Source organism: Amphibalanus amphitrite, unplaced genomic scaffold (assembly GCF_019059575.1).
Source record: "Amphibalanus amphitrite isolate SeventyFive unplaced genomic scaffold, NRLGWU_Aamphi_draft 000656F_arrow, whole genome shotgun sequence".
Lineage (NCBI taxonomy): Eukaryota > Metazoa > Arthropoda > Thecostraca > Balanomorpha > Balanidae > Amphibalanus > Amphibalanus amphitrite.
The window spans coordinates 253,658-396,085 of record NW_024882150.1 but is presented as its reverse complement, the minus strand read 5'-3'; the positions used below and the strand labels follow the sequence as shown (position 1 = coordinate 396,085).

The 142,428-nt window shown below is 50.1% G+C and overlaps 4 protein-coding genes across 16 annotated transcripts; 2 read left to right on the top strand and 2 right to left on the bottom strand.

Annotated features, from left to right (window-relative positions):
• Nucleotides 1–31,663: 31,663 nt before the first annotated feature.
• Nucleotides 31,664–35,800, bottom strand: LOC122364110. 7 transcript variants are annotated; one of them, XM_043334194.1, is made up of 6 exons: nucleotides 35,015–35,790; nucleotides 34,481–34,652; nucleotides 33,918–34,067; nucleotides 33,047–33,205; nucleotides 32,526–32,606; nucleotides 31,664–32,296 (listed from the first exon to the last, which is right to left on the bottom strand). In XM_043334194.1, exons 1-6 carry the CDS (start codon nucleotides 35,621–35,623, stop codon nucleotides 31,893–31,895), a joined length of 1,575 nt encoding a protein of 524 aa, XP_043190129.1. In that variant the 5' UTR covers nucleotides 35,624–35,790; the 3' UTR covers nucleotides 31,664–31,892. The 7 variants fall into 7 exon arrangements, with proteins under 7 accessions (XP_043190129.1, XP_043190128.1, XP_043190131.1 ...); XM_043334193.1 differs by having other exon boundaries at nucleotides 32,526–33,205; XM_043334196.1 differs by having other exon boundaries at nucleotides 31,664–32,606.
• A 15,859-nt stretch (nucleotides 35,801–51,659) lies between these two features.
• On the top strand, nucleotides 51,660–64,302 carry LOC122364112 (transcription factor 21-like). The gene is made up of 3 exons (XM_043334198.1): nucleotides 51,660–52,032; nucleotides 58,226–58,391; nucleotides 62,935–64,302. Exons 1-3 carry the CDS (start codon nucleotides 51,683–51,685, stop codon nucleotides 63,013–63,015), a joined length of 597 nt encoding a protein of 198 aa, XP_043190133.1. The 5' UTR covers nucleotides 51,660–51,682; the 3' UTR covers nucleotides 63,016–64,302.
• Nucleotides 64,303–64,457: 155 nt separating this feature from the next.
• LOC122364109 (F-box only protein 8-like) lies at nucleotides 64,458–73,183 on the bottom strand. Of its 4 annotated transcripts, none has more exons than XM_043334189.1 (7): nucleotides 73,029–73,183; nucleotides 70,851–70,958; nucleotides 69,131–69,335; nucleotides 68,677–68,809; nucleotides 67,862–67,980; nucleotides 67,233–67,417; nucleotides 64,458–66,934 (listed from the first exon to the last, which is right to left on the bottom strand). In XM_043334189.1, exons 2-7 carry the CDS (start codon nucleotides 70,912–70,914, stop codon nucleotides 66,726–66,728), a joined length of 915 nt encoding a protein of 304 aa, XP_043190124.1. In that variant the 5' UTR covers nucleotides 70,915–70,958; nucleotides 73,029–73,183; the 3' UTR covers nucleotides 64,458–66,725. The 4 variants fall into 4 exon arrangements, with proteins under 4 accessions (XP_043190124.1, XP_043190123.1, XP_043190122.1 ...); XM_043334188.1 differs by having other exon boundaries at nucleotides 73,082–73,112; XM_043334187.1 differs by having other exon boundaries at nucleotides 72,980–73,071.
• A 429-nt stretch (nucleotides 73,184–73,612) lies between these two features.
• LOC122364108 (myotubularin-related protein 13-like) lies at nucleotides 73,613–137,769 on the top strand. 4 transcript variants are annotated; one of them, XM_043334182.1, is made up of 41 exons: nucleotides 73,664–74,161; nucleotides 79,641–79,726; nucleotides 83,273–83,428; nucleotides 99,260–99,388; nucleotides 101,486–101,575; nucleotides 102,546–102,675; nucleotides 103,696–103,828; nucleotides 104,594–104,702; nucleotides 105,609–105,791; nucleotides 106,174–106,293; nucleotides 106,702–106,902; nucleotides 107,241–107,422; nucleotides 107,817–107,834; nucleotides 108,754–108,865; nucleotides 109,237–109,443; nucleotides 109,835–109,948; nucleotides 110,445–110,703; nucleotides 111,070–111,241; nucleotides 111,748–111,897; nucleotides 112,217–112,313; nucleotides 112,697–112,889; nucleotides 113,224–113,357; nucleotides 113,678–113,853; nucleotides 114,792–114,973; nucleotides 118,057–118,168; nucleotides 118,669–118,773; nucleotides 119,271–119,461; nucleotides 119,783–120,038; nucleotides 122,180–122,299; nucleotides 123,500–123,629; nucleotides 124,093–124,229; nucleotides 124,637–124,772; nucleotides 125,887–126,072; nucleotides 126,492–126,708; nucleotides 127,279–127,612; nucleotides 128,587–128,731; nucleotides 130,205–130,444; nucleotides 131,326–131,479; nucleotides 132,022–132,190; nucleotides 135,165–135,291; nucleotides 135,992–137,769. In XM_043334182.1, the coding sequence occupies exons 1-41, from the start codon at nucleotides 74,107–74,109 to the stop codon at nucleotides 136,082–136,084; spliced, it is 6,240 nt and encodes a 2,079-aa protein (XP_043190117.1). In that variant the 5' UTR covers nucleotides 73,664–74,106; the 3' UTR covers nucleotides 136,085–137,769. The 4 variants fall into 4 exon arrangements, with proteins under 4 accessions (XP_043190118.1, XP_043190117.1, XP_043190121.1 ...); XM_043334183.1 differs by lacking the exon at nucleotides 107,817–107,834 and having other exon boundaries at nucleotides 73,613–74,161; XM_043334184.1 differs by lacking the exon at nucleotides 122,180–122,299 and having other exon boundaries at nucleotides 74,039–74,161.
• Nucleotides 137,770–142,428: the final 4,659 nt, after the last annotated feature.

Sequence of the window (142,428 nt, the reverse complement as noted above, 5' to 3'; positions counted from 1 at the left end):
CGTCTGTCAGCGCCGCCGCCGGCGGACGCGGCTGATGACGCCCTTCGGCGCGTCATCAGCCGCCGCAGCCCCCCGGACGGCAATGGAGCGGAGAGGCACGCCGTCTGAAGAGGCGTCGAGATTCAGCGTCCGCTGAGACGTGCTCCTCACTCAGTTTTTCAATTGTGGATCTTCAAAGTTTGTGGTCTACCCACTCTGCGAATCGTTTTATTTTTATGTATCTCCGTTCCCTTTATTCATCCGCTGCACTGCTCTCTACCTGTTGTTCATCTCTCTCCCTCTATCTCTTTATCTTTCTCGTCTCCCTCTATCTCTATCTCTAAATATGCCTCTCTTTCTTTCTTGCCTGTTCTCTCTCCCTCTCTCTCCACCTCTCTCTCCACCTCTCTCTCTCTCTCCCTCTTTCTCTTTCTCTTTCTCTTTCTCTTTCTCTTTCTCTTTCTCTTTCTCTTTCTCTTTCTCTTTCTCTTTCTCTTTCTCTTTCTCTTTCTCTTTCTCTTTCTCTTTCTCTTTCTCTTTCTCTTTCTCTCTCTCTCTCTCTCTCTCTCTCTCTCTCTCTCTCTCTCTCTCTCTCTCTCTCTCTCTCTCTCTCTCTCTCTCTCTCTCCCGTCCCGGCGGACAGCAGAAATGCCACCAAGTGTGCGCCGTTATTTCTCCACGGGCTCACTGTCGGCGTGTCCCGGGCTGTAATCACACCTGGCGGTGGAGAAAGGCGACACATTACTGCAGATGATGACCCGGATTTAGCCGCTGACTCGTCCTAGATGCGTTCTGTGGCTCGGCCGACAGAAAAGTGTTGACCCAGACTGAGCCATGGGTTGCAGATGGCTGGATAGACGTCTGACAAAATGGTGGCAACTGAGAGGTGTCAGCTCAGTGCATAGCTACATGGTATTACCAAAACAGCAAAAGTATGCCGTAATGCGCATCTGCAGACGTTCTTAATAAAATTATGAGCCTTTAAATCCGCAGGCTGCGTTAGTCCATCCTTAAAAATCTGCCTAAAATATGGATGAGTTTCTTTTGAAAGCGTAGCATCAGACCAGCCAATACATCGAATCAGCTTCCAGTCCCAACAAACAGCGAATCTAATGTCAAATGCGACTCTGATTCTGAAACCAACTACACCTCTACGTCAGTCTGACTCACGCCTCGGTAGCGGCATCCTTCAATATCCCATGCGACTTCAATGCCAAATGCGACTCTGTTTCTGAAACCAACTACATACCTACACCTCTACGTCAGTCTGACTCACGCCTCGGTAGCGGTGTCCTTCAATGTCCCATGCGACTTCATTGTCCTATGCGACTTTGTTTCTGAAACCAACTACATACGTCAGTCTGACTCACGCCTCGGTAGCGTCGGGTCAGCTCTGTGCAGCGGCATCAAATCGTCGTGACACACCGGCCCCGGGTGTCAGGAGTCAGCCGTCCAGCGGGCCCACGCTAGCTCTGTAATTTTCGGAAAATTAAATGTCAGCACAGCCCGACTTTAGTGTGAGTCGTGGCTGAAAACACACAGCGCCAAATGAACGATCAGAAGCGTCACGCACCGGTGTGAGCTGGCGCTGTTGGGAAGGCGACACAGGTATTGACGAGATGGAGCTGCGCTGGGAGAGTGAGTAGGTTCTCTGGTTACCAATGTGAGGCTGCTGTGAAATTTAACAGCATGAACACAGGACAGGTGGAGACGCCAGACAGGAGGTCAAGGGAGTGGGTTGGAGAGAGAGAGAGAGAGAGAGAGAGAGAGAGAGAGAGAGAGAGAGAGAGAGAGAGGAGAGAGAGAGAGAGAGAGAGAGAGAGAGAGAGAGAGAGAGAGAGGAGAGAGAGAGAGAGAGAGAGAGGAGCAGGAGATGTCTCGCAGTGCTATTCCATCGACGCCAGGTACTAGCCGGACATAAATCTTTTAGAAACGATGCCACTCTACAATACTATTGTAGGTTCCCTGGTTTTTGTTTTATTTAGGTACTTTTTACTTTTTGGCTCATGTACAATGGCACCGATTTGAGAGAATGCATAAGGTATAAAGGAGTAATCAGCTTGGCTTCCCATCCTCTCTTCTACCGAAACTATCCTAACAAAATGCGGCTCTTCCGTTCTCGCTCACTTTCTATTAAAACGGAGTAAAACGGAGACATCTATCAAGAAGAAGCGCTAGGTGATTGCACTCTCTATCGTTTCAAGGTTCTGAAAGTTGGTGGGCATGTCAGCGTTGGTATGTTAATGTTTGCTTTTAGATTACCTTCAACTAGTCAAACAGTGCTGCAGAGTATAGGATAAAAAGAGCACTTTGTTGCAGCCTTGGTTTGCTGTCAGTCAGTCAAAACTCATGTGGAAAGACCAAGGCACCTGGATACCTGTATCGAATAAAAATTATATCTATCGAAGGACGAAGGATATCGAAGGACGAAGTCACCTGTATTTGGCTTCAACCTTTATGCTTGTAATTTTAATTGTTTCTTTTCGCAACAGATGGACGTGCTAATTTACGTGCTTTCAAAAGCGAAACAGACCACGATTAGTATTGTCATATTGATATGGGTAAATATTGATATGGGTAAACGGGAAAAGTAAATGATGCTTTTGGTGAAGTGGCAATATATCCAGACAGCGCTACGTCGCCTAATGCTTCGAGGTGGACTTTCGAACAATTTTAGGCTGTTGGGTTCTATAGACTATAGATGTACTTACAACTTTAAAATGAACCTTTTGTAGCGAATGTTGACATTAAGCAGCGGATTATCTTATGCGCTTGAGCTCTAAAAAGCAAGTTGTCGAGTTTAGAATGACTGCCAGAGTTGTCTCCACTCGTAGATGTGTTTCTCAGCTGTTCATAAATTTCTCGTGAATGTCTTACATTGCACAATGCACAATGCACATGCTTGTGAATCAACCATGTTTCATTGGGCAATAATTTTCGTACATTGTCACATACAAATACAAACGTCACATTCACTTAAGTTCCAACGTCCAAGAGCACTGCGCACTACAGCGCTTGAAAGCTTCTGATATGGGAAGACAGGACACCAATGTTATATATGTGCAAACATGAGCAGTAGCTTCAATGTCAGTTTCAGTAGGACGGTGCAAGTACGAGTAAGTGAGCCACACATGAAAATACTGAGCCAAAGCGCATGTTCTTGCTACCTGCTACGACTACAGTCGCACTATACCGATAGGCGTTATCACAAGTGTATTCGCGGCCATTGGGGCGACGTAAGAAAAGAAGAAAACAACTGGCCCCAAGAACTTTAAATTATCAGTTAGCATGCACCTTTTCCTTGATCTGTAGAGAGTTTACCATTAATTGTTAGAGAAAATTGCATTTAAAATCTTGCATTAATGCTTTTTTCATCGTTTGCACAATATGTTCTTTTATTAAGCTAGAAACACTAATTAGAAATAGTTCCCGCATCATCGTCAAGAACAATAGGGAAGGCTTGTAGTGAATACAATAATCTAAACGGTTTTGTAATCTATGAGAAGACACTTCTAAAATTGCCTGTAGAAATATTGAAGGCAAAAGTTCAACTTTTTCACAAGACGGATGTCTATAAACCTATTCAACGTGTGACAACTCAGCCGGTATTTCGTCGCCTACAGCCCAGCTTTCCCTAGTGACCGATAGAGGCGCTGCTATCGATGTCCGCCCGTGCCGCCTAACGCTCCCTGGAAAATGATCTCGTGCTGCAGCGAGCAGCTCAAGGTTTCCCGAATACCCTCGTCACAGGTAGCCGGAGAAGTGGAAATGTATTGGGTTGACATAGCTTGAAAAACACGTCTCGCTCAGTCGACCAGGGAGCATCGGACGTCTCTTGATGCGACCAGCACCACAGTAAACATACGTCGAGGCCGGCTCGGCCCAGGTGACGAATGCCAATGAGACTGCGCGCCGTTTCAATTTCATCACCAGCCGCCAGATCGCAGCCGCCGAGCTGGAGACGCCGAATCTGTATTTATGAGGCGCCAGAGACGGGACGGAGCGAGGGCGATAGCACGAGGGAATAGAATGGGGTACGGGGCGAATGGGGAGCGGCGATTTACCCACGGGGAATGGTGGTGTAATCGGGAGATAAGGACACAGGCAACAGCGTGCCGGCGAGGTGAAGAAAAACTTCTGACTCGTGGGGCTGTCATCAAGAGTTTGTCGACAAAGGGGTAGCGGTATGGCGCATGCAGTGAGTTCTGGACTCTCTTTTGGATAGTTTGTCTCGTAGCTAAGTCCACATAGCTTCGGACATCCGGTAGTAAGAGCTAAGGTTCATCATCAGACTTCTCGCTGGATCTTGATGGGCTGCCATTTCTTTCAGCCTCCATATGCCAGTTTACATTGATGAAAACAGCGCTTTGCATCAAAATCAGAGTACTCAAAGTTTCCTCAGCAAATGTGGTTTCCTCAATTTACCACTAATTGTTACTTATACCACCAACATCCAACCCGCTTTCGGAACGCTCCAGCACTACACACCAGAGAAACACCCCATTCATAATGCCATTTCTCGCGTACTTCACAGCCATTCGACACACCGTTTTGTCTCTCGACGCCGTCCGCCATCGGCAGCGTCCCATCCCAGAGCCGACAACAAAACGCCCCCTCGCCTCCTCAACCCCCGTCAGCCTCACCCCCTGCGGCGCCATCAGGGCAACAACAATGAGAAATCAGCGCCGCATTCAGGCCGTTTAGCTGTCTCCATTAACATTCCGGTGGCGGCCTCCCAGTTAGGCCGCGCCCCAGGCGCAGAGGCGTTTTAAGGATTTGCCGTGTTGCTGAGCCAATGCCGGCCATTAGAGACGCTCCTCACACGGACAGAAATCAACGCCAGAGATGGGCTGAAACCGCAGAGTGAAAAACATGTCAGTTGCGGACGGCGCAGATTCAATTTCACAGCTACTCCGCCACGGTAGACACAATGATTTGCCCCCACCTCAGTGGCCTGATGAGCATCGTCTGATGCTGAGGACAAGAGTTGGCTGAAAAATAGCTGCAATACGCAAGTACAGGCCACCGCTAAAGTAATGTGAGGTGTGAGCAGTGGTTAAGCATTGCATCTGTATCTTATAAACTATTTGTCAGACTCCCAAAAAACTCAGAATGAAGCTTACAAGTCCCACCATCCTTGCAGCTGCAAGCTCATCTTTTGCTGTCTTCCTGTGGACAGACTTGTAAACGACTCTGAGTTGATTCGTGAATCGACTCAGAATCAAACCGTTTTTCGATGAGTCATGAGTTGATTCGAGTCACTTCATCGAGGAACTTGATGAGTCATGAGTTGATTCGAATCAATTGAATTTAACATCATGAGTCATTTGATGAATCGATTCAAATTTTCAGACTCAAACAAAGAATCGACTCAAAAAAATTTGAATCGTTTACAAGTCACCATCAACACCCTAATAATCAATGCTAGATCACCCCCTCAGCTTTAGCCATCACTTAACTCCATATTTCAGACTTACAAGAGCCTCAGAGGCTCAGGCACAGGCGCCTAATGAGCCAAAAGCATTTGGCAGTTGGTAGGTACTTAGTCTTACCAAACCAAGTGCCTGCTACACTACCTAGGTACCTACATTTTACATGTCAGAAGTCAGAATTGACACCTGCGGCTGCCTCCCCTTCTCCCAGTCCCAATTTGGTCCCAATAATCAATCAACAGCATAAGAGTTTGGGCGTCTATTGAGTCAAATACGCCCAAACTACCTATAGCCTATAAACTACCTATAGGCTATGCTATAATATAAATAAACTCACCTGTAAACCACAAAATTGCGATGCTCAACTGCCAATAAACCACAAAATGCAGATTTTCCCATGAAATATAGAAGTTTAAAAAGAAACTTGTTTTATGACATCATAGAATCTTCAGAATAATGTAAAGGAGCGGCTTTGAAATATTTTATCAGCGATCTCCATTGGCCTAAAATATGTACTATGAGTGACGTCATGAATTCGAGAATAGAATGTTGAAGTCATAGTAGTTTTAAGAAAACTACATTAATGGCGCAGTTGATAACTATCACGTCTGAATCTCGTGACAAATTGGCCGGATGACGTTGCCCGAATTAATGACAATTTATTTTTACCAAAAGAGCCGCTTGGTCAGTGCTCCGGTGCTCCTGATATCGATTAATATTCAATGACGTCATTTTTAATCTAAAATTGCTCAAGATCATATCTGATTCTGAGGCCTGAGCCACTCATGCAAGGTCATGGACTCCTCGTGGCCCATGGAGCCCTGTTGATGCTGAATGTTTCACAGGTGGGATTAATCCTATTTTTGAGGTTGTACTGTTTGAATAATTTTATCTGATAAGTAAGAAGTAGTAACATTTGTCTCATTATCATGTAGAAAAGGTTTGATTAAAAGAAAACATGAATGCCTCTTGGAACTTGTGCTTTTGAATTTTCAAATAAGACTTTCTAGGTAATAATAAGAGATAGGTTACTATGCTACTCCTTAGTCCTTACTTATATTATAATTGTCTCTCAGAGTTACTTACAAATTTATCTGACATTGCACTGTTGAGTGTTGAAGATAGGTAGGTGTAAGGTAGGTACCTATGTACCTAGTCCTACTAGGTAGCTGCTTGAATCTTTGGTCAAGGCTACTATGCTGCTGCTTAAATCTTAATACAATTGTGGTATGCGGCAAATTCATTTTATCATAGCTTTGAGTCAAATAATCAACAAATGCCTATAGTGAGTCATGGGTTGAATGAAATAAGTTCAATAAAAATGTCGTGTGAGTCATGAGTTGATTTGAATCGATTCATCAAAATGCGTGAGTCATGAGTTGATTCGAATCATTCCGTTGGCTAGTTGCTCGAGTCATGAGTTGATTCGAATCATTTTATCGAGGAACTTGATGAGTCATGAGTTGATTCGAATCAATTAAATTTAACATCATGAGTCGTTTGATGAATCGATTCAAATTTCCAGACTCAAACAAAGAATCGACTCAAAAAAAAATTTGAGTCGTTTACAAGTCTGCCTGTGGATCACTCAATATCTGAAAATCGTCAGTCAAAGCCATCTGTTGAAGTTGGTAGAACCTCACAAGTTATAACACATATATAATATAATGTACAAGTTATAATATATAACTTGTACGTAAGTGAAACCAAATGAAGATGCACATTCCGTTCTTTGTAGAGATGCAGGTCGCACCGAAGCTTGTTCTGTCGCGTTGCAATGACACGACATTTCAATTGTCGACTTTTCCCAAATATAGATGAAAGACCGATGACGATGCACAGATTGCAGGTCCATGTGCATTTACTAACCAAAGACCCAAGCAAAAAAAAAAGAAAAAAAAAAGATTAAAAATGCAGCAGCTCAATAACCATGCCTTTGACGTGCTCGTAAAAGCCGTCCAACAAAAGTTGACATTTAACACGGCCGAAGCTGTCCTTTTATTTGCTGTCTCGTCGAGTGGGAAGTCCCATGTTGTTGGCTGACTCATGACAGTGAAAGCGGTCGGAACAGGGAAGGCTTCGGTCTCGCCAATATCGGCTCACAGAGAGAACAAAAACCTTGGCCAATATGTCCGCCCATTGCCGGCCGGCCGGTGCTCAGCGGTTCCGGAACGACCGCTATTGTGTGGCGAGAGCGGCTCGAGCGGGCCAGCCCTCCCCCACCCAGGGGGAGGGGGAGGCGAGTTCCGCAACCCCCCCCCCCCCTCCACCCCACACACAACCCCACCTCAACCACGGCTGACCGGTGTGGTGGAGGGTTCGGAGAACCCGCGCCGTCAACATCAACAGAGGGTTTACATGTCTGCGCTCTGCAAAGGGCGTGGGTCTGGACAGGTAACATGAATTCAGGTGATCGTTGATAAGTGGCTATAAACTTATAAAGACAAAAAAAGCAAGGGAAGGGAAAACATGTGCTTCCGTGTATTTACATGCAGACATGTAAAACAGACCGACAAAGAGGGAGGGAGTGTGAGTGAGTGAGTGAGTGAGTGTGAGTGAGTGAGTGAGTGAGTGAGTGAGTGAGTGAGTGAGTGAGTGAGTGAGTGAGTGAGTGAGTGAGTGAGTGAGAGAGAGAGAGAGAGAGAAAAAAAGGAGAGAGAGAGAGAGAGAGACCTCGTGCACTGTGCTCTGTCGCCTGTTTCAGTTGTGGTCTGTCTGGCCTGTCGCTGGATGGAAGGGAGTTTTAGAAGCGGAGCTGCTGTGTCCGTGACTGCTGGTCGCCCCCCCCCCCGACCCTCACCGGGTTCCTGTGTCCGAGCCGCCCGTAGTCGGGTTCCTGTGTCCGTTAGCGGCCCCGGTCGGGCTGCCTCCGCGCTGTTTGGCTCCGGTGTCGGCTCAGTCAACACTCGATCGGCCGCCACCGAGAGATGCCCGGCCCAACTTTGCCTCCTCCACTACGGCGGCCTGCAAATTAATGGAAGTTCGCTGTCGGCACCGGGTCCAACCGGCTTAGCAATAAGAAAGAAGTGTTTTTCACTGGAAATGGCTTTTGATCGGCTTACTAATGTATTCATAGGATTAGAAGATTACAAGTGCGGGAAATGCACCACCATAGAAAGTTTCCCTGTCTAAAAGCAGTCAACACTTTCAGAACTTTCAGTTCGCTAAAAGTCGTTCCAATTCACCGGATCGACCTCACTCGGCCGTGACAGTGCCACACTGCCATAGTATCGGCTGTATTATTGACATAGACTGTGTACGTAGGCATGTGCAAGCAAAGCCAACAGATAAATTTTCATACTCTCGTTAATGGCTCACTGATTTGGTGCCCTCGGTCCCTTATACGCTACTTTAGATGGGGTGGCGGCTCTCCCATACATCTCAATGTAAAAGTTAGACATGCTCATTCCGAGTGCCTCCTACCCATAAACACAAATGTGATAGGAACAACCATTAATTTAGGAGTTAGCTGCGATAGGCTTAAAGTTCCCTAATTAATTTTCTAACCTTAGCTAGGCGATAATTGATCGGCATGAACTTGCGATAAATTGCATCCGAATTCTAAATGGTTTAAATTCAACAGAAAATGTACAGCTTTTTACAAGGTAATAATGGCGTCATAAATTCTCACATCAAAAATGTCGAAATGCCTGATGATGATTCACGTTGAATTGGACAAGTTTGAAAAGAGTTTCAGTGAATACTATTTCTCGGCCCATAATTTCAAGTCTGAATGCGATCGATTGCAGGCCATGAATTCACAGCATGTAGTTCATTTTACACAGTCAGAAGTGCGTTACTGAGCGAATCCCTGGGCCCAATCTTACCAATGCCGTAAATAAGATTTGGCAGCACTGGCCGGAGCTAACGGCACTGATATCAATGATATTCTTTTTATTTACATCCAGCTAATCTTGTCCAATGATTTTGATGGCGTGAATGATTATGAATGTTGCCCGAACGAATGAATAAATGAATGTTGAATAGTTTTGAATGTTTGTTAGTTTTGAAAGGTTGGGCCCTGGTGCCTTCGCTGACGTTTCTGGGCCGGTTGATCTGAAAGCAGTTGATATAGCGCCCGTCCAATAACGGGTAAAAATATGAGCACCGCTGGAGGAACCGGTGCGCGCATTGTGATTTGTCGCGGGCGCCAGCCGTCACCCCGTCAGGGCCGGCCGGTGCCAGTCATCTGTCATCGGGTGCATGTGACAAATATCTGTCGCGGTGCTCATCTGGCAGATATCTGCCACGCTTAGAGAAAGAGTCAAAAACCTACCTGTGACATGATTGAATCTCGGCAGCTAGCACATGCGCACGGTAGGGCTGGAAGTTGGAACTCCCTTGAACTTGAAAAGCGGGTCTGCATATATCCTTGGATATTTTTTTTTTTAAAATTTAGTCCGTATTGTTGACTTGATGGCTTTTGAACCCAGTGACACGCTGAGTCAATAATACAAATGTTGTTATGGTGTATGGTCGTCTTTAATACATCACTGGCTTATGTGCTTTATCGCCACTACAAGGGTTTCTTTAAGCATATTTCCTAAATGACCAAAAAGAAACGTCCCTGTAGTGTTCACCGCCGTTCTCCGGGTTCCGATGTATTCTCACAAACTCGCGGTGCAAAACACTAAGGCACTGCCGTGCTGTGCGGCCGGGCGGAGCCTCTCGACTGCTGGCTCTGACTGGAGCCGAGCAGGGTGCGGCCGCCTCACACTCGTATTACCGGGGGCCCGATGCCGAGCCTCGGACACCCGATGCACTAGGTACTCGATACACTACACATTCCCCCCTCTCGCAAAAAAAGGAACAGCATCACTGCGACACGTAGTAGTCCGGTCGTCTACAGACACGGTCGCTTCGCCTGGGACGCTGCACGCTCACATCGGCGGCGTCCGGCGACGGCTCGCAAGCTGTCTCGGTCGACGGGCGAGAAGCAGCGGCGAGCGAGGTCAGCGGGCCAGCGGCGTCGGCCTCGGAAGTCGTGGCGGTCGACGTGGTCTCGCCGGGCCCAGCGGGGGGAGATGCGGAGGGAGACGCCGGCGCGTATGGGAGACGGGCCAGATGGGCGGCGTTCCAGGTCCGGCCGTCAGCCAGACGGTACGTTGCGGGACCGACGCGCCCAGTGACTCGCACCGGAGACGTGAACCGACAGGACGTCTTCGAGCGGTGTCCCTGCCGTCTCACGCAGACGTAGTCGCCCTCAGTGATGCGCGGCGTCGTCACGCCACGGCGGCGGTCGTAGGACCTCTTGTTGGACTGCTGTCGGCGTCGAACTCGAGACGCCACACTGTCGGCTCCTGGTGTTGACGGCTGAATGACAGGCAGGTTCAGCCTCATCTGTCGTCCATGCAGGAGCTCTGACGGTGACTTCCCAGTTGTCGTGTGTGGGGTGGCTCGATACACCGCCAGGCTCTTGCGTACCTCGTCAATGAACGCTGCTGGTGGACAGTCTGTGATCCACGACTTGAACGTTTTGTTGAAGCGCTCTACGGCGGAGTTGCCTCTAGGCCAGTAGACGGACGATTTGGTGTGCTTCACCCCTCGGGCGGCCAGATACGCAGTGAACTCCCTGCTCGTGAACTGGGGCCCATTGTCCGTCACGATCTCGTCGGGATAGCCCTCTTTGGCCCACACAGTTGACAAGAACTTGATGACGTCTTCAGTCTCAGTCGATGACGTCAGGCAGACTTCCGCCCATTTGCTTCTGTAGTCAATCAGAGTGATGGCGTAACGGGCAGTCGCTGGTGCTCCGTTGATTGGACCAACGATATCCATTCCCAGTTTCGACCAGGCGCGGTCCGGCAGGTCGACTGGCTGCATGGGCGCAGGGCGTGCGCGCTGGGAGAGGACTGCGTCGCTGTGCTGGCAGCGCTCGCAACTTCGGCACAGCCCCTCCACCTCACGGTTGATGCCGGGCCACCACGCCAGATTCCGCAGCGCCTGTTTCATGCGGACGATTCCGTCGTGCGCGCTGTGCGCCAGCTCCAGGTATCTGCGGCGGAGCTGAACGGGCACAACAACTTGTTGGGCTCCTCTCAGGATGACGTCGTCGTTGCGCACCCACAACTCGTGTCTCATCTTGAAGTACGGCTGGACTTCAACCGGGCAGGCCTTGGCGCTGCTCGGCCAGCCGCGCTTGATCTGATGACGCAGCTGCTGCAGCTCAGGATCAGCAGCTGATGCGGTGCGGACGTCTTGCTCGGTCAGCACGCTCTCTTCATCTGTCAGAAGAGCGATCACCTCTTCTTCAGCGGAGCTGTCTTCATGCAGGTCCGCTTCTTCGGCAGGAACTGGCATCCTGGAGAGGGCGTCTGCTGCAGGAGTTAGGTTCCGGCCAGGCACGTACTGGACTGTGTACGCATACGGCAGCAGGCGTGCCTGCCAGCGCGCGATCCTCGCGCCCGCTCTCCCCGAGAAGCTGGGCGAGAGCAGTGTCTGCAGCGCCGAATGATCTGTGCGGAGAGTGAACGGACGTCCCCACAGATACAGTTTCCAGTGTTCCACGGCGAGAACAGCGCTCAGTGCTTCCAGCTCAGACACTGAGTAGCGCTGCTCGGTAGGGGTGAACGCCCGAGACCAGAACGCTACGGCGTTTTCTTCTCCATCGGAGCTCAGCTGCGTGAGTACAGCTCCAGCGCCCTTGCCGCTGCCGTCGGACGTGACGAATGTAGGCAGGCTCTGGTCGAACGGCTTCAGTGTCGGGCTTGCAGCTATCTTCAGCTTGACCTCGTTGAAAGCTCGGTTCGCTGTGTCGTCCCAGACGAACTTGGTGCCCTTCTTCAGCAGCCGGTACAGTGGATGGACGGTCTCGGCGTACCCAGGGACGAACCTGAGAAACCATCCACACATCCCCAGGAACGACTTCAGCTCCTTGGCGTTCTCCGGCGGTGGTGCGTCAGTCACGGCCTTGATCTGTGACTGCAGTGGTGTGACTCCCGACGCAGACAGCGTGAAGCCACAGAAGTCGACAGCTGCTTTGCTGAACACAGACTTCTCTCTGTTGACTGTCAAGTTGGCCTCCTTCAGTCGGGCCATGACGCGCCGAAGACGGTCGTCGTGTTCTTCCTGTGACACTCCCACGACCGCGACGTCGTCCATGTAGTGAACACATCCCGGGATGCCGTCCAGCAGGTTGTCCAGCAATCTCTGGAACGCAGATCCTGCCGAGACCAGACCAAACGGAACCCTCGTGAACCGTCGTAGGCCTCGGTGAGTCAGGAACGTGGTGAGCTGACGGGAAGCAGGCTCCAGCTCCAGCTGATGGTATGCGCTCTGCAGGTCGATAACTGTGAAGATGTTGCCCTTCAGCTGGTCTTGGAGCTCTTCTGCCGTCGGCAGGGGATGAACTTCGGCGATGACCTGTCGATTCAGGTCCCTGAGATCCACGCAGATGCGCAGCTTCCCGTTCCTTTTCCTGCTGACGACCATCGGGTGAACCCAGTCGCTGACTTCGACCGGTTCGATGACCCCTTCCTCCTGGAGTCGGTCCAGCTCGCGGCTGACCTCTTCACGAACAGCATACGGGAGTCGGCGGAGCTTGTGACGCACCGGTACAGCATCAGGACGGAGAACAATCCTGTGCTGGTAGCCACGGACTGTCGTCAGTGAGCATATCTCGCCAGGGTCGGGCTGAGACGGTGGCGGTTCCGGGACTTCTGCGCTCCCAGTGACCGCCAGCTGATCGATTGCCCCACTCGCGGGGTGCAGGTTTACGTCCAACTGCTTCAGCAGGTCCAGTCCCATGACGGCTTCTTCACCGTCGGAATCTATGATGAAGAACTCTGTGTTGGCTCGCCGTCCACGGTAGGTCACCAGCGCTGGCAGCGTGCCAAGCACTTGAAGCTGGTGTCGACCAAAACCGAACAGACGAGCAGACGTTCTATTGAGATGACTGCCTTTGAAGAGACGTCTGGCGATGCCGAGTCCTAAAGCGGACACCGTGGCACCCGTGTCAACTTGCAGGTTCACGGTCTGCGTGATACCTGGTACCTCCATCTGTACTTCGCACATCATCTTATCAGTATTTGGTACGGCGCAGCAGAGAACAGTCAGCTCGTGACACCTTCTGTCGTCGTTCCGTTCACCAGACCAGCAGACCACGGCAAAGTGACCCGTCCGCCCACACTGCCTGCACGTGGCCCCGGTAGCGGGACACCGACCGCGCTCATTGTGCTGGCGCCGACCGCAGCTGGGGCACGTGTCCGGTTGCAGCTGGGCAGGTCCGGGGCGACGGTCGGCTTGCAACTGGGCAGGGGCGGGGCGGCGGTCGTCTTGCCGCCGGGCGGGTCGCCAGGGCCGGCGCCCGCGGCGCTGACGAGCGTCAGATATCTGATGCAGTGACTGCGCTCCGTCGGCGGCGGGCCGCGCCGGCCCGGCCATGGCGGTTGCCTCGCGTCGGGATCGCTCGAATGCCTCGGCGATCTCCAGAACGCGGTCCAGGGTCAGGCCCTTATCCTGCAGAAAACGCTCGCGGAGAATCGGATGCACTGTTGCTTCCACGACTTGGTCACGTATCATTGCGTCTGTCATTTGTCCAAACGAGCAGTTTACTGCCAGGCGGCGCAGCGCCGCCACGTAGTCGGCCGTCGGCTCGTGCGACTCTTGCCGTCGCTGCCGGAAGAAGAACCGCTCCGCGATCACGTTGACCTGAGGTTCATAAAACTCGGCGAGCTGCCGCTCAGCCGCATGGAACTCGTCTTCGTCTTCTCTCCTCGGCTGGACCGGTAGGGTACGGTACACCCGTTGCGCCTCGGCGCCGACACAGTGCAGAAGGAGAGCCGTCTTCCTCTCCGTGCTGTAGGCCTCACCTCCCAGGGCAGTCAGGTAGTTGTGGAAACTGAAAATCCAGTCACTCCAGGGCAGTGCTGGTTTTCCTGGTCTCGCCAGGAACGGAGTTGGCGGCGATACCCCCTCGACGTTCATCGTCGGTAGTATTCAGGATCTCATCCTCGTCGCCAGATGTAGTGTTCACCGCCGTTCTCCGGGTTCCGATGTATTCTCACAAACTCGCGGTGCAAAACACTAAGGCACTGCCGTGCTGTGCGGCCGGGCGGAGCCTCTCGACTGCTGGCTCTGACTGGAGCCGAGCAGGGTGCGGCCGCCTCACACTCGTATTACCGGGGGCCCGATGCCGAGCCTCGGACACCCGATGCACTAGGTACTCGATACACTACAGTCCCGAGCCCAACCCTCCCGCACCTGACATTTCTTAGCCATGAATTTTTACGGCCAGTTACACACTGATCCGCTTCCCTGCCCATTCGGGCGCAATGGTGACTGACGATACCCTGAATAGTTCACATCTAACCTCCACGGCTGCTCGCCGCGCTGTGGACTCAAACGGCAGCACCAACCAGCCAGAAATTATTGCTCCTACGAGCCTGATTAGTCTAACTGAATTTCAATTTGTACCAACTTAATTGGATCCGTCTCAAACCGCAGCGCTTGAGCTATTTCGTTTAACGGCCATGCTCTTCCCGACATGTCAATGGCAATTATGCTCGGCCACAGTCCAAAGGAACGTTCTGCGAATCTGAAATAGATGGGAAAGGGGAAATTGAAATTAAAACATAGAGATATAACCGCGTTAAGCACGCCATTAGACACCATTTTGATGTCGAAATCGTTACTTTCCTCTATCACGAAATTTGAGGCGTCTGTAGCAAATGGTACGGAAATGCCACCCCCCCCCCCCCACAAAAAAACTATTCGGCAGCAGTACATACTAGCAGCAATGATAAAAAGCAACTACTAATAATATAACTACTCAAAACTCGGCCAGTATTAGTTGTTGAAGTGCTGCACTCGTTCTTACTAACAGCAGCATCGATCATGCAGATGCATTTTATCAATAACTACTCCCACATTCTGCTCGGACGCTGCCTTCCCGACCTTCCCCAACCCAGACACCAGAAGCCTCCCTCTCCTCCCCTCCACGCTATCTTCCGGTCCTCGCGAGCCAAAAGAGCCGTCGACCGGGGGCAAAGGCCGCAGTAGACGCTCCAGTGGCCAGCTCTCTGATCAGAGCGGAGCGGATGAGGGACAGTTGCCACTCGTCCTGCAGCCGAGAGGGTCGGTATTGGAGCCGCCTGTCAGTGGTGGTCGGCAGACGGTGGGTGCGGCTGTTTGCGTCTGCTCCCCCCACACCACGCCGGAGTGACCACACCACGGCCGGGTTAGGGCCGCCCACTCGGCGGCTCTCATCAGCGCCAGTCGCGGCCAGTAGGTCTGTTTGCGTGCGCCCCGTGTGATTGTGTAGCCGACCGAAGCCAGAAGCCGCGTCACCCAGAAACACAATATCTGATTAGCGATCTGGGCCGGCGACGGGGCGTGGACCGGCTCAGCCGGCCACCAGGCCTGAGGAGGTGACGGACAAAGAACAGACGCCGCGTGGAGTATACACGGCCGTCGTCACACGGACAGATCAACGTGATAAAGAGAACAGCTAATACGCTAGCAATAACATGTGAATGATTGATAGATTAGCCTGTTATACCAGTCTAAGAAAGTCTAATCTGCGTTCACGTGTGGAGTCTAACCCTTCTCTGCCGTCCACCGTCTTAGCCTGCTCAGCTCGTTTCTGCTCTCCTCCGTTCGTTGCGCGGTGTTTATCGAAAGGCAGGGGCCGCCGTTACTCCGCCGACCATCCGAAGCACATCGATAACTTGCTCGATGGGGCGGAAATAAAAGCCTTCGTCGGGGCGCGCAGCCCTGCAGGAAACTTCCCAGGCTGGCTGAAGAGGCTCACCAAGAAGAAACATCTGGTAAATCACAGTCGACACGAGCGGCACGCCCTTGTGGCCATGCTCTTTCCCAGAACGGCTCGACGATGGGAAGCGAATGTGGAAGAAAAATATCAGCTAGTATACCACAAATAGCAGTCATATTCGGCATAAGGTGGTATCAAAATCATACCGTCGCTAGTGAATTCCAATGCTTAACTTGTGCAGCGGTAAGCAACAGGAAGAGTGAAATTTGGTGTAATTAATGACAAAGCTGCATCCGCCGCTTAACTCCATGATTGATTGTGGTCTGGGCCCGTGAACGCTGGCGCTTTGAGGAGAGAATTCCCACCATGATTGCTCTCATTTGCGCAGAAATTTGCATGATTGACGATCTCTGGGCTTCCACAAAGGGTTTTAGACTGACGCATTTTACTGGGGAGCTGAGTTTTTGCGAGTGCGCCATTTATTCCTGAACAGCTTGTCATAAGGGGAACCTCTGGGCTTGACATGATGCCGATCTTGAAAGGCATTGGCGCTTTGTTTTGGGAAGGCTCACTTATGAATATGTTTCAATGCATGTGCTTCATTTTTCATCCCCACCAAATCATAAATGTTTTCATTTTCATAAAATAAGCACTTAACACCCAATGTGCTTACGTTTTGCTCGAATTCAGTTGTAAGTAAACTTAAGTCATTATTTTATTTTTTTCATAGAATATTGGTCGGAAATTGTATATCTGAAATAGCTTTATATCAACATGAAGAAACAATAATTGACTGGAGTGGCTGCGGTCGAATCAAAATATAGTCAAATGTGAAGTCGCTTCGCATCATAACTAAGGCATACCTACCACTTCCAAGTCATTTAACTAATCAACATCCGCTGTCCATTTGAAACATTAGTGCTGTTTTTGTTGAAGTTGCTTTTATGTAGTTGCTTCGGGAAAGCTTTATATTGCGGAAATTATCGTAAGTGCAAGACGTCTAAACGGCAACTTTCTGCACTTAACCCAAGTTAAAGTTCAAGTGCACTTCTTGCAACCATACACAAAGAGTGCATTATGGTGCTGGTTTGAAGCTTTGTTCACTAGATAACGATTGCTCCTTGAGATCTTTTGAACTAAAGCCATCACCCCTGAAAATGTTAAAATTGACTTCTTCCTCGCGACTTTAAAACTGTAATCGTTAGGTACGAACTAGTTCGATTATGTTCGAATGAATGTTATGTTCAAACTTAGGTGTTGTCTATCTCTTTTCGAAATGAGCCGGTAGGCCACACGCCAGGTTTGAGTGAAATCCGTATTGTTCGTATCTCAGAGACACGAATTATAGCAGGTGGCTGTGTAGAAGTGTGAGAGAAATGCTTATTTGATGATAGCACGGAATACGCGTATATAGTGTACGACATGTCGTAGATTCCGTAGTGACAATATTCTTTTGGATAATCGGCAATAGGGATCTTCTAACAGACTGGTTCGGGTTGATAACAGATGATTGAGGCGCAAAGGATTCACATTCTATTGTGGCACCTAGCAAAAGTGGACGTTCCAGGTGCACGTTTGCTAGGTGCTTGCAACGTTTCAGGAAAGCTTTGGCATAGAATAAGAGCTATAGCTATTGCAGAAATGAGAAGCTTAATTTTGCCCTCACCGCAAGGAACTTGAAGCCCCAGCATCCGTAATTATCTTCGTATTTAGCTCCAATAAATGGCTTGTAGCCACAGTCGTTTATTGTCTAGCTGCGCTGGTTTGTTTGACGTGCGCTGACGAATGCAAATAATCTAACCGGAGGCCTGCTCCGAGACGCAGAGCTAATGCCCTGAAGACGGGATAACTGGCGATGACTCAGCTTTTTAGGGGGGCTTTATTACATTGGATGGGTTCCTGAGGAAACCGAGCGATATTACAAACTTACCGAGAAAAAAAACTTTCGTTGTAGAATATCGGAGCAAATATGGCGTTGTTGTGGTCGTTTCACTGCAGAGATCGTCATTCAATCGCAGCCCAGATGAGCAAGTACCACATCGGAGTAATTTTTTTAACATATTTACGTTTTATGCTGCACCGCCACCAATATCTACGTATTTATGCTTGAGAGTCATAGCGTTATGCTGTCACAAGTCATCCATGTTTTGTCACCCTACAACATATTCTTCTGTCCTGTGCATTTAATAAAGTAGCTTTACGGGCTAAGAGTGACTTACTGTCCGACCATATTTGCCGATGAAACAGCTAAGTCAGCTAGAGATGCCAATCTGCGGCTCATCAGAGCAGCTCAGCTCTTCAGAAACTGTTTGGATAGAATCTCAGCGCACACTGGCCCTGATAAATGTTCCAATTTCTCTAAGGACAGAGGAAGAGGGGCGTTTTATGCATTCAGCGCCGAAGGCACTTGGAGGGAGAAGTGAAAATATCAACTGTGCAATTTTAGCTAAGGCTGTATAATATGAGCTTCAATAACTGTATGCAGATGAGCTGAATGCTGGCTGCATTGCTTTAGAACAATGTTGCCGTCATTGCGATAAGATTGACTATGACTGGTAAATAGGAAGTTGATAAGGTATAGACAACGACAAATTGTGCCACGGTGATTTGGTAATGATGAATCCAGCCATGATAAAAAGTGAGCATCGCACATATAGATCAACTAACGTTGAATCTTTCTCTTACTCATTCACCCTCACCCTCCCTCTTTCCTTCCCTCTCTCGTGAGCATCCCAGCCTATCTCAACATCTCAACATATCGAAGTCCCTCTCAGTGTCGCAGTCCCCTTCCAGCTTTTCAGTACCCTTCTGACGCCCCATCCCCTGCCCACGCCTCATCCCCTTGCAACGTCTCAAACACTTTCAGCATATGTGCAGCATTCCAGCATCCGTCTCCCCCAACTCCCCACGGCCCAGAAGATCACAGCAGCGCAGGGCGTTTGCTGCAGACCGTCCGACGCGCAGTCCGGGCTCGATGGAAATTTAGCTCGCCCACTGTGTGGAATTCAATGAATAAATTTATTCTAAATGAATTGGATCCATCGCAGCGGTTCAACTGACTGGAAATTAAGTGGGTCGGAGAGACGACAACAGATGTCTGGCCTGGTCGTGGCTCTGCTCGGCTGGCGACTCTGCGCACACAACTTGGTCATGGTCGGATGGCATGTCCCGTAGGGGATGTCTTATCGTACGGCCGGCACCAGTCGAGCTATTTAGCTCTCCGGGAGGCTATTATATGTGATGATTGAAGCTTCAGCTCGATTTATTTACTGATTTTCATTTTTGGTACCTTCCACAAAATCCACTCGCAGACGATCATCCATCACGGTTTGTAGGTATATTTATCTGTATTCTCAGGTTGAGCTTTGGTTCGAACAATTCATCGGTGTGACATTGAACAGTTTAATTAAATGTAGCCTAATTCAACAATGTATGCCCCTATGTTAGACGTAACCAACTGGAAATTCCCAACGTTAAAAATTTTAGGCCTTTTTTCTAAATCATTGTCAAAACCAACCCATTTGTGTTGTCATATAGGCACCTATCCAAGTACTTTGTTTCTCACAAGTCGAATATAAAATCACCGGTGTCCAGTTCTAAAATCCAGTTGTCCAGTCCAGTCCAGTTTTTTTTCTTCTAAATCATTGCCAAAACCAATCCATTTGTGTTGTCATATAGGCACTTCAATCCAAGTACTTTATTTCTCACAAGTCAAATATAAAATCACCGGTGTCCAGTTCTTGGAATGGAGCAAAATCGTTTCAAAGCAATTTGTAAGCAATGAGTCATATCAATGGCGTTCAGGGGATCCCCAGTTCTACGATCTAATTTTTAATGATTTGTAGCAATACAAAAAAACGAGAAGCAATATTCACACTCACTATAAACAAATAAACATATCATATCCCACTGCGGGCGTCGCAAGCTAATAAAAGGAAACATCGAAAACTATCTTTCCATCTCGGTCAGTTGGAGCAATATCATCTATGCAAAAGACGTCCTTAAGCATTTTACTGTATCAACTTCCTCATCGAAGGTGGTAACAGGCGGCGATGCTGGTGCTCCGACAGTTATTGAACGAAACGAATTCAGTCGGTGGGAAAATGCCAGCGCTCGCCGACTCCCGTCCAGCAGGTAGTTCTGGCCGGACCTATGTCGCTTGTCACGTGGTTCCTGTTCCTGTCGTCGATCGCGGAAAACTTTGCACCGGTGCCACGTGCCCAGACTAGACGGTGTGGAATGCCCGGCACGCCGATGCGTCTGTCGGGAATGCAGCTAACCTACCGGCAAAAGCGTGGTGTTGCAGGGTCTTCTCGCTCTCTGAGAAGTCAACAAAAATGTGGTCTGTGTATTCCGACAAAGGGACTGGGGTGTATCTCATTCAGTAGCTTTATTTCTCACCGCATACAATATAGAATATAAGCCAACAGACGAGTTAAGTGAACACAAATTAAATCATAGAAGGCAATGCATTTGTAAGAATAATCTATTCGCTATTCATCCTTTCTCACAAAACATTATATGGTTAGGACGAATGAAGAAAAAAAGGAAAAGTTCCGGTCATCCGATTTGAAAACTTGGCCACGGAAGGAAACCGGAAAAAAGCAATGATGAGAAAAGTTGAATAGCGGAGTTACTTCAATGAGCACTAGATTACCTAAAGTTCGGTCAAGATTAAACTTAGGATATGCGTTATATGATTCATCATAAAATGGATGAGTATCCCTTCAGATGATAAATGTGCGAATGAAAACTGATAGATGTTTCAGCAGATGTAATATAAATACCTGTACTCGTTTATTGACAGTCGAGCAACTGACGTTAGTGATCAGTGTACTTGTGTTAATATTCTGCATGTTGTTCACAACTTCACTTATCATTAGCATCATCAGTAAATGCAAATAAAGCTCAAAACCCAATTTTTTTGCTAGAGTTCAAGAAGCACATCACAAAAATAGAGAAAATCATGGTACCAGTTGTGTAATAACTAGGTCGATCAAGAGATTATGAATATAATTTGAACCTGCTAAAAATTCGCCAGAGTTTTCAAAGCAATTACAAAAAAAATGAATGTACGCCACTTTCTGATCCCCAAAACAGGGCAGCAGGGATTGGGCAAAATCCCGTGTTGAAACGATCGATTAGTGACCAGTCATCGCAGTGTGTTTTCAAGGGCATTAGGTGACCAAACATTAAACAAGAAAGGTAAACACCAGTGCCATAGGAGTGTCATCGATGCTCCGAGGTTAGGGCGACTTTCTGGGCCGGTAATAATGCATGTTTGCCCAAAGCCAAGTAATCACCATGTTCCACGGCTTTTTTAACAAATATCCGTGTAACATGTAATAGAAATAAAAAAGAAAGGCAACAAATCTCTCTCCCTCCCTCCCTCCCTCCCCTCCCTCTCCCTCTCCCTCTCCCTCTCCCTCTCCCTCTCCCTCTCCCTCTCCCTCTCCCTCTCCCTCTCTCTCTCTCTCTCTCTCTCTATCTCTTTCTCTTTCCCTTTCTTTCTAATTCCGGTACCACTTCCAAAAACGACCCTTTTTTGTTTTCGACAATAGGTAAATGCATACTTATCCATAGCAGATACTCTTGCATCAAAATTCATTCAAATATTCAAGTATGTCATCGTTGAATAAAAAACAATATGAATTTAAGTCATTCACATATCAGCTGAATGCTGCTCAAGCGGCACTGTAGATGCATGTTGTCCTTTCCCATTCCACCATGCACATTGGGGTTTTGTCGAAATTGGTGTGAAACTCGTGCTGAAATGTCACTTTTTTCATTGAACACGGACATGTAAACAGGTTTTGAATGGATTGAGTGCGACTTATTTCTGGAAATAACCAACCCCCCCCCCCCACAATCTAGACCAAGAACCACAAACAGGTCACCAAACCTCAACTGCGTGCCAAGATGGTAGGCGAATGGAGCCACGCACACACGCCTGCTTATATCAGAGTCAAAACAAAGTTCGTTTTCTAGATCATCGAAGCGAGGCGAGCCAGCTTCCCGCTAGAAAACAGAGGCTCTAATAAAATGTAAATTCAGCGGAAGATGGAACGGATGAGGGCCGGAATTTGCCTGTCGAGTAGGTATAAGTCGCACACCATTGTGGGCTGTTGCTTTGGGCTTGGACCGATCGCTTATTATTCGTGAATATAAAAGTTAGATCACAAACAGTCAACAATCCTCCAATTTGGAGAGGATCAAATACAAGTGCCAGGTAATTTCCAAATTTATAAATGGTAAGACCAAGCACAGTCAAACGATGACGATGCATTGACCATTGATGACGATAACTGAGGAATAAAGAAGTGTTTTGCTCTCTTACAAAAACTAGTTTCGCAAGATACTTTTGTCTTTGTCTTATTGACCCTTATAGCAATTTTTGCCTGAGGAGCAATGAATGGCTGACTTGTGGCGGGCGCAGTGAAATCTGATTATGTGTTATTTTTTTTGTTGTAAAAAATCAAATTGAAAACATATATACATAGCACAGCATGGACATCTCCAAACTCACCCAGTAAAACGAACTCCAGGAGTAAGAACTCTACCCTAACAATCTGATCAAGCTCAATCCATACAATGTCCTTGGCTATCATTCGAGTTCTCCAATCAGAATCAGTTGCAGTTGGTTAGAATACTTGGCACCTCGGAAAGAACCAACGACGTATGCTGTAAGTTGTATTCACTATCACGTCTTCGGTCAGTCTAGGACGCTTTGCATCCTATGAGAGGTACGGTCTCCTCCAGCTCCCATGCCGTGGGAGAAAACACATGCGTTGGTGCCGTCCCAGGCAGCTTCCCCACCGTCTCTGATGGTTATACAGCACCGGGGAAATGATAGCTCCAGTGACTAACGACCCAGGAATGATCGACCAGGGATCACCGGACACACCTGAATAGAGACTGGATACATCGCGCTAATATGAGCCAGCATCGGACATGTTGAGGATTATCAATAGACAGGTATGACATATTATAGTGCATGTATGGCCTAAACTTTTGAATTCATTTTAAAAGGGGAAAAAACGCAAGAAATTACCCAACGTTTCTCATTTATTGCTTAGTCATGGGTCTTTGAGTGCGATTGTGACACTTTTGAATACATCATGTGAAAATTGCATATAAATCACACACTTTTTGGAGGAGAGGTCTTTTTCTGGGATGAATCGCTTTTCTTCAAATGATGAGAAACTCCTGTGCCTCGCTTGCTCTTTTATTGCTCCATTTTGGGCGAAGCTTGCTTGGCGCCGAGTTCGTAAGGACTTGTTCTTCCTTGCATCTTCGAAGAAATTCGATTCGTTCGGTCGTTCGGTTTGCTTTCGTTAAAGATAGAAAGATTGCCTATGTGATTTATGAAAAGTGTGTGATTTATATGCAATTTTCACATGATGTATTCAAAAGTGTCACAATCGCACTCAAAGACCCATGACTAAGCAATAAATGCGAAACGTTGGGTAATTTCTTGCGTTTTTTCCCCTTTTAAAATGAATTCAAAAGTTTAGGCCATACATGCACTATAATATGTCATACCTGTCTATTGATAATCCTCAACATGTCAAGAAGTGCAATGAATGAGCCATATCACTTTAGGCAATCTTTCTATCTTTAACGAAAGCAAACCGAACGACCGAACGAATCGAATTTCTTCGAAGATGCAAGGAAGAACAAGTCCTTACGAACTCGGCGCCAAGCAAGCTTCGCCCAAAATGGAGCAATAAAAGAGCAAGCGAGGCACAGGAGTTTCTCATCATTTGAAGAAAAGCGATTCATCCCAGAAAAAGACCTCTCCTCCAAAAAGTGTGTGATTTATATGCAATTTTCACATGATGTATTCAAAAGTGTCACAATCGCACTCAAAGACCCATGACTAAGCAATAAATGCGAAACGTTGGGTAATTTCTTGCGTTTTTTCCCCTTTTAAAATGAATTCAAAAGTTTAGGCCATACATGCACTATAATATGTCATACCTGTCTATTGATAATCCTCAACATGTCAAGAAGTGCAATGAATGAGCCATATCACTTTAGGCAATCTTTCTATCTTTAACGAAAGCAAACCGAACGACCGAACGAATCGAATTTCTTCGAAGATGCAAGGAAGAACAAGTCCTTACGAACTCGGCGCCAAGCAAGCTTCGCCCAAAATGGAGCAATAAAAGAGCAAGCGAGGCACAGGAGTTTCTCATCATTTGAAGAAAAGCGATTCATCCCAGAAAAAGACCTCTCCTCCAAAAAGTGTGTCATTTATATGCAATTTTCACATGATGTATTCAAAAGTGTCACAATCGCACTCAAAGACCCATGACTAAGCAATAAATGCGAAACGTTGGGTAATTTCTTGCGTTTTTTCCCCTTTTAAAATGAATTCAAAAGCATCGGACACACCTAGGTGGATACCGGATAGATCACGCTAATAAGAGCCAGCATGTATCGTGTTAGACATTGTGATATTTATTCACTTTCGATGACAACACAAAGGCAAATAATCTAAATAGCCAACTTAATAGTCAAATAATCTAAATTGGGTATTTAGATTATTTGCTTTTGAGTTGTCATCGAAAGTGAATAAAGAGCCAGCATCAGAAACACCTGAGCGGAAAGAGTGGAGATAAGCGAACTCCTAACTGGATGTCGAACCCGTGATATTTTCAGGACAGAGACACATTCGACTCGTCGGACGCATCGGTCACCCAGACGCATATGAACGTGAGCCGGAGTTGCTAGATTCATATCTGTCTCGATCTATCAATCGGAGCACTTATCATAGATCAATAGTGAATTGTTGATACAGGACGCAGCTTCCATGAAGCTGAAGCTATTTCGTGATCAGTTACCTATGATATATGACAATAAGATAACGAGCGACCGTGCACCAAATAGGCCGTGTCGGCTGTCTCGCTATCCGGGCTGTCTAGCTTCTTGAACGTCTAGACGGCCTCCCTCCCCCTCCCCTGTCTTGACAGACTGTCCCCCAGGTCGGGCCAGTCCCGTTATTACCCGACACACCTGTGTCCGCGACCACTCGACGAGGTATGAGACCGCTTGTCACAACCGGTGCCAGGAATAAATCAGCGGCGACATGGCATATTGTGGTCCTCTGAGCTTTAGTAAAGGGCACCAGCTTCGAGCCAATGATCTTGTGTCTACTGGCTACACCGAGTGCCGGTGTGTTTTGATCTCAGAGCATTGACATTCAGTGCAGAACGAGTGTCGCACGGAGCAACCTGCGTGCCGGCTGGTCGGATGTAAATTGGATTCAGTTTAACAAAGTTTGGGTTGGTTCTTGGCACAGGTGACGCGAGTACACACGGATACGATTTGCTGCAATAACGCCCAGGGGGTGGTAAGTCAGCGGTAGAACTCGGTATCTGCAACACGAAGACTGGGAATGTTACACCCGAAAGGATGTTATGGCGTTTGATGACAATTATTTGTGATGAGCAAAAATGAGGCTTATCCTTAAATTAAGAGTCGATACTTTGCTGATAACCTTACTGGTACCCATAATGCCAGAACCCCTTTCAGGCTTCAGTCAGGCTTTAGAAACACGTGGATGTTTCTTAAAACTTTAGTCATCGAAAGTCGACACAATGATCAAGTAGCTAAAACATTATCAAAGTGAAACCTCTGATGAAATAAGCACCATTAATAGCCTTCAACCCCTGCCCCTGACCTTGCTCTGCTTCCAAGGCCCGTCAGTCCCGGATCCCACACGGTATAGCATTTCGAGCAGGAGGAAGGCGCGCGGAAAGCAAGTCACTTAGGCTAAGCAGGCGGCTAAGCGGTGGTCTGATGGCCCGCTCCCGTGGGACCGCTGTTTTGCAGCCCACCCGAGATGGGACGCCGAGCTGGCATAATGGCACGCAAAAGATGCCCGCGGGCGGTGGTGGATAGTATAGGCTCGACCATGCAACACACGACCGAAGAACAATGGTCACTGGCAACATCCGTCCCCGAGCCGATACAGAGCTGATGCAGACTTTATAATAATTGTTGCAGCACCTAACAATTCCACGAGTCACAACAACGAGGTGCTCAATTTCAAACATCTGCTCTTACTGTTAAGACCTAAAGAGTTACCTATTCCTGAAAATATTAATGCATGTCGGAAACTTAACCCGCGCACCGACGGGGGTCTGCGCCAACTTCGCACCGACGGGGGGGGGGCGGATGACCGCCCCCCCCTGAGATCTCGAGAACGAAGCAAGATAGCGACAAGCAGTAAACGGCATCGGATACGCATGGCCAGGATCTACAATTTTTACCAAGGTCATTTTCAGGTCAGGTCAAAGATGACGTCACAGGGGTCGAAAAAGTCAAAATGGCGGCGCTAGATATGGAGAGTTTTTCTCGAATAACTTTCGAATTAGTCAAGATAGGAACAAACTAAGGGCATCATCGTGATCCTCTCGTCAATCCGCATCGAATGATATATATGTTGACCTCGAAAGGTCAAGGTCAAAGGTTGACCTCAGGTCACGTGACCTCGAGGTCATCATGTATATCAATCGATGCGTCTTGACGATCTGAACACAATGAGACCATCCACGCGTCTGTATCTTGTTCCTGTACGGAGTTATTGGCCAAAAACCTTTGGTGACCTTTGATGACGTCACATGACCTCACAGCTGCCTAACAGCAAAACAGACCTCAAGGTAGTGAAGGTTGATCGTATATGAAGTCATGTATGGTATTTGGGGCCATTCCGACCCGTTTTAGTGGTAAAAACAGGGAGTTGATTTTTCCCCCATTGACTTATAATGGGGAGGTCGCGAAATTGACCTGACCTTAGGTCACCGATATCAAAATTCCGAGATATACAAATTGTAGCTACTAATGACCTAATAATATCCTGCGACTTTCAAAGGCCTCCGACATCTACTGTAGCTCTGGCACGGTGACAAAGTTGCAAAAAAGTGACTTGAGGTTGGGTCATTCAAAGTGACCTGGTGACCTGACCTTAAAAGGTACGAGGTTCAAACTTGCACACCATGTGTAAAATTGATGAGGTTATAGTCATACCAAATTTCGCGTAGCGCCGCGGTTTTCCCGCTATTCGTGAAAAACCTCAGGGGGGGGGCGGATATCCGCCCCCCCCGTCGGTGCGAGGGTTTTTTTTTAATTTTGTTGCCCGACCCGGGCTTTTGTCGTTAGTAGCACACATTCATACTGGGTTAGTACACTATATACACGGCAGTGGTACGAATCGTTTTCGGCACCCGCTACGCGGGACAGCCTTGACCGCACGCTTCCTGTCACGCACCCCAGGTGGCACCGCACTGGTGCGCACGCTGGGGCTATCCCGATTTCTCGGGCCCGGCAGGTCAGAGGGCTGCTCCGGGACATGAAGCGAGGCCGTGCCCTCGGGACATGTCACCGGACCGAAGGATCTGTTTAAAGGCGGATCAGGCCCGTGTACCTGCGGCCGGGGGCGCTGGCTGGCACAGCGGTAATCCCCACGACCGAGCGAACACTCCCCAGTTACTGCCATCTCCTGGGTAGGAGCCGGCCGAGGAAAACGCTGCCAGAGGTCAGCTTTGGTCCAAGGACCTCCCACACCAAACGTGAACGCACTTGCCAACTGCGCCACAAGGGTGGTGTCGGTGCGAGGGTTAATTGGGGACTTAACAGCCTACACAAGAAGACGACAAGTAGCATCCAATGCCCAGTCAAATTAACTGGTACGCGCCGAAAAATAAATTCATCCGGGAATGCTAGTCAAGAGACATCCACCTAGACATGAAAAAAAGGTCGGGCACTGACGTCAAACTGATCTCGACATGCTCCATCTCCCATTCAGTTCCGAGAAGCTCCGCCGAGTGCTGAGCTTCTACAACATCAGCGCCGTATATTTTTTGTGGGTCATATCTGCAGCCGGCTGCGACCGTATTGCCTCCAAAGACCCGATAACAAGCTGTTTTCCGAGCGTCTGTTGTTGTCGCAAATACCCCTTACCCTGAGGAGAGTCGATACCATTCACAGTGCACAACAGTGTCCCATTCATCCGAGACCAGTGCCGGCCGAATACGCTGCGACAGCCTATTGAGCGCTTCGAGAGATGGTATTGCTCGGGCTGACGGCTGCGCGCAGTCCGGGGAAGGAGGGATGATGAAGGATTCCCAGAAATGGATGATGGAGCGACGGAGACGGGACAGCACCAGGAAACGGAAACATTTTGTCAGAAAATACTTACTTGTAAGAGTCGAATGTAGGAAATAGACATTATGGGAAACAGTTATATGTTAAAAAGAAAACATGGATATTTTTCCGTGAGCAGCTGCAGGTAATAATAAAAAAAATCATGCTATTGGCCATAGGGCATGGGCCAGCTGAAACCAAGCCAATTAGTTGTCCTGAGCGAAGAAGTAAATGTAATGACTAAATGAAAACGTAAGGGAGGGTTCAAAGAAGTTCATAATGATCAATTATCATCAATAGCATTCAACTGCTACCCATCGAAAACGTAATTTGCCACATTTCCAGCAAGCAAGCACCAAGCAGTTACGTTTTCGCTACCAATTTGCGCTATGCATACCCATACAATGCATACAGCATATGAATGCATAAGTGCATGAATCTCGAACCATTATGCATCTATAAAATTTTCCAATTAAAAAACAAATCAGTCAAGTGATCAAGCGTATCGAGACAGAAAGAACATTGCTGTGCTCTGGAAAACAGACAAGGGTAGGCGATGCGTTTGTTTTCATCGCCCATCGCCGCAATCCATTAAACACGCAGCGTTTCTTTTGAATGCAATATTATTCAGAGGTAGGATGCTAAGTAACCGTTTCAAGGCAGAGCAAAGAGGACTGTTGCATATTAATGTGTTAACACTTAACAACACTAAACAATTTGAAGACATTCAACGATAAGCACTTTTTAAGACATTGCAACAAAACTACATAACACGGTGCAAATGAAGGGACCGCTTTTTGACTATTTGTTGTCATCCATATATTTATTTATTTATTTATTTATTTATTTCACGTCGCGACAAACCCATCCATTCGAGAACGGCTATTCCGGGCGTCATGTCATTTGGAAGATGTGATGGATAAAACATTCGCTCTTAGCACACGCATACAAAACACACTCACGGGTCCTCATCGCCATACTGCTCTCGGAGTAGCAGTGCTCGGTACTGGGCTTTGAACTGCCGCGGCCCCAGGCCTCGCACGGCTGGTGGCAGTGAGTTGTATGTTGTCACGGCTGAATAAAGAAACCGTCGGCGGCCTGACTCTGTGCGGATCGCTGGGGTCTCGAAAAAGTCAGCTTGGCGGGTCTCCCTACCATGAACACTGCGGCGGGTAACAATGCCTTCACGCAGCGACTCAGGCTGTCCCGTAGCTAGCATTCTCTTGAGCAGAGTCACCGAATGAAACCGCCACAAGTTCTCAGCAGAGAGCCACTTCAGGGTCTTCATGACATCGCTGACATGGTCATACCTACGTCGGCCAGACACCACCCGAGCACCGAAGTTCAGTAGCTTCTGAACTCTGGACAGCTGGGTCACACCGCAGCAGCCATAGACACTGATACAATACCGGACAATAGACACCGCCAGAGCCTGCACCAGTATTGTCAGTGTGTCCCTGGGCAGCGAGTGTCTACTGTGGCTTAAACCGCTCAGGATACCAGTGCCACGCCGTACGACATCGGTCACGTGATCTGAGAAAGACAGACTCTGATCAAACGTGACCCCCAAGTTTCGAACAGTGAGGGATCCCGTAACCTTAGCACCCATAAATTCAACTTCTATTGGCGGTAACTGACGGAGATTTTGCTTGGTACCCAATGTTATTAGTTGCGTTTTGTTAGCGTTCACTTTTAAACCGTTTTTCTGGAACCAGACTGAAAGAGCCGCTAAATCCTGTTCTAGACTCTGAACTATCGCTGCTGCATCACGAGGGCTTCCCATCACCGCCAACTGTGTGTCGTCCGCATACTGTACCAGACACCTGTCATGATTGGCGCAGTCGGGAAGGTACAGAGACATGTCAGTCGCATATATGTTGAAAAGAAGGGGCCCGAGGGCCGATCCCTGATAGGTACCAATAGGATTCAGAATTGATCGCGAGAGCACACTGCGACCGTTCTGCGAGCGGATCAGCACTTGCTGGTAATGATCAGATAGGTAGCTCGCGAACCATCTCGTGTCGACACCATACTGCTCTAGCTTGATCAGCAGCCTGTCGTGGGGGATGACATCGAAGCACTTCGATAGGTCTAATAGGCACAGTAGCGCTACCTGCCGCCGGTCCATCGCCTCGAACACACGGTCCGTCATCGTCAGCAGGGCGGTCTCCGTGGAGAACCCGGTTCTAAACCCGTGCTGATGCGGGGTAAATAGATGATGCGAAGTGAAATATTCAAACAGTTGCTCGTAAACGATGCGTTCCGTGATTTTTGCTATCGTAGGGAGTATCGAGATTGGCCTATAGTTGGTCATTTCAGTGGATTTTGGGGTTTTCTGAATAGGGTGGATGACAGTAAGTTTCCAGGGCTGAGGGACCGTGTGTGACGCCAGGCTAGAGTTAACAATGTGGGTGATTACATGATATACGGCTGGAAGACACAGTTTCAAGAACCTGAGACACAGACCGTCAGCGCCGCAAGCCGAACTGTTGCTCATCTGGGCCACGGTGGTAAATACTCTTTCAGGTGTTACTGTGTGCACCTGAAATCCGCCGGTCGTGACGCGAGGCAGACGCACCGGCAGATCGGGGCCCGACTGGTTCACCTGCCGCGCTGTCACGGTCCCGACACTGGCAAAGTACCTGTTGACTGCGTCACAGTCCGCACTGGGCATCGGTCTGGCCGCCTGTTTACCAGAGATAACTGGTTTTATGCATCGCCACAGTTCACCCCTGCCGCTCTCTTGTTTCGTAAGAAAACATTGGCCTGCTTTTAGCAGGCTTTTAGATTCAGAAAATTTAGGACCACTCGATTGCTGCCTCTGTAACGTATTGAGTGCCGTAATGGAATATTTCCCATTTCCAAGCCCATCTTTTAGCGGCGCTGAAGGCAAGAGCTTAATGTAAGCGCGTGAGAACCAATAGGAATGCAATTACGGGAGAATGTGTGTTCTAACCTGCATCGGGAGGCTCTATCGGCCAACTTTATCGAGGCCGGCTGCCAAATAATGCCTCCAGAGGACTTGGTGTTATTGAGTCCCCGTGTATGTATATGACCTTCCGATAACCTGATTGGTTGAAGATTATGTGAACTTGGTCGTGCTTTCGTTGATTGATGGAAAATCTGCATAGTAAGCAAATGCTATAATATCTGTGATTGCTAAGCAGGGAGACATGTGTTACAGTAATTAAGAACATAACACATTTTCCATACCGGTGACCCCAAACTAAATGAGCCCCCAGCTAAAGAAAGTAGGCAAATATCTCACTTTCTCAATGAATGTCAAAGGGTTTAAAAGTGCCGTTTATCTTAAAATACTGCGTACTTCCTAAAATCTTTGGATCTACGAAAAAATCTGTTATGTTGCCGCCGTCTCACTCACAAGCACTTCTTCATCAGACGGACTGTATTGGATCACGGCCGGTCAGAGAGTGACCATCAGTCGGTCAGCGGCGGTTCGTCTCGACCGCGCAGCTCCCCGACCTTCGACCCCGCCCCCAGGCAGTCGGTCGGTCAGCTGCGCCGAGCGGCGGCCCGGGCGGTCACACGAGCGGTCACACGAGCGGTCACACGACCAGCACATGCAGCAAATAGACGGCGCTCACAGCACTCCTCCCCCTTTAACAAGTTTTTTTAGCCAGCCGAGCAGAGCGCCGCAAGGCCGGCACCGCTTCTACCGGCTCTGATGCACGCGCACCACGATTGCCCTCGCATGTTGCTCGCTTATTATAATCACTGATATACGGAAAACGCCCCCTAGCGTCCATCACACATGGCACTGCTGGACCGCGAAGCTTTCCCGGCTCCGTCGGAGGCGGCACCGTCACCCGCGCATCGAGGGGCCCACGCTCAGCCGTCACAGAAGCAGAGCCGTCGGCCAGCAGATGATCCACGTGGGCGAGACGTATGCGACCGTCCGGCAGCCGCACGCTGTACGTCAGTGGGCCTCCAATGGCGACGACGACAGCGCGCTGCCATTTCTCGGTAGCTGCTGGCCGCAGATCTCGAACCAAGACAGGTTGACCTGCAAGAAATGATCGTGAGACAGTGTCGACAGGCTCATGTCGCATCCGCGCTGCAACACTGGGCTTGAGGAGCGAGAGCTTTGTCCGAGGCAGTCTCCCAAAAAGCAATTCGGCGGGTGCCCGGGCTGTTGTGACGCATGGAGTCGTTCTGTATTTTGCCAGAAATTGTGCTACTGCTGTGGGTCTGGGTCCTGCATACCTCTTGAGGAAAGCTTTGAAGGTACGTACCAGAGACTCCGCCTGCCCGTTTGACGCTGGGTGGTACGGCGGTGTCAGACGGTGATGAATACCTCGCGCTGCCAGGTAGCTCTGAAACTCTCCAGAGGTAAACGGCGGGCCATTGTCTGACACCAACGTCACCGGAAAACCATGCGTTGCAAAAATGTCCGTCAACACTTCGATGGTCTTAGTAGCCGTTGTGCTAGACATGTATCGCACTTCTGGCCATTTTGAGTAAGCATCAACGAGCAAAAGGTAGGTTTTTCCTTCAAAAGTGGCAAAATCAATGTGGACTCTGTCCCAAGGCTGAACTGGGTATTTCCACGGGTGTACATTCTCTGGTTTGGGCATGTTCGCGTTCTCGACACAGGACGGACACGAACGGCATACTTTTTCAATATCTGCATCTAGCCCTGGCCACCAGAGGAACACCCTAGCCAGTGACTTCATCTTATGAATGCCAACATGGCCTTCATGAAGCTCCTTCAGTAGCTGAGCTCTATATCTGTCAGGTATGACTACCTTCTCACCGAGCTGTACGCAGCCGTCGATCACGGTGAGCTGCTCTCTCCGCTGCAGGTACGGCTTCAACCGGCTGTCGTTCGCGTGCCCGGGCCAGGCGCCGGTTCGAGCCCAGCCGAGCACCACGCTGAGCACCGGATCCTTGGCGGTGGCAGACGCCACCTGGGCTGCAGTGACAGGCAAGACGTCATCAACGGCACAACAGCCCTCCTCAACGTCCTCCAACACATGCACGGCTCGATCACATGTATCTGGCCCCGGCAGTCGGCTGAGGGCATCAGCAGCTACGTTCCGACTGCCCGGCAGATACTCTATATCGTACTGGTACATGCTCAGAATGAGTGCCCACCGCTGAAGACGTGCTGCAGCCACAGACGGAACTTGTGTGTGTGGTCCGAAAATGTGACACAGCGGCTTGTGGTCGGTGACTAGCGTGAAGGAGCGGCCACACAAGTACTGATGCCACCGCTTGACGGCAAAGATTATGGCCAGTGCCTCCCTCTCTATTTGCGCATACTTTCTCTCGGCCTCTGTCAGTGTACGAGACGCAAACGCGATCGGACGCTCCCCCGACCCGTCCACGTGCACCATACATGCTCCCAGGCCGTACGCCGAGGCATCACAATACACCTTGACTCGCTTACCCAGATCGTAGTGAGTCAAGCAGCCAGCGTCTGCGAGCATGGACTTTACCTCAGAGAATGCCTCCTGGCATTTTGGGGACCAGTTCCACACGGTATCTCTCTTGGTGAGATCGTACAGCGGTCTGAGGACGGTGGACAGATGAGGAAGGAACTTTGCGTTGTATGTGACCATACCCAGGAATGTCAGCAGCTCCTTGGCGTTCTTTGGTGCCGGCATTGCCAGCACGTCTCTCACCTTCTTTTCGCTCGGTCGCACTCCCTCGGTGGTGAGAGTGTATCCCAAGAACTCCACAGACCTCTGGAAGAAGCGGCACTTCTCGCGGCGCAGCCGCACACCGTACTGCTGAAGGCGACTGAGCAGTTGTTCGAGGTTGTCCACGTGCTCCTGACGAGAGGATCCGGTCACCAAAATATCATCAAGATAGCACGCGACACCCTTCAGACCTTGCAAAATGCTATCCATCGTTCTTTGCCAAATATTGGGAGCAATATTCAGGCCAAATGGCAGCCTCCGGTGACGCATCAGCCCTCGTGGCGTATTGACCGTAAGCAGTTCCTGATTTTTTTCCGAGACGCGTAGCTGTTTATATGCGTTTGCTAAGTCCAGTTTTGTGTACGACTCTCCCCCCGAGAGGCAGCTAAACATCTCCTCCGTAGTCGGTAGCGGATACGACTGCTGTTTGACATATCTGTTAACTGTGACTTTAAAGTCGGCACAGATCCGCACATTTCCTCCCGGCTTCTTGACAATTACCAAGGGTGCGGCCCACTCGCTCTCCTGTACCGGGTAGAGCTCACCTTCCTCCAGCTGCCTGTCGAGCTCCTGGTTCACCTTCTCCCTCAGTGGAAACGGTACCGGCCGGCTCCGGAAGAACCGTGGTCTGGCATTGTCGTCCAGCTCGATGTCAGCTTCGATGCCTCTGATCTCCCCCAGCTGATCGGCGAACACATCTTCATATTTCTCCTGCAACTGGGAAGCAGACATGCACACTGTGTGAACGTCACGTCCGTGAAATATTCTATTCCAGTCCAGCTTTACACGGAACAACCAATCACGGCCTAGTAGCGGGTACTTGTTACGCACGTTCACCACCAAAGCTGTACCTGTGAACTGCTGGTCATCGTGCTGAACATGAGCACGCATCTCTCCACACACGGTCAATGGCGTGCCATCATACTGTGACAGTCTCTTTTTTGTGGCTACCAGTGGCTCTGAGTCGTACCCAAACACTCTCTCGAATACATGCTCTGGAATCGTAGTGATTTCTGCACCCGTATCTATCTCCATCTCTAGCGGCTTATCGTTGATTATCAGAGTCGTAATCAACTTACCGCCTCGGGGTTGATGGGTGTGGAGCACCGAATACTCATCTCCAGAGTCCTCTTCCAGTTCTCCAGTCTGATGGACCTCTCGTCCACCGGATCTTCCTCCTTTCTGGTGCCTGTTGTCCGCTGTGACTGGTCCTCTTCCGAGCGGTCGACTGGAAAGGCCTGACCGCGCCCCCTCCCGACCGGACGGTCCAGGCCGCGACCCTCCCTCGGCACCGCCGGCCGGGCCACTGCGGCCGCCGGTCGGGTCACCGCGACTCGCGGGTCGGCCACCAGGCGGCAGCACCTCACCCGCCGCAGCGCCCGCTCCCGGGTTCCTGCAGACGGCTGCCAAATGACCGCGCAATCCACACGCAAAGCAGACAGTACGCATGAACCGACAACGATTCGCAAGATGGGTTGAGCTACCGCATCGAAAACATGATCTGCCTCGAGACCCAGCAGATACAAACTCCACCTGGTGATGGGTCGGATCTGCCGTTGAAGTCGGTTGCGTCGGGTGAATCGCCGCGGACTCCCTGGCGACCGCTTCATATGACCTGGCGTGCTGAACTGCATCCTGCAGCGACAGTGACGACACGCAAAGCAACTCCTTCTGACACCTGGCATCATTCAGTCCACACACGAATTGATCACGTAGCGCAGTATCAAGATATAATCCAAAACTGCAGTGAACCGCGAGCTTCCTGAGAGAAGCTATATATTCGGCAACAGATTCTTCACTGCTTTGTTTCCTTTGAAAAAATCTGTATCGCTCTGCGATCTCAATCTTTGCTGGACTAAAATGCACCTTCAAAACATTCTTGATCTCTTCAAAAGAAGCCGCGTCCAACGTTTGAGGACTAATCAGAGCCTTGACTTTCTCAAATGTGGACTGACCAACAGAAGACAAAAATATGGCTTTCTTCTTACTCTCTGACCGGACCTCATTAGCGACACAGTAAAACTCAAATCTTTCCAAATAATCAGTGAGTATCTCAGATTGCGCATCAAACGGTTCCAGTTTGCCGTGAGCAGGCATACTTTACCGAGCTCTTCCTCTCTGAGTTCTTCCTCTCTCGTCGCCACTGTTATGTTGCCGCCGTCTCACTCACAAGCACTTCTTCATCAGACGGACTGTATTGGATCACGGCCGGTCAGAGAGTGACCATCAGTCGGTCAGCGGCGGTTCGTCTCGACCGCGCAGCTCCCCGACCTTCGACCCCGCCCCCAGGCATTCGGTCGGTCAGCTGCGCCGAGCGGCGGCCCGGGCGGTCACACGAGCGGTCACACGAGCGGTCACACGACCAGCACATGCAGCAAATAGACGGCGCTCAAGGCAGCACAATGCTTCAAAGCCGCATCTAAGGATCCGGTTTGGCTTTCCCTAATTCAGCCCTTGCTGCCGACCTGCCGCGAAGTTGGGATCGCACCAACAAGTTGCCGCGCTGACGTCAGCCTGCTCTGTTGGTTTGGATCAATCGTGCCTCCACACACCACCTGATCCGGAGCCCACACCGCCACACGGTCAACATGACAGACACGCTGCAACATCCACCGCCAGGCGTGATAGCAGGTCGACAGGGGATGACAGTGGTTCGGTCGTAGTTGCGCCTTCTTGTGACAGAGAAGTAGCATGACGTCTAAGCTTATGTCGTTTCAGATGACTAATGTTCATGTCGTCGTTTTAGAATGGATGTGTTTAACTTTGACGTAAAGTTAGACCTTGTTGAACAGACGTGCTAACCTGTAAAATATACCTACAGGCACACAGTAGTGTCACGCTACACAAAATCTCTGAGCCGATCATCTACCTGATTATTCAAATGTATGTGAACTTCGGAATCCTAATTCCAGGTCGGTGGTAATCCACGCCAGCTACCTCAATCGTATCCGGCCCGCGTCCTGTAACCCCATAACCATAAACAACTGACACCGTCCCGATGACCTCAATATAGCCTGCGGGGATGTCCGGCTGACCCGACACCCGGGAGGCGGAGTCGCACCCCGCGACCCCCGGCTCGTCCGTGAGCCGCCCGCTGCTCCGTGTCCTGAGGTCATGGGCTGGGGCGGTCATAATCCGAGTCTTAAGAGGGTTTGACATGGGGTCGATGGCAGCTGTAAGGTGATAAACAACGGCCAATGGAGGCCGAAATCTGGAACGGAAGGGTCCGCGACCATGGGAGAAAGGGACGATGAGGACCATACCACCTACACAAAATCAGAATAGTTCCCCAAGAGGACCTCGTCAAAGACGGCTACACAGAATTCGACCGCCGAAAGTAAGACTTACCTTGTGTCGACGATAAACCATACAGGTTTTAAGTGTTTTTCATATTTGTATAAGTCTTAAAGCATTTTATCCAACGAAGTTGACGTAAATCCCACACGAATTGAAAGCTGCACCAGCCAAGGAAAATAAAACTTACAAACCATACAAACAAAATAACCGACAAATAAAACTTAGGTACTTTCGGAAAGAGGACATCGAAAGGAAAAAGAGCAAACAAAAACAATGTCGCAGTAAAGAGGTTGCTATATGTAACTCAAGAAAACAGCAATCAAAGCTGAAACACAATTCTTATTTCATTTCACTCCAAACTATCACAACTCTCATTGAAGTTTCAAGTCTAGTGTCTACACTCTCATTTAAAAGCAAAGACTGCTTTACCTATGACTAGATACCTAGAGAAAATTGATTGGAACTAAGAAGTTGCCCAGGACCCCATATCGTTGTTCTAAAGAAGTGAACAATGAGTGCATACTAAACAAACATGTGTTCAAAACAAATTATTTACAACTTATAACTTGCAGCCTACCTTCAAGACGGATTAACCCGCGCGGGGCTGGGGTCTCCAGCCGAACGCGCGGGGCTGGGGGGGGGGTAAATTTTACCCCCCTGTTATCTCCCGAACTAATGGTCCGATTTGGAAAATTCAAACGCCAATCGAAAGCTCTCATCACGAACTACTAAAAACATGTACTTAATTTAAAGTTTGAGGTCAAGGTCAAGGTCAGGTCAAGGGTACAAATTGCAAGTTTCTACAGTATCGGCCTTGCACCGTAGTTGCCGAAGAATGGAGTCATGGACTGAGACTGATCGCCCAAAACGTGTTCTTAGGCTACCAAGACAATATTCGTTGCATACAATATCATTCAGAGGTCAAGGTCAAGGTCAGGTCAGGTCAGGTCAGGTCACCAAAAAACAAAATATAGAAAAGGGCATGTGCGACACATGTTTTATGGGTCATTTTACTCATAGAATTCAATAGGCACACTCAATAAGTGATATGGACCACCTCTGGATGAATTTCAGGTCGAGGTCAGGTCAAGGTCAGGTCAAGTGAGGTCAAATTTTGAAAATGGTTGTTAAGGCCAAAAAAGGTGTCTATCTGATGCAGTTTTTCACGGCGAATCGAATGGTGCTATTTTTGTTTTCGTACGAGGTCTAGAACTTCCAAAAAAGTCATTTTTCAAAAAATTTGTGTGTCGTGACGTCATAAAATTTTGAATAACTCCCACATTTTTGAACCGATTCTTCTAAAATTTGGTATGTAGGTGCACATAGACCACTTCTCTGACATATATTCCGGTTTTTTCGATAGACTCAAAATTTTGGATTTTATAATGATTTTCCCAAAAAAGTCAGTTTTTTGAAAAAATTTAGGAAAAAATCCAAAATTTTCAAAAAACCGAGATAGCCATTTGATAGACAAAGTAGAATCACGTATAACCTTTTTTGTTACGTCTTGATTCCTTTAAAAATGAAGATGTTAGCGGCGTTTGAACTTTTGCCGTTTTTGAGGCGAAAATGGCGAACATGACGTCACTAAAACGTCAATTTCTCAAAAATTTTCCGACGGATTTCGCTCAAATTTTCAGGGAACGTGTCAAATTGATGTAAGAAAAGGTACAGAAAGTTTGGCGGCGCTGCGCGCCGCCGTTTTTCAGATATCGCAAAAATTCGCGAGGGGGGGGTAAAATTTACCCCCCCCCCAGCCCCGCGCGGGTTAAAAGCTGGAAACGCTCCTGAAATTTGGACATAATCAAATCTAAACAGCTTAATGCAATCACGAGAAAAGGACGCTAAATAATTGTGGATTTGAATAAAAAATAGTTCTGGTACGCTGTCGTCAAATAGTACGACAGGAAAATATTTAACAAAGAAAATGTCACCAGCCGGAAGGTCTACAAAGACCGTTTATCACGAACGCCAGACGCATCTGCGTCATATGACAGACAGACGGTCCAGCTGTCACCTACGACCATGACAGACAGCGGGTCAAGCTGTCATCTGCGCCCGGCCGGCGACATGGCATCGCCCTATGGCACCACGGCACGGTGTGCTGCCGAGACGCACCGTCAGTGGCCGGGTCAGAGCCGCGCGCGCCGCAGTAACAACCGCTGTAAACGGGCGACCTTACGGCCAAATTTTCAATTACTGGCCGGATCACACCGTACAAAGACGGTCGTCGAACCGAGGCGACCGCTTCGGGTGGTGGAGAGAGAGGCCTGTGCGACCGCAGAGCTGCCAGGAATGGAGGGCAGAGTGCTGAGAGGAGTGGGGAAAGAGCGGGTGACAGAGGGCCGTCAGGAAGAGACAGAGAAATGCGAAAAGGAAAAAGAGGAAGTAGCGGACAGTAAAAGAAACGGCCGTCAGCAGCCTGCTCACTATAAAATACCCTACACACTTGCATGCCTCGTTTTTATGCTTCCCAGACAGTGTCCACACTATATCAGCCTGCACACTGTTCTGAAAGGAACCAAAAATCAACTATTCAATATTTTGATATCACCGCTAACATTTATTTTTCCTCCTACCCAATCTTGAACACTGGGGGTGCTTAATAGTCTCTTCGCATCCCTATCTTCTCCATTCTCCCCTCGCCTTCCGTCGGCGGCTGCCAGGTCCCCTCCTCGACACGACAGTCTGGTCAGCCGCTGGGTTTACTCACTCTCTCCTCAGTACCCTCTCTCCTCTCTCTCTCTCCCCATCCTATCTCTACCTAGGTGGACATTGGGCGCCAGACAGAAAACCATCGATACTTGGGGGCCGGGGGCATTCGACGCGCCTATTGATTCGCACATAGCGTGCCTTCGACGGAATGGAGGCTGTTTTCTGGAAGGAGCGGTGTTTCCAGCGAGACGGGTCGCCGATATTGGAGATGACTTGAACCGCGACTCCAAAGCTACGTGACCAGCAAGACGGACACTAAAGCAGGTAGTGGGCATCAAGGAAATCAATTGAAATCTTAAAAGTTTTAAGCTGGTTCGTGTTGAGTTGCATAGGAGATATCAAATTCAATGAGATAAAATGTATTATTCAACACAATCTTGAATTGAACTTGCTCCTAACTGACACGGAAAAACAATGGCTATTGGCTCCCTACTTATTTCATACCACCGACAAATTCGATGTGACGGTGATTTGCATCAACCTTAGTAATTCCCAATGTTCCCTTTCAAGTTCATACAAATCAGCAGAAGCTATTCACAGTGTAGTGCAAAGGCCAATCCAACGCTTTACGCGGTATAAACCCAAGGCTGAGGGACTGTCCCGCTTAGCGGCGCTGCGGCGTGCAGAGTTGGTATTATGCTAATTCATTGTAGGAATTGTGCTATGTATTATGTAAGGCTATTTTCTAAAGTAACGGAGCCTTTCCACTAGCATATTCTTTATTGCCTGAGTAATAATAGTATATAATTCCAAAAGGCCAGTATTTTACCGAAACGATTATAAACATTAAATTGAAAAAAATAGCACAACTGTGTTATCGGCATCATTTGACTTTACTCAAGATGTACAAATCAAATCAATCAATCTACTACATAACTGATCTTTTATGAACACCTGCTCACTTATGACTCACAGACACGGATTTGAAAGAAGTCCAGCAGTGCATGAAAGCGTTCGAAACTGACCGCTAGGGCACCCATCTTGCTCTACCCGTGTGTGGCTCCGTCGCACTGTCGGACAGTGAAAGGCATCAATATCCTCTCATCTCGGCAGCACTGCTCAGATGGCCCTCAGGACCAGCTGGCGACTTGGACGCCAAATTAATGACGCTCTCAAGTGCTGAAGGCAAGTGTGCAATGTCCATTTCCTGTCTTATCTGCCGCCCGCGGCGGTGCCCGCGCGTCGAGACTGCACGTCGGGCCTGCGGCGACGGCCAGACGACAGCGTCCCTACGATATGAGACTGGTGACGCATGGCAGCACTGAATGGGCCGTTTAGCATTGTTGTCTGACATTATTGGAATGCTGTTGGCATTAGGTGTTCCCAGAGTCCATTGTGCTATGGAAAGACAAATTGAACACGGAGGTAGGCATTAGGGGAAGTTGGGGGAACGCCGAAGACTTTTTTTCTGACGCCCGTAGCACGCAAGGTAGACAACATACGCTATTCTTGTTGGCGTCATTCGAGAGGCCAGTCTTTTGCCTTTCAAACATACCAGGCGCATTTGATGAATTCGCATACCGTTAAGCGCACAAACTAAAAATATCAAAGAAGTGACTTTTTCGGCGTTGCCCCGGACTGCGGGGAAAGCCGAAAATGGGAGAAATGATCTACGGGGAATGCCGACATTGATGTTTTGCCATTTTATCTCAAACTTTATCCAGAATTCATCAAAGCTGACACACGTTTCAAGAGCTTGAGGACGCGGTGCACACTGGAAGTTATAATTGTGTGATATAATAAGGAAATGCCAGGTAAATCATTCCTTATAGGTAACAGGCCGTTGTGTCGGTTGAAAGTGTAATTTGTGTGACTAAAAATACGCGTTGCTATTCTACAGCAGTAAAGTCCACGTAGCGTGCTTTTAACACGTGCGTAATCGCACGTTTTCGGCATTACCCCAGCCAGCCATACTTTCATTTGCAGGCCCATAACTTTTCAACGTGCTGTATAAATTTCAAATAGGCAGCACACTTATGCAAAGACATGCTAAAGATTACTTGACCGAATTGGCCAGACAAACGGTAGCATAATGAGTAAAAAATGCAGCTTCAAAGGCGCATGTAGTACAAGGGAAACGTTCCTTGAAAACGCTCTTGGCGCCCTCACAGTCGAAGTATTCCGAATGACGACTCGTAACAAACATGCGATAATTGTAGTCACTTAAGCTTCAGAGCATCACTGACAGGTGGCATCCATGTTTTACGGTTTTCGAAATATCTCGAATTTCGGCTTTGCCCCAACTCCGGCATTGCCCCAACTTCCCCTATATATGTCCCCCGGCAGGAGCGCTGTTCATGGCACTAAATTAGTGCAGTTAGTCGGGCTGTTTAATTAAGTCCATGATGCAATGCATGTGCAGGCATTTACGCCACTGCAATCAACCAGCGCTGTTCTGTTGGACTGTATGAGGTTTGATGGCATTGTGGTGCAGCTCCTGCCTTGCCGCTGCAATCCAGGGGGATGTCGTCCCGGTTCTTTCCATGTATGATCCGCCAATCAGCTTAACACTACCGGTGACGTCACTGGAGGACCGCCAATCGGGGCCGGCCGGGCCCGTAGAAGGCCAAACGCAGACGTTTTCAGAAAAGCGTAAGCCGTATAGATACAGTCGTGGATGGAGTTTTGCTGTGATTCGGCTCTCCAAGAGTGCATCAGGGTACCAGGACCCGGACAAAGGTCATAGTGAACCGGCATCTGCTAAAATCCGCTCACCGCTTAGGCTGGTCGAAGCAGCCGACTTCGACCCTTCACCCTCGTAAAACACAAAAGCCTGCCGGTCATCAATCCACCTGCATCTCTGCATCTGCTTACTACCTATATCGACCACTTACTGCAGCCGTTTTGGAGCGGCGCACGGCCGATAACACACCGGGCGTGCGCTAGCCGCCGGTGCTAAGTGCTAACCACTGAGTGCGCGTGGCCGACTGCCGCCCCGATGGCGCTGGCCCCCGGCACCGGCGCGGCGCTGCTGACCCATGGAGGGGGGGCTGATAATTAGTTGAGCCGGAATTGGGATAGAAGCCGGTATGGGATTGGGATAGAAGCTCAGCGAGACTAAGGGATTGTGTGGTGCCTTCGGTACGCCCCTCAAAATCACCCGTGTAGGGCCCTCAGGGCCGCCGGTTATGAAGCCTTTGGAGGCACTGGTGTGGGCCCTCACAGGTACCGGTGTAATGCTCTCAGAGGCATTGGTGCGAAGCCCCCAGAGGTGCCACTGTGGGCCCTCAGAGGCGCCGATGAGGGTCCTCACAGTTGCCGTTGTGGGCCCTCAGAGACACTGCAGTGTGGAGTTGTCACAGTCGGGTGTGGGACCCTTAGAGCTGCTGGCTCGAACCCTTTACAGGCCGACAGGGGCTCTCAGAGACCGACAAGGGGCTCTCAAGAGGTCTGCGGTGCCTTCGGGAGCCCTGTGGAGTCCTTAGAGACCAGCAAGGTACACTCAGACGCCAGTGGGGCCCTCAGAGTCGTCGGTGTGGGGCCTCAAAAGTCACCGGTGAGTGGCCGTCCGATGCGGCTCCGGCGTTGAGCCCCCAGAGCCGCCGATATATGGCCTTAAGAAGCACTGGTTTCGGGACCTCATTCAGGGGTGCCGGTTGCACTCAGAAGTGGCAGTGTTAGGCCCTCAGCTAGGCACCGGTGTGGGGCATTCACAGCCGCCGGTGAGGGCCCTCGCAGGCGCCGTTGTGGGGGCCTTCGACCATTGGTTTAGCTGGTCATCGCAGGCGTGTGTGGAACCCTTAGAGCTGCTGGTCCCTGATAGGCCGGTAAGGGCCCTCAGAGGCCGGCAAGTAGCCCTCAGAGGTCGCCAATAGGCTCTGAGAAGCCGGCAAGGGGCCCTCAAAGGCCGACAAGGGACACTAAAAAGCCGGTGTGGGGCTCTTATGGAGAGAAGTGTGGCTCTTCGGAGCACATAAGGTGTTCTTCCGAGCCCTGTGGGGCCCTTCTGGTTCTGAGTCGAAAGATGCCAGCGTGGACCCTCAGCCGCCAATTGGGGTCGCAAGGCCCCTCTGGCCCGAGAGGCCCCCTGATCCGATGGGGACACGTGCCCCTGCATCCCCTCCCCCCGGGTGCAGATGGAGAATGCAATCGGCGGTGCGGAACACAACAATTGCAATCGTTCCTCCTCCCGTCGCGAGGTCGCCCATCCGACCCATATCCCATCCCATGATTGTCAACCCTGGGGCTCGGGTCGGCAATGTACCGGCAAGGAAATCAGCTTTAGGTGAGTAAAAAAGTCATTGAGAGTCATTAGTTGTCGTTACGTTCGTCGTTCAGTAATAGCAACTATACGGTGCCAAATGTACCCGACGTACAGCTTGGAGCCGGGCGCCGCCCGGTCTCCACCAGTGACGTCACGCTAATGCTTAGCGACCGGTCCATTGGAAATCGCGGGATGATTCTACCTCTCTTATACGGCCTTGCTGCAATCAACCATGACCAGTGCTGTTCTGTTGGACTGTATGAGGTTTGATGGCATTGTGGTGCAGCTCCTGCCACCTACCGGTCTATCCGTAGACTAGCGTTTCCTGCTCGGCCCGATTAGCGCAGCGTAGTCGTATGAGGCTGCCGAACGCCGACTGCCGAGTGCCGTTCGTGAAGAGGCATTTATTGTAGCATGATCAACAGTATCCAGCAATTCGAAGTCTGGATGATGATTACAAATGTGTGCTTATGATTATCCCGCGATACGTTATGGCATTTATTTAGCCGTGTAGGTCCACTGGGGGGGGGGGGGGGGGGCAGCTTGTACCCACGGTCTGTCGTCCGGAGAATCATATCCATGGGAGCCGCATATCACCTGGCGGAGTGAGCTACCATTTAGTGAACGTCTAGCTGGCTTGCCTGCAGTGCCTATCGGAAGGAACACTTGCCTGTTCGGGTGAACGGCAAAAACGGGCAAAAGAAGGAAAAACAACAGGCAGATACTTAGTCAACATGAAAAGAAGGATTGAGGAAATAGATAAAAAAGGCCGAACCCAACAATAAGCTCATTAAAGTATAGTTTATGGTTAAATTTTACAGAGAGATCTTTATATTTTGACGCACACAAAAGGTCAAGTTCGAGAACAAACCGTTTCCCAAGCTGAGCAATTTACTTACCAATTATATGTAAATCTTACCTATAATAGACTAGTAGTTAGGCAGTAACGTAATGGTGCGTAGGTATAACTTGTATTATTTGTACTGCAACTATGCAACTAACCCGGGCGGGCCCGGGGGGTAATCCCAACCACCGCAGCCCGGGGGGGGGGCGTTTTTCGCCCCCCCCTGTCTAACTCCGTAAATAAGGGAGCTACGGAAACAAAAGCGATACCAAACGAAAGGTCCTTACGAGACGATTCTAAAGCACCTAAAATTTTTGACCTCGGGTCAATTTTCAAGGTCAGAGGTCAAGGTCAAAGGCAAAAACCGGCACATGTGAAGTGATCTCAAAGTAAGCCTTCTAGACAGGGGCGGATCCAGGAAAACTCCAAGGGGAGGGTCATGAATCGAAGTGGTGCCCCTACCTATACCCAAAATTAAAAACTCAACGGATTTCGTCCACTTCATTTTGGTGGTGCCCCCATTTTCAGTTTTTTTTTCTTTTTATTTTTTTATTTTTAGTCAGTATCTTAACTCTTAGCCACAACCACATTTACCAATTGTAAGCAAGTATATATGAATGTGCTATGTGTATATATGTTGTGGACGCTGAGTAGTGAGTACTTACCAGGAACGTTATCAGGTAAGCAAATCGTTGTCAGTCCGACGAACTTGACCCTGGCGTCTAAAGGGTCTGTCCTTGACACTTCAGGCTTGTCAGGGGCACCAAAGTCCTTCCAGGGACACCACAAACCTGTCAGGGGCACCTACGGCCTTGTAGGGGCGCGACAGGCCCGCCAGGGGCACCACAGGCCTGCCAGGAAGCAGGGGCACCACAGGTCTAGCAAGTATACACGACAGGCCTGTCAGGGGCACAACGGGCCTGTTAGGCCCATGAGCACCCCTAGGGGCAGGGGCACCACAGTCCTTCCAGGGGCACCGCAAGCCTGTGAGGGGCACCAGCGGCCTAGCAGGGGCACCAGTCAACACAGGCCTGCCAGGGGCACCACAGACCTGCCAGGGGCACCAAAGGCCTGCCAGGAGCACCACCGACCTCGCAGGGGTAACTTGGGCCTGTCAGGGCCCAGGGGCACCACGGGCCTGTCGAGAGGCACTTCAGGCTTTTCAGGGGCACCATAGTCCTCTCCGGGCGCAGGGGTAGCAGGGCACCAGAGGCCTGCCAGGGGCACTACAGGCCTAGCAAGGGCACCACTGGTCTATCAGGGGCACCACGAGCCTGTCATAGCCAGGCATCTCAGGCTTGTCAAGGCCCAGGGGCACCACAGGTCTGTGAGGGGCACCAGCGACCTAGCAGGGGCACCAGTCAACACAGGTCTGCCAGGGGCGCCACAGACCTGCCAGGGGCACCACACACCTTCCAGGGGCACCAGAGGTCTGCCAGGGGCACCACCGGCCTCGCAGAGGCACCTTGGGCCTGTCAGGGGCACCACGGGCCTGCCGAGGGGCACTTCAGACTTTTCAGGGGCACCAGTCCTCTCCGGGCGCAGGGGTACCAGCGGCCTAGCAAGGGCACCAGAGGCCTGCCAGGGGCACCAGCGGCCTAGCAAGGGCACCAGAGGCCTGCCAGGGGCACCACAGGCCTAACAAGGGCACCACAGGCCTAACAAGGGCACCACGGGCCTGTCAGGGGCACCTCAGGCTTGTCAGGGCCCAGGGACACCACAGTCCTTCCAAGGGCACCGCAAGCCTGTCAGGGGCACCAGAGGCCTGCCAGGGGCACCACAGGCCTAGCAAGGGCACCACTGGCCTGTCAGGGGCACCTCAGGCTTGTCAGGGCCCAGGGGCACCACAGTCCTTCCAGGGGCATTACAAGCCTGTCAGGGGCACCAGAGGCCTAGCAAGGGCACCACAGGCCTGCCATGGACACCACAGGCCTGCCAGGGGCACCACCGGCCTTGCAGGGGCGCCTCAGGCCTGTCAGGGGCAACACGTGCCTGCCGGGGACACTTCAGGCTTGTCAGGGGCGTTACAGTCCTGTCAGGGCCCAGGGGCACCAGGCCCGTGGTGTCCCTGCTAGGCCGGTGGTGCCCCTGGCGGTCCTGTGGTGCCCCTGTCAGGACTGTGATACCCCTGATAGGCCGGTGGTGCCCCTGGCAGGTCTTTGGGCCCCGGGGCCTCAAGTGGGGGGGGGCCATGACCCATGTGACCCCCCCCCCTTGGATCCGCCACTGCTTCTAGAAGACGGCAGGCTGCATCAAACGGGCAAAATTGGGTGTCAAACGAAAGAAGAGCATCTGAGGATTCCGAAACTGTGCTAAAAATCAAAGGTCAAGGTCAAGGTCACGCTCAAAATTGACCTCAAACTTGGCACTTTTTCGCACATCTTGCGTGCTAACTTCCAAGATGTTTTGAAATGTTTTGAGGCTTATCAGTTCCCTATTTGTGGTTCATTTTACGATACAAGGCTGATCAAAGGTCAAGGTCACAGAAGAGTATCCTTGCTAGAGGCTATTTCACTAATTCAAGTTAGTTATAATAAATAAGACAATTTTGCCATCCGGAAGCTCTAAATGAAGGCTGAGAGGAAAATAGATGCCAGATTCGTGATCAGCGGATACAAATCCATCATAAACGACCTTTCATGTGTCAAGGTCAACCAGAGGTCATTCGAGGTCACATGAGGTCAACATAAAATTTGACCTTTTCCGAACAAAATATATATCATTCGACGCGGCTTGACAAGGCGAATGCGATGGTACCACTGCCGTAGCTCTAGGACCATTTTTGTCGAAGTTATTTGCGAAAAACTAAAACCACATTTCGGGGTCGTTGACCTGACCTCTGCCCTCAGGTCACCAAAACTATTTTTCTATTTTTCTCTAGGTCAAACGCTACACAACCGTGCTCGTAATTTGTCTTTATCTCTAAAACTCTTTTTTTAGCAGCTATTTGAAGTTTGCGTCTGTGACGCCGAAGTTTGCCGTGCAGGGGTCTAAGAAAATGGACCTTGTGACGTCATCAAGGGGGCTAGGTCCAAATTTTTTACTTCAGAAGATGTCAAGTTGATGGGAGAAAAGGCACTGAAAGTTTCGCTTTCCTATCCCTAAGCGTTCGGGAGCTATCGCAAATATTCGCCAGGGGGGGGGGCGAAAAACGCCCCCCCCCCGGGCCCGCGAGGGCTAATGAAGCTACCCTGCAAAAATTACCGCAAGCAAATCGGTCAATTGGTAAGCTTCGTAAAAGCGTGACCACGGCCGGTCGCTCATTCCCAGAAATTTCCGTTAAACTACGAGAGACTAGCTCGCTTCGCTCGCTCCGTGAATATTCCATCTGTGAATTGTATTTCAACCGTGCTAGTGATGCATTTTTCTCTTCTTCGTTTACAGTGCGCCAGTTAACATTTCACCTTTGACAAGTCCAGCCTACCAATGTGATGTCGTGAAACATATCACATGTCATATCAAAGGTCGGAGGGGCACCGAGCAGATGCAAGCCAAACAGGCAAACGATGAGTGTGCCGCCTGGGGATCGTTACAGTTTGCAGCGGCCCGTTTGCTTATTGTGATTTTTGCCTGCCTTGTGTGCCGCCTCGCCATAACTAGCGCATATCAAATACTATATGATATGGGGCGGACATCGATCCTAGCAATCACGCGAGGGATGTAACGAATGTAACGATGAAATAAGGGCCGCAGTAATCACTGCCATTTGGCAGCCAGAAATGGTCATTGTGGCTCTAATTATCAGCGGTCCTTTGAAGAGAATTGGGGCGTTCGTAACCAGAAATTGGTCATTTTTTGGTGTGTAGCATTATCATGGGGGCTGGCTCATTATAGCTCTACAATTAGCATGAGAAGTCGACACAGGATTTCTCTCTGAACTAGTATATAGGCTCGGCACATTGTGTCTTCAAGGCAAATATCTGCCCAACTGTGTCGCGCTCGAGGCAAAGTGCCTACATTACATAAGTTTTGTAGTTTTGCCTTTAACGTGCAAGCTAACCCCAAATCACGAATCACGCCCGGCAAACATGCCACGAAACACGGCCACAACTTCCTCACGAGTCGGGGGCGGCCCGAGTGCATTTTTCATGGTGCCCTGTTGCCCTCCGTGATCTCGCGCCACCCCCGCTAGCGGTGTTGCGATACGCGGCCAATTTAATGAGTTAATTGGCGGCCGTCGGTCACCTGACGCCTCGGGCCTCGGGCGACCTGCTGCCCTCAGTCGCTCAATAATGTAGCGTCGATAGCCGCTATCAGTCGACGGCGGAGACAGAGCAGCTGGTTTGGCCCTCGCCGCCCGCACACGACAGCCCGGTGTCAGCAGAGGCCCGACGAGGGGCCGACGGGCGCGCCGACAGCGGCTCGAGGACCTGAGGCTCCGGCGAGACCGACCGACCGGCCAGCCGCCTGAGGCGGTCAACTCACTGTCAGCTGAGCCCCGGAGCAGAGGGGAGGGGAAGAGGCAGGGAGGGGAAGGTTCCGGCGAGAGCAGAGGGGAACAGGCAGAGAGGGTCCGTTCCGGCGCCGATCATCACCCAGACCGGTGCGTGCGAAGGTCCGTTTGAGCAGTGCGCCGTTTTTGACTCGGCTCTGCAGCCGCATCGTTTGCCGACGGTAATGAGTCGGCGTTGGACCGACCCCCCGCCCATTACCGGACGGGCGGGCCGTTTTGATTCATGGACGGGCCGTGGTGGGAACGGGAGCTCCACGGCAGTGTCTGCTAGGAAAAGGTCCGCAATGATCGCCAGAAACGCATGTCTGTGGAAGTAGCTCCTCCCAGTGATGGGAACGGAACTCCTGCATGGGTGGGGTGGGCTGAGCTTCCGACACGGACAATTTGAAAATTGCGGGGATGAACTGCATTGACAGCTAGATCTTTATGCAGCTATATATTTGACAGCTAGATGAAAGATTGCTAAGTGGGCGCTTGATGGGTCAAATTAATCAGCTTTACCGTTGCAAGTCCAGATAAACGTATTTTTATATGCAACATAGCCACCCTGGTGGACGTCTATTTTCAAATGTCAGCTACCACCTACCGGTACTTAGTTTGTCCCTTACAAGCTATTAGCTTTTTTACAGAAGGCCAGTAGCAATGACGGATGATTTTACACAACCGGTTTATAGGAGACAGGCTTGTCAATAACGTTAACAGTAACATTTAGCCTTTATATAGAACAAATCATAATCATTAATGAATAATTTCTCATTTCTATCTTCACGTAAACCTGACCAAAATGTCATTCAATAACCAGGTAGGCTGCAGAACACTGGAATAGCAAATATTAAAAGAAAGCATCAGCTTTTTTCTGATCTGTGGGCATTTAAACGTATATCGAGAGGTTCTCAACGAAATTTTAGAACTAAGAGTCCATCGAAACTCAACGCACTGAGTCATTACTAACGCCATATTATAGCAATGTCCTGCAGTGAATGTTTAGCTCATATATGAATACTTTGCTTAGATAACTCTCAACGATGACATCAGCTGATAATCCATGATGCTTTTATCTCTTATGGTTACGGACATTTTACATGATGTATGTAGTTGTAAGCCAACAAGAAAACATTGAAATATTTACACATAAAACACATTGTAAAATATCTGTTAAAAACGTTGAGCAGGCTTTCGATAAATCATTTATTAATAGGTAGCTTAATCAAAGTGTTCAAACAACGATAATTTCTTAGATAGGTACCTACTGAATAGTCTGTTTTTTTTTTTAACTATCAGCAGACTAGAAAATGTTGCACACATCCTCACGAATACTCGTATACCAACCATGGTCAATGCACATGCTTCTTATGGCACTTCTAAAACGGGTACTGGACGACGGCTCACATTCCATCTTTTTTTTTTTAATTCATCACCATCTAAACACAACAGGTAAACTGTTTTAGAGTTGGCATCAGTTTTTTTAGTGATTGAAACAATCAACTGCTTGAAACATTTAATTTAAAAAAAAACATTTGGTGTAGTGTTGATAATACACTCAAAACCGAAAGGGAATATTTTCTGGCTCAGTGATGACAACAAACCCATCTTTCTAATTAGAAAGCGAGTAAAAAGCTGATATAATTCGCCCAAAGTTGGTCACATTCCATTTCAGAGCCTTTGCGTGCGGTCCAACCCAAGCCTGATGAGTAGCCAGTCTCGATTCCGTGTGAAGTGTAAATTTAATTGCGTTCTAATGACGGTTTACCCCAAACTTTGCCCCTGCCTGTTACCACGAATCTCGGCAAACACGATAGGTCGATTTTTCTATCGGAAGATCCAATGCGAGATTCTATCGCGTCCGTCACCATTCGGCGTGAGGCACGCGCGGCTCGACTTTGTCCCCGTGCGTGTTACCCTCGGGCCGGCTGGGGCGGCGGATGGTCGCGCGGGCGGCGGCAGGTGGCCGCGGTCCGGGCCGCCGCCAGGATGCGGGTTTATTAGAGAGGGTTCATCAATTCGTAATGAGCTGTCGCCGGCGACGACTGCGATTGGCCAGTGGTGCGGTGGCGGCCAATGAGGGACCGGAGGCAAAAAATGGAGCCGGCAGATGGGCTGTGAGGTCGGCGCCTCGAGCGGGGTCAGATCACAACCGGTTTGTTCGCGACCCCGGACCGCCTCAGGGCATACACGGAGCTCACGATCCCGACATGACCAAGCAGCCACAGCAGGCGCCGTGTCGGGCGGCCTGTATGTTCGCCGGGGGTCTCGGCACCAGCGACACCACCTGTGTCGGCTCTGGTGCCGGTGTTGGTGCCGGCAGTGTCCCTGGTCCAGTTCGGGAGAACCCATCGTCCTCCAGCTGCTGGGGTGGTGCCGGCGGCGCGGACGGTGTCGCCCTTCCCGTCGAGCCGCCCGTCCGAGAGAGGAAGCTTCTGAGGACGTGTCGTCGCCGAGTGGGAGGACCCGTCTCCAAACACACCGGGCAGAAGGAGAAGCCGGTTCATCTGGTTCAGAGGAGGAACGCGCGCGAGCGGCGCCGCGTGCAGGCGGTCAACGTGGCCTTCAGCAGACTGAGCAAGGTGGTGCCCCTGGAGACGAGGTAAGCTTGACAGCCCAGCCGGTATGGGCGAGCTCTGCACTTTGTGATAGATGGGAAGGATCGCATTCGGTTAGCTAGCATAACATGCCCCACTCAGCCCCAGTCAAAGCTGCCGAGAGGTTGGCAACTTGGCAGAACCAATACGGGCGTGGGTGCATGTTATTGTATGTACGCATACTAGCGATTATATCTCTCATTAAAGCGTCATCTCAAAGTCTCAACTAATCAATCCTTTTCGTCGGTAAAACAAAACTTCGGACTTCGGAGCTGACCATTCCTTTGACAGATCAGTGAAGTAGGCTCCACTCCATGTGTCCCGGTTTCGGGGCATAGGTACAACATTTGTGTCAATTTACAATTTGTGTTCCCTAGAAACATGCAAATTTCGAAAAAGTGAGCCAAGGTCAACAAAGGTCAACGACCTGAACTAACCTTCACGGGACCTTGACACCCACCATAATGCAGGGGATCAACATCATTTCATATGTTTGAACGTTTAAAATTACAAAAAGACTAGAAAGTCGCGCATAATGTGAGCCGACATATGTACGCCGAATCGCAGTTCCGAGCAAACATAGTCTCGAGAAACAGGTCACAGGTCAAATGTCCTTATGGTCAGGGTCATGAAATTTTCAGGGTAGGTGTAAAATTAATAAACGCGAGAGTGCTAAAAGTTTCGTCGTGATTGGTCGCTTTTTGCCCGAGTTGTTTGCGAAAAACTGAGGGGTGGAGTCCATTCGACCCCTCCTATAATAGTTATAAGTGCGAGGGTCAATCGAAAGCAATGTATGATAATTAGACAAATCAGGCATTTAAGCGGCTGTGCAACAAAAACTGATAGGTGCTAAGAACTTATTAATAAAAACAATTAGCCTAATTTGGCCAAATCTGCACCAATTCTGCACCAAATGTGAACCAAATGTGCAAGTACCTGATAGCCGCTGTGAAAACGGCTATATAATACAAGGCTCGGTTACTAAGAAACATCAGTACTTAACCCGCGCCCTGGTGGGGTCTGTTTATAACGCGACCTGGTGGGGGGGGGGGCTATTTTTTGCCCCCCCCCCCTCGTATCTCTGAAACTACTGGACGGATCCGCAAAATTCAAACGGCGTTCGAAAGGCCTGTCAAATTTGTCGCGGGAAATCAAATTTCATTGACCTCGGGGTCACCGATGACGTCACAGGTCAGGTCAAAGATGAAATGTTTCACCGTTCACGGGTCTTCTAGGGAATGCGCTATAACACCGAGGAAAACGCATTTTGTCGAGAATCAGCGATAGGGCGTCAGTTACCTAGTAGATATGTTGCTATTAGAGGTCACTGACAATACCAGGTCACGTCACAGGTCAGGTCACCAAGGGTCACAGGTCAGGTCACATGAGCCCAACTTCACTAAGGTTGTGTGATGCATGTTTTATGACCAATTTTTCATTTCCAATTCAATGGTGTTGGTTATTACGGAGCGAGCGAAGCGAGCGTAGTCTTTCCTTAGATTAACGGAAATTTCTGAGTATGAGCGGCCGGCCGGCCGGCCGGCCGGCCGTGGTCACGCTTTTGCGAGGCTTATATCTCAGCAACCACTTGACCGATTTACATGCGGTAATTTTTGTAGGGTAGCTCCATTCCTTCTACCAAGTATTGCACTATTCCCGATGCATGTGGGTGACCCCTTATGCACGTGCCACGTACAAAACGAAGAGGTGTCACTTTTGTAATTGTTGCAATATCTCGGTAACTACTGGGCCGATTGCGCTGAAAGTTGGCATGTAGGTAGGCACCCACTAGGCAATGCATATCCATGTGCCAGAGTTGGGGTGCTGCTGCACGTGCGCACGTGCAGGGGTCGTTTCCAGATCTCGAGAACGGCTGGACCGATTGCGCTCAAATTTGGTACACGGTTACGGAGCAGTTAGTAGGGTGCCGTGCACAAGTCAGTTGGGACCCATTTTGCACGTGCGCACGTGCAGGGTGCCGCTTCCAGATCTCGAGAACGGCTGGGCCGATTGTGCCCAAATTTGGCACGTCGCTAGAGATCGGTTAGTAGGGTGCCGTGCACAAGTCAGTTGGAGGTACCCCCTCGCAATTTCGCACGTGCAAGGCCCACCCTCTCGCTCGCTCCGTTAGTCGCCGCAAAAGGCGTTATACTGGTAAGTAATAAGACTATCAGGTACGGTTTAATTCACTTTCTGGTGAAGTTCAGGTCAAGGTCAGGTCAAGGTCAGGCCAAAAAAGGTCAAACTTTAAAGTTGATAGTTTTGCATAAAATGGGTACTGATTCGATGCAGCTCGTCACGGGGAGTCTAATGGTGGTTTTTGTTTTGCGCTACGGGGTCTAGAATTGCCAAAAATTGAGTTTGAAAATTTGACGTCATCAATTTTGAACAGTTTTTTCGCTATAACTTCGCCAAAAAAGGGGTATCAATCTCAAATTTAGTATGTGGATGGAAGGCGGTGAGGAATATCACATATATTCCGGTTTTTGCGAAATTCAAAAAACTTTTTGGATTTTTCGATCATTATATCCAAAAAAATTATTTTTTGATTTTTGGGGGTCAAAACCCAAAAATTTCAAAAATCCGAGATAGCAGTTTTGTAGCCCTGTCAATTCTACAGCTTTTATGTCCTTATCATTTTTCTTTATTTGCAAAGCTATAGGCCTGACAGCTCTTCCCGCGAAACCCTTTTTTGGGTCGAAAACGGCAGAACATGACGTCACTCTGACGTCATTTCCGGCCAACCTATCATAGCCTTTGGAAAACTTTTTGGTCACCATATGTAAAATTGATGTCCGGGAGGGTACTGAAAGTTTGGTGACGATCGGCGCAGCGGTTCTGGAGATATATTGAAAAGTTTGGAGGGGGGGGGCAAAAAATAGCCCCCCCCCCCACCAGGTCGCAGGTTAACTTGTAGGTATATTACCTACATTATACGTGACATGCTTTACTCGATGTTTGTGCTTACCTTTACAGAAGTGGCGTAGGTCGTCAGCATCTCAGCACCTTCAGCAATTCAAACGCAGGCCATGCCTCGCCCTCATCACACTTGCCTTATGTTTTCATCTGAAATATCCTTGCGGAAGGTAGTTCAAAGCGCAAGTGCATTAAACCAACCAAAGATTCAATTCTTGACTCGTTTCACTGCACGGTGTAACAAATCTTGAACGAAACAAGATCTTCACTCCGAACCGTCACGCATCACTGGGCACGGCCCGGGGACACTGAGTTACCGGAGTCTCATCCAGCACTGATCTTGTCCTGTCACCGCAGGCGTCCGCCGGTCACCTGATACGGCTCCAGTCACGTGACCCAGTCTCGAGCCCCGAGGCGTAGAGAAGCGCGAGGTGAAGACACCCGATCCCGAGAAACAAGCTCTGCTCCTCTGGTTGCTACGAGCTGGGGGGGGGGAGGGAGGGAGAAGGGAGTGGGGATTAGGGGACAGAGTAGAGTTCTGCACGGCTGCAATTTTCCACAGCCTAGCCGCCCCGCAGCCGTGGCTCCACAGCCACAGCCGCCCACAGCCGTGGCAAACTGTGGGCAGCCAGCCGTCAGCCGGCCGTGATGAAATGCAACCAAATAGTATATAATAAGTTGTTTTTAGTTGAAACATATAGCCAAAAGCACATTGCAATGGGCTATAGATTCTCAAGCTCATGAAGCATCATAGGCTAAGTGGTTGTGTATCTGGCTTTAGGCCGAAGGCCTGAAGCCTGATGCGCATCGCATGCCTACACAAGCCCTTGCAAGGGGTTAAGAAAGATGGGTAGGTTAGGTAAGGTAGGTACCTACATCAACAGAAAACATAAACAACGAACCAGAATAGAAGCACTAGCAGTGTAGAATAGACATCTAATGCCAAATCCTGAAGCATGGTTGTGGGACAGAACAACAGACCCTGATGCTTTTCATTATCAATGTTAGGTATGGAAAATGAAACTGAAGTTGATGGACAAACAGTGATTGTCTAGTCAAAACTCTTGCTTCTTTCTTACCCTGCATATTTTCTGGGGTGTGATATGCCAGGCTTGAAGCAACCTTCTGAGCAAGTCTCCAACTAATTTGATATGCAAGGCATCAAAACACTAGTGAGCATCCAAGAAAGAAAAACATTCATCTATTTTGATTTTTCCAAATAATGATCTTCGCTCAAATCCCCAAGGACGTGCGATTGCTCTTTCAATCAAAAATTTTACTTGAGTCAAATGACGTAAAAAGCAAAGAAGTGGCAATAAATTGTTTTGTGTCACCATAAACAGCCATAGAAATCATAATTAATCAATAATAATGCTATACAATTAAAAATTTGCTCTCAAACAAATATCAATTATCAAATTTTTACATTTTTAGAGGAAGACGTCATTATATTAGTAAAATCAACAGCTCGCGTAAGAAATATTGTGTTCAGGGTTTTCACCGTCATGTGAATTACGTGTTCAGGGTTTCCACCATCATGTGAATTAACCGTAAATAAGGTTCATACTCACTTATAATCTAATTCCATTGGCTTCGTTGATCAGCATTTTCTGTTAGCGGTCACTCACACGCCAGTTAGAACATAAAGCGCCAGTTTTATATTATGTAATTGGACTTGCCGAAAATCCAGAAGTACATCTAAGAGTTATTTTAGATAATATTTTATGAAGCCTTTACCTGCCTTTACCTAGGCGTGATTTCTTTTTCTATTACCTGAAAGAATTATTGAACGCTCATCTTCAATAGCTGTAAGGTGCTCTCCTAATGACCAGGTAAGATTGAGATTGATTTGAGGGGGATGTGACAGCAACATGTTGCATTTTCTGAAACTGTCAAGCTATTGATGATGAAGGAACAATTGGTGCCTATAATTAGTATTCTGTACCAGAGTGCAAACTCTTCTACAGCAAATGGTAAAACCATTACAGGTTTTCAAAGGCTTCACCACTTTCAATATTGCTGGGCATCCTTTGCATGATTTTTACAGGCTAGGCTGCTTATCAGAATGTAAGATTAAGGATTTAAAATTTTATATTTGAGTACTTAAGATTGAGCTTGAAATCTCACAGCCGTGGCCACAGCCGTAGCCGTGTTCTTGGAGATATTTGCAGCCGCCCCGGCCCACAGCCGTGGGGCTGCAGCCAGCCGCGGCTGCAGCCGGCCGGTGCAGACCTCTAGGACAGAGGGTCGGGTCTGGTTTGGTGGCAGTGACTGGCATAGAATATCGCTCACCCATAACAGACAACGAGACGCGACGGAGAGTCGCGGAAGAGCAATTGCGGGCTGAGGTACGCTGATACTTGAATTGAGAAAGACAACATCCATGCAATCCTACTCTGCCTTTCAGCTCGATGAGCAATCTCAATCTGTCTTCTAGGCCGTTCCACCGACAGGTGCCGCCTTTTCTTGTCTCCGATACTATTAGAGCAATTTTATGCAGCTACGGGCTACTGTTATGCATGACAGATACATTATGAGGAACACACATTACATATACGAGTACAGGCACACACAAAAAAAAGGCGGCGGCAGTGCATTCGCTTCCGTTTGTATGCAGTATACACCCACCTGTATGTATATGTGAAAATATAGAATTTTTTAGAAAAACTATAATTAAGACGGATGAACGGACGCAAAGGAGCATCTGAAATGTATTGACTATACATGACCCATGAATGTCATACTGGATCAGCGCTGAATGTACAGGCAGCCGCTTCATCTGAACTGGCTTAAACTAAAAGCAGCTTCATCGCCGTGACTTTCTCACTGGAGACCAAATCAGTTGCATCTTTTCCTTGAATTGACGTGAGAGGTTCAAGATTTACCATTGAAACTGAAATTTGGTACCTATCGTTTCCGTTTCAATATGAAAAATATGATTAATTTGTTACAAATCCATTTTCAATCACGAACAAAATAAGTGGGATATGTATTTGACAGTGATAGGTATTTTGCGGTGAAGTTTGTAAAACGTGATAAAATGTCACAAAGCTTTGCGAGTTCGACAACATATAGCGCAATCAATTTTAAGTGTGGACTAGGACCAAGCATGTCTTGTCTCGTCCCAGATCAGCCTTTCTGCAGACTCCGGGCCTTGATTGAAACGAGTTTAATTTCCCTGATGTTTCTGACAAAGAATTTCATTACAACGATGTCGTCGATATCCCGCTGTCGTTCATCAAAAATGCCCATCAAAACCATCAAAATGTCTCACTGTTGCAGGGGGAAGAGGATCAGCAAGGTGAAAACTCTACACAAGGCTATCGAGTACATTGACCAGCTGCGCAGGCTGCTGGCAGCAGATGACCTCAGCCGAGGTCACGTGACCGGGTCAGCACCGCTCGAGTCTGGAGGGGACAAGGAGAACGCATGGTGTGCGCCACTTCAGGTAACTACCGGGGGTGGTAGGTAATGGCCCTTTCACACGTAGCAACTTTTCCGGTCGCCGGCGACGGCAACTGTCGCCGGCGATCGCCAGCGACCGGGGTCAGTCGCCGGCGATCGCCAGCGACCGGGGTCAGTCGCCGGCAACTCCGCAGTTGTCGATATCAGCTGACCAGTCGCCGGGGTGTGACGTAGCAGTCGTGTCAGCCAATCATTGAAGAGTTGTCGGCGTTGCCGAGAAAGTTCAATTTTTCCAACATTTTGAAGTCGCCGGCGACTGTACTAGCCAGCCGCCGCTCAGCTGTCACGTGACCCGCTTGACCTTGAGTTGGCACCAGATATTGCGCTGCTGATACATGCAGCGGCGCAGCTTATTTTACTGCATTATTCAAGGTACTAAATATTTGGACATGTTTTGCAGGATGATAACTACCGTCTAGGTAATATTGGAATAATATTTATTAGATCTACGAGTATTATTGAAACAATACATAATATCAATGAAAATACAATCAAACTGCGATTCTTCTACATTGGAATTCAATGCACTCAAGCATAAAACTGAAAAGTGATGTGTACTTGCAGTTCCTCCATTTTTCCTAACGCATCAGCCAAGACTACGAGTGCTGCAGATTTTGCTCACCTGTCTTGTTTATTCAACTACAACCCTGTTCTCAATAAATGAATAACTTCGCTGTAACGACATTAGCATTGAAGGAATGGTTGGTGGTAAGCATGGGACAATCACAGTGATTTGTGGTCACACATTTGAACCGTGCTTTGTATATGAAAAACAGAAAAAAAGGCATTCTAGAAATGTAGCAGAAATTCAAATGCCAGAAACGGACCTGAGGAACGGCGAAGCCCACCACCCACATAAAACACAGGCTTTCATTATGTCAAAAACAGATGCTGTATTATCTAAAGCGCTGGATTGGGGAACACAAGTGTACCCCCCCCCCCCTTATAACAAAATGCATTTTTCCACACAGTGGATATCACTAAACATGGCGAGGTGACAGTATATGACACCATACATAAAAATGCAGCACGCGCGGACACGGGGCAAAGACGGTGGCACAATATGCCGATACCCAAGAAGACACAAGCCTAGGTCAAAGGTGACAATACTGTGACAGAAATCTTAAAATCAGCCTGGACACAGCTCACTCTTCATGACCGTTTTTATCGAAAATAGACCAACAAAACACCAAGGCTCCTTCGTCCAAAACTCGACATGCCGCTCCAAAGGCCTTGCAAAACAGCGCACACCAACAACGCATAATAGCCAGCAACGCACACGACAGGATTTTCGAGGCCCGAGTCGTCAGCCGCCGCCGCCGCCGCCACCTCCCGGCAGCTGATTGCTGAGTGCCTTGCTCCGGCTTGCCGCACCGCCCACCGCCGCCGATCGTGGCGACCTCTTTACTCTGGCAGAATCGACCCTACCGAGCGGCGACACCATTCAGAAGCAAAATGACAAATGAATTCACTGCACTTATGTCAGAAAATCGAATGCACATGCCATGGTCACATGCGGTGCCGTCCACGGGGCCGGCAGAAGCTGCACACTGTCACCGAACACCACCTGCACCTTGGACGCAGTATGTGAGGGCTTGGCGGACGCGCGCCGCCTCGCGTGCGGTATTGGCATCAAGGCCCGGACACGAGGGAGCACACTCGGCGCAATCAGAGCACACCGTCCGGGGCCGTCAGTGTCGATCTCCTGACCTCACAGAAAGTTGTGCAGCACACAGGTGAACGCCGTCAGTGTGGTGACTGGTGCGCAGCACACCGTCCCACGGAAGATCGTCTGTGGGCCGTGGTGCAGATGCTGTCTCTAGGCAGAGTCAACAGTGCAGTGGCAGAAGTTGAACATTCAGCTGCTAGACTCCTTTTCGGGTCAGCAATGCCGTCGAGTTGGCCATCAGGTGGTGTTGCAGAATCATCAGGTACTCTTGATCAGGTACATCAGGTACAGAACCTCTTGACTCATCAGGTAACGCTGTGACTTGTCTGCCAGGCACAGAGGGCGGACATGTCAGAACATACTTCAAATACATTTTTAAAAATCATTTTTTAACCAAAAGCTCTGCAAATTAGGAAGCCTGGAATAGGCTATTGCTTAGCATCATAAAAACTACCCAAATACCCAAATCAGGTTAGGCTTGGTTTACCCAAATACCCAAATCAGGTTAGGTTTGGTTTTTACACTTCAGGCTAAAATGAGAACTATCTTAGCATCATTATCCTTGATGTAGCATTGTTGATGCTTTTTGTCTTGTACAATTGGCAATCAGTATTCAGTGACACAGAATTGGAATTTGTGGTTCAGAAACCTAGCATTATTTGAAATAATAGCATTTTAGCAGTGCTCATTCTTTTTGAAAGCAAGTGTATTTTTTAATATAATTTTCTAGGTAATTCATTTCCTACTGAATATGGTTATGAGACCATTGTTACTAATTTTGGTATTATTAAGGCAGCTGTAGCATGAGTGGGCATATGCTGTAGAGACTGGAGTGATTAAAGTCACTAGAGGCTTGAGGGTTTTTTTTAGACATTATGCAGCAGCCTGGGGAGATATGCAGAGGCAAGTCTAGGCACCACCAGAAGGGGGACAAGCAGTCAGCACAACACACAGCGGGCACAAGGGGAGAAGATTGTAAAAACTATTGCCTGGATCCACCTCTGTGGACATCCTCAGGCATGCCTCTGTGGACATCTCCAGGCTGCTGCATGTAAAAAAGTATCAAGCCTCTAGTGACTTTTTCCACACTGCAGCAAATGCCCGCTTATTCTTGGTCTGCTCTACCTTCCTCCAATTATGAGTTTTGTGTGAAAACGACATTTTTACATTGGTGGAGCTTGTGTGCGCATGGTACACATAAGCCATGACGGCAGCATTGCTGCAATGAATAGGAAACAGCTCCAGGCCCAAAATACATACCACCTAATACCTTGCCAAAATACATGACATACCTACCACCTACTGTTGCATAATGCAATTATTTATGTACTAATAAGCCATGGATTATCATTTGCCATGTGAGCACGCACACACATGTGAACCCAATGCGGATTAAGTTTGGCCTGGGTTGTTTATCCATGGTACCAAGGAAAACCCCAGCAGAAACAATAACAAAATTGCAAAGCTACCTGTTTGATTTTGATCATGCTAATTAATGAGCAGCAATATAATATTTTGTTGCTATCAAATATTTCCTTGTGGCGCACGAATACGTAGGCAAATAGCTGACTGATGGGTAGGCACTTTGTCCTCAAGCCGGGCACTGATACTGAATGTAAACCATGTTCTTGTGACACAACAAGCAAGTTTTCATTACCTTATGAAACTAGTGTCAATTTCAATGTCATTAAAATATTCAATTTTGATGAAAAAAATACATATTTATCACAAATAAAAATCATGGGTGATCATGGGCAAGTGCGCCACAAATGACATAAACCCTCCAATATTGTCGAATCAAGCTTAAATTCAAGTCACAACAGCTTCACGACAGGCAAACTACAAGATAATAATCCCTATGCTACTGTGCAACAAATTTAAGGTAGCCACACCAACCAAAAATGCATCACAAATCACCTAAACCACTCACCAAGGACAAAACTGTCATGGCGGCGTCCGCTGCTCGAGAAGAGTCGCCGGCGACTGGCCTGTGACGCGGATCTGACGTCACCAGTTGCTGGCGATTGCCCGGCCGTGGCCCGGCGATCGCCACCGACTTGCTTACGTCATACCTACGTCACACACGATCGTTGGCTGGCGGTCGCTGGCGGTCGCCGGCGACTGCTGCTGTCGCCGGCGACTGAAAAGTTGCTACGTGTGAAAGGGCCATAAGGGTGATGGGACGAATACTGCGGTGTCAATTCACTGCGCTGTGATGCGGTTTCTTACTTAAAGTGTTATTTTGGTGTCTGTTTTTCTTTTTGTAAGGTATACATGCATTGCGATTGGAGATTCGGATTGGTCAAAATTATGCGTTAAAATATTTACTTGATCAATTCGTTAAACGTTAGGCAAACGTTCAGTGTTTGTGCGGCACCGACATGTATTTGTATAAGTAATGCCATTTATATCATGTATGTTGGCCCTTGTAGGCAAATGTCTATTTAGCTCCGTGTTTGCGACGCCGAGGTGCGTAACAAAATACTATACATTATTACATTGTACCTACCGCACGTGTATGTACTTACGTACTTACCTATTATATACGGTACGGTACAGGCTATGCGGCACAGCATGCGTGCAGACTGCAGGCGTATACCACTAACGCCATCTCTTGGCAGCGGGTACAGCTAGTAGGCGACTGGCAAGCCATGCGGGACAGCATACATTCAGGCGCATACTACTAGCGACATCTCTCGGTAGCTGACATACTTACATTGCCTACCTGTCGCATGCGTACGATACGCGAGGAATAGAGTTTGAAGGAACCAACAGAAAAGAAATAATTCGTTCTTGAACACTTTATAGTTATGTGCGTGCTATATTTTCACCTTTTCGTGTCTCCTGTCGTTCGCAGGTGTACGCAGACCTGCCTCCACAGCAGCATGTCTACAACATGCAGTACACCATAATGACCGGGTTCACCCCCGACCAGTAGAGCTGCATCTACCAGCCTCCACAGCAGCACGTTTACAACATGCAGTACACCATAATGACCGGGTTCACCCCCGACCAGTAGAGCTGCATCTACCAGCCTCCACAGCAGCACGTCTACAACATGCAGTACACCATAATGACCGGGTTCACCCCGGACCAGTAGAGCTGCATCTACCAGCCTCCACAGCAGCACGTCTTCAACATGCAGTATACGATAACGACCGGGTTCACCCCGGACCAGTAGAGCTGCATCTACCAGCCTCAACAGCAGCTTGTCTTCAACATGCAGTATACGATAACGACCGGGTTCTCCCCGGACCAATAGAGCTGCTTGCGCAATACCCAAGCATTGGTTGGGTACTTCACCGGTACCCAGTTCTGTTCAGCTCGATGGCCATTACATCCCTGGCCCTGTTTCACCGCCGCTGCCAGCACACGTGTCACATTGGGTTTCCATGGAGACATCAAGGCTATAGAACTCCGGAGGCATCAACAAATTCGCATCTCCAACATTACCACAAAGTATGATCAGCTTGGGAAATGCGCTGGCAGCGCGTTGGCAGCGTCGGTGAAACAGGGGCCCTGTCCCACCGAATCGCTTTAGCAGCCATATCACCGAGACCGCATAAGACAGAGTCGACTTATGACGTGCCAGATTAAGTGAAAGCAAGTGAAAGATCTTCTGGGTAGTCACACATTTTTGCGAATGGCCATTGGTCAATCTACAGGTGCGCTTCGCTGCACAGCTTCACCAATGTTGAGTGTTACTGAGCTATTTGAATCCGTCCATGTCAGCCGTCCCGCGAACCCGTTCAAACACGCGTCAGATTCATGAATTTGACAAACGCAGCCTAGCGGATTATACAGAATACGCGGTGTCCCTCATGCAAGCTATAGTGAGCTTTGTCTAGTCAGTGCAAACAAGTTGCTAAGGTGTCTATCGATAGATATGCTAGATAAATAGACTTGCTGTAGTGTGTGACGGTGCTGGTAAAAGGAAAAGATAGTTGGTGTAAGACTAAGATGATTGAGGTGCCATCTGCTGCTGCATAGTGTGACTTGGAATCATGTGTGGGGAGTTGTGAAACAAGTAGGCAGCCCTATGATGCAACTTTTCCGTCCAAAGATCATGCAACTGCAAAGCAAGCTGTAAAATATAGTTACTTGTTTTAAAAGCGAGTGTTTACATGAAAACGGGCTCTGTGTACTCGTGTTAGATACATTTTGGTTTACCGTCATATCAAAATAAAAAATGTGATAAGATTGAAATAAACCCTAACAGCGCTTTGTTTACCGAAGTCTGACCCGACGCTTATGTAGACATTTACATTGTAGACACTTCGGTTACCTCACTTCCGCATTGTTATCAGCAACTTCTGATCGTCATAGGCAGTTCGGACAGATCACCAGTAATGAGCAAAAAAAAAAAAAAAAAAACAAGGGTTGCAGTGTGACTAGTGCAAGCAATATATTAAGTAGACTGGCAGGACAAGTCGCCTCTCATGATCGTCACAATTCCCAAACACGAACGGATTATGGAGCTGCCGGCAGCCCCACGAACAACACAAAAATAACATCGTATAGACACATCTGGTCAACATAACGCACAGATTTCCTCGTTCGTCACACACAAACTCAAACAATTTCTGATCGATTCGAGTTCATCCGTACAATTTGGTCGCTGATTGTAGGGGATCAGCGAGCGACCGTACCTTCTATCTAGCTTAGTAACTGAGCGTTCTAGGGCAGCAAACAGCGCGTGTGAGCATAAACTAGGCAGTGGGCAGCCAACACCAAACACTAAGGCCGATATATTATTACAAGCGAGTGACAGATAAACGAATCAGGACGTGTGTCAAACAACTAACATTATCCCTGAAATGGACGTTTACGGAGGCTGGCCGGGCGGAAAGTCGAGGTTATGTCAATTCTTATCGCCACTTTAGAGCGTGCTGCCAATGGCATAGTGGCGCCAGGTCACAAAAAGAGGGACACCCCTTGAAGGACACTACAGACCTCATGGGACACTCCCTCCCATTTCCCCATGCGTCTACGCTCATCATCCTGTCACATCAGCGAGCACGAAAAACGGCAATGAGACACGAGTAGGACTGAAGTCAAGTCAAAGTTTGAGGGTTAGCACGAAGAGGGAGGAAACTCTCAGATACATCGCACACTCGCCAAGAAATACATGTAGCTGGCATTGCACGTTATTGCCGCCAACATACATCAGAGCTATGCTATTCGCTACCTAGCTATGAGCCAGCTGATCTGGGTCACAGGCGCTAAGCACAACGCCACAAAATGCTGTGCCAAAGTACTTGTAAGACATCTATGGCATCGCTCCAGTTTCCCGCTCAGGCGTCCTTCGAGCTACCTACGAGTCCAGTTCGTAACACGACAGCATGCAAATATATGGCACATAACTGTGCGAGACCCTACTGAGTTCTATACAATTCATTACGGAGCCATTTTAATTTTGCAGGAGCCATTCGAATTTGTCATGCATGCTCAAATTTGCTGCGTACATAATACCGTTAAATGGTGAAGGATAAAAAACTGCACGTAACTTTACCACTGATCGATGGAAACACTGAATCAGAATTCTTAGCATAAACCCATCTCTAATGCAAGTACAGTACAGCCAGTTGCCCTCTTCTTTCAACTTCTAAGTCGAAAGTTGCGATACCTGTCGCAATTCGATCAGAACATTTATCGACCAGCGACAATGTTGAACAATCATATTCCGTGGTACAAAATTCCATAAACACCTCAGTTTCCAAATTTCACTTTACCAAGATTGGTCGCTTCAAAACAGCTCATGTAAAAACACCACACGGCCAAAGCCAGACGGTTTGATTATCCTGAGAGCTAGCTGTTAAATGTTCTCGCGAAATTGAATCAGACATGTTGCGGGCCAGCCTGAGGCCAGCTCAGGAGCTGAGAAAGGACGGTGAGCGATCGAGGACGGTAGATATTAGGAGCAAACACCAATGCCAGCTGGCGGCTATTCAGGCGACCGACACTCAGGCACGGGTGAATCTGGTGAATAGAATCAGTGATTGAGACGGATCAGGCGCTGCCATGACATGATACTGTGAATATACTGAAATATTCTATGCTGAAATATACTAGAAATATACTGTGCTGCCCCCAGACATGATCGAATGTTCTCAGAGAGTCAACTGCCAAGATGACAGCGTTGGTCCTTATTTGACAGAAGCCGAGGAGTGACGGATGAAATGCTTAAGATTAGGAGCTGCATTACGTAATGGATAATCCCTTCCCTATTTCAATCCTTTACAACCCTTTCAAATCCTTCCCAATTCCCATGCATAGCAGTGCACCACTAAACCTGGTTATCTTCTAGCCATCTCTAGCAAATACGAGATTTGATCTACCTCACATTCATCAGTCTAAGACTGTTCCAACTCTATTCCTCAATTCTAACGATCAAATAGCACCTATCTGGGGCCCTTCTGTGCGTAGTGACCCATCGACGGCTTATCTACGTTTCTCTACTAGTCCTCGCGATACGTAACGTTTCCCTCTCCCATCCGCGGCAGCTCGAATCACTACGTCCGATACTAAAACAAGATAACAACTCAGTACCGACAGACCGAAGCTGCCGTACCGCGGTGCGCACCGCACATCTAGTTAATTCGTTGTGAGAGTTACAAAGGCCGATCGGCTCACCGACGGTGGTGACACCTAGCGGCAGCCGAGCGCGGGCCGCCGGCCAGCGATGTGGCCCCGCAGGTAGATGTCGTCGTAGAGATGGCCACTGAGAACGTCGTCCACAGCGGCGGCGTGGCGCACGTTGCGGATGAACTCGCGTTTGGACATTTTGTTTTTGACGTGCGGTGATGTGAGGTCGACGGAGAGCATGATGAGCGAGAAACACAGGATGTACACCGTGTCTGTGGGCAGAAAGGAGGGCGCAGAGTTTAGAGTGAAAAACGCAGAACGTACACATATTCGGCGGAGGATAAATGGAGCGGCGAAGGGTGGGAAGGACGGACGGGAGGGGAGGGAAGCTATGAAGGAAGAAGAGGCAGAAAAGGATCTGAAAAGAGATGCGATAGCGGGAGAGACTTTAAACAAATGCTAACTGCTCTCTTCATAGGAGTCTAGGACACAAACACCTTTTTCAATATCAAGCCTGACGCATATTCTGTAAAAGCACCGCTCTTCACACAATACAAGTCCCTTACTGACCTGTCGACAGTCCTAGCTGAGGATTTCCCTGGCAGAACTTCACGGAGAACTTGTCCAGCATGGTCTGCAGGTAGTTGCCGCGGTCCTCGGGTGGCTGTACCTTGCTGAACAGCTTCCTGAGCGCAGCCGGAAGGAACTGGTCGCGGTAGTTCTGCAGGTCCATCACCAAGGTCATTACGTCCCGCCTGTAGGAAGGAAGACAAAAGGAGGGTTAGACAGACGACTCTGCACAGACGGACGGGCAGACGATACTCCGGGCAGGTCGGATTGGCGGGTGCGGGGATGGAAGGGAGGGGTTAGCGGGGAGACAGTAGACTAAATTTGTCAGGCCGACCGACGTCAGACAGGCGGAAGGAATCAGCGAGTTATCTGGGACGTAAGCATCAAACGGTCACTGGTGAAAAATCCAGATTATTCTGTGTTATAATTTCTACGATCCTTCACGAACAAAAGAGCGACGCATGAATTTTCGCCCTTACCTAATACACGATTTAAATAAATTTTCGTAGAATTAAGACGGGAATAAGAAAAAATGTACCCGGGACAAACTATTGGCCCGTTCTATCCCCAATACGCATATCGGTCCCACGTGTCACGATTGCATTCCCCTGTTCGCTCCGGCGACTGACCGCTGGTCCAGGTATCGCCGCATCTGCTGCGGGTTCATCTGGCTGCTGCTGTGTAGAAACATGGCAATCTCGGCCGGGTCGTCATCGACCAGACCGCGGCTGATAAAATACTGCATTCCCTGCGGAAAGGTGTTGACAAAGCGATGTGAGAGACGTAGCAGGGACCGCTTACGCCGATCAGACGAACAGCGGATTGACTTTCCGGATTTGTCTAAGATCACTAGAACTGCATTCCCTGTGAATTTAGTCTAAACAAACACAAAATGCATCAGTTGGCATTTAACAAAATGCAACACGACACTCTGAATTGGATAGCGGAGCACGCTAAATCACGCTGTCTGTGTATTTTATGCTACAGCGATATTTTGAGCCCACCAGAGGTCGGTGGGCTCATTTTAGAGCCCACCGACCTCTGGAGCCGTATGGCAGCCTCGCGAGCGTTGGTATAAATGGTAGGTCCAGCTGCAACCTCGTCCAGCCGCAGATAGGTGCACGGGTAAGTAGAAGGAGAGCCTCTACCCACTAAGAACGGGTCGGTACAGCGGACCTCTACTCACTAGTGAGAACGGTCGGTACAGCGGACCCATCCTCTACTCTCTGAGAACGGTCAGTACAGCGGACCTCTACTCACTGATCATTGAGAATTACGGGTCGGTATAGTGGACCTCTACTCACTAAGAACGGGTCGGTACAGTGGACCTCTACTCACTGAGAACGGGTCGGTACAGCAGACCTCTACTCACTAGTGACAACGGTCGGTACAGCGGACCTCTACTAACTGAGAACGAGTCGGTAGTAATGGACCTCTAACTCACTGAGAACGGGTCGGCGTTGAATGTGAGCGTGCCCTCGTCCAGCTGGAGGTAGGTGTGGCGGTAGGAGCGGTCAGCGCCGCCGGCACGCAGTCGGCGATACACCGACGCGTACCGCCACTGGTCCTTACAGAGTCTGGGAGCAGACACGAGGTAGGTGAAGTTTTACCTACAGCATCTGGGCATGAAGCAGAGATGCATGCTTCACGTTTTTTTTTTCAAGAGAAGCCTACAACATTATTTTTTAGTAGATGTGTGTGAGAGAACAAATGAAAACAAAAAAATCACAAACTCCATCCATAGCACCAAGACGTGCCATTATCAGCACAACTTGCTTGAATACTCATATTTTTACTTGTTGTTAGCTGTCTCAATTACAAAAAATACACCCCTGATATGGTCACAAAAAATGTGCATTGTGCCCACTGTCAGAATGTCCCAGACTTCTATCACCTACCCTTGCCAGAGAATCTCATCCTCAGCCAGGTTCTGCCAGACACAGGCAGCCAGGCACAGATCAGTGGCATCCAGATGCTTGAGGACCTCCAGGCCGAGCTCGGCGGGCAGTTCGCTCAGGTCGGGGAACTTGGCTGGACCAGCAGCCACTTCACCAGACTGGCGGTCCTCTGTGGAGCGATCTGGCTGGTCGTCCTCCTCAGGTGCTGAAACAGGTAGGGTTTGAGAATTTGGTTGCTGAGGAGCAAGGAGGGGGGAAAGGAGTGTGAAGAACAGGGAAAATGGATAACTAGCTGACGAAGAGAATGACATGTGGAGCAGGTAGTCAGGACAGCAAGGACCCTGGGACCCATGGTAGGCATTTAGTTAGAGGGCTAAGGGTAAGCAGCCACCACAGGACAATGCTGAACATGGTTAATAGCATAAACTACTAACATTGATTGAGGGATATCAAACTGGTAATAATTAGAATTTGCCAACATGACTCGCCAAAGCAATAATGATCAACGCCATCAGCAACAAAGGGTATCTTTACAAAACTGAGACTACAGGGTGGGGCAGCATAATCGGGAATGCTTTTTGGGCTCTGGTCATGAGTAGGCATGGCATTATTTTGATAAATTATATCATGGCAATGAAACGCCCAAAAGTTGTGCATCATCTGACATGACTACATCCATGAGCATGCAACTTCCTGGAAAAGAGCAGCAAAATAATTCGACGGTGCTCCAAGTGCTTTGCGCGCGCCCATAGACACTAATGTTAAACGAGTAAAACAAGAACATTTTGTTTAAAACAATGCCATTCCACGTAAAGGTTGCTGGACAGGTCAACGTGTTATCACGGACGATAAGGATTGTGTGGGGATACTTAGGACAAAAAGTTAACGTAATCGTCGTAAAATAACTCTTAGCAGAGGACATACAAGATGACTCACTTGAATATAAGGAAGAAGCTCTTGAGCATATTAAAAAGAAACAATGTTCAAAACTTCAGCGACCAAAAATCTTATCACCGACTGGAATACGATAAAAAAGAATGGCATGCCATATAGGGGATTGTATCGAGAATATTGCAGCGGTCATGCAAAGTAAACATCCTGTTGAGGTGATGGACCTATGGGTGGTCTTCAAGGGAGGTGCACGTGGTGCACCCTACTTCATCGAGCCCGGATAAAACGAGCACCTCTGGTAAATACATCCACACTCTGGCAGACTCACGTGGAGTCGTCGGAAGAGAGGATCACTGACGGTCCAGATCACGTCTTACGAGGACTCTGTCCGTGCTGGTACTGCAGTGAGGACGACATGTTATTGTGTAGGGCACCTCCACCTGAGATGAACCAAAAACTTCTGGTCCTTCAACTCCGCCGATTTAAATCCGACCAAATTCTTTACATGGAGCGTTTTTTGGTAGAAGTTTAATGAACAACTTATCATCAGTAAAAACAGTCTTCAGTGCAAGGTACGAAGCTGATGGGCGATCATGGACAAGCAGGAGGTTGCACGTGCATGCGCATGCTTTTGGACCCGCCTTGAGAAGGTCATCGACGCCGAGGGCGGTCAAATAGGATGAGGGATAGGTAAAAGGTGACCGATTGATAGGATGTTGCTAAAATAGTGCTTGGAGCTATATTTTTAGATTCATGACCAAATAATCCCGTTTGATATTTATTCCCGATTATGCTGCCCCACCCTGTAGATTCAGGTAATTGCACTGACCTCTGCTGTGGTTCTGCACACTCTCAGCATGCATCCTCATCAGCACAGAAAGCTGACCACCCATGGTTGCCCGGGCTCCAGGCCACCTCTGGCACTGGCTGTGTCACTCTGAAAGAAGCACACCAATCAATTAGCCAATGGTCCAAAACTTGCCCAGCGCAAGAGCTCATCACTTCTAGCACATTTCGCGAGCTGACGACTTATGGGGCGTTCCACGACAAATCGACAAATAAAAAATTAAATTTGCACCCTCATATTTTATTCTTCGTTGAAAACTGGTGTAAGGGGTTGTGATGGGCGGGGAAGCCAGCTGTGGCAAGGATTTTTTTCTTCGAACAACGGTTTCCGAGATATAGCCTCGGGCAATTCCTGGATTTCGCGCTGCAGCCCTATGTTTGGCGGCCTATAACTCAGAAACTATTGGCTTTTTATGATAAAAACTTTATATGGTTCAACTCACAATCAACCAACAAACATTTTGGCTATCTCGGATTTTTAATTTTTGAAAATTTTGATCACGTGACCTTTTGTCCTATTTTTCGAAGAGTGACCTTGATATTTTCCCCACTGAAAGTTGCAATTTTGTCTGATGACGATTAAAGCCTTATCGATTGTCATTCATATGCGATAATAAAAAAAGTGGTTATCGCCCTGCGTTGACCTCAGGTCAGGTCATTTTTATGACCTGTCCATTATTACGAGCGGGAGCGACAGCGAGATCTCGAGAATAAAGCAAGATAGCGACAAGCGGTAAACAGTAAAGGGTACACACGGTTAAGGTCTATAATTTTTACTGAGGTCATTTTCAGGTCAGGTCAAAGATGACGTCACAGGAGCTAAAAGGAAGTCAAAATGCGGCACTATACATATATATGAAGTTTTTCTCAAATAACTTTCAAGGTATCCCAGCTAGGAACAAACTAATAGCACCATCGTGATCCTCTCGTCGATCCGCATCGAAACATATGTTTGTTGACCTCGAAAGGTCGAAAGGTCAAAAGTTGACCTTAGATCACGTGACCTAAAGTCAACCTTTGACCTTTCGACCTTTCGAGGTCAACAAACATATGTTTCGATGCGGATCGACGAGAGAATCACGATGGTGCTATTAGTTTGTTCCTAGCTGGGATACCTTGAAAGTTATTCGAGAAAAACTTCATATATATGTATAGTGCCGCTATTTTGACTTCCTTTTAGCTCCTGTGACGTCATCTTTGACCTGACCTGAAAATGACCTCAGTAAAAATTATAGACCTTATCCGTATGTACCCTTTATCGTTTACCGCTTGTCGCTATCTTGCTTTATTCTCGAGATCTCGCTGTCGCTCCCGCTCGTAATAATGGACAGGTCATAAAAATGACCTTACCAGAAGTCAACTCAGGGCGATAACCACTTTTTTTATTATTGCATATGAATGACAATTGATAAGGCTTTAATCGTCATCAGACAAAATTGCAACTTTCAGTGGGGAAAATATCAACGTCACTCTTCGAGAAATAGGACAAAAGGTCACGTGATCAAAATTTTCAAAAATTGAAAATCCGAGATAGCCAAAATGGTTGTTGGTTGATTGTGAGTTGAACCATATAAAATTTTTATCGTAAAAAGCCAATAGTTTCTGAGTTATAGGCCGCCAAACATAGGGCTGCAGCGCGAACTCCAAAAATTGCCCGAGGCTATATCTCGGAAACCGTTGTTCGAAGAAAAAAATCCTTGCCACAGCTGGCTTCCCCGCCCATCACAACCCATTAGACCAATTCTAAGCAAAAAATAAAATATGAGGGTGCAGGGCACTTGTCGATTTGTCGTGGAAGTTTGTCGTGTCGTGTTATGTCAAAAGTTGAGCTATACAGGTTTCGTCATTTTCCCAGAAAAAGACGAAAAGTGTATTTTTCTTTAATGTTTCCTTGTGGATTTCTTCAGTTCTTAGGGTCGGATCAGGATAGAGAGGCAAACAACGATAACTTGAACTGAAAACAAAGAAAAGAGCTCAGAGCTGGCAGACGTTATTTTACTAGAACTTCAACAGTGCACATGCCATATAAATGATAAAATATAAAAAGTGTACGGCGATCGAAGGCACAAAAACAATTAAGATCGAGATGAAATAACACCGCCAAACTTTCACCTAATCTTTGTTTTTATCAAAATCTGTGTCCACTGTGCTGTGTGTTTACTTTTTCGCTGGGTGAAGAGAAAAACTCTCACGTGTTCATCGTTCTGTATATACTGGTAAGTTGGCTGATCGGATGTTTTCAACCAATCAGTGCAAGATACGCGAGGGAAGCCCTCATGTCATTGGCTAAATTCTCGGTGACATATCCATGGATGTGCCTTAACAAACTTTTCATGTGGTGAGTGAAGCCAGCTGCTCGCATTGTTACATTTTATTTTAATAATTTTCATGCTGGATACAGTTTACGATACCATCTTTTTTGACAGAATATCAGTTGCAAAAATATTTTTCTTGATGAAAAATTTCATCAAAGTATTTCAACGCCTAAAGATGCATCATTTTATGAGAACATGAAGGAAGAGAAATTAGAGGTGCAAATTCACTGTTACTCTGGAAGGATATTCATCATAAAAACATCTTAGTTTTCATGACTATTGGTTTCAGATTAGCATTCCACTGCCTAACACATAAATCTTAGTTAATATTAACTTCAAAAGTCATTAATGGGCAGAGAAAATACCATATTTCATATTTTCCCTGCTGATTGACATTACGTTTTGGTTATTCTTGACGACCAATCACATTTGCTGATGGGTGGGGCTGTTTATGACTCAAAGTGACGCAGCCTAGACAATTGACTGTGCCAGGAATGTCTACGGCTGAATATGTTATGCGGTTATATGGCCTTGTGTTATGCATCGAGCGGCGGTTAGTTGCGAGTTACGTTATTGTATGGGTGCTGCCGATGCCTGTAATCAGAGATTATTTTTACGTGTTGTGTCCGTGAAAATCGTGGTGATTTTTCGTTCCTCAATGACAGCTTAGCGACTTACAGATCAACCCGTGCGCCTGAGCGTTTCACAGAGGCTTCAGCTCAAGTGAGAGAGCTGCTCTTGCACCGTGAAGTCAAGCATTGTGTCAGTGGTCAGTGCCTATTTCATATTTGGATACATTAATTAAACTGTGTTCATATGTGTCCAATGTGATATTGGCACACAAGTGACGACTGAATGAAGCATTTGTGAGCTAAATGTGAGACCCGCTGTAGTGATGTGACGTGTGATACCTACATCAAGATAATGTCGAGGCTGGCAGATTACTTTGTAGTGGTTGGATACAACCATGAAAAAGACAGTAAGTGCCTATTAATCATACAGTTGTGTTTTTCTAACTTTTACTAGGATAGATAGATGAGTAGATCTGGTAAGATATGGATGTTACCAACCTATTTCACAGCTTACTATGAATATAGGTACCTATGTTTTTAACTCTCAGCTTTGCCCATTTTATCAGGCAACACATTCACACACTCAGATGCTGCAGAGACATACCCAAATAAATGTTTCTCCAATTTTCTTTTTCTTATCATTATGAAAGTTGTTCAGTTTTCTTCTTGTTCTAACATAGCAGTAAATTTTTATCTTTTCATTTTGGGCCCTGTGGGGAATTTTGTCTAACCCCCCCCCTCCCTTCCCCAATATGCCAGTACATTGACAACAAAAACTTATCATAAGAATCAACAGGGAACATTTTTCCAACAGCTGCAGTGTGTGCATGGCAGTGTGAACTATGGGATGCTCTGGCTGGCAATGCTGACTAGTGACTGTGATTGCTGTGAAGTGCAAGAGACTATATGCTTTTGCATGGAAATCCCTTGATCATATCCCAAGAACCCTGGATTATGTTTCTAGATAAAGGGAAAACATAGGCATATCTTCTGGGGTAATGCTCCCTTTCAGGGATTTTTGGAGATGGTATATGCAGTGGTAAATATTATTATTAAGTGGAAGAGGCTTTTGCCATATCACCAAGCTTTAAAGCTTGAAAGTACTCTTGTGCATACTATGTGCAAGTACCCTAACCCACTCCCATTATATTTCTGTGAGAACCTTTAATCAGTGCTAGATGCTTTGTGGAGTATTTATTTTTTTCTGTGTTGAATCCTTCTTGTATTCTGAGTCTACACAAGACTCATATGGTTAATATTATGTTATTGCCTCTTTTCTTTATGATTGTATGTCTTTTCCATAATGCTCACCTTATCCTTGACTTGTACTGAGAGATGTGCTGCTGATTCAAATCTGTCTGTATGTCTCAAAGTTCTTGGTGCATCCTCTGGTGCTTGGTACATTTCTTTCTCACAGGGTTTTAGTGTTGACCTCACTAAAAGCTATGAAAGGAAATGATGTAAGTAGGTACTAGGGATTGAGCTCCTGGACAGACATACACAGTCAGCCACATTATCTGGCACATATTTCAGTTGGTCACCCTGGCATCGACAAAGCTGTCCTCTTCTGGCACTCATGTCATGCTCCTATCGGCTGGAGCGAGCACGGTAACGGTGTTGTGGCGAAGGACGCCGCTTTTTCACAACACGGCACCACGACTGGCGTCCTTCGGACGAGCGAGTATGCAGTTTGACGGTGATGGCAGATCACGAACACTGCCGGCTGTAGATCCTGGATGATGTGCTACTGCTGTTCTTTCGGATTGCCGGACCAGCTCGCAGTCTAGCTCTGATCACCGAAAGTCTGATGGTCTACCAAATGAGCTGCCTACGGTGTTTGTCTGATCACCTGAACGGTCGGATGCTATGCTTGTTTGTCATGGTCAGCCTCAGCAGGTGCTCATCTGATGCGCTTTCAAGTGGTCAGTCTATCCCATCCCGAGTCCATTTATCGACACATATCGCTCTGAGGAACAAGTGCCTACCTATTGTGTTCTGACTTGACCCGCGAACACCTGGTCGGTCACCTGGGTCAGGTCGACCCAACGTCAGGAGCAGTGACCCGACCTTTGCTTACCGATCAATGGCCGGTATCGTGAGTTCTCATGCTCTCACGAAAGAAGCCGGTTCCCATACGGCGCGTGGGCGGTACTGGCTCTGACAGTGACGTCACCTCGGGATGACATCACTGATCACTCCTGCCATGAGTGACGTCACCCCGTCTGACCGAGCTGAGGTCACCCGTGTGGGCTCTGTCCCGCCCATGCTGGACACGGCAGTGCTCCACGCCGTTCCAGAGTCTGGCACTCTTCCAGAAGGGCCCCGCCGTGTGTGCTGTTCTTGTATACAGTATACACCGCTCATTGCTTCCGCACTAACACGGGCACGAGCCGCCCAACTGGCCCGTGCCGCTGTCGTCGGCTCTTTGGGGCGTGTTTATCCGGCGATGTGCGCTCGCCGGGCTGCCGGAAGGTATTCTGAGAGACGCTCCAGCCGGCGGGTGTGGTGGAGCGAACGGTATGGAGAGCTAATGTAGTACGACGAGGAGCTACGTACCGCACGGCGAGGAAAGCGAAACATCGCAAAGAAAAGGGAAACATATGTCGAATGATGCGAGATCTGAGTGGAATGTATGCTGGAATTGTGCTGCGTGGATTCGTCTGGATCGATTTAGCAGCATCTACCGCATACAGCAGATATCTGTAACACATATTCTGCGCGTGGTCATGTGTATGCTACGGTGATCGCGATAATCGATGAGAAGCAGCATGGTGCCATCGGATACCTTGCGGATATTTTCGGATATTTTGTTCACGTAATCAGGTGGACAGAAACGTCATTTTATCGTCATACCGTTCTCCTTATTACGTGCAGACACGTTGCAACCCTATCTCGCTCATTGTTTTTATCCCTCGTCTATACTCTTCTTTTTCAACCGGCATTCGCTCTGACACTCTGACTCGCACAGATCACCCATAGTTCACGTGCCGAGCTAGCTACACATGCCGGCGGCTACCGCATACCACGGCCAATGGCCAGCCCACCACCCGGCCTTCGGTGGCCGCTATTACGTGAATCACAGCGGAAGGCGGTGTGTTCCGGTCGAGCGGCCCGCGTCTCGGCCGACCCGGAGCCTGTGGCTACTGTGTGGTACGGCTCTAATGGCCAACATGACCTCAGTGGTTGTAGCGTGTCCTGCAGTGGCAGCTGTTAGGTGTAACGGATGGTGCTACAGAGAATCTGCACCTGTTGGATCGTTAAGAATGCGGTGATTTTGACGGACGTAGACCGTTTCGCTGGGTTTGAAGATAAGAATTGGTTAGCTACTGGCTGTTTTGCCTTCCATGAATTGAAACCTGTAGGACGCTGTTGCTTTGACGCCAACCTCAAATCCAAATGAGCATCGGCGTTGTTTCTTTGTTCATTGCGAAATCATTCCGTGCACTTGCACCAAGTGCCAACGCACATACTACATCCGTCGCCCCGAGCTGCTCCAACCCTGTCTCAGCCCGCACCACTCGCCGCCGTCGCGCCGGAAGCGGCAGCCCGTTCGGGCGTTGCGGGGCGCCCTGCCCGTGAGAACCGGCGGCGGTCCGCGTACGCTCGGCTGACGCTGGCGGCTCCCGTTCCGCCGCCCGCGTCTCCCCTGAGTGGGCGGGCTCCCGGCCTTGGCGCCCGAGCCCTGATCGGCGGCCGGCTAGTACTCTTGCCCGCGCTCACATACGTGCACGTTACCCCGGCAACGGGCTATTGACCAATGAGAAGCGAGAAAAGTGTTACGTCACTGCGATTTTTCATATACCTGTGCCCCCCGGACGTGACGTAGTGTGCTCGCGCGCGTGCAGGGTCCTCTCTGCGATCGAAAAAGAGCGCTAGCAGCGCGCCACTCGACGCCGCAATTGTCAAAAGCGGCGTATTAGTATGCTTTATTATGAATGATGTGTGTAAAAGTGAGTTTTTATGTTGTTTATTTGGAGGAAATGGTTGGAATAAATTAAGGCATTTTTATTTCTGTTGGTTGGAGTTTTTATTCAAAAGATTTCGGTCTATACCATTGATATTTACTGAAAATACCTTCGCTTGAATAAATTGCAGATATTTGGCAACTGAAGTGTTAGGTAAGCCTAAATGATATGTAAAAAGGTAAGAGACACCCTGATTATCATTTGAGAAACGACAAAATATGAATTTTCCTTATAAAACTCGCTCAATATGCTACTCCGCGGTTTATGCCCCGAGGGTGTCCGAGGGTTCCCGTTAGTTTGTCGTTGGCGCTCGGCTCGCGCGCGAGCCGACGTCACCGCCTGTGACGTCGGCTCGCGAAATACGTCATACCCTGCACACAAAATAGCCGGCTGCCGAACAGCGCTCCGAGCGCTGTTCGGCAGCCGGCTATTTTGTGTGCAGGGTATGACGTATTTCGCGAGCCGACGTCACAGGCGGTGACGTCGGCTCGCGCGCGAGCCGAGCGCCAACGACAAACTAACGGGAACCCTCGGACACCCTCGGGGCATAAACCGCGGAGTAGCGTATTGAGCGAGTCTTATAAGGAAAATTCATATATTTTCGTTTCACAAATGATAATCAGGGTGTCTCTTACCTTTTTACATATCATTTAGGCTTACCTAACACTTAAGTTGCCAAATATATGAAATTTATTCAAGCGAAGGTATTTTCAGTAAATATCAATGGTATAGACCGAAATCTTTTGAATAAAAACTCCAACCAACAGAAATAAAAATAACTTAATTTATTCCAACCATTTCCTCCAAATAAACAACATAAAAACTCACTTTTACACACATCATTCATAATAAAGCATACTAACACGCCGCTTTTGACAATTGCGGCGTCGAGTGGCGCGCTGCTAGCGCTCTTTTTCGATCGCAGAGACCCTGCACGCGCGCGAGCACACTACGTCACGTCCGGGGGGCACAGGTACATGAAAAATCGCAGTGACGTAACACTTTTCTCGCTTCTCATTGGTCAATAGCCCGTTGCCGGGGTAACGTGCACGTATGTGAGCGCGGGCAAGAGTACTAGCCGGCCGCCGATCAGGGCTCCGGTCAGCGGACGGTGGTCGGCGGAGGGATGGGTCGGTCCCCACTGGTCGGAGGGAGAGGGCAGTTTCCGGTCGTGGTCGGAGATTGGTGTGGAGCTGGGGTTTGTTGATGCGGTGGGGTGATAGGCGAGTTTGAAAACGCTGCGGTCGCCGCTTGTTATGCTGGGTGTGTGAAAGGAAGGGAGTTACGATCTGGAGAGTAGGTGAGCGAACCGAGAGTAAAAATGAAACCGCGCGATGCGGATTGTGGCAGATGGATGTAACTGAACAACATGCCAAATACTCTATCGAATTTCGTCTGCTTCCCGCTCCTATTTCTCAACCCAATGCGCTGTAGATTGTTTGGGATAAAAATAACTTCCTACAATCTCTCAGTTCCGTATCTTTATCAATTCATTCTGGCTTGGAGCAAAGTCGTGTGATTAGGCACACCTCACCCAAGGCTTAGAGTAGGTATAGTGCTAGTTAAACAGTTAATAACCTATGTGACAAACGACAGTCTGTCTATCCCTAACGAAAAGTAATAGGATTCCGAGTTAGGATGTTCGATCCTTATCCCGTCCGTCTATCCGTCTGTCCGTCTTTCTGTGCTCCGTCCCTCTGTCCGTCCATCTTTCCATGTTCCATCCATCTGTCCATCCGCTTGTGCGCAGTCGACGTGTCCACTGTTCGCGCTCCTGTCACACTGTCCGTCAGCATTGTCTCTCATCTGCCACCCGGCTATACCTCCTCTGACCTTTCGTCGCCCGGCCCACTGACCCGTGCCCTTCCCTTTGTCGTGAATCTCTGAGCTCGCTCTGACGGTTGGCTCCGTCCTGTTACAGAACAAGGCGTCAGCTGCGGAAAAATCCTACAGCGATTCCCTGTCACCGACTGGGATGACACCGCCTTCATCGATGGCATCGAGCTGGTGAGTCGCGTCTGTTTGTCGTCAGGGCTGGGTGTCGTGTCCTGTACGCACGGGGACGGGGAACTGACTGTCTTGTCCGACTCGGAAATGAGGAACTGCCTTCTCCGACTCGGGTCCGAGTGGGGAGCAGTTACAGCGAAGGAAACTGTCTGGTTCTGTTGGTTGGACTTCACGAGCGGCGGCGGCAATGGCCGTGGGTGGGGCTACTCGCGGCATGAACTTTATGTAGACTGCAGGATCACGGGTGTTTTAGTCAACCTACATGGAGGCGCCCGTCACGGGGGAGTTCACTCTCTGTAGCTGAGTGTATCTCCCCGATCCCGTCACGGGATATTCCTGTGAGTGTCTCCCGTCACGGGATAGGTCAATATCCTCAGCAGAGTGTGTAGCCCCGTCCTGGGGCAGTTTCCCTCCCATGTCTGAGCGTAACCCTCCGTCACGGCACAGTAAGCCACCCGCGCCTGAGTCTGTCCCCCCGTCACGAAACAGTCAGCCATCCGCGCCTGACGCTGGCTGTCGTTACACTGTGATGAATGATGCCGACGGATGAGATAGTCGGATCGGCTATGTTTATGTTATGTGACTGGGGCCTGTCCGCCGCCCGCGCCGCAGACTGGAATGATATCATCATTCATTTCCTGTATCACTCATGGTAGAAATATGTCAGTGCTGTGAGCCATTTTGGATTCTTTTTCAAACATTGATTAAAATTCCATGTTTTGTTATTTCTATTTTTTTTTCATTGATTCCTTTGGATATTAAATCTGTATTTACTCGTTCCTTCAAAATTTCCAAAATTGCTTCGCTTTCTTTAGCTTTGCCATAGACCTCTGCATAGCGGTGTACGGTTCAGCGTTACGCACTCTTGCGGTGCTCGTGCCATCACACCCAGTGTCTGTGATAACTCATATACGAGCATTACCTTATGCCTACTGCCTAGCCTCCATACTGGGATAAGGTGCGGTAGAACTTCTGGAAGCGGTGTATGGGGGTTTTCAGTATAATGGTGCCGTACCTCATTATGAGAGGTGACTGTCAAAAGCAGTGTTAAGTTGAAACTATTCGATTTGCTCATGTGACAAGAGACAGTTTTATTTTTTACTGTTTGTTGGGTTCTAAGCAGGTTTTTGTGATTCGTTCGTTTTCAGTTGAATTCCTCTGGTTATTAGCCAACGGCTTTCCGTTTCGGAGATCGTTCAGTTGCGTTTGTTGTCGGTTGTCCACTTTCCTCTGGTGATAACCTTCCCAGGAATGGTTACAGGTGCCAGCTAAAGAAAAGTAACCTTGCCAGCTACCAGCTGCAGTCCGTGACCCATTCCCATGCATTTTGTATAGAATGGTGACACGGATGTTGCCGTTGACCTGCCGAATCGAAACGCTTTAGTCGCTCGTGTTGGTAATCAAATGATGAAGGACTCACCTCACCTGCAATATTGCAGCGATCGTTTTCGATTTCGAAACGTATTGTTGCTGACTCATGCAAGTCATCTTAGTAAGCTGTTGTCCCCGGTGAACTGGTAGTGGGCATACTGTTTTGTCCCAACTTCATTTCCGTTTAGGAGGCCGAAACGCTAGTGGTAATTAGTTTTTGCATGCCAGTGTTGTGGAGGGAATAGAGCTCTAGCGCTGTTCATGCTAGGTGACCGAGCACTGACCATTTAAAGGGTTGCCCCGTTTTGTTGACATCGTGTTCTATTGTCTGCTCGAAAGCTTGAGCACTGTCAACAGCTTTTTGTACCACGCCACGCATCGTAGTTCTTTCTAGCAGAGATACATTTTGTGTGTTGCCTTTTTAAAACACATGATTCCTTTTATTCGCCTCAATCACCATTATAAGGACTGCCAAATTACAGCAACGGTATACAAGTGTTTTGCCACGGACACTAATTATCCCAGTATGTGTTTATCACCCCGTCACCATTCGGCGTGTCCGGCCGCCGCGGTACCATGGCCGAGTCTCCTTGAGGAGTCTGTGAGTCAGACTCTGAGTCAGCTGCTCGCGGCATTAGGCGCGTTCCACTTGGCTCGCCACACTGATGACTCCGTGCGGCACCGCTCTGCGGGCCTGCCCGATTTTCCGCCGCGGGCCATCGCGCAGTGGGCAGCTGGCGACAGATAAATGTACGGCGAAATGAGTGGAAATGCCGGGAGAGCTGGATGGAAACTTGCTGGAATGTGGGGGTAGGGTGGGCTGTCAGGGGCGAAGGGCCGAGGAAGTGCGTCTGTCTCTTGGTCTGGGTCTGGTCTGGTCCGGACTGTGTCTGTCTGTTGCTGTAGATTACTGGTTTTGCTCTGTGAGATTCTGGAGTGATATTATCAACGGTGGTAATGTAGGTGAAAGGCCGTAATTTGTGTGGTATTTGCCGGAACGGATGGCATGTGGGCTTGATTTGCGGTATCTAGCGCTAACATTCGAGAACGCTACTGTTTGATTCGAGTGTCTACTGTCTACTGTCTAGCCCATCGAGCGCACCGGAATTGCTTACTTTTGTGATGCATTGTCCGTGAGCGATGATGGTTTAACACTACATAATCATAAGCCAATGTTCTGTTTTATACGCTGCATAGTGCATAGTGTACAGTGCACGCTCGATGGGGCATATGGCTTCATGTTCATTAGCGATTTTCATTATGAGGGTCAAATAGAATTGGCAAATGGGGCATTCTAAAACTCGTTCAACCAGAGCATTATTTTTCCAAATTAGACCCCCGGTTTTGCGCCATCTATGTTTGTATGCAAGGTTAGTTCCGCAACGTTGATTTATGAGAGGCACAATATTTGCCAACTATCAAGTTAATACTCATCTACGTAATAGCATAGACAAGCACACTGCAAGTGACATTCCATTACGAGTGGTGCTTGAACTACCACCTTCCTTGACAGCGCTGTTCGTTTCTGGGCTGAATCCGACCTCGGCGACGGGTCATTGACTGCCCCAGTCTGGTATCGCTCTCTTCTCGTTACTCTGCATTGCTGGCAGGGCTGCACGCACGCCGGACCGTAGACTGTGGTCGGCTGGAGTGTGGTCTGTGGTCGGCGCAATTGGCGTAATGCGCTCCCACGTCGCCGTTTTCACCTGTTCTGCGGGCGGCGGCGCGGACGGTGTTGACGCCACTAGCATCTGACTGTAATATGGAGCGGGAGATTTTCGTGCTCGATCAAGCTATTTCCTCTCTGTTAGATATCAGTATTTGATTAAGGTTCGAGTTGCGATAGATTACTCGAATATTTTCAGCCTTATATTTTTTAAGTTTTACGGCTCACCTACTGATATTTGTTTGCACATTATTCTACAAATGTTCTGTTGCGAGAATAATTCATCATTTTTTAGACCCTGTGCTCCGCTTCCTCGTACTTCACTTAGCATAACACATTTACAGTTGTCACATAAAATACCAGCAGCATCGTTTCGTGTACTGTACCGCTCCTATGCTCTCATCTACATTGTTAATCAGAGCGTTATCCACGTCTCGCGAATCCCATCTGCTCTTTTACTAACCACATTACCACCGTATCTGACCCGTCTCTCCCCCGTTCCATTTCAGTTCTGCCAGCCGCAGGGCTGGGCGCTCTCCACGGAGCGTCTGGAGCCGCGCTTCTTCGTCTCTGTTCTCACAGACGTGGATGCCGAGCGACACTACTGCGCTTGTCTCACCTTCAACGAGACGGTCACCATCCAGCCCAGCAAGCCAGTCGATGAGGTGGGTCCACCGCTCGCCGCCGCCCACACCCGGAAAATGACAGGGAGGAGCACAACGGTCCCGTCACGAAACTGTGGATTGTGGACAGGATAAGGCTACCTTCATTCATGGCGGAATCTTGGAAAGGCCGTGGGTTTTGTGGCTCGTGGTGGGCACTGGCAAATTGGTTTGGGAGATTTAGGGGGTTAAAATGCTTCGGTAGCCTAGCTAAGTGTGCCAAGGGGAGATACGAGATTCTAGTGGGCGGACCCGACTCATAACGGAATTATTTACTATTCCCGCCCCTCCCCCGCTCTAAGACAGTTACTTCGCCCAGTCCTCCTCCACTGTATTACCGCCTCGAGGAGGTTACCTCCTCACTCTGTATGACGGAGTTACATGTCTCTCGCCCCTGAAAGAGGTGTGGGCTCTGACTGACGTGGCTTCAGTAACGGCTCTAATCGCGCCGGCGCGGCGCTGCTGTTTGATTTGGGTGGCCGGCGCGTGGTGCGGCGCCGGTGTCGGTAGCTTTCAGCACCCTGCCCTCTGCGGTAATGACTGGCGGATGTTTATTATCTTTATCCGATCTAACGCGCTCATTACACACGCTGCGCCTGTAATAGCCGGTGGCGAGAGAGGGTTCTCGCTGTGGTCTGGATACGGTTAGATAGGCCAATCTAATTGGTAGGGCTGTGACGCGTGAGTCATCATCTTTGCTAGTCATCTTATTTACAGCGTGAACGTCGCCGCTCCAACCCACGCCGGTTCTGTCACTCCACTAATCAATTTCCTCCGTTTTCTTGCACTGTAACGGTCCAATTCTCGTGTGTCTGCACTGTTTCCCTCGCACGACGCTCTGGAGCTGATCCAGAGCCGGCATGTGTCCGCCCTCGCCTGACTCCAGCCCGGCCCAGCCCGGCCCGGCGCCCCTCCGCTCTGCCCCCGGGCCGATCACGCTGCCGCTAACCGGTTCACAGGCCGACCAGGGGCGGTGCGGCGACCGACAACCTCTGTTAGGCCCCCGTTGCCCGCGCCACTATCACCAAGCGTTCGCCTCAGTTGGCTGTCAGCGGCCGAAACCACTCGCGTCGGCTCGTTTGTAGGGTAGGACGGCCCCTAAAAAACGCACCGACGGAGTGATAACGACGAGGTATATAGGTCGGGATTAAGGATATGCAGGTTTGACGAATCTAGAAGTCGCATCTATTAAATAGGTGAGGGTGGGTGGGAAACTTCTCGCCCACTCTCTGCTCCACTCGCCGTCCGTCGCAGTCGACGACTGCCGTTCGCGCCTCTCAGCTCTGCTGCCAGCGGCGCGCCCGTTCCTACACTCCCCTTCGCACCACCCCTAGTCAGGGTCTGCCCCGCGTCTGTCGGCGGGGTGATTTATCTGTCTCCGACCCCCGTCTCCCTTTGCTCCGGTCACGTTCAGTGGCGCCCGGGCAGGGTCCTAACCTTCCATAGCCGCGTCGCCGCTATGAGTTGATTAGGCCCCCGTTGCCCGCGCCACTATCACCAAGCGTTCGCCTCAGTTGGCTGTCAGCGGCCGAAACCACTCGCGTCGGCTCGTTTGTAGGGTAGGACGGCCCCTAAAAAACGCCAAATACACCCAATGGAATGAAAAAGTCTTAGGCTAAGCGTCCGCTGCCCAAACCTTTCTCGATCTCTGCTGAGCAGTTAATGGTTTGACCACGAATCCGGGCACATGCCGCATGCGGAAAGGTTCCCAGTGTGTTCCGCTGGCGGTGCCCGGTCTGTTATTGCGGCATGGCTCTTGGTGGTGAGTTTGGGTCGAACCCTTAGTTAGTGTGAACCGGGGCGGCGAGGGACTCCCTCCACCCCAAGGTCGGCTCCCGTCCTGAGTCAGCTGTGACTGGACCCCATACTCCCCGCACAGTGCCGCCAGTGACTCACTGTCGACCGGCGTGGGGGCGCCGCGACCCACTAATGGAACGTGACCGTGTTCGGGGTGTTCGTTAGTCGTCTGCCTCTCGTGGCCGCCGGGGGACCAGCGGGGGAGCCGGGTCGTGCGGCGTCGGCTGGTATCAGGTTGCGGCGGGCGGCCCTTCCCGCCGCTGTCGCCTGGTTTGAGGACCGTGGCGGCCCCACTGTGGGCCTCTGTGGCTCCGCGGACAGTACCGGCAGGCGGGCCCGCGGCTGCCCCGGCGTTGACTGTCTCATCAGCCGGTCCGGTGTCGTGGCGGTGCCGGGGCTGTGCCAGCGGCCGGCGGCCGGCTCTGGCTCCGCCGATGGCTGTCTTTTCTGACTGGCGGTCGGCGCGGGCGGCCTTGGGGGGGGGGAGGGGGGAGGGGCGACTGTGGTTCCCGGCGGCCCTGCTGTGTCGTTCGCTGATATTCCAGTGTGTGTGAAGCCATGCCTGGACGCACTGCGGTCAGGGGGGGGGGGGTCCGATCCGATGGTTTTGTCCCCGTGTCGGTCTTGGACCCCCGTGTTCACGGCCTCGGGGTTGTGATGTTTAGCCCCGCACGCTTCCCGGCGCCTAAACCGACGTCATCGGTGCTGGCTAAAATGGAATGCCGCGAATCTGGGATCAGTGGCCTGGTTTCGCCTTTGATATCGTGCTGCAGATTATCTAGTCGTCGGCAGCGGTCCCGTAGACCTATGTTGCGCGCAACTTAGCCGCGGCGTCGGCGGCGGACCCGGTTTACGTGCTCATACGACCGCACATACATAAATAAGGTTTGTATGGCCATGTGGCCGTGAATGACTGGTAGAAAAGGTTGTGCCTGGATTCCGGTGCTGTGATGGCACCGCACGCAAAGCACAGTGCCTCACGGAAAGTAGGAACGGTGCATTGTTAGCGTACTTTAAACGCACCTACCCCTACCTAAGAATCACGTGCTGTTCATGAGGCCTGTGAGCACGGGCGCCGATGACTTTTCTGCCGCTCCGTTCTGGCCTGCGGGATGACGACTTTGCATTGCCAGCGCATGTGGGGACTCACATTTGGCAGCTGCTCGCACGGGTTACCGTGGGTGGGCAGGGTTCGCGAAAGTGTCGGCTGCCAGCTTGCCGCAGATTGCAGTGTCGCGACGCTTACTCGGAGTCTCGAGATTGGGGAGCCGGCAGGCAGCGGCGTAGTCGGTGTATTTGTGTCCGGGCATGATCTTGCATGCATTTTGTCTGTGCTTGCTCGATTCCTGCACTCAGAATACACTTTGAGAGCAGTTTGAATAAAGACTCAATTGAGCGCTGAGACCAGCCTCAAATGTGTCTGATTTTAAAACGGTTTCAGTAAGGCTTCCTAAGGGCTCATGTACCCGAATACTGGATTCAAGCGATACCGAAACTGGGGTTCGGACTGGAAACTGGTTTCATAGTGAGACTAATTTTTAAAAGCTTGACACCGAAAATAGGTACCGACTGAGCTCTGTTTCTGCGATCAATGGCGTTGCTCAGAAAATATTCTCAGAATGTGTGATCTGTTTTGAATCGGGGACATTAGCCCGAAACTGATCTCTGAGACCGAAAATGGAGAAACTGTTTTCTCAGTGTGTGCGGATTGTTCGTTCGGTCTCGTCTGCCACCGCTGAGCCCAGTGTTTCAGACATTGAACGAAAGAAGTTCATAGTCTGTCGATAGCTAGATGCCTGTCGAGTTGCGGAGCAGCCGATGCATGACGCAGACCGGGTGTGTATGTGTGTGTGTGTGGGGGGGGGGTGCGTGTGTGTGTGTGTGCGTGTGTGTTAAGCGCAAAGTGGCCGAGGCGTCGGCAGCGGACCAGGTGTGTAGTGTAGACAGAGTGGCCGAGGCGTCGGCAGCGGACCGGGTGTGTAGTGTAGACAGAGTAGCCGAGACGTCGGCAGCGGACCAGGTGTGTAGTGTAGACAGAGTAGCCGAGGCGTCGGCAGCGGACCAGGTGTGTAGTGTAGACAGAGTGGCCGAGGCGTCGGCAGCGGACCAGGTGTGTAGTGTAGACAGAGTAGCCGAGGCGTCGGCAACGGACCAGGTGTGTAGTGTAAACAGAGTAGTCGAGGCGTCGGCGCCGGACCGGATGTATGCGTATGTCGATTTGCAGAAATACGGAGGCGGCCACTTAGAAAATACTTGAGACCTTTTTACGAAGAGACTCCTTGAGTGCTAAACCGAGCCTCCAAGGTGAATGGCTGAGATGTGTATCTGCGGCAGCGTATGTCCATCAAGTTGCGTTCGGAAGCGCTTCTCGAAATGCGTGGTCTGTTTTGACAAGGGGCATTATCCTAAAGCTGGTCTCTGAGACAAAAAAAAAGAGATGCTGTTTTCCAGTCCCGGCGAAGAAAAAAAAAAGAATGTCGAGTTGCGGAGCAGCCGAGGCGTCGGCGGCGGACCTGTTGTATATGTATCTACGTATGTATGTATGTATGTATGTATGTATGTATGTATGTATGTATGTATGTATGTATGTATGTATGTATGTATGTATGTATTCACGTCATAGGGCACATCCACGTAATTGAGGCTTTCCTGTACCCTGGAGTCGTTAATATAAAACGGACGATCAGTTGGGTCAGCATACACATACATACACATGCACACATCTAACCAACCCCCCACGTTGCCTCGTCAACAAGTGCTGCTTTATCTCGCTATTGAAGCGGCTCCCGGGCAGGTTTCGTGTCACGCTTGGCAAGATGTTATATGCGATGACAATAGCGTGTCTGAACTACGCCTGCCAGACTCCGATCGAATCGCCGGCGTGACTAAATGGTCTGCGTTCCGTGTTGTACGGTACGGCGGTGAACATCTCCACGAGTGACCAGGTCGCCGGCGATCGACTCAGGCTCTGATGTCACTAAAATGCGCTTTAGTAAGCTAAGTGCCTACCGTGTTGCAGAGGGCCGAGGTGACGGCGGCGCACCTGGCGCCTGTAAGTTGCAGAGTAGCCGAGGCGTCGGCGGCGGGCCTGATGCGTGTGCATGGGTTGCAGATTAGCCGAGGCGCCGGTGGCGGACCCGATGTGTGCAGGGGTTACAGTGCAGCCCAGGCGTCGGCGGCGGGCCCGATGTATGTGCATGAGTTGCAGAGTAGCTGAGGCGTCGGCGGCGGTCCTGATGTACTTACGTGCAAGGGTTGCAGCGTAGCCGAGGCGTCAGTGGCGGACCTGATGCGTGTGCGTGAGTTGCAGAGTAGCCGAGGCGTCGGCGGCGGGCCTGATGTATGTGCCGTTGCAGAGTAAGCGAGGCGTCGGGGGCGGACCTGATGCATGTGTGTGAGTTGCAGAGTAGCCGAGGCGTCGGCGGCGGACCTCATGTACGTGCGAACATGGGTGGAGAATTGTTTTCAAAGTTGGTATGGCGCCAGTTGCTTGAAACAATAATATCGTGTTTTATTCTTATCAAACTGAAATCCTTAAATTTCGTAGCTTTTACCCTGAAAAGTTGGTATGGCATTGCCATACCATCTTTTAAGTTGGTGTGGCGCGTGCCATGCCTGCCATACCATATTCTCGACCCATGTCGGTGCAGAGTTTATGGGGTGGCTGAGGCTATACGACGGCGGGCCTGATGTGTGTGCATGAGTAGCAGAGGAGCCGAGGCGTCGGCGGCGGACCTGATGCATGTGCATGAGTTGCAGAGTAGCCGAGGCGTCGGCGGCGGACCTGATGTATGTGCGTGATTTGCAGAGTAGCCGAGGCGTCGGCGGCGGACCTGATGTATGTGCGTGATTTGCAGAGTGGCCGGGGCGTTGTCGGCGAACCTGATGTGTGTGCGTGGGTTGCAGAGTAGCCGAGGCGTCGGTGGCGGACCTGATGTATGTGCAGTGCAGAGTAGTGATGTCAACTACGGAAAATCGGAATACCGATACCAAACCAAGTACCAACCTAGGGTGCATTATACCAACAAATTACCGAACACATTAGGAATCAAATACCAAGTACCGAGTTGGTATCAGTATGGTATCGGTATACCGAAAAGTTGTATCCGAGGACATCTCTACTGCAGAGTAGCCGAGGCGTCGGCGGCGGACCTGAGCATGTGGGTGCCGAGGCGTCGGCGGCGGACCTGATGTATGTGCGGTGCAGAGTAGGACGTCGACTACGGAAAATCGGAATACCGATACCAAACCAAGTACCAACCTAGGGTGCATTATACCAACAAAATGCCGAACACATTAGGAATCAAATAGCAAGTACCGAGTTGGTATCAGTATGGTATCGGTGTACCGAAAAGTTGTATCCGAGGACATCTCTACTGCAGAGTAGCCGAGGCGTCGGCGGCGGACCTGATGCATGTGGGTGCCGAGGCGTCGGCGGCGGACCTGATGTATGTGCGGTGCAGAGTAGGACGTCGACTACGGAAAATCGGAATACCGATACAAAACCAAGTACCAACCTAGGGTGCATTATACCAACAAAATACCGAACACATTAGGAATCAAATAACAAGTACCGAGTTGGTATCAGTATGGTATCGGTATACCGAAAAGTTGTATCCGAGGACATCTCTACTGCAGAGTAGCCGAGGCGTCGGCGGCGGACCTGATGCATGTGCGTGCCGAGGCGTCGGCGGCGGACCTGATGCATGTGCGTGCCGAGGCGTCGGCGGCGGACCTGATGCATGTGCGTGCCGAGGCGTCGGCGGCGGACCTGATGTATGTGCGTGCCGAGGCGTCGGCGGCGGACCTGATGCATGTGCATGAGTATGTATGTGCGTGAGTTGCAGAGTAGCCGAGGCGTCGGCAGCGGGCTTGATGTATGTGCAGTGCGGAGTAGCCGGGGCGTCGGACGCATTGCAGTTGCAGAGTAGCCGAGGGGTCGGCGGCGGACCTGATGTGTGTGCATGAGTTGTAGGGTGGCCGGAACCAGGTGTTTTGTGTGTATCGCGTAGCAGGTTGGGGTGCCGCGTTGCACGACCCTTCAAAGCGTGCCTACCAGGCTCCCCGGTTTCCTTTACGATTGTGTGTGCGCTTAATATGCCTCTGAATAGCTGCGCGTCAGTCGCCGGGGAACCATCCTCATGGTGGCGCCGCGTCAGTCGCCGGGCAACCATCCTCGTGGTGTCGCCGCCAAGGAACCGCACTCCGCTGTACGTACCCCCGAGCCGTGCTCGATACGCCTCACCTGCCGTGCCGGCGTTAGTGTGCCTGACCATAGAATCCTTGTAGCCGTTGGTACTCCCCACAGCTTCCCTGGCTCCCTTCTCGCTCGCTCTCCGCTCCACTCGCCGGCGGCCATGTCGGCGTTAAGGAGTGCGTGATCGGATAAACCTCGTAGCCGTTGGCACTCCGCACGGATTCCTTAGCTCACTTCTCGCCCACTCTCTGCTCCACTCGCCGTCCGTCGCAGTCGACGACTGCCGTTCGCGCCTCTCAGCTCTGCTGCCAGCGGCGCGCCCGTTCCTACACTCCCCTTCGCACCACCCCTAGTCAGGGTCTGCCCCGCGTCTGTCGGCGGGGTGATTTATCTGTCTCCGACCCCCGTCTCCCTTTGCTCCGGTCACGTTCAGTGGCGCCCGGGCAGGGTCCTAACCTTCCATAGCCGCGTCGCCGCTATGAGTTGATTTGCCTGGACAGGGCTGGTTGGTGGGTGTGGGCAGGCCGGGGCAGGGCTGGATTGGGGTGTTTTTACCGGTGCAGTGTGAGCCAGTGGGCATGCTGACTCTTTTACCGGTGTGGGCATGGTGATTTTGTCGCCTGTATGAGGTGGGGTGGGATACGTTTGTAGGTAATAGTGTGGCATTGCAAAGTTTAGATAGGTATTGGTGGGGACTGCAGCCTCGCCCTCATGCGCCTGATTCGTTCTGTACGTTGGTGTGGGCGTGCATTAATTCGCTTTTGTAAGGCATTCAAGTACCACTGACATATCTCATATTTTGTTTGTGTTGCTTTTCCCTTTCACTGGCGTTGCCAGCACTCAACATTTCGTTCCTTCTCCGGTCAAATTTTAGCTGTGCTCTGGTTCTGACGTCTGGTGCTCGAACGCCGTCTTCTTCAGACGGCTGGGTTCTGTCGGCACTGAGGAGAGGGGAGGGGCACTGAGCCCGTGAAGGTCGATTGAGGGAACTGGTAGAGCTGCCACTTTTTCACAGCCGTCCAGCCCGGTCACGCGGTTTTTGGTCCGAGTTGTTGACCACCAGTCGTGTGGTAATGACTGTAATGACGAAAGTAGCTGATCAGACTTAACGAATGGGATAAATAATGCGTAAGCATAGGCTATCTTTGTCCTCTCTGCCTTGCGAAGGGAAACCCTGAACTCTGCGGGTCGAAGTATCGTTTTGCGATTACGTCGAGTGTGTGTCTGCGGACTTTGTTTGCACCAGTCCTTGGCCTTTGCAGTCTCAGTCGGACAGATATCGTACGCTATCTCGCCGACACTTGTGAGTAACTTCCTTCCTACCGTCCCCCGCCTGCCTGTCCAGCGCAGCGGAAGGATGTTGATATCACCGTCCAACTCTGTCCCGTGATCGTCGTTGTGTAATGGTGCGGTTACACCTCCCATACCCAGCACTTCCGTCCCCCTGTGGTCGCTGTCCTACTCCTCGCCTCCCCCTGCCAAATCTGGAGGAGCGCCAGCCAACGATTGTTCGCCCATTGAACACGCCGGGGTGGGCGGGGGAGTGGTGGGGGCCGGGACTCCGCGCCTGGCTGATTGATTATTCGCCAGAGCGGGCGATGGCTCTCACAAGATGAGATCGGGCGCTATTCTTGGTGGGTGCTCTGCTTTGAGATTGAAAATTTGAAATTGAAATGGATAATAGAGTCCTACATCTCCTACGTGCCTACACATTTGGAATAATGATTGTTATGTTCGCTTGTGGTATAAATTGTCTCATTTACCATTTGGTGCAAACTGCAGAGGATGATTGTCTAATTGCAATTTGGTGGTGCAAAAGGCAAGAGTGGTTGAGCTGAGCGAGGAAAATTGTCGAGCTGACAGCATGACGTATGACGGCGGGGCCGGCGAGGGGCGAGTCACAGAGCTGCATTGAAACCTCACTGGTGTCTGTCGCGATAACCCCGTGTGTCAGTGTGCGTCCTGCACCGCTGCAGGGGGACCCAAATAAGGACCGACAGTACCAACTCGGTCAGGGGTGAGGTCCCGATACGGACCGACTTTCTCGGACCGAATGGACCGCCCTTCGGTCCGCGGCCGGGTTTTGCAACTGCAGCTGAGTTGGCAGCGCTCCAAACGCGACCGGACGGCGTGCGGTGAGGAGCGGTGCCCGATGGGGAATGACGCGTGCTGCCGTGTGCAAAAGACGATAACATAATCGATGAGCCGGGGACGAGTGGCGATGTCCCAGAGACAGACAGATGAGTTCGGAAGATGTTAATATCGGAAAAGGATATGCCAGGTCCACTCATTGAGAGAATCACCAATGCCAAACATTTTTTTTTTCAGTGGGGTGGTGCTGCTGGTGCAATATGCTGTTTGCTCTTGGCTCCTTTATAACATTTTTTTTATTGTGGTTAGGTTTTTTGCTAAGGTGATTTCCTAGAGTCTGCACAGCGGACCTTTATTTTGAACCTTGGAATGCCTTTATATGCATACTCGTTATGCATTTGATATGCACTGACTTTCAAACAGCACGCAGAGTCTAATCTGAGTCTGGCCGCGAACTTCACTGATCCGTTTTTGCTGCTGATCTCACTGAATCAAAAAGCCACCATCAGGTCTGAATACCAATGTGCGCTGGGAACTCTGACAGCGGTCAACATGTGGTGGCATATCGATGATGACTGTTATCGATGAGTGTCGATAAACGTATCGACTGCCCTGTCTGACCTCTCCCGTCGGAATGACCCCGGGCGCGGCCGGCCGACTCGTTTGAATGCTGCGCGGGGGCAGAGGTGTAAGGTGGGCGGGGTAGGGAGGGGAGGGGCTGGGTGCGATCGACAGCTCTGCTGAATGGCAGGTGTCCAACAGCGGCTCAGCCGGGCCAACTGATCAACCTTCAGAGGAAGGGGTCAGTGAGCTCGAAGAACTCAGTCACTCACTGAGAAAAAAAATTATTCCCCTGGAACACCTTTAAGGGTGTGTACCAAACTGCACCTCGCTGGGGTGTCAGACGGGTGTCACTTTTGACACCAATACAGGTGTCATTGGGAATGAAACACCGGGTGTCTGACACCCTTTTAGGTGTCTGACACCCTTTTGGGTGCACACCCAAAAGGGTGTCAGACACCCGGTGTTTGATTCCCAATGACACCTGTATTGGTGTCTAAAGTGACACCCGTCTGACACCCCAGCGAGGTGCAGTTTGGTACACACCCTTAAAGGTGTTACGAGAGTGTCCATTGGATGCCAAAAAAGGTGTCGACACATTCTTACATTTATTGGTTCAAACAGGCATAGGTATCGCATACAAACATGACATTCCTATCTTGTATACAGCAACAAACTATAAAGTACAAAAAAAAAATATGGGCTCTATATTTATGGAGAAATCCAATGAAAACTCACCGAAACACATCGGGTCCATTCACAGTGAGAAGTTGCTCGCATTTCAACAATGATAATTAACCGTCGATTATCTCCAACCAGATGTTATTCCGCAGTTCACTTGCTTTCGTTTCCATGGTGCAATGCTGTGTTGTCATCCTCACTCCAGACTTCAAATTTCACCGAGTACCGCCCGCCTCGTCATTTGAATAAACACGGAGCAAGCTACAAATAAAAGCTAAACATTATCATTAACGCACAATCACTTGAAGAAGTACACTGCGAACAACGTTCGGCGCCACTATATCCACATAAATTCAAAAAAGCCCTGCCATCACTCACACCGCACACGCACCACGTGGCCAGCCGCCGCCAACTGAAATCTAACGGCTTTCCTGCAAGGTGGCGCTTTTTGATCTTCGCATGGTTGACGCCGTGACCGGCACACAAATGACGTCACACAATGCAGCTTGCTGATTGGGTAATGATTCAAACCACTGGACCTGCTGTGGTTTCTAGCAGTGCTACGGAGTCAGAGTCGGAGTCTGATGGAGTTGGCAGTTCTGGCCGGAATAGGAGTCCATTTTGGAAGACAGAGCGGGAGTCCGAGTCACTGAAAATCCGTTAGACACCGCATCCTTGGTTCCTAACACAAGTGACGTCAGAACAATTTATGTGATGATTTGGGTTCGAATACACGACAGCTTTCAAACATTTCATGACTCATGCTGGAATGTTCCTCAACAAATGACAACACACGTGAAGGTATCACGAGGGTATCAGATCCCTTTTAAGGAACATTTTTTTTACACCTTTTGAAGTGTTGATGGTTTAGGGTGTTTGACACCCGAATGGATGTTGGTGTAGGCAGGGCTGCGGAGTCGATGGATTTTCAGTGACTCCGACTCCGACTCCGACTCCGGCTTCCAAAAAACAACTCCGACTCCGACTCCGGGTAGAACTATCGACTCCGACCGACTCCAACTCCGACTCCCGACTCCGCAGCCCTGTCAGGTCTGCGGAGTCGATGGATTTTTCGGTGACTCCGACTCCGACTCCGGCTCCGGTTTCCAAAATCGACTCCGACTACGACTCCGACTCCGGTCAGAACTGTCGACTCCGACTCCGACTCCGACTCCGCAGCCCTGGGTGTAGGACACCCATTAATGTGTCGTTCTGAATCCCACGTGTGTTTAAAAGCGCGTTGCACTTGAAGGTTGTCATCGTGGTGTTGTACACCTCCATGATTCCCAAAACAACATTTTTGACACCAATCTGGGCGTTATATATGACACTGCAATGATGTCCGACACCCGTGAGACACCCCATGGGAATATTTTTCCTCATTTTTTTCACGCTGTTTTTGGTGTCAGATCCTTTTGCAAGTGTCAATGTGACACCTCTAGCAGTGTCGGACACTTTTAACATTCCGCTTTAATAAATGGCAACACCTGTGAAGGCATCATAAGGGTGTCAGATGCTTTTAAAAGAACATTTTTGACACCTTTTAGGGTGTTTGATACCTTAGAGTGTTTGATACCCGGATGGGTGTGGGTGTCGGACACCTATTAAGGTGTCATGCTGAATCCCATTAAGGTATATCTAAACGCTCGCATGCGAACGAACACTTGAAAGGGTGTCATCGTGGTGTTGTACACCTTAATGATTCCCTAAACAGCATTTTTCAACACCAATCTGGGTGTTCGATGACACCTCCAATGGTGTCTGACACCCGTAAAACACCCCTGGGGAATAATTTTTTTTCTCAGTGCTATGCGCCAATGTTCAGTTTCCAGTCTCAGCATTTTGTACCCAGATCTAGTTATGCACACATAATTAAGATATGTCTCTGGAATTTAAATTGCAGCATATGCACGAGTGAGCGAGGCAGTATGCGAGTTGTGCATAATGCATAGCGCTCCCAGCTCATTGAAGCGCCGCTCTGCCGCTACTCTCGTGTAGCTGACAGACGGGTCCGTCTCTCTCTAGTCACGTCGCGTCGGGCCGGGCTGGTCCGCACCCCGGTGAGCCTCACTCCGACCGTACTGCCTCTGCCGGCCCCGGCCCGAGCCACGCTGGGAGACTGAGTCGTGCACGTCATCAATAGAGACTGCCAGTCTGATCTATTCTACAGTCACGGCTGAGCTGGACTAGTATTGGGTCAGATCGATGCTATTTGATGGCCGGTGGACAGTGGATTGGACGTTGACAGCACCCGTCGCCGCTGGTCGGTGAACGGTGGAAGTGCAATGGTCTGGTGGGCGCTGGTTTTGGCGGTCCGTGGACGATGAGCTTTCGTCGGACGGTATGGGACGGTGCATACCGAATGGTGGGTTGTATGGTGGGAGGGCAGACGTAACTATTGGTATGCAAGTTGTGGACTCCGGACGGCGCGTTGGATGAATGTCACATCTCAACACTAGCGCCTAAATAAGCCCGATCCAGTGTCATACCGTACTACATACGCTACGACATTCTTAATGCACTATCGCACACGATAGCCGCTGACCTATACGAGTGACATGTATCCCGGATGCCAAATAATTAGCATCACAATGGGCCCTGATCTGCTGGCACTCTCGCCGTGTCGTCCTCACGTATCCCCGCACAATTTATGAGTCATGTGGCACTCTCGCGTCCGTGCTGGTCCCACCCTAATCTTGAGTCACCGATAGTTATCATCCCCCGTTGGGCGTTTTTCACCCACGTGTCTGTCACCGTTTCTGTCTATCTGAGTTCCTGTTGGGGTGACTGCAAGCTACAACCGCGAACCCTGGATGGTTGACGGGTCACATCGCTCCGAATCTGCCCCGGATTTCTCACCACAGACGTAGCTCCCATCCGGTATCACTCGTGCATGTTCCGTGCAACAGTGGCGACTGCGGCGACGGCGGCGGCATGCACCGTATGGTCAGCTCAGCTCACTGAGGGAGTGGTCAGTGTAGGCCTCTCAACAGGCATGTGGGGCCGGGGTGGGGGGGGGGGGGTGGAGGCTCACTGCAGGGGCAGATGCCGGTCTTGCACGCTTGTGAGAGTCGGCCACGGCCGAGTCGTGTTTGCATGTTTTGGGCGCATTTTTCAGGAGTGGAGAGACTGCAGACTTGTCCCTGTGTGCAGCCTTGAGCGCTGGCCCAGTTTTTGGTCCGTTCGAGCATATAACTTGCCTCCGTTGGGAGTTGAAATCCTCTCAAAGCTCGGTAGCCCTACCGACTGCCGGGACGATATTGTCTGATGTCGACACGTGCAAGTGTGCAGGACACCCGACCCGCGCATGGCTACCGGTGGTCATGTGATACCGTTGGCCTGACAGTGGCAGGAGAGGGGGGGGGGGACGTGTGTTGCAGCCCATGACGGAGGTTGTAGCGTGGCGTTGCAACGCACACGAAGCAGCTCGCTGCTGCTAGGGAGGGTGAAGTTTTGCGTTCTTGACCATTTCGAAGGCGGATGGATACTCATTCCCATTATCTGTTATCTAGGTTGACTTTTTTGCTGCTTTTGGGGCCACGATGTGATTTCTCATGAACAGCCTCGATATTATTTACGGTTCATACGATAAATGTGCTTTCAAATTCCCCATTTCAGTCGTTACAAAAGTCAACATTCGCCTCCCATGACTCATTGCCACGTGGGCGGCCGTCTGTCCAGTGCAGTCGTCAGTCTGATGTGTTACCACCCCGCCCGCCCGGCCCTGGTGGCCCGTGGGGCTCCGCACGGCGTCGCCTGTGTCAGACGCCTCAGCCGCGCTCTGCCGAGTCAGACTGGGCTGGGGGCCGCGGTCGGGTCTGTGTTTAAACCATCCGGCGAATGACTGATCTGACAAGCCAAATGCCAGTGGCACGCCGCGGCTCGCGGCACGCCGCGGCGGCGGCGGCGACAGGGCGGCAGCGGTGGTGGTTATGGTATGGTAGCCCAGGAACACGTGTATGCAGGCCCGCCTTTGGTCTGACACGGCACCTGTCTCTAAGGGCAGATGGTTTTTATCGACTACAGTCGCGCCGCACGCTGCTCTGTCCTATAAAGTGACGGAGAGACAGGTTGATATGAGGTCTGGCGTGTGTGTTTTGCTACCCCTCCCCTCGCTAGGAAAACTGACTGTCTGGGCTACGACCTGCGCCTGTGTTGTCCGCTTTGACAGGATTGGATTGAGACCAGGCTCGAGCCAAATGGGGATCATCAGGATCAGAGGATTAAATCCGATTGCCCCGGATCAGAGCAGATTTCAGTCGTTCGGTAGCCGCGGCGCGCGCACAGGACATCCAGCCCCTGTCCGTGGTTCGCGTCGCTCCGATGACTCAGTTTGTAAACACTGTGGTTCGTCTGGAAAGGGACAAGCCGCGCTACTCTCTGAAGCTCGACCACTATCTCAAACCGCCATAAAATGAAAGGCCGGGACTCTATCAGATTATCCGCATAGCCACAGTAGCAGAGAGCTAACCGGTCGGGATCGTATTTTGCAAATGCAATCCAAAGAGAATGATGATCGATGTGTTGTTTCAAGACGTGATCCCATTAAATCTGTTGTTTTCGTCATCCTCCATCGAATTTGACGGTCCCGTAACGAATAGTGATGGCCGGCGTCTGGGGAGTTGCTCACTGGTTTGGCCATTGGTGTAATGATGTCCGATTCCCATTGTATGGTACTCTTATCTGATCTCTGTGGTAATAATGCCCGATGTATCCATACTAGTTACTCGACCCGTGTGGCCAGAACAGCACGGTCAAAGTCTCCCCAGCGCCGGGCGAACGACCCATGCCGTCCTCCCCGTGAGCTGAGCAGGACTGGCTGCGCAGGACTGAGTCAGCCTGTCTGTCGGCCGGCCTGCCGGTCTCGGTATCACGACACCAGCCAGTGATCGGTGGCCGCCCTAACGTCCCGTTCATCACAGAGATGAAATGGCCAGCCTCGGCTGTCAGCTACAGAAGGATATGTGAGATGCAGTCCATTCATTCGGTGCCGGCATACGAGCTGTGCTGTCGATGCTGTCTTTCTACGGATATCCTTGCGCAGTGTGCAGTGAATGTGTACTCGAACTTCGCCGCTGTTGTGTCTTATCGTTAGATATCGGTAATAGCAGAGTTCGGTGTTTTTGTCCCGCGTCTGTATCGCGAGCCGCTGATCCCTTCGTCTCAGTGGGCGCGCGAGATTTAATTTGAAGACTGATAAGCGATCGGCGCGACTCCTTATATGCTCACGCATCTTGAAATTTTATCAAGGGAGCGATGGATGCGACTGACTGGCATAAGCTGACCTCTGATGGCACGATGCGCTTTTTGACCTTTTTTGACCCGCGGAAAATACAAACCTCTCTGGTCACCGTTGACTCCTGCTGACATGACACAGCTATCTGACCCATGCTGACCCTGCATACCCATACCGACCAGTGACCACTGAACCATGCTGACCTCCACTGAATCATGCTGAGCTGAGCTGACCCCTGCTGACCCCGCTGGCCCCTCCCCTCTGCCCCCAGGAAGAGGAGACATTCAGTGGCGAGCGGAACGGCCTGCAGCGTCTGCCGACCATCACCCACCACAGCGTCATGTACGCACCCAAGGCGCTAGTGCTCGTCTCGCGACTGGACTACTTCGTCACATTCCGGGTAGGTGTCCGCCTTCCCCCTCCCCCCGGCTGTGGCCCCACGCTGTGCCGTCCCCCTCCTGTGACCCCCGCGGTGGGGGTGGAGGACTAGGCACGCGCCCTTCCGGCCCCCGCCGCGTCGGACGTGCCGGGTGGACACGGCTGGTGTTAAAGGCGCATTGCGTGACAGCTAATGGAGGATTTATGACTTCCTCGCACTGTGAGGGGTTGTGCTGCATGTCGCGCTTGTTTAAATGGAGGGATTTAGTTCACTTTGGTGTTTGATTATGAGCTTATTCAAATTGAAATATGCAAATGTTAAATCTCAGTGATTGCTGCAGTGCCCCCAAGCATCCGACCGATAGTACAATTTATCGATGGCATCACCGAATGAGTTGCGCTCCAGAATCGACGTCAATGCGACTTTTCCTCACACCAGAGCTTATGAACGCCACAACTCGCTCTTGCTGAGACCGGCAAGTCGGGTCGCATGCTTTGAAACATGAACGTTTTCGACGCTAAACCAAAGCAACACTCAACGCTGGCTTCACTGGCTGAGGTTTGGCACCTTAGTATCCAATCAAAATGTATTATCCATTCCCCCAAAATGTGCCTTGTTTTTTATGACACTGTCGTAGACAGAGACTCGGCGACCACGCTCGCGTCTCTAGCGACTAGCACATGCCTGTTGCCGCCTGTCTCCCACCAGTGAGTTGCTGGGTCAGTCGACGGGCACGACGCCTCCTTGGGGACAGTACGGACGGCAGCCACTTTCCGCGATGGCCCGACGGTGCGCCTGGTTTCCTGGTCGCTCCCCTCCCTCTCCCCCGAGTGGGGTAACAGACGGTCCCAGTGGACAGGCTGGCGAGTGACGTCACTGATTCAACGCCAGGCGGCCCGACTTTCCTGTCGAAGCCATTTGGGCTGATTGTCTGGTACAAATGTCTGTACTGGGATGTGCAGTCTCTGTCGCTAGAGCTGTTTTAACGAGATACTGGAATGGTGGTTTCGTCCAAGCTGCTCACTGCTCATCATTGTTTAGCGTCTGAAGACGTCAGTTAACATTGCTACTCCCACTTTTCGTTACCCATTGTTTTACTTTGCGTTATAAACAAGAAGTCATTCGTTGCTTTTCCTTTCCTTCGTATGCCTCAGTATGTCCAGCCTTTCCGGTCACGGCCGATTCAGCAAGATAGCAGATTTTTGAAATCTGAAAGCACCATCTTCAGTTCTCAGGCTTCACTTCAAGTTTATTTGAAGATAATGTCATACAACGTCAAATATGAAACGCCTCACGACATGCGAAAGCTCGCTTAGCCACATGTTGTTTTGTCTTCATTCAATTCCTTTTAATTTCATTCAATTCCATTAAATTTCACTTCCATTGCGAGGCAGTTGCTATCGGGTGCTCATTCTGTGGTTGTTTGCTGAATGTTGTGAGAAAATGTTTTAGCTAGGGCACTTTGTAGATTGCATAGCAGGACATTCTAGCCATAATGGTTCTGTATACGGCCGCTGCTTATCACAATAAGTCTTCATTTTTTCATGGCTTCCGCTGTTAGCGTAATTCGTGCATTGTTGGGCATGCAGTTTGGTAAAAAAAAACTGTTATTGCTCTGCATGCTCTGATAATCGATGAAGGCGGTTGCGGCTCCTTTTCGAGACCAGTGACCGTATGTTTTCACAATGATATCGACATGGACGGTATTATTGTGATAGCGGGCCATCACACACCCATATGTGTTATCCTGCTGTCTGGGGATGCTTTGACGATCTGCAGACTTTGAGCTCCCGCTGAACCTAAGAACACATACATACGTTGCCTTCTTAGTCCACCGACAAATGCTATCGACCATGGTAGCAAAGCAGATGTCGATGCCACGATTTTTATTTTGCATACTCGGAAATGATGTACCCATTCATGAAGGACTTGGAAATCTGCGACAAATATGAAGTAAACGTTGCACTACAACTGAAAAGTAAATTCTAACCGTGTGGATTGTTGTAACCACACAGTTTTCATGGCATCAACTCTCAGTCTCTCGCACTCACGCGAATATTGATACGCTAATGACATGCTCGAATGTTTTGTCTTACTTTCGTTTTCCTCTCTTTCCAGAACTGTTTGGGCATTTTGTACGCGGTCTACATGGACAGTTTAGGTCCCGAGCTGGAGGCGCTAGTAGGCAATATTCTAGGCTGTGTTCAGGTGAGTTTTCCGCGTGCGTCAAGTGTCGGGGAACCGTTAGCGACCTTCCCTCGTAAGAGGACAATGTCGCGTGATGGTGGTCGAGTGCATTACATTCCCGACTCAGCCGCCGTGGAGCCGCTTACAGGTGTCTCGGTTGAGTCGGCCGGATTAGTGGGAGGGGGGGGGGGGGGGGGAGGTCGCGGTATGACAGGGAGCGAGGGACGAGCGGTGCTTAAACTGGATTGCGTGCAGCGATTTGTTTGTGACGATTATACACGGAAGGGTACAGCACGTGGAATGCGGCCTTGCTTGTAAGGTGCGCCTTTGATTCCAGGAGATCGGTTAAATTACGTAAGTGGTTCGTTTGATAAGTGATAGTAGGCTGTGTTGCAGCTATCGGAGCTCAAATGTAGAAGTTCTGCCCGCCGCTGTTTGTTGTTTGAACTCAAATATCGTTTTGGAGCTGGTGGTGTCATATATCATCTGATGACTCTGCCATAACGTCTATCAACATTGAGCGCCAAGGTTCACTGTGTTCAAGTCGTCTTCAAATGTACCGCTGCAATATGCTCGAATCTTGTGTTGCAAGTCCCGTGCCCCCAGTAATTCAGCCCAGTATGCCCTCACCACCCCCATGAACACTCCACGCCGATGTGTACCTTCCTTTATCTTCTCTTGGAGACTGATTGCGATCTGTCTCCTGGTGCTTCCCCTAGCGTTACAGTCTGTGTCCAACTGCTACCCTCCCCCGCCCAAACGTCCCGCCTTCGGCTGGGCCCTAGCCCGGCCTAGTATGTCTAACTATCTGCTCTTTTCATGCAGTCTGAGTTTGACATCTTTCTGCTTCCTCTTCCGTGCTCTGATCTGACCAGTCTCTTTCACCGCCCACAGGTTCCCCCTCCGGGCGGCCCGCAGTTCAGTTTCAGTATCGTCCATCTCCTCTGTGTCCTAGTCTGTGTCTGACCCCCCCCCCCCCCTCTTTCCACAGGTTCCCCCTCCGGGCGGCCCCCAGGTGCGGTTCAGTATCGGTGCCGGTGACCGACAGGCGCTGCAGCCGCCGCTATCCCCCTCCATACCGACCACGGGAGTGGCGGTGGCACAGCTGTTCGGGCAGCTCGGTAAGGGGGGATCTCAGGGGGCATGAGGGGTCGCTATGTTAGCTCGGTAAGAAAGATATCAGGTGGTCGTGGACTCGTTGCACAGCTGGACGACCTCAGGGGACACAAGGGGTCGCTGAATCAGCTCGGTAAGGGGGATTCAGGGGACACAAGGGATCTCTGTGTCAGCTCGGTAAGGGACGATGTCAGGGGACACGAGGGGTCGCTGTGCTAGCTCGGTAAGGGACGACCTCAGGGGACACGAGGGTTCGCTGTGCTAGCTCGGTAAGGGACGATGTCAGGGGACACAAGGGGTCGCTGTGTCAGCTCGGTAAGGGACTACCTAAGGGACACGAGTGGTCGCCGTGGCACAGCTGTTGAGACAGCTTGGTAAGGGAGGTTTTATCAATAGCCTGGGACTCGTTAGCTGCTATGGTATGTGTTAGAACGGCCGATGTTGCCTAGGACTTGCAGTGAGGCAGGTCGGTAAGAATAATATCGTGGAGTGTAAGGAGTGACTGTGAGACAGCAGTCGTTAAGAGACATATGGTTTGCTTTGTCGCAGTTTGTTGAGTGTTTTAACGGTTACACAGCGTTGGCATGGGAGAGCTCGGTAGAAGCAGCATCAGGCATGGGTTTGGCTTTGACAACTGGTTAGTAACGGTCGCCGCGCCTTCCTGTATTTTCTGGGGACGCCCTATTGAAGTATCATTTTTGGCAATGCCTTACACGGAAAGTGAAGCTTTTCAGCCATTACTTATACAATATACAATGTTTCATAAAACATCCGAATCACGAGTTATGTAAAACCCGGTATCACTATGTTTTGTAATGCTCATTTTATCGTTGAGCACATTGATAATGCAATATTCCACTTATCCATGTCGCAACAGCTTCGCGATTATGTTGTGCACTGATGACCATTGCATAATGCTTACCAAGCGGCTGCTATTGAGAGTAGCACACGGTGTGCGATCCTTGTCCATCCATGCCACCAATATCGTTAGTGCGTCTGACGGGTCTTTTGGGTTTCTTCGACAGGCATTAAGAACGTAATGACGCTGTTCTGTGCGGCGATGACGGAGCACAAGATCCTGGTGCACTCGACGGCCTACTCACGGCTGACGGAAGCGTGCCACGCGCTCACTTCGCTCATGTACCCCTTCAAGTACAGGTATGGGGAACTGGGGTATAGGGAATGGCCGAGGAATGTGGCTGGGGGTACTGGTGCTCTAAACCTTGTGGTGCAAGAGTTATGTCCCACATCCATATTCCCAGTTTGGCTTAGGGTACTATGGCTGAAGCGTCCCGGAACACCGAGCTGACGGCATTGTCTGCCGTCGGGTTGTAGCTTTATCTCATTCGAAAGACTGACAAACACTTGGGCTGTCTGCAAGGTCGGCCATGCCTTATCTGAAATGCTTTCTTCCGAATATATCCTAGTCTGATATAGCGCATTCAGCTAAACTGGCTGGAAACTGTAGCGTTTTAGGGCAGTCAAAATGAGACCATCCCATCTTCCTTGGCGACAAGCCATCTCAGTGGTCGAAAATGTTCACCACCCACCCCACCATGTGGAACCTCTGACGCTAGCCTTTTGGTCATACGCTGACCTAACCGTTCTCTCGTGCAGTTTCGTGCCTACTGCAGTGCACACCCCGGTGTTGCCGTCGCCTCTGCAAAAGCTGGTGATTGTTTGGTATTTGTCAACATATGCCGGGTGTGACTGTCCTGTGTTAACTGACATATACCGTGTGCCTGACTCCTTGTTGTTATCTCCCTCAGTTACGTGTACATCCCGGTGTTGCCATTGCCTCTGCAAAAGGTGGTGACTGACTGACTGACATTGACCGACCTATACCGTGTGTTAGGCGGTGACTGTCTAAGCAGTATTTGCCGACATAATGTCTTGTGCTAACCTTGTCGTCGTCTCCCTCAGTTACGTGTACATCCCGGTGTTGCCGTCGTCTCTTCTGGAGGTGGTGACCACGCCGACTCCCTTCATCATGGGAGCGCATTCGTCCGTACTGCACGGCATGCCAGACCTGGTGAGTGGCCGAGACTAGGGAATAGGGACGGAACACAGAGCTAATAGGGCTGGTGACTGAGGTAGATAAAGGGAGGAGGGATGAGTGGTCGATCCGGAAAAGGGAGACAGGGATGTCTGGTGCGTTTTGTGAGGTGGGCGGAGAGAGGACGTGAAGGCTGTCGTTAGGCACCGTGTGGTGTGAATTGAGCCAGGATTTGTCCATTGGACCAAAATATGACAATATTAATGTGCGTGTGGAGACAGATCTAGCTGGCAAGACACACATTAATTTTGAAACCTCTGGATGTAAGGCTCTAAACTAGCCCACCCGTCCGTCTAAAACTCTTTGTCAGCTGGCCGGGCTATGAAAGGCAGCGGCCTCATTCTGTGCTGCCGTTGTGCTCCAACATAGCTTGACTGATGGATGGGTCTCAGTGGGTCCCCAGTGACGGCGCTATCTGGCCATTGTTTGCCGGCCGTTTGGGGCCGCCCGCCCGGGGGTCGGCCGGCTGAGTCGATAGGCCGGCGGGCTGTGGAATCAAATGGCGTCGCTGACGGGGTAGAGAGGGGACGGGGCAGTCTGGGGAGAATGATGGTCTGGCGAGAGGCGATGATGTAGGAGATGGATGAGCGGATAGCAGGCTCTCAGCTTCACACGTCATCGAATACGGATTCTTTTCTCACTCGCCAACTAGACAAGAAGAGTCCTCCCCTCCACCTTGGCCTAGGCCAGATCTGGACATAATTAGGACCTGTGTATTACATGACATTTCTCGCCAAATGAGTCCCCTCTGCCCTCTGTCTGTCCCTATTCTGAGTCCCTTCCTTCTCCCTCTGCCTCCTTTCTGTTCCAATTCTGCCCCTTTCCGTCCCCTTCTGACTCTCTTCAATCCCATTCTAACCCTGTCTAACCCTATCTCCTCAGATGGACGTCATCGTGGCAGACCTGGACGGCGGCTGTGTCAGCGTGCCCGAGTCGTGTATGATTCCCCAGCTGCCCGAGCCGGTCCGCTCGCTGGCACTTCACAGCCTCTCACAGGTGCTGCATCCCGAGCTGCACCGGTCCGACTTCGCCTTCCCCACACCTGTGCGGCCCTCGGCGCCCATGGTAAGTGCTGAGTCATGAGTGGATGTGTGGGAAGAACAGAGTTGGGTTGATATGAGAGGGGTATGACTGGATTCAGGCCTGTTAGTTGTTCCTGTCTTTGTGTTGTATGTGTGTTGGATGATTCTGAAACTGACATCGCAGTGGTTGCATACACATTTTCATGTTGCGCTTTTAAATTTGTGTTTGTTGTTTTTATCGCAAATTGGGAATAAGGTTTCAGTGCTAACATAGATCACTACATATCTATGACCAGGTGGTCTGTGGTGCTAATTATTAACGAATTCGCCACAAAAATAAATGCTACCAGGATAAAGATAACAGTAACACAGTGACACTAATCAGGGGTTTCCCCTAACCGACATCGGCGCGCTGTCTCCGCCAGATCCTGGACAAGGAGATCCGCGCCGTGTTTCTGCGGATGTTTGGCCAGCTGCTGCAGGGCTACCGCAACTGTCTGACGCTCATCCGGATACACCCCACGCCAGTCATCACCTTCCACAAGGTGGGTATAAACTACACCACACCCCTGGGTATATAATGCACTGCACACCAGTCATCACCTTCCACAAGGTGGGTATAAGATACACCGTTCACCTGGGGTGAAGGATAACTCCACATCTTTGGGTACGTCATGAGATACGCCCCGCACCAGTCATCACCTTCCACAAGGTGGGTACTAAATACACTCCACGACTGGGGTAAATGATACACACCATACCCTTCATCGTCCCCATGTTTTATTCGCTAGGACATGTTGGCGCCCTCTCGATGTTGGTAAAGCTAATCTCATTAATTTCCTGATACCGTAACCAGTAATTGCACCACACGATAGTCAACGTCTTTCTGTCAACCATCATTCTACCCTCTCCAGCTGACAGTCACCTGTAACGTCTCCCCTTTCCCGTCACAGGCATCGTTTCTAGGCCAGCGCGGCATGGTGGACTGCTCCTTCACGGCCCGCCTCCTGGACTGCATGTTCTTCACCTCGTTCATCGCCGAGCGCGGCCCGCCCTGGAGGCCGTGTGACATCTTTGACGAGGTGTACTGCGGCGTCAACGAGATGGTGCGGCAGGAGACGGCTGACCGGAGTTTGACCGTCACACATGTGCAGGTAAGTGATGTTTGGGAGGCTGTTAAAGAGCAAGAAGGTTAAGTGAGAGCAGCAGACAGTCACTGACGTGCATAGGTATTTGTTTCGGGAGTCGGGTATATTCGAACGGGTAAGTGTCAAGGGAGACTTCTGAAGACCGTCACAAACTTGCAGGCAAATAGGTGAGAGGGGACGTCGGGCTGCTCGTTACACTTGTCATGTATTTGGGGCGCAGATGGTTTGACATATTATTTAGGACTGATCGAAAGCGTAACATATACGACCACTATGAACATTTACAACCAAAGTGTGTCCATTGCTTGCGGGTTCATCGCTAAACTCCATCTACCCTCTTGCAGGAGCTGGCGCAGAACCTGTACAACAACGAGATCCCCAGTCAGCAGCCGTACGTGGAGAAGATCCCGCGGCCCACTGAGGGCTCGTTCCGGCGTATCCACCAGCCCGTGTTCCCCACGCTGAACGTGCACGCTGTCCAGCAAGTCATCGAGGAGGGTCGCTCCAAGACCAACCTCAAACAGAGGTCAGTACTGTGCTGCTGTTCAAAATGGACGAAATGGGAGGTTCAGTAACTTTGCTGCCTATAAGATGAGGGCGTAGGATTTTGTTTGGTTGTGGCGCAGGCTGCAGTGTGTTTGATTAGTTTTTTTTCACGTTTTTAGTTTGCGTTTTTAGCAGGCTCTAAGTTTTTACGAGCTTGACTCGGTTTAGTTTGTTGTGTGTGGTCCCGTCTGCATTCTACCATGAACTATGATGTGTGATAAGCTGTGTCCAGCAGTGTGTAACTCTGTGTATTGCCAGCAATTTACCCTTGTGAGCTCAAAGTCCGTGCGTGTCCGCGTTTCAATGTCCCGGCGGCCGCTGCTAACGGGGCTGCGGTGGCGGTGTGCGCACTCACTGTCCCTCCCCTTTCCCAGCCACGCATCTGGCGAGCGGTAAGGCGGCTCCGCCCTTCCCACTCCGACGGGGTATACTGTGTGTGTGTGTGTCTGTATGCGTCTGCCGGTACCACCCCGAGGACGGGTCTGTGCTCTGTCGCTCCGCCGCGGGGACGGTGGATGGGTGGCCTGTGACAGTTTAAACCTTCGATCGGGACTGGAGTGTCCCTGACCGGGTTGTTTTGTCTATCGCGTGGTGCGGATGGCTTCGCTTACTACCAATGATCTCTAGAGCTGCGGGCTGTATGCTCTACGAGTATCTGGTCTGAATCTCGGCCGCCCTGTGCTCACCTCGCTCGACTGACGATCTCTATCGACTTCAGCGGCTGCACCTCGCCCTCATCCACCCTCCTCTCCCCTCTCCCGCTCTGTCCTGGGCCTGCTGGCCTCTACTGGCTCCCTCTTGCCCGTTGTTGTGCCCTCTACCCCAGTGCTGCCCTCTTCCTGACGCGCGACCGAGCCCTGACGGGATCAGTGGTGGTAGAGTGCTGACTACTGACAGCCTGCTCTGAGCTACGCCAGCCGCACGGAGGGCCTGATGTGTCTGATTTTGTCTGGGTCTTGCTTTGGGATCTGGTCGGGCTGGCATCATTGGTCTTCACAGTGCTGGCCAGGGAATGCTATAAGGGAATAATTGCTGGCGATGTCGGAGCTTGGGAATGGTTATTACTTAGGGTGAAATGTAAGCATTCAATTTTTAATTGAAACGATTCAATGGCTTTGCGTGATTTTAGGTCATGTATTCTCAGACTCTTGGCCCTACCGATTTCGGGTTCATTTCTAATCGGTCTCATTCCCCACTGTTAGCATTTTGTTTGTCGTTGATTTTCGTCCCATGCTGCGCGCTTACCCGGAGTTCCTACTACCTGGCTGTGTATGGCCTGTGTATATTATTTTTTGCCTCTGTCCTGCGCAGGTTGGCGGCCATCAAGCCTCAGCCGAACCGGATCGTGCCGATGGGTCCTCACATCTCCACCCTGCAGCAGGATGGCCGACAGATCGTCAACAACTCGGCAAGGCGGCTCGAGGTCCGTACCGAGGGGTGAAGGTGCTGCTAGATTCGTCAGATTGGCGCACTTTATACGTTATACACCTTCCGTCGCCTCTATTTACGATAGTAGGGACTGGTAATGAACTATGAAGGCGAACTGGCGTACTTGTCACAAATGTTCTGATTGATCTGTTTGACGTTTAATTTTTTTTTGTCAACGTATTTTCCATGACCATTTTCAAGTCGGTACGGCGCACAGTCCGCTGCATATGTAAAGCTTGACTCTCAGCTAAGCTATCAGCTCTGCCCTCAACATCCCCGAAACTGCTAAACTTTAATCTCTCTCTAGCGGGGGCATCTATTCAACTCTGATAAACCCTAAACCTCGGTGTCACTCTACCTCGCCAGGTGCTGCGAAACTGCGTCAGCTGCATCTTTGAGTCGAAGATCTCGGACGCACGCAAGTCTTTCCCGGCCGTGCTGCGTGCGCTGAAGAACAAGTCTGCGCGCCTGGCGCTATGCCACGAGCTCTCGCAGCACGTGATCGGCAACAAGGCCATCCTGGACAACGAGCAGTTCGAGCTGGTGGTGCGACTGATGAACTGCGCCCTGCAGGTCGGTGTGTCACCTTTGGTTTCCCTTCAAAACTTAGGTCGGTGTGCCCTTCTCGTCTAGTGAACTGCCCTGCCGCTCCCCCAACCTGATAAATTGTGTTCTCCAGGCTGGTTTGTTGTATGTTGTAAGGGCCTGTCGGTCTGCGTGCCCTATAGCGTCGTAACTTTACCTTTACCGGTATAAAGACCCTGATGGATATTCCATACGGGAATATTCTGACATCATTGCAAGTGCTGGTACTAACAGGTTAGGCATTTGTCACTCACCAACTATCTCGACCCCGCCACCCATGACCCCATCGTGTCTCAGCATCCGCCAAAGTGCGTGACAATCTGCCGCAGGTGTAACCGTCCATCGTGAGTGTCTAACCGTACCTCCGTCCACCCGACAGGACGACTCTACAATGGACGAGCACGGTGTGGCGGCGGCCATCCTGCCTCTGGCCACCGCCTTCTGTCGACGGCTCTGTACGGGCGTCATACAGTTCGCCTACACATGTATCCAGGTGGGTGACAACTGACAGGGCGCGGTATGGGAGCGGGGCTCGACGACTCTGCACGGGCGTTATACGGTTCGCTTACACATGTATACAGGTGAGTGGGTGTCGGACAAGGCACCGTTTGAGGGTGAGACTGTGAATGCAGTCCAAGGTCTCGGCGAGTCTTGTATTGTCTGATGCATTTGCTGGTTGTTGTTATCGATGTGCCATCGATGTGCTGTGTTGCAACTTACCAATAACTTAATCGAGTTTCCGGCTAACTTAACTTGCTGTCAGCTGTAGTTGGTCTTTCAAACTTTTTAACTGTTTTTCCTTTTGGTTTTTCGTTTCCATGCGTAATGAGCGAGGTCAGTTTAGGCAGTCTTATCGAAAGCACATGAACTATCTGGTCTTTTTCGTAAGGCATGCCACATCGTACCACTCACAGTCGTCCGTCCTATGACGTTTAATGATGCGATCACACTAAGGATAAGATGTAACCCGCCACCTCTCTCCCCCGCAGGAGCACACGGTGTGGGGTAACCTGCAGTTCTGGGAGGCGGCCTACTACCAGGACGTGCAGCGGGACGTACAGAGGCTGTACGCGCCGCGCCACGAGGGCCGCTACGGCGTCATAGACGCCACCGGCTCTCAGTTCGGCTCACTGGAGGGCGACAGGGACCCGGGCGCCCCCGGCTGGCGGCCCGACAGGAAGACCGCCGAGCCGGCTGTGCTGGAGCTGGCGGCCGACCAGCTGCGCATGAGGTCACAGCTGGAGGAAGGTACGCGAGAGGAACAACCTAGAGGAAGGCTGGAGGGTGAGGGTTGGCTTTATGGGGGGGGGGGGGGGACTGAGGCGGCAATGAGAGGAATGATGAATGGCTAGATTTTTTTTCTGAACGATCAGGCTTGAATGACGGAGGATATTGAGGCGGAATATGGGAGCTGAAGCAACGTGAACGGTTTTATTGAATTCGTTACCTACTGGTGGACATTTCCTGTTCTTGTATGCCATTTCTTTCCTCTAATATTTTGAGTCAGGTTTTACAATAATATTCCCTTCAAATATCGTTTGACATCGCGCCGGGGTACGTGCCAGCCCTTGTTTGCCCACATGACGAGCCGACAACGCCCTTCTCACTCCCCAGCCAAGCTTCAGGAGCTGTCCAGTACCGAGGAGTCCACCGTGTACAGTCAGGCCATCCACTATGCCAACCGCATCGTGTACCTGCGCGTACCTCTGGACGTGGTCTCACACCGGCAGCGGATGAACAACTACAACGAGCGCGGCGAGAGCAACAGCAACAGTGTCACCAACAGGTATGGGACGGGAGATTAAGTCGTCGGGGTGTTAAGTGTGGGAAACTGCTCTTGCGTAACGGAGGGAAGATAACTGTGGCTGGAGTGGTGAGATAGCGTTTTGTACATATTTGCTTAATCTATATTAATGATGTTTTACCAAGACTGACAGAATAACATGCATTCTTTTCGAAGACAATAAGACGTCATGGCAAAACCAGCTTGTGACAAACGATTTTTCTATGACTATAGTTGAGTCGTTACGACTGGACATTTTGAACAGCTGAACATCTGGACATATTGTAGGTGCCATCGTAGTCTGCGTCACTCTCCTCTTATTGAAGATTCACGATTCGGTTAGCGCACTTATCTTCAAATGCTGTCGATTTCTCGTAACCGAGTGGTATGGCCAACAACTGACTGTGCGTTGATGTCGGTTTTAGGACGCCTCGGCGACAAATGCCATTTGAGACTGACTGTGCGATAGCCCCAGTCCTTAGCTGACCGTTCCCCGTCCCTATCGCCAGCGTGGCGGACGCGGAGACGGACAGTCTGACGGCCGAGTCGGGGTTCGAGGACCAGGAGGTGACCTCTGCTGGCGTGGAGGTGACCCGCTTCGTGTCCCGCTTCGTCGACAAGGTCTGCACCGAGGGACACGTCACACAGGAGCACATCAGGTACGCGGCGCGCACGGGACTTATTGTCAATTGCTTCTGAAGGAATGTGGCAGAACGTGGGTTTTATGGTGGTAATTCTTGAACTTGACTGGGAAAGTTGCTGCAAAGCTAGATAACTTTTGCACTGGTAAGCTCATGTCTTATCAGATTGAAATGTGATTTATTGGATTGTTAAGAGCCGAACTCTGTTAATTGTACATTTTAAACATTACTGGCAGCAAGCGTTCTAATATGAACACTGAGTCTAGTGCTGATATTTAATCTTGTGTTCTATTTCGCGAACCGTCTCTAACGTTCTCTGTTTTCTGGTTGACTGCAGGCAACTACATCAGATGGTGCCCGGTGTAGTGGCCATGCACATCGAGACGCTGGAGGCGGTCAGCAAAGAGTCCAAGCGGCTGCCGTCAACAAAGAAGGTGCGTGTCGTGTTCATGCTGTCTCAGAGGTCGAGCCGTGTCATGGAGCCGCAGAATCAGAATCAAGAATCAACACTCGTCTTTTTGAGCGTGTGACGTTGATATGTCGCCTTAGAACATGCATTTCTTTACATACAACACACTTGAAGCAGGGCCTTGAACCTGATGATAGTTTTTTTTTTAGCATGGAAAGATGACTTTCATGAGCGCGCTGTTCTCTAATTGGATTTGAGTAATATACTACCTGTCTTGCCCCGTCAACCCGTTCATCCTCTGACGTGTCTCCCGGGCTGGCTCGAACTGGCGGTCGCTGGTGTGTCTTGCCGGTGGACGTCACCTGTCTCTCCGCACCCGTCTGACCATCCGCCACCTCCCTCCCGCAGCCGAAGATCCTGATGCCGTCACTGCTGCCGGGCGAAGAGCTGCTGCTTGAGGCAGTGCGCTCCTACCTTCTCCCCGACGGACGGGAGGAGATGACGGGAGCCCTCGGTGGTCCGGCCTTCCTGCCCGCCGAGGGAGCCTTCTTCATCACAAACTACCGGCTCATCTTCAAGGGCGCGCCCTGTGACGCGTTTGGTAAGAGAGGGGGGGGGACTTACTTACGAGTTTGGTGTTGTGGGTGGATATTGGGAGATCGGGTGTGATAAAGAGTGTCTAGAAAGAGTAAGAAATGGGCACGACCACGTGGAGCGCGAAACTTCCGGCACTTCTTTGGCCGCGGGACATACAGTCAGGACTGTCGTCTGGGTTATGATGTGCATTTTTTAGTTCGATTAGTTCGATTTTTCTCTCCACTTAGTCGCTAAGCTTGGATTAACTATTGTGAACGCTCATTGTGTGTGATGCGCTACCATGATTGTAGTACCAGCGCTGGGCCAACTGGGCTGACGATGACCCCCTGTGTCGGCAGCGAGCGAGCTGGCCATCGTACGATCGCTACCCATCTCCTCCCTGACCAAGGAGAAGCGAATCAGCGTCCAGTACCTGCCCCACCTGGACCAGTGGCTCCAGGAGGGACTCCAGCTCCGGTCCAACACATTCCAGGTGCGGCGACCTCTTGACCAGACAGGATATGTATTTGTTGTGATAAATCAGTCTGACATCTGAGGGTCCCGACTACCGCATCAGGCCGTCTAATGCGGTGATTTATCATGGCAGTCTTGTTCTTATATGGGGGGTTGCAGGCCCAACAACTTTTCTGTAAAATTGATATATTATCTATTCCTTTTCGATAAGACAGGTGATCAGAATACACCAAGTTGTCGATCTAAGGAGGTAAATTGTCTTGTTGGTTCTACTTCCTCAATTAATTACCACTCACACAGTGTCGGGCTAATCTAACCCTTTCCCATGCTGTTCCTCAGCTGATTAAGCTGGCGTTTGACGAGGAAGTGACGGCTGAGTCCATCGAGAGGCTGAAGAAGCTCATCCAGCGGTTACGCGCGCCGCCGAGCATCGCCGAGCTGTTCGCCTTCCGCGGCCAGCACTTTGTCGCCGCGTCAGCCGGCTCCAAGGACAAACAGAAAAACGCCACGCTACGGTAAGGTCACGCCCGAGAGAACTTGGGAGATAGTGTGCCTCTAGGGCAATTATGAGCCAACTATAACGGCCTTACTCGTTCACGAGCGTGCATATTGCATATTGCCATGTGAATCAAGAAGGCGTTTTGGCTTAGTGGGCGCTGCATTGTCGAAAAAGAATGAGCCTTGGGGAGGATAATTGCGGTGATTTTTTTAAACCAACTAAGGATATTCTGCATCTCTTGCTGCTCGTCATCCAATAATTTGCCACAAGCACCGGGAACAACCTGTTTGTTACTCCTGTGGTGGGCCGGTCGAGTCCCAAACCATTGTCTTTTGTGACCGCGAGTTCGTGGGCGGTGGTCCCCAGTCGTATCAGCCGACTGAGACGCTCCAGTCTGCTGCGGGGCTCCAGTCTCCTGGGTACACTGAAACGCGGTGCGAGCCTGCCCCTATCGCAGCGTTCCCAGCTGTCAGGTCAGTCTCTGCCCCTCTCCGCAGCATCCGTGAGGTCAGAGCGGTGGAGACTCGGCTTCTGTGGCGGCTTCTGCGTGCTCCTGCAGCTGGTCCTGCTGACAGCAGAGCCGATAGCTGATTTGAGGCGCTGACTTCTGCGGCGCTGACTGCTGACGGCAGAGCTGGCCGTTGACAGTGACAGTGACTTTCCTGACAGCACATTCCCGCCCGGCAACAGGAAGGACCTGACTGATGACATCTTTCTTGACAATGACACTCCTGGCCCACCAGCTACATTGCCGTCCTGCCGAAAGCGCGGCACTCGTATCTACCCAGGAATCGGACGCCTTCACATTATCTCATCTCTTCATCAGCAGTTTGATCAGATCTCGACTCCCCAGCTCTAGCTACCGCTCCTCGCTAAGCCCCGCTTAGCTCCAGCCTACCCTGCTTCGCTCGGCTCAGCGCGCTCGCTCAGCCTCGCGTCCCGCTCGCTCCACAGGGGGTTCGCCAAGAAGACCCTGCTACGCACGGCGCGGAAAGCGGGCCTAAAAACCAAGGCGTCCAAGCGGCAGAAGTACGTTCTGTCGGTGGACGGGCGCGCAATGACGTCACCGGGACGGATGAGTCTGCCGCCGGCCGACAGCCTCGAGTACCTGCCCGGACACGAGGATGAACTGTCTGGTAAGAGGGGCGCCGAGGTCAGGAGTGCGATGAAAGGAAGACAGAGAGAATAGATCTGACTGGGACAGACGGGTGTTAATTTTGGTGAAGTTATTTGATATTTTGTCCTTGAATGGTTAAAAGCGAGTGATCACATGCAATGCTAACGAGTTTGTCTTAATTGACCGTTTTATCTCCTTGCTTTCAACGGATAACATATTATCCGCTTATAGAGTGAATGCCTTTTTCCTTTTAGAATGCTCTGTGGTGGGTGACAGCCTAAGCTTACCAAGCTTTCATCGCTTTATGCTACTACTGCTTATTAGTACCAGTAAAACGCCTTTTGGGCGAAGAACGAGCGAGCGAGATAGTGAGCCTTGCAGGCTGCACGTGCGGAAGGGCGAGAGGGTACTTCCAACGGGCTTGCGCAAAGCACCCTTCTAACCGGTCGCTAGCGGTGTGCCAAATTTGAACGCAATCGGCCCAGCCGTTCCTGAGATCTGGAAGCGGCATTCTGCACGTGCGCACGTGCAAACGGGGTCCAAACTGACTTTTGCACGGCACCCTACTAACTGGTCCCCAACCGTGTACCAAATTTGAGCGCAATCGGCCCAGCCGTTCTCGAGATCTGGAAACGCCCCCTGCACGTGCGCACGTGCAATAGCACCTTAACCCGCGCCCTGCTGGGGGGGGGTGTTTGAACACCCCCCCTTGTGGTTTTTCGCGAATAGCTCAAAAACGGCGGCGCGGAGCGCCGCCGTTTTTGGTACACCTTATCATACATCAATTCTACACATGTTGTGAAAATTTCAGACCAAGGTCATTCAAGGTCAGGTCACCAGGTCACTTGAAGTGACCTCACCTCATAAAAACTTTCAATGTCTGTCATAGCTACACCGAGTGACCGATCGCTTTGAAACTTTCAGCGATTGCTAAGAGCAATAGCATGTACAAAATGTATATCTCAGAATTTTGATATCGATGACCTAAGGTCAGGTCAATTTTGCGACCTCCCCATTATAAGTCAATGGGAGAAAATTGAAATGCGCCTCTTTTGCATGGAAGACATTATAAACACTCCCAAACACCGAATTACAAGTGGTTTAGACACACTGAACTTGAAAATGGTGTCCGTGACCCTTGTTTATGCCCTGAGGTCATCTTAGGTCACGAATGGTATCTAACAGTTTTTCGCAAATAACTTTTGATAGAGGCATGCTAGAGCGATGAAAACGCCTTAGATGTGTTCAGCTCGACGATACGGATCGACTGATATGCAACATGACCCTTTCCGGTCAGGTCATGACCTTGACCTGAGGTCAAATTTTCAAGTTGACCTTTCAAGGTCAAGTTATAGTTCATTCGATGCGTCTTGACGAGAGGAACACGATGCCGGTAAAAGTAAGCTCGTACAAGGCTTGGGTCAAAAGTTATTGCAGAAAAACTGTTTTCGAAAAAAATCGGCTATTTTTGCAGTTTTTGCCCCCTGCAGGCAAAACCGTTGACGTTAGGTCAAATCTGAGAGAATTACTCAGAAAGGGCGTTAATAGGGCTATCGAATGCGCTTTTTCCCGGCGCTGTAGCTCTATTGGTTCCCAAGTTATGCGTTGGCTTCTTGGAAATTTTCGACATTCGACCTGGAAATCGGCGAAATTTTGCCTTCAATGACCTCTGGTGACCTGACCTTTGACCTGACCAAAAAATTGACCGAAGTGATTTCGTCATTATTTTTTACGCTCTTTCGAGCGCCGCCTTCCGCGTATCGCTACGTGGCGCAGGAGCCGAGTTACAAGGGGGGGGGTGTTCAAACACCCCCCCCCCCCCAGCAGGGCGTGGAAATCCAGGACCCCCAGCAGGGCGCGGGTTAACCGCAACACATGGGAATGCATTGCCTGGTGGATGCCTACCTGTATGCCAAGTTTCAGCGAAATCGCCCCAGTAATTACCGAGTTATTAAAATGGGAACAAATTTGACACCTCTTATTGTTGTATTTTGCACGTGCACTGGGGGTGACCCACATTCATCAAGAGTATCCTATTTTTGGTAGAAGGGATGTTGCTACCCTACAAAAATTACCGCAAGTCAATCGCCCAAGCGGCTGCTGAGATATGAGCCTCTCAAAATCACTACTTTTGCAAAACAGCTTGAACACCCTTGACGTTTCACGTGGCACGTGCCACGACGGTCACTGAGGTGTATCAAAAGTAGTCAATTACGGGGTAGAAGGGATGGGGCTACCCAGCAAAAAAGACCGCAGGCCAATCGGTCCAGCGGTTGCTGAGATATAAGCCTCTCAAAAGCGTTACAGGCCGGGCCGGGCCGGGCCGGGCCGGGCCGCTCATACTGAGATTTTTCCGTTATATGGAAAAGACTCGCTGCGCTCGCTCGCTCGTAACCATGTGCAAGGCTCTCTGCCGATGACTTTGTAGTGCTGCGTCTGTGCTCATTCGGTGACTGTCTGGTGTGGTTTACTCATGCTGCCATTAGCTGGACCCGAGCCAGATGAACCGGAAGGTATGATTATTTTAACGCTGGTTCTTAAATCGGTCAAATTGTTTTTTTTCACATTTGCTCATAACTGCATCAATAATTTTTTGTGCAAGTCCAAATGTGCGACTCAGCGTTTCATAAAAGTCCTTTTGTAAATGATCGCTTCAATAAATGCAGTGGTGTTTTGTTGTTCATGATTGCAATATATTTGGGGGCATAGGTAGAACTTTGTCATGAGTTGGGGCCCCCGAGCTCTCCCATTTCCACGCCGGCTTGGCTTTGGAGCCGCAATTAGACGACGGATGTTAAGGTTACCGCTAGGGTGGCGGCGGATTTGTTGCACCTGGGTACCCCCAGCTCGGCACAAAGTTCCACCTATCTTTGGCGGTCACCAATAATTGTGTGCAGCAGATTGCTTCTGAAAATGCTATCGGTTATGGGTGGATCATCCGTCTCTTATCTATACTTTTCTGCGCTGGTAATAGACTTATGCAGCCTACGTGCTGCCAGTGGTGGACGAGTCGGAGGTGTCCAGTGAGGCGGGCAGCAGCCTATCTCTGAAGTCCAGCCAGTGTTAGACTGACTTATAACCCTCCCGTGTGCGTGCTGCCAGTGGTGGACGAGTCGGAGGTGTCCAGCCAGGCGGGCAGCAGCTCGTCCCACCTGCAGACCACGCCCGTAGAGTCCGTCTCCATGGAGCGACTCACAGAGCGCAGCTACTACAGGTGGGTTATCCTACTACAGGTGGGTAGGGAATCGGCAAATTGACTGGCTGGTAAAGCCTTACTTTAAATCGTAGACCATTTTCCAATGCGAGTGCAACATAGTATAATTTTGGAAACTTTGCTTTGGACAGCATATGTCTCCAGGGTTTCTTAATCGTTCCTTGAACCTTGATCGTTCCTTGGTTCCTCGATCGTTTCACTTTCCAGTGTTCACCCGTCTCGAGTCCCGTTTCCCCATGTCACCGATCATCTTTCCTCTAACCCGCGGTTTCTCTCCGCTCCACTGTCCCCATGCCATGTGTGTTCTTTCTCACCGAATCTTACGCCACTATTCTCACACAGGGACTGGTAGCGGCTGGGTCTCGGGCAGCTGACTGGCTGTCTTTATCACACGTGTTATTATCCATCCCCTCAGGGCTCAGGGACTGGCAGCGGCTGGGTCTCGGTCAGACTCTGTCCCCTGTTCCCCTATATTCACGTGTCCTGTTATCCACCCGCAGGGACTGGCAGCGGCTGGGTCTCGGTCAACTGACTAGCTCCACATTGAAGAGGATGGAGCCGTTCAGGGTGACGGCCGCCAACAGCTCCTACACCATCTGCCGCAGGTGGGTGGTCCGCTGGCGACATGGATTTACTCTCAGCGGACCCCAAGGAGCTGTGACCTGAATGGGTTACTAGGGCCGGGTCACTTGCCGCTGATGCTTGTTGATAGGCGTGTCTTATACGGTCCGGCCCTGGGTCATAGCTTTAATTTCTGGGCCGTTTGAATATTGGATGCTTGATTCTTGTGTATTCATTCAAACAGAATGCGTTTTAGTAAGCGCTGTATATCGAGCACCCGTTCTGTTTGTATTTATTGATCACTTGTGCATACCAACATATACTTATGCAGTAACGATATTGATTTGGCAACATCGACGTTGTTCAATTCAACCATGTTGTATCTGTCACGACCAGTGCAGTTGATAACCGATTGTTCTCTGTAGACATATCCGCTTTACCAGAACAGCGTTATGGGCGCAAAATGACCACCGCAGTCGACGCGCCCGTAAACCCTAATAAACAAACAAACAGGACTGACCGCCCGTCGGTTCTCCCTCAGCTACCCTGCACTTCTCCCTCTACCGTGCCACATCTCTGACATCTCGGCGGCCAAGGTGGCGCGCTGTCACCGGCACGGCCGCCTGCCTGTGGCCACTTGGAAACACCCGCGCACCCGCGCCCTCCTCCTGCGCGGATCGACCTTCTACGGAAAGGGCGTCCGGGGAATCATCATGGCGCATCAGGCCACCAGTGAGTGGATGGGAATGTGGTGGGGTCGCTTGATGGGTGGGGTGAAATGAAAAAGTTTGCAGTTTAGGATATAGTTGGGATAGTTGATTGAACGGATTCATGAAACTGAGAAGCAATCTTCCACATTTTCTTAAAATATTTAGTATTTATGTACAATCTTGAATTGCTTTGTGATTAGCGCATGAATATTCTATTTATGCTTTTTTACGAGGAGACTTCGCTGCTCTACCATATATTCCGTGTGTTAATATATATATCCCAATACAACCGCTGTTAGCGCGCCATCCCGTGCTCAACTCCCTCCCCTCTCCGCATCGACAGGCTCGTCGAGCGACACCTCGGTGGCTCTGGAGCAGGAGAAGTACATGTCGGCGGTGGTGGCGGCCACGCCGCTGTCCGTGCCGCGACCGGGCTCCTCGTGGGCCGGCCTCTCCGACTCGTCTCTCTCCATCGACTCGCTGGTACTACAGGCGGCCTCGGCACAGCCGGACGCGGCCGCCGCCGCCGGCTACCCGACCCTCACCCCCGAGATGGGGAGGAAAGTCAACCCGTTCTCCAAGGCGATGAATACGCTACGGTGAGTCGGCGCCGCTGACGAGAGGCGCCGGGAAAGAAGGGAGAGGGTGGGTAGCGTCGAGGATGATTTGTGTAACTGGACGCTGAAGTCAGACAGCCGTATAAGGGCTGGTGTGGGTGGCGGGGCAGTAATAACAGTTGTTGGCTGATAGCGCCTGATGGGGTATTACGGACGCGGGATGACGCTCATTGTTTGCTGTTCCCTGTCTGTGCCGCCGCTGTAGGAAAAGCAAAGCCAGGTGAGGGGCTTGGGTTGTTGGTAGAGTGGTGTTAGTCCCTCAGCCGCAGTATAGGACGGTGGCTGCTGTTAGATGATGGCTTTTGTGTATGGTTTCGTTTACTTGTTTCGCTATGCTGTGTATGTAGACTTCTTTGTCTGGTTTACTACGAGTATTTTGTGTATATAGACTTTCTTAACTGGTTTGCATGCGCTTTGGCTGTTATAACTGTGGGCTGTATGTGGTTTGTCGGTGCATGCTTTATGTGCTTTTCTTGTAAAGTCTGTTTCCTTTACTTGCTCTCCCGACATCAGACCATATTAAAGTTTGCGCTTGTGATGTATCTGAGAGTTATTATTGGTAGTCGCTCACGACAAAAATACCGTTTACCAAAGGTCAATGAACGGCCCCGCTTTGGTACGCTTTGCCGACATATTGCCAAGGCCGTCCACGTCAAACGTCCATTTTTGGGACAAGAGGCTTCGCCTTTGCGGTACTTCCTCCGAGGGCTGATTTTGGACATAACTAATGAAAATTGCCTTCGCTCGGCACCATTTTCGTCTCGCTCAGCCATTCGGCTCGTGAATTGGCTCGCTGCTGATGGAGGGGTGAGGCCAGGCCGCACGTAACGCCCTCCCGTTTGGTAGCTAGGCAAACGCGAGGACTTCACGACGTTAACGTTATTTCGTTGGATATGCAATGGATTTCGTGAAAGATGGTTGTGATTCTCTTATTTTACGTTAATGCTAACGATCTCAGTAACAGTGCTTTGGTTTTGATGCCAATATACAGATATAATTATGTAGATATTCTTGGTTCTTCAATGCGTCAGCAAACGAGTATCGTTGCTACTGGTGCCTTTGTCAATGTCATTAGATTTTTCGCGGTTTCTGTTTCCGTTCGAAGGCCGAGGCTAATTGAGCCCTTTCCCGGCTGGTGAGTCGCGTCTGTAGCGTGTACCGCCGTGCCGGGTATTGACGTGTCCGGCCGCGGCGGCCGCGGCTCCATTGCGCTGTGACGCCAGAGTCGCCGGTTTAGCGGTCACTGCAGATCTGTGAGCCGTGTTGCCATGACGACCCAGCTGGCCGGTGATGGCTGGGACTGGTGTGGGGCGTACCGCTCCCTGTGGTCTGGGATGGGTGCGACGGGGTGTATAATGGGCGGTAGAGTCTCATAAGTGGTGTCCGTCCCCTTTCCGTCTTGTCGGTCACAAGTTCAGGGTGAAGGTGTCACGCTTCTGGGCTCGAAATGTGTATAGGGGTACTGGGGCTCACGTGGCGTTCAGGGCTTCACGAGGGCTTCAATGGAGTTTCGTAGCAGGATAGCCAGTCTTTGGGCACTCAGACATTTGCAGATACGGTAGAGCTTTCTGTTTAGTCGCTTTCCTGAAGAATATTGCTTCGGTGCTGTGCTGTCTGGTTCGTCCTCTATATGTCTTCGATGCGGCCAGACTCTGACTGCGGTGTTGGAGTTGAATTGCGTTAGAGGTTTGCGTTCTCATTTGTCATCCCTACGATTGATTCTGCGTTATTTGTAGAGAAGTATTTCATTCAGAACTAACCATAGTTAGACTAATGCTGATCGGATAGAAATTCGAACGACACTAACGCTAAGATAGAATTGCTTTCTAGTTTATAGATACCAATGACTTTCATCTCAGGCAGTAGACTAACTAAAATCGGCAAACACTGACATCACGTAGTCGCTGGGACGTCATAACGATTAGCTCATTTTAGCACCATTTGTAAGCTCCATAGTGTTTTTTTTTTGCTCCCTTAAGTTGGTTAGCACTCCAACGTTACCGTTTCATGCCCTCGGGGTCTCCGCGCCGGCGGCTGGCCGTTGACTGCCTTGCCGCCGGCGCCGCCGTGCGCCCGCCCCTCCCGAGCCTCTGTGTACGTGTGTGTATGTGTGTGTGCCGCAGTATGAGCAGCGGGCCGGGCTACCGCGGCTCGCTGCGCCGCGGCGTCGTCTCCGGCAGTGCCCTGCGCTCCTCGTCGGCAGCTACGCTCGGACAGATGATGCTCAGCGTGTACAAGCCCAGGTGGGCACTCCCCGGCCCCTCCCCACCCTCCCCCGGACGGTTTAGGGGGGACTCTGGCCCCCTAATGGCCCCCTAATGTGGTCCCGGCGGCTCCCGCTACACAACTGGTCGGTCCTGACGCGGTGGGGACCAATCTTTGCCGATCGCACGGCTGGCTGATCTACCGTTCCTGCTGTTTCATGTTTAATATTTCTTTACTTATTCAGGGCTGGTTTGTGGGTTCCGGTTTCTTCAGTCCATTTCACCATCACTAGCTCTAAGTTTACCCTTCGAAACTAGTCCCGCCTGTAAAAACTGATCAGCAAATCGCGCTTATCTGTCTACAGCACACTATCCAATATCAATAGTAGAACTTACATCTACCTGCGCGTCGTACGAATGAGTAGTTCTAACAAAAAGGTAATGGAAATCGTATTATGTTCAGATTGATTTGTCCTCTTCATAAGTATAGGCACCTCTTTTTGTAGCTGTTGTACGCGAAGGTAAAATAATGAATGGTATTTTTAGACTGGTTTGTCCTATTTGGGGTTGGGATACCTTGATCAATTTATTTGTTCAGACGGCATGAATTCCGATTTGCTGGCGGTCATGACCTGCGTATTTACATTGTCAGGGTGCATGCCAGAGCTCGGGATTTGGGACAGCTCTCTAACCCTGGCCAACTTTACCAGGGGTTGCGGTGCGGCGCGGGTTAATGGGTTTACTTACTTACCAGTTACCTCACAGCTGTCCCCGGCCCCAGACAATACCGGGACATTAATATCTCCCTCGCCTGGATACTCGGCCCTTGTCTGCTCTAATGCTGACAGCTAAAGTGGTTACACGGCCAGCCACCAGTGCCGCTATTATTTCGTTCGTTGTATAACGTATAGCTGTGCCCTCGCTCGGTTCTCAGCACGTGTTCTCTGTTGAACGTTTGCTTGACTTGCAGCTCGATCGATCTTTGTTTCTTAGTCAATGTTTCTACGCATTATCTGTTTTATTTGCTTAGTAATGCACTTCAAATTGTCTTCAATTGATCAAACTGTCTTTCTATTTTCTTGGCACTTGTATTATCTATTCTACGTTCTTCCATATCTTTATATTCACATATCGCATTTCACGTGTATTGTGATCTGCGTTATCTGTGCGTATGTAACCTACCATGTACCCCACTCCGTGACCTGACCTTTGACCTGTGACCGGTGGCGACGTGGGCAGCTTCTCGCCCCGTTCGCCCGACTCGGAACAGGGCCACCACCACCACCATCACCCGGTGGGGGGCTCAGACGGAGCTCACACCTTCCAGAAGGCGAGCCTCTACGTGTTCGGCGACCGCGCCCACATCAAGGCGAGTTTAGTGGGATTACGAGATGTTGTGAACGCTTAAGTGATGGTGGCACTAAATGTCCGCCAAACACTGGACTCATCACTCTTTTTGTTATAACGTTTGCGATTGTGTTGATTGCTCTATTTTGTGCGCTTTATTTCGCTACCTCGCATCAAGGACCGTGGGCGTTTTGACCGTCGCAACTGCTGTCAAAGAACGTTGTGTGCCTGACTGTCTGCTGACATCGCTGCTAGAAGAAGTAATTCGATAATCCCTTGCCCTTTGTGGCTAATTGAACGCTGAAACGACCGGCTGATTTCATCAGTGTGATTTCCACAACCTGACAGTGACAGTGGCGACCAGGGTGGCGACGACCTTTGTTTGCCTGCCGGCCGTCTCTGGTTGCCATGACGACAAACCTTACTGATGAAAGCCGTGATGGCCGGGCTGGCGTGACGTGTGTCCGGGGTTGTCTGATTTGCAGACGGACTCGTTCCCAAAGACCGACTTCATCCCGGTGGAGTACTCGGAGGTGAAGCAGGTCAAAGTCGCCTTCAAGAAGCTGATGCGCGCGTGTGTACCCAGCACGGCGGCCGCGGAACGGGATCAGACTTTCCTCAGGTGCGACTCTCTGCCTTTCGAGCTGGTTTTGTCGGGGGTTTGTGTCTAGGGGGCAATGGGAATCCAGTGCGTTCTCATGTAGTTGGGTCCCTTAACATTTCTTTTTTTCTTGGGTGTAATCATCAGGAGACTGTAATCATATGAAGACGTAGAAAGGTATAGGGTTTTACCGTAGCCATGATGATTAGGTGTGCTTGTTGGTGTTGATGCTGGTGATTTAAAGGCCCCCGGTGTTTTCGTGCAGGGCAGTGGGCCTGCGGCTGCGACTGTGTTTCGCCATAATCTATATTCCCGTCTGTTTGTATGTGTCTCTGTTTGTGTGTTCTCATGCCGGGCGGTGGGCCCTTGGTATCTGCCGCGGTGTGCCGCCATAACCTATGTTCACGTCTGTTCGTGTTCTCGCACAGGGCGGTGGAGGCCTCCGAGTGGCTGCCGCAGATCCAACGGATCATGCAGGTGGCCGGCGCTGCGGTAGACCTGATTGACGTCCAGGGCTCCTCCGTGATGCTCTGTCTGGAAGACGGATGGGATCTGACCGCCCAGGTGAGGACCCGTCAGTGCCGCCAGTGAGCGGTACAGTGGAAGGACGGGTGCGGTGTTAGAACTTAAAATCGGCCCAGCACCGCCGACGGGCCGTGAGAGCACCGCTATAGACGGGTTCAGTGTGCCGTGGATGGCAGATGACATCATCCCCGTCCCTCTGCAGGCCAGGCAGTGGGATCCACTTAGGCGGGATAGTGATATGCAGTCTCGCCATTCACCTCCGAGCTGTCCGAGAACTCTCCTCCCCCACCCCGCCTCCACACACACGCGTCTATATTCAATCGTGTGCCGGCGTGAAAGGTGCCTGTTTCAGTCGTTCGGAATTTCCCCAGATGAGCTAGTGATTGAATTCTATATTAGTAACTTATCATTGATAGATCGCCTGGTCTGAACCTGGTCACTGCTCAGCTCAATTCACATTCTCGCTATCAGGGCCTAGCCACGGTGACGGCCTAGCTGGGTTTTCGTGTTTCGTCACCCATGCAGATCTGGTACTATTTATATTGTTTACTACATTTTCGTGTCCCTGAATAGTGTCGGTACGAGTGCAACTGCTGGCACCTGAAATCGCTCCTTGTTTTTGTTCCGCGCGCCTTCTACCCTTTTTCATTTACATCTCATTTCGTCTCTCTCCGCATCTCGTCTTCTCCATTCTCGCCTCTTTGGTTTCCTTCTGTTCCTCTCCTCCTTCTGCCTCTACATACTCTCCCTCTCATCCTCCCTGCTCCCATTCCTCATTCCATTCTCTCCTTGCTTGCCTCCCTCCCCTCCCCCTCTCTCTCTCTCTCTCTCTCTCTCTCTCTCTCACTCTCACTCTCACTCTCACTCTCACTCTCACTCTCACTCTCACTCTCACTCTCACTCTCACTCTCACTCTCACTCTCACTCTCACTCTCACTCTCACTCTCACTCTCTCTCTCTCTCTCTCTCTCTCTCTCTCTCTCTCTCTCTCTCTCTCTCTCTCTCTCTCTCTCTCTCTCTCTCTCTCTCTCTCTTTCTCTCTCTCTCTCTCTCTGTCTGTCTATTCTCTTCTATCTCTCTCTCTCTCTCTCTGTCTATTCTCTTCTATCTCTCTCCAACCTCTCCTACCTCATATATTTCCCTCTGTTCTCAGATCTCGTCAGTGGCCCAGCTGTGCCTGGACCCGTACTACCGAACCCTGGAAGGTTTCCGTGTGCTCGTCGAAAAGGAATGGCTCGCCTTCGGCCATCGGTTCTCACACCGCAGCAACCTGACGCAGGCGTCGATGGCCAGTGGATTTGCGCCCATCTTCCTCCAGTTTCTGGATGTGGTCCATCAGGTGGGTCAGGGAGAGGCGGTGTGGGTGGTGGAGGGTGGGGTTGAGGTATGCATTGGGACAGTTAGTTTCAGATAGGCTTAATTTGCGGGTTCGTCATATGGGAGAGCACGCTGCTTTTAAGGCCGTTTTTTCTTGTCGGTGTTCTTATTAATACGGTCGGATTAGAATTATGAATACGGTCGGACGAATGTGCCTCTCTAGTGAGTGTATTCCGGTGTCACTGCAGGCCTGTTTCTGGTGTCTTCTTGGGTTTTCGTTTGTAGTTGTGTTGTCGCAAAAGTATCGTTTATTTTGACACGCTGGCGTTGATAGGATGTTTGCAGGTGTTGCCTTTAATGAACAGACTCATAACACCGGTTACTTCACCTTAAGTTCTGCCAAACTGCAGTCAGTCTAACATTTCCGCGACACTGTTCCAGATCCAGCACCAGTTTCCGCTGTCGTTCGAGTTCAACTCGTACTACCTGCGCCTGGTGGCTTACCACACAGTCAGCTCCCGGTTCCGTACGTTCCTGCTCGACTCGGAGCTGGAGCGCGTCGAGACGGGGCTGATGGCTGCGGAGGACCGCTGTGGCAGCCTGAGTAGACACCTGCGCCGCTTCGACCCCAGCCAGCTGGACGAGGATGCCTTCCCTGGTAGGTCCTTCGCGCGGTGTGTGTGAGAGGGGGGGGATGTTAGGGAAGGAATGGTTACTGCGCCAGGTGTTGTCAGTCATGGCTTGGAGGCGCTTGTTGTTCATGCAGTATGTATATGTTTTTTGTTGAATGTTTATATGATGCTAATGCGCTACTCTTGTCTGATAGGTTTAGTGTTTTTCCTTATTCCCTAATGTAGTAGAATACGTTCTGGCTGAGGGTAGGATTTTCCACCAGCTGGTAAGTTATATCAGTACCTATGTCACATGTCTGTGTGGACTCGCTACTTGGTGTAATGTTACACTCTGCTGCATAATCTCGTATTATCCGGATTGTTTGATAATGCTGCTTGCATAACACATAACTCACCTAATATGCATGTGTCTGAGGTTTGTCCGCGAGTTGGCATGTTTTTCTCGTATGATGGATCTGGATCTCTAGAACTATAAATCATATTAGTACCTGCCGTGAGTGGCAGATGTAGCCGACCTCCGCCCTCCAAGTCTGCTCACCCCCGTCTCGGCGCGCCTTAAGCCCCAACAAACAACACCCCTGCCCGTCCGTCCCCAGGCGTGCCCAGCGGCCGGCCGGCCGGCGGTTCATCCTCGCACGGAGCCGGCGGAGCTCAGCAGACCCAGTCTGTATTCGACTACATCGACCGACACGCGGCGCGGTCACCCCTCTTCCACAACTTCTACTACGTGCCGGACACGGAGAACCCGGTGCTGCGGCCTTACTGCGCGCTCAGCAGCCTGCTGCTCTGGGACTACTACTGCGGGGAGACGCTGGCGCGAGGGCCGAGCTACGATCTGGAGGTGGTGGCGCTGGATGGGCAGCGCCAGGAGGAGACGGAGGCGGCGGACGGCAGCGCCAGCGCCAGCGGGAGGAGGACGCTCACCGCCGGGTGGGTACCGCGAGCGGGAGAGGGAGGGAGAGAGGAGGGAGGGACGAGGGAACGAGAGCACGGCAGGTTTGCTGTCGAAACTGCTGAGTACGATTGTAAATACCTGCGGAGTGTGCATGGAGTAACGGACGCCTACGATGAAGCCCTTTTGATGTAAGCAGCAACTGCAGCAATTCCTGTCTCACGTAGCATCCGGGCTCACGGCCACCTGCTTAACTATTCGGATTGAATTTCTGTAAACACGGATCTGTTGGTATCACAGTTAATGGTGGGAGATATTGACAGCTGAAGTCTTTACGATGACTACCTATTGTAAATTGTCCTTGCATGACATGAGTATACAGATTGCATAATGGCGGTTTTAGATGGCAGATCAGCTGGCATGTCAACCATTTGATCTGCCAATAGCCGAAGATTCGTCCGCCCTTGACTGAATTGAATATGTAAATTGTATCAGCTAGGCAGTCTTTTGATCTGCTACTTCGCGGAAGCACGGCTTCTTGGGCGCCTGAGTGGCTTTAATATTCTCCCAACTGAATTATAAGTTTAATAGCTGCGTGTCGTGCCACATGTAACGCATGTGCCCGGTGACTTGGGCCGACCCAAGAGGCCTGTTTGGGAATAATTGCCCTCCCTCAGTCTGATATCCACCTGTATGAATAACCCTCCTACTGACCCCTTTCCTGCTGGAGTGTCCCTCCTGCTTGCTTCATTTCCTCTCCTTCCCCTTCCTTCTTTCCTTTCCCTGTCCAGCTGCTTCTCCCCCCCCCCCCCCTCCTTGTCCTTCACGCCCCCCTGTTGTGCTCCCCTCCCTGCCTTCTGGAGGAACAGATAGTATGGTAGTAATCGTCTATCTGACAAATACTACCAACGTTAGATTACGTTGATTAGGTTTTGGTAGTTTTTTTATGACCGTCCTGCCTCGTCTCTCCCCTCAACTACGACCCTCCTCCTGACCCCCTCCCCCCCTCCAGGTACGACCCCCCGCATCAGCTGTCGGACGTGTTCTCCTATTATCTGGAGGAGATCCACCGGCTGGAGACGGAGCTGGGCCACCTACCGCAGCAGTGGAAGAACGTCTGGGACAAGATGGAGGTGCCCAACACCGACTCTCTGACGGTTAGTGGAACAGGACCGCCGGGATGGTGGGCGTACAGTGGTGGTGGTTGGAGTGTTGGATAGATAAAAGGAAGAGGGAGAGAGAGAGCAAATCAATCAGGTTAGAGACTGGAGAGAGGTAAAAAAAGATTGGAAAAAAGAATCAATAGTTGTGGAAGAAAATTAGAAGGGAAGCTAGGATAGATGGTCCCGTAGCTTAGTCGGTAGAACGTTGAACTCCGCGTGGTGAGAGCACGCGTTCCCGGTTGTAACAGTCCGGGTCCGAAGCGTGACGGGCGCTTGACGTTTATGGGCCTCCTGACAGGTATGGCTGCGGTTTGTGGCAGGCCGTAGCCAGGCGAAGTCAGTGAGTGGACCGGCCGTGCGCGGCTATGTGACTTCGGGCTCTAAATTCTGCCATAGAACCGGAATTGCGCGATCGGAGGGTAGAGGGCAGGGTCAACGCAACAAGCTTCGCTTAGCGGGGCTCTGTCCTTGTGAACCCTTCTAATGAAAAGGTTCGGACTAAATTTATTTATTTAAAAAAAAAATGTTCGCCGGTCAGTATTGTCACTATGCATGCGGCTTATCGTTTCCGCAGCACCAGCTACTGCGTGACTCAGTTCAGCGATAAGTCAAACGACTTGTTTGACCTGCATAAGCTGTCACATTTCGATTATTGCGTTTAAACTGAAATTGAAGCGTCTAATAGCACGGCTGTTGTGGAAAAGACTCGCGGAAAGTCCGTGCTGTTTGGGGTGCCTTCGCAATACTATAGCCTGATATTGAAGCTTGACATACGGAAGTTAGTCGGCACTAGAATTATACCAGCTCGTTGAGTTTCAATGCGAAGTCCTATTGATGATCAAGGCTTATGACGACAGTCTCAGAAATGACACTTATCTTTGTCGATCTTCGATCGTCACAAGCTGCAACGTAATAGCGTTCCAGGTAAAGGCTGAAAAGACTATTTCCGCAGTCAGGAAATCGCATGCGAGAGCCTACTCAAGTACATTAGCCCACGCTCGCATCAGTCTTACGCACCTCCCGCATGCGATTGATGCGGGAAGGATTATAATGTATTTGAAGAGGCTCTCGCATGCGGTTTCCTGACTACGGAAGGAGTTTGTTTCAGCTTTAATAAAAGAATAATTCGGGGTAGACGACAAAATCAGTGACTTGACTCGCGCCCCTTTAGGGATAAGTGACCGGTGTTCACGGTTGATGGAAGGGCCGATGCCCTCAGCTTCCTCTCGTCAATAATGTTGAGAGGTCTGCCAATCAAATGCAGATGTTTGGTTGGGGTTATCGTGAACGGATTTCACCATTCGACTATGCATATGGGCGCTACGCTGACTTTATCTTGCACCTGGTTTTACCGTGTCGTGCGGGCCGGTGGGACCGCCTTTCAACGGACTTCCAGAATACGTTGGCGATATTGTGAACTAAACAAACAAGCAAATAGACTGTGACCGTATACGCCTCTCCCCACAGCGTCAGGCGTCATTCAACACGCAGATGATACGTCACCACGGCCGTTACTTCCACAAGCGCTCCACCATCGACCTGATTCTGCGGGGTAAGATGGCCGGCGGTAGCGCGGCCGGCGCCGGCGCCGCGGCCGGTGTCGACTCTGCCCAGGTGTACTCGGCGCCGCATCGGTTCGAGAAGTGTAACTACACGACACCGACCTACTGCGACTACTGCAACCACGTCCTCTGGGGACTGGTCAAGGTGCGTCAGCGGGGAGTGTGGAGGGAAACGGTCCGGTCCATCGCAGGAGCGACCGGTCTCCTATGGGCGGCACCGCGACGTCAATAATTTATATATATTTGCACCGCAGCGCTTGTTTTCGGATTTATGGTTTCTGATTGCAGAAGCATTGCCTTTTTGTTAGTCTAATGCTGCGCTTTTATCGTGTTGAGATGTTGTTGGACTTTTTTGCGAGTTCTTAATCTGTATTTTTATCTTGTACTGCCTGTGTCGCTGCCTCTGTGGTAGTTCCCCGTCTCCTATACCGCAAAAAAAACATTTAAACGCAGAAAAAAATGTATTTATGTCGCAACCTTCTTCCAACCTTCTTCAAGAAGATTGAAACAGTTCAAAGAGCAGCTACAAGAAGAGTTGTGGGACTGCAAGGGTTAAATTATCCAGAGCGGCTGAGACAGCTTAAGCTTACCACCCTAGAAGAGAGAAGAGAACGGGGAGACTTACTTGAGACCCACAAAATCCTCCATCAGCTCCACGAGTGTGACCTCACCCAATTATTTAACGTTAGAAACCGAACAGAGCGAGATTACCTCAAACTGTACAAGCCCCACCACCGGACGTTGAAGAGAGGAAGATTTTTCTCACAAAGAGTTATAAATAAATGGAATTTGTTAAGCTCTCACACCAAGATGGCAAAAACATCTAACCAATTTAAGTCAAGATACGACAAACATCGGGCAGACAGACAAGACTGACCCAAGAGAAATCAAACTGATGTAGAAAAACGCGTGATTCAAAAAAGAAATGGGCTACAACATAGACCTCGACGTCTTCTTCCAGAGCCCAAACAACCTTGATTCTTGATTCTTGATTGATTCTTGATTCTTCCCTTCGTCACCCTTCAGACGGGCATGCGGTGCGTGGACTGCGGCTACAACTCTCACGAGAAGTGTGTCGACCACGTGGCCAAGAACTGCACCAAGTACAAGGCGGTGCCGGAGCCAGGTGGTACACCAGGTGGCAAGGACGGCAACTACGAGCGGACCAGCATCGGGTCTGGTGAGTCCTTCGGACGGCCGAGGGGGCTAGGAGGGGGGGGGGGGGGAATTAGCAACCCGTTGTCCGCGGCTTAGACATCGCCGTTGGAGGTTTATGTCAGCTCGCGGATAATCTCTCCTTAACAGAAAACACCCAATCACCGGACACAATTTTATGAGCATTCCTGGACCGATTAGCATCGCTAGCGATTCGGACTCGTCGGAATTTTTGTGCATTCGGTCACCCTGCCTGAGAATGCACTGCAGCCCTTGGATACGGGCCGGTTGATTGGAAGTTTCGATTAGATTTAGAATTGGTGTCAGCAGCATTCGCCTTTCTCAACTTCTGTCTTGATTTCTAGTATCGATTTCTTGTCCTTGCCACAGAATCAATAAGCTTTTCAGCTACAACTACCAATTTTATTATCCTGTGTACACAACAGCTTAACGACATCCCGGTTTTTAACGTCTGTCTTTCTTAAGCCAACCAACCACCTACCCACCTGTGCAGCTCGACCGATAACTACGCTGTTCTAACACTCTCCTGTCACGCTTCAATTCCAGCGGTGGCCTCCCATCACCATCAGACACCGTCGCAGCAGTTCTACGACCAGTTCTCGTCAAACGTCGCCGAGAACCGCACGCACGAGGGCTACCTGTACAAGCGCGGCGTGCTGCTCAAGTCGTGGAAACAGCGCTGGTTTGTGCTGGACTCTATCAAACATGAGCTCAGGTGGGTCAGCCGGCGATGAGCGCTTGAATGAGACCCAATGGTTTAGAGAGTGCGTTGCCGAGTTATGCATCTTACCCGCGCCCCACTGGGGGGGGGGGGCTATTTATAGCCCCCCCCCTCCCGTTTTCTGCAATAACTTCTAAAGCACTTGACGTATCGACGCCAAACTTTCAGTACCTTCGACTGCATCAATTTGACACCTTGTATAAAAATTTGAACTTCGTAGCTACCATAGGTCGGCCGGAAATGACGTCAGAGTGACGTCATCTTCGGCCGATTTCGACGCAAAACATTGAACCACGGCAATCGCTCCCAAGAGCTCAGTTTTTGAGCTAGATCCAATTTCTTTGCATGAAAGCACTCAGAATTGACTGCGCTATCAAACTGCTATCTCGGATTTTCAAAATTTTGAAAATTTGGAAAAAAATTTTAAAATAATATTCAAAATTTATATTTTTATATTTTTCAAAAAGTTTTTGACTTTTAGAAGAAAAAAAAACTGGAATATATGTGACAGAACGCATGCTTATGACTATCTCTAGCAAGTTTTAGCTAAATATCTTCAAAAATGGCCAGGTTATACGCATTATTGCAAAAATTCACAATTATTAATTTTTCAAATCAATTTTTCAGTACGTATAGGGTGTTCACTAAAAATTGACACAAACTTTGAATGGCTGCATATCAAAAGTGAAGCAAGCTATTACGGTGCAACTTAGCATAGAGATAAAAGGAACTTTTGTCATCATATCGAGCATAAAATTTCACGGATGTAATGAAAACAGTCGCGCTGGAGGTCATTTTACAATAAGGGCCACCGAAAGCCCATTGGCAGGCTTTCCCAAAATAATACGTCAATGGGAGAGTTTCGCACGTACTAATACCTAATAAAAACTTAGAATGTCGAACTTAGTTTGCATACCGTATAGCGAAAAGAAAGTTCTAGTGGGTGTGAGAGTCGGAAAACCTGAAGTGGTGCAAATGTGAAGATACTGACCTCAGGAAAGGTCGGGGTCCCGAAAATGCACGTGGAGGGGCTTTTTGGCGCCTCACGGCGCAACGCTGCTGATCAGTAAGGTATTAACTGTGCCTACACGAAGAAGACATATCACACATGAGGCTAGGCTGGTTACAAATGGCGTAAATCATTTCTCGAAGCGACGGGGAACAACACAAGGCAATGGAAGCAAATATGCAATAGTCAAGAAAGGGCAAAAATTTCAGAAAAAGGTCGACCTAATTAAGGCAGAAAAATCAGGTTTTTAGTTAAAAGGCCACAATTGACTAGACAATGGAGTGTTCTGTAGTGATCCTATCGATGACACAAGAGCTAACGTCCATTTAAGTGTCAGTATGCAAGTTAACGCTGGATGCTATGGTGTATGTGTTATTTTAGAGCATATCATCAGTTCGACTTTATTCCTCCAGGCTGGTCCTTTATAATATGATACTTTCTGAGCCAAGTGTATTATTTAGCACTAGGGGTTCATACACAACAACGTAAGTAAGCAGAAGATGATCATCTGGTCCGATCTCGCGCCAGCACACTAACCAAGGGGCGCCTTGAGGGCCCCGGCCGATGTAAAAATTCCCATTGGAACGAGACCCGATAAGCAATTTTCCACGCCTGAAATTTAACAAATGAGTATCTGATGTGATTTGCCTAAGGCTATAACGTATGTTGGTGTCTTTCGATTTCATACAAAATATCAACTGGTTGCTCATTACCACCATCAACTGGCCAACATCACGGTCCACTGGTGCCAGAGCTTTTGACAACACTTCCAAGAAAATGTCCAAAAAATGGCCTATGGGGATCAGGCAAATCTGTTGACGCTCTACGGCTTGCAGCAGATGCAATGTGCATTACAACAATGCCTCGTTTGTTTAAATCGGTACATTTTTACCGAAGATACAGCCTGCTAAACTTTGTCTCAATTTTTAGTGAACACATATTATTTGACATCGTACACCAAAATAGATAGCACCATCGTGTTCCTGAGCTCAAACTGCATCCAATAGACACCTTTTTTGTTGAAAAAATTAAACTTCAAAATTTGACCTTTTTGACCTGACCTAAGCTAAATTCGACTCAAAATGACCTCGAATGACACAGACGACATCAAATTCGAAATCTATGGCCTAAATGGACCATAAAACATGTGTCACGTGACCGACGCATGATATAATATTTCCGTGACCTGTGATGACCTGACCCTGACCTGAAAATCAAAGTACAAGTTTGGTACTCTCAAGGTATCTAGAGCATCTGTTCACGAGTGTGTAAACCCAAAATGAGCCTGATCTGACTTGTAAGACGGCGGCCAGAGCCCAAAATGTGAACAAGCCGAAATGCTAATAATTTTTACTTTGACCTGACCTGTGATGTCATCGGTGACCTTGAGGTCAATGAAATTAGGTTTCGCTCGACAGTTTTTCCGGAACTATCAGACGCCGTTTGAATTTTGACAATCGGCCCAGTAGTTTCGGAGTTAGGAGGGGGGCTATGGAGAGCCCCCCAGTAGGGCGTGTTATATGCAGACCCCAGTGCAGTGGGGCGCGGGTAAAGTCTGATGGGGCTTGGAAATGGTTTTAGCGTTCTCAGCGGTCGGTAAATGCGAGGAAATGTATGGGATCGGCGTATGCGCATTTATCATCCAGTCACATTACTAGTGATGCGTTTGCGTTGAGATTTACATTAGTAGCGATGCGTTCGCATCTGCCGTTTCTGAGATACGAGATTACCAATTCGAATAGTTTAGGTTTACATATGAGGCTTTAATGTGACGTTCTTGAAATCCCGTGTCAGTGATGAAGGCTAGATGTCCATTGCTCAATGGCTCATTCCCATACATCCCTGACCTGTGGGCGGTTGCATTCATTGACCAGATCGCTCCAGTTTACATGGTCGTAATCAGCCCATCTGGAATCAGACCCGATAGATAACACCGCCTGCCTGCTATGTGATTGACAGGTATTACGATGCGATGGAGGACAGCCACTGTAAGGGCACGGTTAACCTAGCTGAGGTCGAGTCGGTGTCACTCGTTCCGCCGGCGCCCGGAGCACCAAAGAAAGTCGATGACAAGGCCTTTTTCGAGGTAAGTGGTCTGGGAGTTCTGTTTGCTGTGAGTTCTCGGAAACTGAAACTGGAAACCGATGAGACGATTACATGTGGATGCCCTGACCGCACTAAAAAGGTACTGACGTCGGCATCGGCGCCCAGAGGTGCGGGTATTCCCCTAACGGTTTTTGCGTTGACGAAACTGTGCTTGCCGGCTGATGAACGGGATTAGCTGGTCGCTTGGTGATGGATGGCTGAGGGTTGGAATATAAACTGGTGCGCTATTGCGGGCTGATCTATCCGGAGGTTGAGAGATATATCCGCAAGTGCCGCGAGTTGCAGCCTATTTGCGGCACGTAGCTGGGATTGGGTTACGTAAGCTTTCAACTGAACTCCAACTAGTGGACGATCGATGTGAACTGCGTGAATCGAGAGAGCCTGGGGAGATTAGGGGAGGCTGGGATTGAATTGGCTCAGCTTAACTACTGCGAAGCACCGCCAGGGGACGCCTGTAGATGTTCAAAACTGGTCTCTTATCAGGTATGGAATGTTGGTATCCTTTAACCACAACGCGATGGGTGTTCTCAATTATGGCAAACGGGACAGTGACGACACATTACGTCAGTCGAATCTGACTACATGCGTAAAAACACTAGGCATTCAGTAAGCCCGTGACTCGTTTCCGTACCAAAATCCGTGGTCTGGCTTTATCTGACGAGGTCTTCTGTCCTCCCCAGCTGCGCACTACAAAGCGGTTCTACAGCTTTTGCGCCAACGATGGGCCGTCAGCGCAGGAGTGGATCGAAAAGATCCAGGCCTGTCTACAGTAGCTGGGCGTGTGATCTGGACGGCACTGGTCTCTGGAGGTTCGGCCGGCTGGTCCGGTCTGGTCTGGTCTGGTCTGGTCTGGTCTCTGACCGGCGCTTTTGACCGGGCTCGGACTGATGGACCGAAACCGGGGACTTCCACCCGAAGTCAGGAATGTCCCTGGTTGAGTCTGAACCCGAACTTCCTACCGGACCCGGCCGTCATAGAGCGACTAGCGCAATTACATGTATAGACCAATGACCCCGCTGTACAGAGAGTATATAGCGCGTGTTGTACATATAGTCGCGGCGCGGCGCTGGCCGTCGCCCACACATATCTTCGGGACCTGTCCGTCAACACGGAGCCTATCGCTGAGAGTGCTGTCTATCGCATGTGTATGTAACTGCATTGGCTGTACGTACTGTGTATGTATTGTACGTGAACGGCCGCCTATGTGTGTGTACCTGCGGTTGTGTACGCTGTTGTGCTGAGCTGCGGCTTGTTCTGCTCCTGTTGGGTCGGTCTGGGACGAGTTGGTAGTGTCCCTGACCGAATCATCGCCTAATGTATGTGCTATGGCTATTAATGCGTGTATTGCGGCTACGTTGATCGCTAGTGAAGGCCGACTGTCTGTCGACTGAAGGAGACTGTTCGGCTGCGCCCTGCAGAGATATTAATACGGTCTTCCGCCGTGACCACTGACCTTGTGTGACGTGGAAGTGAACAACGCCGATCGAGACTTGCCTGCGGTGGGACGCCGACTGCTGGGTTTTCCGCTGTGAAAGGCATGTTTCAAAAAGGTATTCCCCGTGAGGCCTGCGATCTGTACATGTTCTAAAAGTAGCCGGATTTGTAAAAACCTGCGGGTGAGATCTACGCGGTTATCTGTCTGGCATTACGGCAGTCTTTGCGTCACCGCAGAGCGAGGCCCTGTCGGCGTTCGGGCGGCGTTGCTCTCCGGTCGGCCGCTTAGCTCAGTACCCGGGCCGGGGATATGATCGAGTCAGTGCCTGCAGCCGCCCGTCACACGCACAGCGTCCGCAGACAGACATACTGACAGAGCGGCCCCAGTGGGCTGGCGGCGGGCCGAGGCTGTGCTGCGACCACGGGACGGGATCTCGGGCGGACGGGGGGAGACGGATAGACGGACGGCTTAGTGACATGACGGAGAAAGTTACAAACGGACGAATGGATGAACATTGAACAGACGTGCGGACGGATGGAAACGGTCGCAGACGGATATACTGCCTGGTGACACGGACTGAGACAGTTACAAACTGGATGATAGACATACACACGGCGATTTAGGCAAACGGTGGGGTTGGTTGCAGACGTATAGTCAAACGGAAACAGGACATGAAAGCGGTTACAGTCCGATAAACGGGACAAACTGGGTTACCGACTTAGACTGAGAAAGTTGCAGACGATTGGACAGATGAACGAACGGAAGCAGATGAAAATGACGACAAAACAAACAAATTTGAAACGGACGGACGTAGGAAACCGGGGGATGAATGCCTGGCGGGCAGACCAGGCAGAATCCTGACAAAGGTGAGACAGATGGACAGACGAACAGACTGACAGAGGATAACGTAGCCGTCTCATCTCCCGCAGTACTGCCCACCTAATGATGACAATGGTGATTATGCCGGTGAATGTGTTGTCAGTCGCTGCCTGGTCATGTGGTAAATGCAGTGTTTTATTGCTACTTGTGGTTTTTATCGATGGTGAAAACACCGAAAGCCGGTGGTTCGTTTCGAATAATGTTGATAATGTTTGGCTGGTAGCATCAGCTTATGTCGTGGAGAAGAAGGAATTTCTACAAGCCAAGCCTTTTTAGCACGCAGTACCTGTCTTTATATGGACAGATGCCCTTTCACAACTTGGCAGGGTGATTGGGTACAGGGAGGTGACGCAAAAGCATAATTTTGTTATTTGTCGTACCGTGCAGAATTCGCGCATACTTAGTAACAGATAGATACTGAAGGCAGGTGACAGAGAAACAGGGAATACGGTGCAGCCATATATTTTGTTATGAACATGAACAAAGAGAAGTTTATATCAATGGGTGATGCACACACACACACACACACACACAGAATGTTTATTAATCAACACGTATTACCAAAAAGAGAAACGTAAGTAGAAAACAAATAGTTATACAAGGCGTTTCGAAAAAATAATAGCAGATTGGTGCAAAAGCGCCAAGCGCTTAATTCTAGGCACCTCTCTGTAAAGGAAATGAAATTAATTGCTGCTAATCACACCGCCGCCGCCAACCCGGTCACCGATGAGCGGTTGGGATGAATGCAGACCGCGCGCCGGCCCGCGGGGACAGCACCAAGGTCACAGATTGAAAATCAATGAAAAACTAGGGTTGATTTTAAAGAAAGTGTTATTGTTGACTAAATCTATTTGAGTTAATCAAGAATCTTTGGAAGTTTGGATGCACGCATCGTCGACTACATTCATTGATGATAGGTAGCAACAATCTCATCAGTCACTTCAGTGGTGACGTTAACGGTTGGTAAGCCTCGCTTCAACATACGAATGGCAGCAATGGTAGCAGCGTTTGCTTTTCGTGGGCGCCCGTGTGGACAGCATTAGAGGAAGAATTTGCGTCAGAAGACTCGGCTGAGGTCCCCTATGGAACCTAGGTATAAAGGGTTTTGAATGGAACACTGCTGGACGCAGTGTATTGTGAGCCGATCGGCGTAATTTCTTTACCGGGTGGTTTGGTGTTACGTCACTAAAGACACTCGCAGAGGGGCGGGGGCTTATGGTGAACGTTCGCAACCAGCTGGTCGGTTGCCCTTTCGCCCCTAACCCAACGACAGCAGGGCCTTGGCTGTACCGAAGTTGCAGCTTCACGTGCTCCCTATTCATATTGCGCCGAGCCCTTTAGCCGCAGAAATTGGTCATTCCAAACCAGACATTTTTTAATTACGGGCCAGAACTAATTCACTCGTTGGAATCTAAGACCAAATAGCCTACATCGAACGTTTGGGCTCAATGGCGTTACCCTCGTCGGCTATATCCTAGGAGCCCAATTCGATTATCGTGCCTGCACAATATGCATATCATCATTTAATAATCTCGCCTACGCTTTCCCGCCGTCATCTGACGGCTACAGCCGTCGAACTGCGCCGTGCATGTGTCTGAACCGCTGCATCGGAGACGAAATTGCGACGCAGCTGGCTCAAATGATTAGTTTGATGTGTCAAACGGGTGTGGGCGGCGGTCGGCGGAGATTACGGCACGTCTGCCGGCGGCTGTGGTGGGATGAAGTTCCGTCGATGTGGGGAGGAGAGATGCCTCCATCGACAGCGGATATTGCGGCCCGAGGTTGTCGGCGCGTTGGTAGAGACTGTGCGAGGTTGATGACCGTGGCTGCTGTAGACATTGCGTGGTCCTGGGGCCGATACAGACAGAGATTGGACAGCTCCGGGTAACGCTGACAGCTGGACTGCTGCGGAGTGCGTCAGAAGGTTCATTGGACGTTCCGGGACCGCCATTAGACATTAGCTCCAGCCCGCTACTGACGTTGAGCAGCTTCAGGGCAGCTATAGACATTAGCCGAATCAGGAGCTACTACAAATACTGGCCGGGGCAATGTGGGCCTTGGTCAGTATGGGCTTAGATCCGTGGGCTTGGGTTGGGTTGGGTTGGGTGTGGGCTTGGGTTGGGTCAGTGCAGGCTTGGGCCTGCTGAAGACGTCAGTGGGATCTTCTCAGGACTGGTCGGGTCTTCCACGAACGTCGGTCTGGATCGGCTGAGTTTGCCGGGTCTGTCAATCGGTCACTAATGTTCTGTCACGGACGATCGAGTCTGGTTTATCGGGTGGTGTCTGTTCTGGCCTGGTCTGGTCTGGGTCTGTGCTGGTCTTCCACGGACTTCGGCAGTGTCAAAATGTCTCGTGTTTGTACGGCCCTCGGGTCTGCTCCGGGCGTCGTTGGGGTCTCCTCAGGTCTGTTCGTTCGGGCCTGCTACCGACTTCAATCGGGTCGGTCATAATATGTCGAGTCTGCTCGGGTCTATCCCGGGTGTCGGTCGGGTCTGCTCGGTTCTGTTCGGCTCTGCTGCCAACATTGACCGTTCTGCGGCGTGCTCTCTGTGGCTACGGCGGCAGCGCGGCGGAACGGCGGTAATACGGCCGCTACGGCACGACGGTAACAGTACCTACCGGCTACCGCGGCAGAGAGCGCCGTATTGATCGACCGCCGGGGAGCAGGAGACCCGAGTTGAGTGCCGTCGACCCACGCTGCTGACACGGCTCCGGTCGGACCACGCCCGCTCCGGCTTCGTATGCAGGACTGTAATGTGGGCTGAAAGCCGGTGGAACAGAGATCAAAGCTTAACCCGCGCGGGGCTGGGGGGGGGGTAAATTTTACCCCCCCCCCTCGCGAATTTTTGCAATATCTCAAAAACGGCGGCGCGCAGCGCCGCTAAACTTTCAGTACCTTTTCTTACATCAATTTGACACGTTCCCTGAAACTTTGAGCGAAATCCGTCGGAATTTTTTTGAGAAATTGACGTTTTAGTGACGTCATGTTCGCCATTTTCGCCTCAAAAACGGCAAAATTTCAAACGCCGCTAACATCTTCATTTTTAAAGGAATTAAGACGTAACAAAAAAGGTTATACGTAATTCTACTTTGTCTATCAAATGGCTATCTCGGTTTTTTGAAAATTTTGGATTTTGGCCTATTTTTTCTTCAAAAAACTGACTTTTTTGGGAAAATGATTATAAAATCCAAAATTTTGAGTCTATCGAAAAAAACGGAATATATGTCAGCGAAGTGGTCTATGTGCACCTACATACCAAATTTTAGAAGAATCGGTTGAAAAATATGGGAGTTATTCAAAATTTTATGACGTCACGACACACAAATTTTTTGAAAAATGACTTTTTTGGAAGTTCTAGACCTCGCACGGAAACAAAAATAGCACCATTCGATTCGCCGTGAAAAACTGCATCAGATAGACACCTTTTTAGACCTTAACAACCAACTTCAAAATTTGACCTCACTTGACCTGACCTTTACCTGACCTCGACCTGAAATTCATCCAGAGGTGGTCCATATCACTTATTGAGTGTGCCTATTGAATTCTATGAGTAAAATGACCCATAAAACATGTGTCGCACATGCCCTTTTCTATATTTTGTTTTTTGGTGACCTGACCTGACCTGACCTTGACCTTGACCTCTGAATGATATTGTATGCAACGAATATTGTCTTGGTAGCCTAAGAACACGTTTTGGGCGATCAGTCTCAGTCAATGACTCCATTCTTCGGCAATTACGGTGCAAGGCCGATACTGTAGAAACTTGCAATTTGTACCCTTGACCTGACTTTGACCTTGACCTCAAACTTTAAATGAAGTACATGTTTTTAGTTGTTCGTGATGAGAGCTTTCGATTGGCGTTTGAATTTTCCAAATCGGACCATTAGTTCAAGAGATAACAGGGGGGGGGGTAAAATTTACCCCCCCCCCCCAGCCCCGCGCGTTCGGCTGGAGACCCCAGCCCCGCGCGGGTTAAAAGCGGACTTACGCTGTCCAATGGCCCAAACGACGCATGTGCTCTTATTTCTTCGTTGAATTTGCCGAATGTCAACGGCACCAACAGTGCTAAGTGTTTACAGCTTCGGTTTTCGCTGTACCTAAGCATATCGTTTTCAGTTGTCATCCCTGCTGCGCTGAAATATCAATAATAACGGCTCTGATCATTGACGATTTCCACCAAATTACAAAAAAAAAACACTGAAAACGTTTACTAAATGCTACATTGCAGAAGATTGGACATTGTTATTTGTTATCAAGGGATGTGTGAGCGCAGCGCCAGCCTTTGTACCGTAATAGATGGGCAATTTGCATGTCTAATTGTTCCCTTGGGATCGTACATTGTTAAGCATTGTTCGTAATTAGAGGGCGTAGGGACGACTATTAAACGAAATTGTTTTCAAATTCATTTCCCACCACCGAGGCTGCCGCTGCCCACTTTGCTAAAATGTCTCGTCTCTTGCCATTCTCTTGGTGAGTGGTGATAACCTGGCTATCAAACCGAGGAAAGGGCGAAAAGGGGTAGGGTAGCCTGGGGCAAGACGCCCCAGATAATTTATTTTGCTACATAACTTTTGTCCCACATCAACTGGAAGGCCAAATTTGTGCTCAATGCGTTCTTTGGACATTTTACTTTAAATTCCACCCCTCAAATTCATTCACTTATGATCGGACTCCTAGCTAGGAAGTGATTTGTGAAGCAACTGCAAATGGGGCATTTTGCCCCAACCCCAGGGCAAAACGCCCCACCGCCTGGGGCAAGAAGCCCCATGCTCTAGATTAAAGATTAAACATGCTAGTTGACT

What these genes read in the sequence shown, in the direction of transcription:
- LOC122364112 (XM_043334198.1), top strand. Translation starts at nt 51,683, where the DNA reads ATGTTCGCCGGGGGTCTCGGCACCAGCGACACCACCTGTGTCGGCTCT. An exon ending in GTGGTGCCCCTGGAGACGAG is followed by an intron (nt 52,033 to 58,225) that starts GTAAGCTTGACA and finishes TCACTGTTGCAG; the next exon opens with GGGGAAGAGGATCAGCAAGG. An exon ending in CATGGTGTGCGCCACTTCAG is followed by an intron (nt 58,392 to 62,934) that starts GTAACTACCGGG and finishes TGTCGTTCGCAG; the next exon opens with GTGTACGCAGACCTGCCTCC.
- LOC122364110 (XM_043334191.1), bottom strand. Translation starts at nt 35,384, where the DNA reads ATGCGTACTGTCTGCTTTGCGTGTGGATTGCGCGGTCATTTGGCAGCC. An exon ending in CGACAGGCAGCTGGAGGAAG is followed by an intron (nt 34,068 to 34,480) that starts GTGAGCTCTACC and finishes TCCTCTCGTCAG; the next exon opens with GAGCACGTGGACAACCTCGA. An exon ending in TGCGACCGAGCGAAAAGAAG is followed by an intron (nt 33,206 to 33,917) that starts GTGAGAGACGTG and finishes CTGTCACTGCAG; the next exon opens with CCCAGGTGGCGTCTGCCACC.
- LOC122364109 (XM_043334189.1), bottom strand. Translation starts at nt 70,914, where the DNA reads ATGGGTGGTCAGCTTTCTGTGCTGATGAGGATGCATGCTGAGAGTGTG. An exon ending in GATGAGATTCTCTGGCAAGG is followed by an intron (nt 68,810 to 69,130) that starts GTAGGTGATAGA and finishes GTCTGCTCCCAG; the next exon opens with ACTCTGTAAGGACCAGTGGC. An exon ending in TCAACGCCGACCCGTTCTCA is followed by an intron (nt 67,981 to 68,676) that starts GTGAGTTAGAGG and finishes ACCTTTCCGCAG; the next exon opens with GGAATGCAGTATTTTATCAG.
- LOC122364108 (XM_043334182.1), top strand. Translation starts at nt 74,107, where the DNA reads ATGTCGAGGCTGGCAGATTACTTTGTAGTGGTTGGATACAACCATGAA. An exon ending in TCGCCTACACATGTATCCAG is followed by an intron (nt 109,949 to 110,444) that starts GTGGGTGACAAC and finishes TCTCCCCCGCAG; the next exon opens with GAGCACACGGTGTGGGGTAA. An exon ending in GGACGAGGATGCCTTCCCTG is followed by an intron (nt 126,709 to 127,278) that starts GTAGGTCCTTCG and finishes GTCCGTCCCCAG; the next exon opens with GCGTGCCCAGCGGCCGGCCG.